General features: G+C 56.6%; 4 protein-coding genes and 2 long non-coding RNA genes across 22 annotated transcripts; 3 read left to right on the forward strand and 3 right to left on the reverse strand.

Moving 5' to 3' along the window:
* Positions 1 to 9227: 9227 nt before the first annotated feature.
* SUN1 (Sad1 and UNC84 domain containing 1) lies at positions 9228 to 57768 on the forward strand. 8 transcript variants are annotated; one of them, XM_077140386.1, is made up of 23 exons: positions 9228 to 9309; positions 21067 to 21163; positions 28288 to 28476; positions 29950 to 30134; positions 31033 to 31059; positions 31153 to 31338; positions 35045 to 35227; positions 35695 to 35766; positions 35886 to 35996; positions 37223 to 37321; positions 37816 to 37909; positions 38472 to 38530; positions 38639 to 38784; positions 39428 to 39676; positions 42636 to 42722; positions 44602 to 44645; positions 45599 to 45734; positions 46925 to 47182; positions 47683 to 47767; positions 50364 to 50479; positions 53653 to 53820; positions 55497 to 55589; positions 55951 to 57768. In XM_077140386.1, exons 2-23 carry the CDS (start codon positions 21087 to 21089, stop codon positions 56062 to 56064), a joined length of 2778 nt encoding a protein of 925 aa, XP_076996501.1. In that variant the 5' UTR covers positions 9228 to 9309; positions 21067 to 21086; the 3' UTR covers positions 56065 to 57768. The 8 variants fall into 8 exon arrangements, with proteins under 8 accessions (XP_076996501.1, XP_076996500.1, XP_076996503.1 ...); XM_077140385.1 differs by lacking the exon at positions 9228 to 9309 and adding an exon at positions 9774 to 9988; XM_077140387.1 differs by lacking the exon at positions 9228 to 9309 and adding an exon at positions 17412 to 17593.
* Positions 54223 to 60910, reverse strand: LOC143666859 (uncharacterized). Of its 3 annotated transcripts, none has more exons than XR_013167758.1 (3): positions 60774 to 60910; positions 59228 to 59460; positions 54223 to 58950 (listed from the first exon to the last, which is right to left on the reverse strand). It is a non-coding gene; the product is annotated as an uncharacterized LOC143666859 (long non-coding RNA). The 3 variants fall into 3 exon arrangements; XR_013167759.1 differs by lacking the exon at positions 60774 to 60910 and adding an exon at positions 59654 to 60049; XR_013167757.1 differs by lacking the exon at positions 60774 to 60910 and adding an exon at positions 59704 to 60049 and having other exon boundaries at positions 54224 to 58950.
* Positions 60178 to 75426, forward strand: GET4 (guided entry of tail-anchored proteins factor 4). Of its 6 annotated transcripts, none has more exons than XM_077140393.1 (9): positions 60178 to 60387; positions 67639 to 67717; positions 68053 to 68134; positions 69095 to 69244; positions 71506 to 71644; positions 72803 to 72943; positions 73027 to 73102; positions 73222 to 73294; positions 75073 to 75426. In XM_077140393.1, exons 1-9 carry the CDS (start codon positions 60230 to 60232, stop codon positions 75159 to 75161), a joined length of 987 nt encoding a protein of 328 aa, XP_076996508.1. In that variant the 5' UTR covers positions 60178 to 60229; the 3' UTR covers positions 75162 to 75426. The 6 variants fall into 6 exon arrangements, with proteins under 6 accessions (XP_076996508.1, XP_076996510.1, XP_076996512.1 ...); XM_077140395.1 differs by lacking the exon at positions 60178 to 60387 and adding an exon at positions 60857 to 60877; XM_077140397.1 differs by lacking the exon at positions 60178 to 60387 and adding an exon at positions 61006 to 61100.
* Positions 75427 to 78357: 2931 nt separating this feature from the next.
* Positions 78358 to 113224, reverse strand: ADAP1 (ArfGAP with dual PH domains 1). 2 transcript variants are annotated; one of them, XM_077140399.1, is made up of 11 exons: positions 113143 to 113224; positions 101615 to 101745; positions 98334 to 98425; positions 93566 to 93648; positions 85130 to 85242; positions 84335 to 84481; positions 80391 to 80474; positions 79981 to 80043; positions 79438 to 79509; positions 79096 to 79324; positions 78358 to 78637 (listed from the first exon to the last, which is right to left on the reverse strand). In XM_077140399.1, the coding sequence occupies exons 1-11, from the start codon at positions 113222 to 113224 to the stop codon at positions 78609 to 78611; spliced, it is 1125 nt and encodes a 374-aa protein (XP_076996514.1). In that variant the 3' UTR covers positions 78358 to 78608. The 2 variants fall into 2 exon arrangements, with proteins under 2 accessions (XP_076996514.1, XP_076996515.1); XM_077140400.1 differs by lacking the exon at positions 113143 to 113224 and adding an exon at positions 105808 to 106110.
* Positions 88869 to 92613, forward strand: LOC143666455 (uncharacterized). 2 transcript variants are annotated; one of them, XR_013167639.1, is made up of 4 exons: positions 88869 to 88994; positions 89235 to 89424; positions 89859 to 90059; positions 92340 to 92613. It is a non-coding gene; the product is annotated as an uncharacterized LOC143666455 (long non-coding RNA). The 2 variants fall into 2 exon arrangements; XR_013167638.1 differs by having other exon boundaries at positions 89235 to 90059.
* Positions 113225 to 128941: 15717 nt separating the features above from the next.
* Positions 128942 to 132723, reverse strand: COX19 (cytochrome c oxidase assembly factor COX19). The gene is made up of 3 exons (XM_077140430.1): positions 132590 to 132723; positions 132283 to 132398; positions 128942 to 129528 (listed from the first exon to the last, which is right to left on the reverse strand). Exons 1-3 carry the CDS (start codon positions 132669 to 132671, stop codon positions 129448 to 129450), a joined length of 279 nt encoding a protein of 92 aa, XP_076996545.1. The 5' UTR covers positions 132672 to 132723; the 3' UTR covers positions 128942 to 129447.
* Between the last annotated feature and the right edge of the window lie 3541 nt (positions 132724 to 136264).

Genomic DNA, 136264 nt, shown 5'->3' on the forward strand with positions numbered 1-136264 from the left:
GTGAAATGTCAAGTCTTTTCCCCAAATTTATGTTGTGTTGTTAATCTTCTTATGGTTGAGTTTTAAGTGTAGTTTATTTAATCTGGATTCATGTTCTTTGAGATACATGTATTGAGACTAGTTGTTGATTTGCCTGTTCTTTTTATTAATGGTGTCTTTTGAAGAAATTAATTTTTAAAAATTTTGATGAAACCCAACTTATCGATTTTTTCTTTTAAGGCCCATACCCATTAAACTTTTATCAAATGTTCTTGATATCTGCTTATTCCTTTTTCACAGCAGCCTGTTCCTGCTGTATGATACTGTATTTTCTCACCTCTCTCTGAGGACTCCAGTGGAGCATTTGTCCAGTTCTCCTTTACTCCCTGTTCTAGTTTGCTAGCTGCTGGAATGCAATATATCAGAAACAGAATGGCTTTTAAAAAACGGAATTTAATAAATTGCTAGTTTACAGTTCTAAGGCCGAGAAAATGTCCCAATTAGAAGTCTATAGAAATGTCCAATCAAAGGCATCCAGGGAAAGATACTGTGGTTCAAGAAGGACGATGAGGTTCAGGGTTTCTCTCTTAAGTGAGAAGGCACATGGTGAACACGGTCAGAGTTTCTTGCTCAGCTGGAAGGGCACGCACGGCATCATCTGCTAGCTTTCTCTCCTGGCTTCTGGTTTCATGAAGGTCCCCGGGAGGCACTTTCCTTCTTCAACTCCAAAGGTTGCTGGCTCGTGGACTCTGCATCGTGGTGCTGCAGCATTCTCTGCTCTCTCTGAGTCCCTCATTCTCCAAAATGTTTCTTTTTTTATAGGACTCTAGTAAACCAATCAAGCCCCACCCAAATGGGTGTAGACACGTCTCCTCCAATCCAGCTTCACAACCACTCTTGATTAAATCACACTTCCAAGGAGATGATCTGATTACAGTTTCAAACGTACAGTATTGAATAGGGATTATTCTGCCTTTACGAAATGGGATTTAGATTAAAACATGGCTTTTCTAGGGGACAAACATCCTTTCAAACCAGCACATTCCCTCAGCCCGTTGCGTTTGGGTGTGGCCGCTGCCGTGGCCCCTCTTCCCTTCTCCCGTGTGCTGCTGGCCTTGCTGGGTTCCCACAGTGGAGCCAAGGACCTGCTTTGATATCGCGGGTGACTCGGTTTCCTCCCTAGCTGCTGTCCTACTGGAGAGGCCTGGGGAGGGCTTGGCAGGAGCCTGGCTTTGTTCTATGGGGGCAGAGGGCACAGCTATGGAGACCCCAGCAGAGGCGGGGCCAAAGAGGGGTCCGCAGGGTGCCAGGCTCCTGCCAAGCAGGGCACGGGCAGTGCACTTGGGAGGTACAGGATCGGGCTTCATGGTGAGGGATGACAGGCCGGCTGCCCTGCGGCCTGGACATGGGTGGAACGTGTGCCCGCTGGAGCTTTACTTAACTCCCAGCTTGTCAGCTACACCCCTGGACCTGCCGGTCTGAGCTGGGGCCCCTGGAAGGCCCAGCTCAGCCCCTCCCCAGCTCCCAGCACCCAGTCCCCAGCCTTGGCCCACAGCCCTGGCTCCCAGCCCCATCTCCCAGCACCCAGCTCCCAGCACCCAGTTCCCAGCATCCGGCACCCAGTCCCCGGCGCCCAGCACCCAGCTCCCAGCACCCAGTCCCCAGCCTTGGCCCACAGCCCTGGCTCCCAGCCCCATCTCCCAGCACCCAGCTCCCAGCACCCAGTCCCCAGCCTTGGCCCACAGCTCTGGCTCCCAGCCCCATCTCCCAGCACCCAGCTCCCAGCACCCAGTTCCCAGCTCCCGGCACCCAGCATCCGGCACCCAGCACCCGGCACCCAGCACTCAGCTCCCAGCACCCAGGTCTGGCCCCCTGTCCCAGCCTCTTGCTGCACAGATGGGTGGAGAATTGGAAACCTGGCATTTGTGTGACAAGCGCCAATGTCACCTTTCTGTTCACCGTTTTGGTGTTTTTCGTGATGTCACCTTGGCTGAGGGTAGGCCTGCGTGGGCTCAGGGACCCAGGCCCCCTCTCCACAGCCTGCAGGGGCTCCAGGGCTGCAGTCCCCTGAAGGAAGTGTACAGACACAGGAGAGCCTGGTTGGGGTAAAATATCACATTTAACCCCATGTTCCAGAACGTACTTCCCTGTGTGTTCACCTTTAAAGCTTGACATTGTTTCTTCTTCCATCTGAGCCCTGGGACCCCCGGTGTCCTATATACGGACAGCGCCTCGGCCCCCCTGGTTTGTCAGTCGCCATCCTGCGTTGCAGGGACTCCTGGTCGCCAGGGGCAGGCGCAGGAGGCCTGGCAGCGGGCAGAGCCACTCCCGGCCCTGGAGGGGCCCAGCAGCTGCCGGGGGGGGGGGGGGTGGCGTGAGCCATCTGCTGCCTGGCCCAGGCTGGCCCTGCGGTCACCTCGTGGCTTGCCCGTCACCATCACCCATGCTGCCAGGCCCCGCATCAGGACGGGTCCAGCCTGTGGACACGGGGGACCCGGTGACTGCGACTTCTCTGCGTCCCAATGAGGAAAGTGGGAACGCGGCCCACTTGGCCCATACCGGGCAGGGGGGCAGGTGACAGTACCACCAGGCGGGGACTGGGCAGGGGCTACGCGGGTCAGGCCCCGCGTCTAGGGGATACCACGCAGCCTCCTCCATGGGTGCAGAGGTCGAGGCCACAGCCAGCCAGCGTGCAGGGGACGTCTCAGCCACGGACAAGACACGTTGCCTCCAACAGCATGCGGCCACTGCTGCCACCTGCGCCAGTGGTCACTCCACTGGACACGACACGTGCCCCTCCGTGTCCTGGGCGCTCTGAGTGGAAGGAGTCTCAGGTCCTGAGGCCTGCAAAGGCTTTGGTGAAACCGCAAAGAGCAAAACGAAGGCTGCTGATGTTGCTTCCAAGCCCTGGCCAGGCTGGCCTCAGCTGTGTGCCCGAGTGCGTCGGGGCTCAGCTCCGCGGGCCTGGGCGGTGCCGCAGAGTGACTTCAAACAGGCAGAAACCCTTGGGCTTTCAGCTTTAGGAACAGGAAGGGGGACACCGCCTAGACACTGTCTCCAGACACAGAAAAGATGCTAAATCATGTTTTTCAGAGTGCAGGACGAGAAGATCGTCCTTCTTGGATGTGGACGCCCTGAGGGTGAGCGCGAAGAGGCCGCGGCCTGTGCCACTCACAGTGGCCTCGTGCCCTCTGCAGGTGCCCATCCCCGGCGCGAGGAAGCGAGCTGTGCCATGGCAGAGGCCCCCTGCCTCGGCGCTTGGATTTGAAAACTGGATGAAATGAGCCCCCTGAACTTGTGTCGGCTGTGACAGTAGCTCACACGGGAAGAAAGGATTCGTTCTTTGGAATCAGAACGCGAAAGAATGCCACCAGAGAAGGGCAGCCAATTTTAATGTGACTTTCTCAAATCCTTCCCTAAAACTAACTTATTTGATGTCCAGCTCGATATCAAGTTTAAATGGCCTCTGTGTGTTGAAACCAGTTTGCCTGAGAAAAGGCGCAGTTCACATGTTGTGACTCCAGTGGGTTCTTGAGTGTCAGGACGTGGTGATGGCGGCCGTTGGCCTCACAGGGACATTCTGTGATGGACTGGCTGGCAGCCGGCCTATCTGCAGCTGTCGGTGCAGGTGGACGCACGGGCAGCTCTGGGTAGCTGGGACCTGAAGCCCTGGCGTTGGGCAGACAGACACAGTGTCTGTGGCCGCACAGCCAGGGATGGTCAGCGCAGACATGGCATTTGCTGCGTGGTTTTCCTGCTGGGTTGGAGAGAGGAAGGTGCCTGAAAGGCTGCGGCTGTGTTACTGGGAAAGAAAACAGACGGGGCAGAAACGTCCCACGGTGTTACGGGGCGGAGGGAGACGCATCGTTGCTGTTCCCGCCCGCGTGGCAGGGCTGGCTGCTGAGCCGGCGCGATTTGCTCCTTCAAAAGCCTCGCATTGGTCCTGAAAGTGAAAGTTCAAAGACGTAACTAACATCAGTTACTGCTACAGCAGAGTTGCTCTTTGTCATAACTTTCAACTTGATATTTCGAGAACATGCACAGTTGTAGCAGTTAATCAAATATATTTAAGAGAGTGTTTAATATTTAGAACCTGAGAACCTCTGATAGCTGTGTCTAGAGATTTTTTTCCTTCCTTGCTTTGATGTTATATTGGTTTATGAAACATATTGTGCAAATAGGCTTTACAGCAAGTATTTAGATATCTTATCTAAATATGCCTGTGGATAAACTAAGATATACATTTTAGGTGGTTAAGATTTTCATATTAATTGTAACAACATTTGTACCTTCAGATTTTCCTGAAACCAGGAAAATGTTTAGTAACATAGGTCATTACTTTAGCAGTGTAGATGTTTGTCATAACTTCCTACTTGATATTTTGAGAACATTCACAGTTTTGACAGCTGATCAAATGGTATTTAAGTTACTGTTTAATATTTAGAATTTAAGAACATGCTGTCTGTATTTTGTAGATTCTTTCCTTCTTGCCTTCATTTGAAGTTGGTTTATGAACTTACTATGCAAACACAGGTTTTACAATGATTATTTGGATAATTTATTTAAATATGCCACAGTTAAGCTAAGATATCCATTTTTGGTGGTTCTAAGTGTATAGTTTGTTTTCTTAAATAAAAACATAGTTTTTAAAAAAGGCTTACATTATTTAAAAAAATTTTTTTAAAAACATAACTAGAAAAAGCCTTAAAGGGGAGCAAAATCTCAATACACCCAACTTGTCGAGTCTCCAGGGAATTAGGCTGAGTGAAAAATGCCAGTGGTAGAGGGTCGTGTAGTGTAGGATTCATTAATGCAATGTCTTTGAAGTGACAGCGTTGTGGAAATAGCAGGCAGGTGAGGGGTCGCCAGGGGCGGTGACAGGCCTGCTCAGGCCAGCGGCTGTGGACAGCCAGCACGACGGGTGGGGGTATGAGCACAGCCGCGGGCCATAGCTGCCCCACGTCCTGTTGTGACGCTGCCCACAGCTCTGCGGTGCATCACCTGTCACCTGCAGCCGGGCACGGGGGCAGCTGTTCCACTTCTCAGAACTGCACGTGGGTCTGCCGCCACCCCCATGAGAAATGTCTTACATTTTTGTGTGTTTAGAATGTAGAGAGAGTCCACAAAACGCAGTCGCCCAATAAAAAGATTTTAGATGTTTAAAGTAAACGGCCGCACCAGGGACAGAGTGACGTACAGCACAGATTTCTTAACAGGCAGCAGTCCGTGCCGAAGGCCATCTCATCCCGAAGCTGCGCGCCTGCACTTGGACGCTGAAGATCAGCGGGCGGCCGGTGCCCCAGTGTGGCCACTCACTGCAACCTGGCCCTCTGGTCTCCCGTGCCTAACAGCCCCGTCGCAGCTATGAAATGAGCGTCACCGGGCAGGTGGTCCTAGCACCAGCGCGTCCTCCTCTGGGCCCCCGCTCGGCCACCATCTCTGTGGGCCGTTGCAGCAGAAACCGTCTCCCTGGGTGCTGGCCGCCGACGTGAGACCAAGCTCCGTAAACTCTACTCCGGGGCTTCACTACTCCTGCCCACCCCTGCCTGCCCCTGGCCCGTTCCCTGCCCGCCTACCCCTGCTGTCCCCAGAAGGCTGTTGAGCACACAGGCCGTCCCGCGCCAGGAGCCATGGTATTCCTTCCCTCTGACCCGGCGGCCCCTCCAGAGGTCACTTGAGGACATGAGAGGACCAGAGGGCATCTCCTGCCCAGACCTCTGCCAGGGGCCGAGCACCAGGAGGCAGAAGGGAGGCCCAGGGTGTCTGCAGAGTTCACAGGCCCCTCCCCATGGCCCCGGCATCCGGCCTGGCACAGCTCAGGATTGCCCTGCTCAGGTTCGGGCCAGGCTGGAGACTGGACGCGGCTCAGAAAGTTGCACAGGTGGCGTCAGGGACCCGCGTCCTCTCAGGCCCCTGGTCAGTGGCCGCAGGAGCGGACAGCGCGGCACCCAGCATGGGTAGCCCACGCCAGGTCTTGGAAACTGTGCATCGGCGCGCGGGTCGCCGACGAAACGGGCGTCGTGGCAGAAGCTGGAACCATGCGCAGCAGACACCACATTCGCTCCCCCCCCCAAACTATCGTCCGCATGGGGCCAAAGGATGGCCGTGCTTCCTTGAGAAGCGGCGCGACACTGCACTTTGGCCACTGGCAGGCTGCGCCGCGCTGCGCTCCGGTGTCCTCAGTGTTGCCCCCCTCCCCTCGGCTTCTGACGCGGCGCCAGCACTGACCACCCGCAGTCGCTTCAGAAGCTCCCAGAGGCAGGTGCCCCACAAGCCAACGCACATCCGCCTTTCGCTGAACCTGGTCAAGCTTGTAGGACGGGAGGTGCCTTTGCAGGGTGGACCAGTATTGGCCACCCAGCCCGGCAATGCGGACCCTGCCCCCGCCTGGCCCCCGAGCGCACGACCAGCGCCCCCCACCCCGAGGAGCTTCAGCCAGCTCGTGGGTGAGGGAACGGCCACAGCGATTCCAGGACGTGTAGGGGAGGACATACAAGGGAGGACATGTAGGGGAGGATCTGCAGGGGAGGACCTGCAGGGGAGGATCTGTGGGGGAGGACCTGTAGGGGAGGATCTGTGGGGGAGGACCTGTAGGGGGAGGATCTGCGGGGGAGGGCCTGCAGGGAGGACCTGCAGAGGAGGATCTGCAGGGGAGGACCTGTAGGGGGAGGATCTGTGGGGGAGGACCTGTAGGGGGAGGATCTGTGGGGGAGGGCCTGCAGGGAGGACCTATAGGGGAGGACCTGCAGAGGAGGATCTGCAGGGGAGGATCTGCAGAGGGCGGGCACGGCGGAAAGGCCACGCACAGTGGCCCAGCGGTGCCTGCGGCGTCCAGCATCAGCTCTGGGAGAACAGGAGTGGGTCCCGGCTCCTGTGACCTGGCCATTAGAGTGTGCTTCTACTCCTGCAGCGGCCACACGTGCACCTCCCCAGCCACACAAGCCCCAGCAGAGAGCCATGTCGCAGCACTTCCCGACTGCCCAGCGTGCATCGAGCATGTGGGCCTGTCCACGGCGAGCAGGTGGAGAGGGATGTGCAGTCACAACATTCCCGCATTGCTCATGCTCTGAGTGTTTCCAAGACACGTCTAACCAGTTAGTTTGGCTACAATTTTCACTAGTAACCGGTTACCTGCTAGAGGAGCTAAATTAAACTACAGCAAAGTCCCTAACAAAGGTGACGCTGAGAATCTACAAAGTGTCCCATTAATTAGCATCACAGAGCTGACAGAATCAAAGAGTTGAGCAGCACTTTGAAATTATCCAATTTTTCTTTCTATTTTTCTCCAAAACTGTTCACGTAAGTTTAAGATCCAGAATGCTTAATATGTGTCTACAAAGTCAGCTAATCACAAGAATGTTTTCATGAGAAGACGTCCTCGCTGCTGATATGTAACTCGATCCCCAAATCACAATCCTTGCTTTGAAAACATCAAATTCAAACTCAAAACAATTCATTGGCACAGCTATGCAAAAAATAAAACCGGGCTGCAGAGGTTCAAGGGCTCCTGGCTCTCAGCTGTAGTCCTGGGCCCCAGAGAACCTGGCTCACTGGCTGACTGGGCGGCGATGCAAGGACGCGTGGTTCGAGGGGGAGCTGAGGAATGGCAGCCTGGGGAAGGCCAGCTCAGGCCAGGAGCCTCCGCCCCAAGGCCGCCCGGGGGCCAGCTGTCCGCCTCCTGGCCTCCTCCAGGACCGAGGGAATAAATCCCCACTGCTTTCAGGCACCGGTAGTGTCCTTAGTCACAGGCGAGGAAGCCATGCGTGAGAACCCCCACTCCAGGCCCAGGAGGTGTCACAGACGCCCCGAACTCAAAAATGGGCGCATAGCCGCCCAGTCAGCTCTTCCCACCCTCTCACCACCACGCGCGCACATGCGTGCACACGCGTGCATGGTTACTCCCATCTCCTCCAGCTGCTGGTGCCCTGTGGGCAGAGGACAGGTGTGTCCGGGGGCCCCCACCGGGGAGAAGGCTGTGGAGGCAGCATCCGGGCGCCTGGACCTGGGGATGTGCAGCGGGTGGACGCTGGGGAGGCGGCTTGCAGGCCCAGAACCCGGAACCAGTTTCAACGGCCAGACCTGCCCAAGCAGTTCAGACCACCGGATTCGGGCCGGAGCCGGTGGAACCCACCGGCTAGGTGAATGCTGGGGCAGCTGACTTGCCCACAGTCCGGAAGCTTCCACCCGGGTCTGCTCAGAGGCTGTCCCGCCCCGGCCAGAAGGCCAGAGCTGAGGGTCTCCCGGGCCTCGGGGCGCTGGGTGGGCCGCCCTGAGGCTGGTTCTCCCGTGCCCTATCTCCTCCTTAGGACCCTCCTTCGCTCTCTTGGTTGCTGCCAGGGACACGGCGGCCCCCTGCCCAAGTGGGGGCCCTGCCCTGAGCGCCGCAGTCTCCAGGTCCCCAGCTGGGGAGCGCGGGCCCGAGTCATCTGGGATAGTGGGGGCCATGGGGGACCTGTGGAGAATGCGAGGGGCCATGGGGGCCGTAAGGAGCTGTGGGGGCTGCAGAGGACCGTGGGGGGCTGTGGAGGTCCGTGGGGAGCAGTGGGGGGCTGCGGGGCCCGTGGGAGACCGGGTGAGGCTGTGGGGGGCCGTGGGGAGCTGCGGGGGCCGCGGGGTCCGTCAGGGGGCGTGGGAGGCCGTGAGTGGCTGCGGGGCCCGTGGGGGGCCGTGAGTGGCTGTGAGGGGCTGCGCGGCCCATGGGGGGCCGTGGGCCCGTGGGACGCGGCTTCTGGGAGCGGCAGGTGGACGGGGCGGGGCGACCAGCCGAGGTCTGGCATGCGCAGAGCGGAGGCGCCCAAGGCGGGAACTGGGGCTCACCCCAGGGGCTGCGGGGTGCCCGGGAGGTCGCGAGGAGGCCGGAGCCCAGGAGGGGTCGGGGGTCCGGGAGGCTCGCGGACCCCACCTCCACCACACCCCCAGCAGGCCCGGCCGCCCCCTCCCCGCCGCGGCCCGGGTCCGCCCCACGCCCTCCGGCCTCACGGGCTCCGCGAGTGCGATTGGCTGAGCCCCACGCAGACTGCCTCACCATTGGTCAAGAGGCTGACTTTGTCCTTCTCCGGAATGGTCGGAATGCACGTTGGTTCCGCCTCTCGACCCGAGAGGGGTGTGCAATTGGCCGAGTGCCCCTCCCACAGGCCGCTTCGCCATTGGCCGGGGAGGCTTTGGGGGAGCGCTTGGGAGTGGTGGGAAGTCACGTTGGTCCCGCCCCCTGCCCCGGCTCTGGCGCGCGATTGGCTGGCGCGCGCACGGTCATCTCTGTGGGCCGTGCCTGTGGCACCGAGGAGGCCTCGGGCGGCGGCGGCGGCGGCGGCGGCGGCGGCGCGAGGGCAGGTGAGTTCTCGGGCTGGTCGGGCTCCTCTATCTGCAGGCTGCGGCCGGGGGCGGCGAGGAGACCCCGGGAACGGCGGGGGCGCGGGAGACAGGCCTCCCGGGCCTCCCGGGCTCCCAACGGTCGCCGCCCGGGCCCGCCGCGCGCTCCCGACCGGTCCGTTCTCCCGGCCCGTGGGCGCTTCAGGGCCTGCACCCTGGTGGCCTCTGCGCACTGCACGCAGCCTCCGCGCCCCTCCGGGAGAGGCCGGGCGGCCCTCCCGGGCCTGGGACCCGTGGCGACCCCGGCGACTCCTCCGGGCCCTGGACCCCTCCCCGGGTGCGGCGGGCCAGCGGTTGACCCCCAGCGGGGCCGCCCGAGGCTCCCCGCGGCTGTTGGGGCCGTAGCCGGCAGCGCGGCGCTTTCGGAATCCCGCCTCCTGCAGTCCCTGCCGTCGGAAACTTGGGTTTCTCTTTCGGAATTGCAGGAACCAGCAGCCCAGACGGGCGCGCAGTGACCTCGCCACTTGTTTGCGCTTCGCTCCCGGGCGCGCGGCTGGGCGGCCTGCCCGGAGGAGGCGGCGCGCACCTGCTCCTCCCGTACGCGGTGGGTGGCTCGCGCGGCGCAGGAGCTGGCAGGGAGGAGGCTGTGCACGGCGCGGTCTTTGGCGTGCAGCAAAGCGAGAGGAGTTCTGCTACTCTGGTGAGCATTTATCCGGAGGGGTACCCTGGCTTAGCGTTCGGGGCGCGCCCGCACCCCACCCGCGCTAGTCTCAGAGAGCCGAGGACGGCTCGCCCTGACGTGCCTTTGACACTGGAAGCCCTCCGGCTGGCCCTCCTGGTGTTGCCCGAGCGCGGCACCGTGAGGCCGCCCCTCCACGTCCGAGGTGGGGCCGGACACTGGCTCTGTGACCCTCAGACGAGCCGCCCGCCGCGGCGGGGCCCACCACGCACGGAGCTAAAACCGTGCCGGCTCTGCTCGCACCTTGGTAGTGCCCTGCTCCTCCGGGCGGGCGGGGCGTGAGGCGTGGGGGCTCTGCGTTTCCGACAGTGTCTTTAGTGTCCCCTCATCGGTCAGTGGTAAGCCTGGCCAGAGAGGTCGGGTGAGAAACTGCTAAATTTAGCAAGCATTGCTCTGTTTTCTGCTCAGCTCCCAGGGTTGCTCTGACTTCAGCTTCTGTAACATCTCTTGTCACCCCCTGAATCTTCTGTGTTCGGAAGTACCACTACTTTGGTCTGTTTTCACCCATTTTGATATTCAAAATCTTTAGTTCTGGTTTCCGCAAATTATTTATTTGATAATTCTTTTTTCTTAGTTTTTTTCTCTTCTCTGCATGTGGATGCTGAACCACTTGGACCACTTTTCTAATTTTCTTACTCTTCCTTGTCTTTTTGCTGCACTTTCCAGGAGATTTTCTCAGTCTTTCTTTCAGTTCATCCATTTAGTATTTTATTTTGGGTGTCATTTTAAATTTCTCAGAACTCTGTTTTTCTGTTCTCTAAAAGTTTAAAAGCAGCAGCATGGTCTTATTTCCTAAGCGCAGTGTCTTCTCATTCTGCTTTGCTTGGCCTCTGTCTGTCCCCAGATGTCAGGTGGCCACAGGACACTGCAGACCCGGCATTCTGTGCTCTCCTTGGTCCCATCACTGGAGGGTGGTAGGGCTGTTTGGGTTTCCTTGAGGAATCTCCAGTGTCATTATCTTTGGGGCCTTTTTCTTAGGCTTTTTAGATTTCCAGAGAAAGGCTTTCCGATCCTACCTCATTGTGGGAGTGAGTGAAAGAGTGGGCCCTGGGGAAGCAGTGGTGCAGCCTGCATCACTGTGCCTCCCTCCTGTCCTCTCTGTTGACCCTCCAGTCTTGTTTGGGGAAGGGCAAAAGGGGGTGGTACATGGTGGCTAACATTTTCCTCTTTATTTGAGGTGGTTTTGTGTGTGGGGGGGGTAAAGTACACATAACATTGAAGCGTACAATTCACTGATATTTAGTGCGCTCACACTGCTGTGCAGCCATCACCACCGTCTAGTTTCAGAACTTTATCGTCATCCCAAACAAGCCTCAACCCCATGGACACTCACTCCCCATCTGCCCAGTCCCCAGGCCCTGGTAACCACTAATCTGCTTTCTGTCTCTGAATTTGCCTGTTTGGGATATTTCATATAAATAGTCTTTGTGGCTGACGTCTTTCACTTAGCATGTTCTCAAGGGTGCCCCATGTTGTGGTGTGTATCAGAACTCCATTCTTTACAGCTGGGCACTCTTCCATTGCCCTGACAGGCCGCATTCTGTGTATCCATTGTCTGCCGATGGACATCTGGATCGGTTCTTTCTGGCTGTTGTGACCAGTGCTGCTATGACCACTGGTGTACAAGTTTTTGTTTGAACAACTGCTCTTTTGGGAATATACCTAGGAGTGGATTTGTGATCATATGGTAGTTCTGAATTTAACTTCTGGAGGCACCACCAAAGAGATTTGCATAGCAGCTGAACCGTTTTACTTTTCCGCCAGCAGTGCACACATGTTCCATTTCTCCACATCGTCTCTGAATTGTCTCCAACACTTGCTGTTTTCCACATTTTTGATCCTGGCCGTCCTACTGAATGTGAAGTGGTTTCTCCTTATAGATTTGCTTTGCTTTTCTGTGATGATACTGAGCATCTTCTCTTGTGCTTGTTGGCCATGTGTATCTCTTCTTGGGAGAAATGTCTACTCATGTCCTTTGCCAGTTTTTAAATTGGGTTGTTTGTCCTTTTTTTTCGTTGAGCTGTACGCGTTCTTTAGTATTCTGGATACTAGGCCCTTACCACATAGATGATTTGTTAATGTTTTCTCTCATTCTGTGGGTCACTTCACTCTTCTGATTGTCCTTTTCACAAATATTTTTAATTTTGATTAATCCAATTTATTTTTTCTTTTGTTGCATTTAGTCATATCTAAGAAACTATTGCCAAGTTCAAAGCCGTGAAGTGTTCTACCCCCCCCCAAGAGTTTTATAGCTTAGCTCTTGCAGCTCTTTGAGCCGTGTAAGTTAGTTTTTGTGTGTGGTATGAGGTAAGAGTACAACAACTTCGTTGTTTGACATGTGGCTGTCCAGTTGTCCCAGCACCGTCTCTTGAGAAAACTGTTTTTTCCCCATGGAATGGTCTGGACACCCTTGTTGACCATGAATATATGGGTGTATGTCTGGACCCCCATTTCTGTTCCAGGGTTCTCTACCTCCGTGTCCATCCTTATGCTAATGCCACGCCGTTTGGATTTTCCTGTCTTTATAAATTTTGAAATCAGGAAGTATAATCCTCAAATATTGTTGCTCTTTTTCAGGATTGTTTTGACTATTCAGGGTCCCTTGCAAGTGCGTATGAGTCTCAGGTTTGGCTTTTCCATGTCCGCCAAAAGATCATTGGGATTTTGGTAAGGAATGAGTTCAATCTGTAAATCTCTTTGGGTAGTGTTGACATCTTAACAGTGTAAGTCTTCCAGTGCACAGAGATGGGATGTCTTTCCATTTATTTAGGTCTTTCTTAACTTCTTTCAGTAACATTCTGTAGTCTTCATTGTGTGAGTCTTCCACCTCCTTGGTTAAATATGTTCCTAAGTATTTTATTCTTTTTGATGTTCTTGTAAATGGCATTATTTTCTTAATTCCATGTTTGAGTTAATCATTGCTAGTGTATAACAGCACAACGGGTTTCTGCAGGTTGATCTTGTACCCTGCAACTTTGCTGAATTTGTTTTTATTAGCTCTACTAGATTTTTTGTTGGTGGATTCTTTAGGATTGTCTCTATGTAAAATCATGTCATCTGCGAATAGAGATAATCTTACTTCTTCCTTTCACATTCGGATGCCTTTCTCTTGCCAGAACTTCAGTGCAGTGTTGTATAGCGGTGGCAAGAGTGAGCATCCTTGTCTCGTTCCCGGTCTTGGGGGAGTGCTTTCAGTCTTTTACCGCTGAAGTTGGTGTGAGCTGTGGGTTTTTCTTGCATGCCCTTTATCATGTTGAGGGGCTCCTCCTCCTCCTCCTAGTTCATGGAATGTTTTTATCATGAGAGGGTTTGGTTGGCTGCTTTTTCTGCCTCTCTTGAGATGATCTCGTGGTTTTGTTGAACTGCTTCTTAAACAGACTTTGAGCACGGGTTTCTTCTCTTCTGTATTTGGCTCCATCCTTCATGTTCATTTCCACAGGTAAACAAGAGCCACTAATTCTTGAGCCTTTTGGGGGTTCCATGAGGTTCTGTGATGAAAACTGGATTATTTTTCAGCATTCCCCATCGAAATGGTTCAACTTTTTTTGGTCTGCCAGTTCAGTTTTTCTTCATCCATTTGCTTTGTAGTGTCCAAGATTTTCTTACTGCTGTCTTTTCCTTTTTTTTTGTTCTTATGGATATATATGTCTTAAAATATATCCACCGTTTTAAGAGGAGTATCTGGAAGAGTGGAAGCTAACATCTGTGTCGAACACATGGCTTTTTAACTGGAAATTCATGGGTGACCTATTTTAAAAGAATAGTATTGAATGGTGTGTGTTTTCAGCTCATAAACAGTGTTTCCTGGTCCCAAATTTACCATGATCCAATGGTCTCCTGACTAGCCAGTTTTATAGCATTTCCAGAACTTGAAAATAAAGTCAGTTTGAATTTGCTTACAGTAAATGCCAAGCAGCAAATTTTGGTAATAGTAGAAATGGTGACACAGAGTGTCGCTGGCCTTCAGGGTGTAACTCCAGCGCTGACCTACTCGCTTCAAGGTGAGGCGAGTGACCAGAAAACTGCAGGACAGGACGGAAGACCCACCCACGATTCTGGTTGAGTATCCTGAGCTCTGGGTTCAGAGGGTAGACTGGGGGTGCCGCATGGCCCAGTGGTGGGCTTCTAGCCCCCACTGGACCCCAGAGGCTCCAGTCAGGGCATTCAGCTTTACCTGCCTGGCTGAGAGCAGGCGCTCCTTTCCTTCTCCCAGCTGTCCTTCACTGGCAGCTCATTACTGCTGGATTGCTCCCCCCCTTGACTTTCACATAGAGGAGACAAGACCTGTGTTTGCCATAGTTCACTTTCATGGGCCAGAGGAAACTAGCAGCGGGGAGGTGAAAAATACAGAACATGCTGCTGCTTATCATTATTGCTTAACCAGATATTATAATTGCTTATACTTCAGTTAGTTACTTGTTTGTCACTTGGTTCTGCAGTTCTTAATTGTATGTCTATAATTAAGCATGCTTGTCAGGTTGGGGCTTTGCACACAGCCAACAGTCGTAGATTGGGAATTTCAGTTTAGGAGATCAGCCAACAGTCGTAGATTGGGAATTTCAGTTTAGGAGATGCAATCTACATGACGTTTGTGCAGAATGAAACAGCAGTTAACCAACTTGAGTACTGGAAAGGCAATCACGATTCTCAGTGGGATGTGAGAGGGGCTCTCCCCTGGGGTATGTTTAGTTTGAAAACAAAGCAGGCTTTGTCTGGTTGCTTTGTTTTGATCTTAGTCATTCTGTTTATCTTTATTTTTAATTAATATTATTAGAAGGTGTGCGCTGTATCTAGAATATGAAAAACTGATCAATTTAATGATTTCTTTCCTTGCTCTTTATGGTACAAACCTTTAAACTTGTAAATAGTCACCCTTAGCCTGCTGCTTCATATTTAGAGGACGAAGCATTAAAAGGAAGATGTAGAAATTGTGTGGATTAACTGTTTATGTTTACATTACCAATAAAATCTTGTAATTGCTATTCCTAACTGTTCCCAATTGAGGACCGAAACAGAGCTGCCACAGTCCTCTGACAGATAAGGAAATGTAAGAAGTGTTTTAAATCCATGAAGAGAAAGAATAGAGAAAGACCAAGGGCACGTGACCTTACTCCCTCCCTAAATTCTTATTTCACTTGGGGCGTGATTTTCCTCCGGGTGCCTGGAGACAAGGAGCCGAGATTGGTGAGGAAGCTTCATGCCCAAGTGGAAGGGGTGCCAAGAAATGAGTTCTCCCGCTCTGGCAGGGCCGTGCAAAGTGCTCGTGGCCTCACGGGTGGGTTTAGATCCTGAGGAGAGTAAGCGCAGCCCCTACCTCACAGAGCTCAGGGTCTTGCTGTAGAGGACGCTCATTCGTCATTCGTCATTCCATCCCACTGTAGGTGATGAATTCAGGGAGCCCTAAAATCGGCAGCTGACTTCCCAGAATGCTACCTCAGAGTTTGGGGTGGAGTAGGCCGGGGGGTGGGGGTGGCAATGAACCAATTAGGAGGGCTGGGGGGTGGAAGTGGGGAAGGGGTGATCTGCAGCCCCATGTCCTTCAGGCTGGAAGCCCCTGTGCCCAGAAGCTTGCCTCCAGCCTCTCCGCGGGAGCCCGGGATGGCCTTAAAGGGAGTCAGTTTCGCCCAGGTTGGTCCTTCTGGTAGTTTTCTCCGGGAGGGGCCGGGGGTAGCTAAAGAAACTACTCAGGTGCCCTGCTGGATGCCAGGCAGGAGATGGAGGCCAAGGTAGAGGGAGGGTGGGTGGGTGCCACTGATGGAGTGGCAAAGGCTTTGGGGCCCTTACTGAGAAACGTGGGCGGAGGGGCAGGTTCCTGGGCTGAAAGGACAAGTTTGGTTTGCGCATGTTGAATTTAAGTTACTTGTGGGTGATCCAGGTGGAAATGCTCAAGGGACAAGAAAACCGATGCCTGTCTCAGTATAGACAAACTTAAATTACAGATGGATCAGGTAACTACAAATGGCTTGAAATGTAAAAACCAAACCAGGAAAGGGTAGCGCACACCACAGGCTATTGATGCCCTCCTGGAAGGCCTTTCTAAACAAGACCTGAAACTCGGGGAGGTTGGGCGGCGTGGCCTGACTCACCCCCAGCCACGCTCGATGACGGGCAGGGAACCACACATTGATACGTGTTTGTATAGACAGTATGTATGTGTTCAGGCCTGTCACACCGGGGTCACACCTGACTGTGTCGTGGTCCTCTCGAGCAGTAGTGAGAGAACACCTCCCTCAGTAGGATCAGAAATACAGACAACTTAGAGACGTGAAAGGATGTTTTAAGTCATTGGGAATTAAACACAGATGGTAGCAGTCAGCTCTCCTCCTCTCAGACTGGCAGAGCTGGACAGAAATTGCAGTGTGCTGCACCCAGCGTTAGGGAGGGGCGCCGTGAATGCCGTGGGGGCAACCCTGGGCGGGTAGTAAAAGCCCCTTCCCCAGCGTAGTGTGCTGTCCACCAGTCTTTCCGAAAGAGCTGGCCTTGTTGCGGGCACCCCTTCTAGCTTCTTTAGTTACCAGGATATTTAGTGCACTGGAGGTTTGAAGAAAATGCAGTGAGGTGATATACTCTGTTTCTTTTTCTAATAAGAAAGACCCTTTAGCCTAACACATGCAGAATAATTTGACCATGGGTTTTTGCTGAAACACCGTGATAAACATCACTGCAAGAGGAAGTGGGGTTTTGACGAGAAGGCTGTCGAGCACTCTCCTTATCCTTGGCTCGTGTGTCTTCATGTGGACGTCGGGATTTTCTTTGAAACTCCTGTTTTCCTGCTGTAAACAAATCCGTCCAGCGCACACCTCTTCCTCTTTGGTTGTTAGCAGAATGGCACTGTCTGGGCTGGAGGCTCTCTCAGCAGACTTGCTGCTGCTGCTGAGGCTGTTCTGGAGGTTTCCACAGGTGCCAGGCCACCAGCGGCAAATGTGCCAACCCCTGCCCTCCTTGCAGCTCGGACCGCCCAGGGACTGCCCAGGCCACTAGGCCCACCCTGGGGCTCACGCTGTGCTCCCGACTCATACAGCTCGGACGCTGCAGGGCCTGGGCTCAGTTTTGTCACGTGACGCTGCCTCACACATGAGGACTGCTTTTATTGGACTGATATAAATCATAAAGTGAAAACCTTTTATTTAAAAAAAAATGCAAACAGTACAGAATGGATTAAGTGAAAAGTAGAAGTCCCATTTCCACAATTTACCATTAAGTGTAGTGTGGTATTTTTCCAGAAGTTTTAGAAAATGTTTAGTTAAGTATATATGTGTGTATAAAATATATATGTACACATACATAATATGCAGCTTTCTATAAAGTTCTTTTCAAATCTTTTTTAGGTTATATCATTTATTTCTGATTCTTGTAAATAATTCATTTTTTTTGGTAAACTTTTATTTTGAAATAATTTCAAACTTAAAAGACAGTTGCGGGTGATGCAACAGTGGCTGAGTGCCAGAATTCTCACTTGCCATGCCAGAGACCTGGGTTCAATTCCTGGTGCCTACCCATACAGAAAAAAAAAAAGAAAAGACAGTAGCAAAAATAATGCGAAACTCATATAGAGAACTCCAGCAGGTATCTATCCCTCCAGATACACAGATCCACCAGTTTTAACACTTGCCACACTTGCTGTGTCACTCTCAGTCCATCAGTGTATCTATGTATCTGTTTATCAGTTTTCTCAGTATTTGAGAGGAGGCTGCAAACATGCTCTGTGCATGCATAATACTTTTCCTATGAACAGCGATGTTCACGTATGTATCCACTTGAAGTGTAGTGCTAAGTCCAAGACTCCTAATGCTGATAGAAACCCTGTAGCCTATAGTCAATTTTTTTCACAAGTCCCAGTAAGGTCCTTTGGGGCATTTTCTCTCCCATTGTCAGATCCAGTTCATCTTATGTTCCATTTGTCATTATCTTTTTAGTTATTTTTAAAATGTTGTTCATTTTAAGGATTCTTCAGTCTAAATCCTCAGTTGTTTGTAAACTAATGGTTTGCTTTATCAAAATGAAATTAGAGATGTAATGGCAATTCCTCTTTATTATTTGTAGAAGTAATTACTTTGGGCTGATCTTTGGAAAACATTTATTTCTGTCCCAGTTAATTAATGATTCTTTTTAAAAAGTCTTTAGGCAAAATAACTAATGTATTTGTCTCCATGTTATTTAGTCTTAATAGGATTAAGATCTAGTGAAAGTAACCATGTTAGGATTTAGGACTAATTTTTAAAGGGAACCTCGGCATTTGTTTTTAAAGAGGTAATTACTGTTTGCAATGGAAATGATAAATAAAGTGCTAGAGTGTAGTTGAGCTGCATTTGAAAATAGCCCCTCCTTCCTGGTTAAAGGACAGAGTTAAAGCACAGCACCAGCCATGGGGTGGGATAGGTTTGGGTGAGATAAGAGGCCTGCTGGGGGGGTGGGGGGGCGCAAAGGGCCTATGGGGACGGGGCTGGGGGCAAGAGGCCTGGGGAGGCAGGGCAGTCCTGATTTCTCAGAATCTGCAGTGTGGGGGCGTCCGGATACCCCTGCAGGACTGAGATCCCACAGGCCACCCTCCTCCTACATCAGAGGCCCCACATGGGGCACGCTGCCCTTCCGCTCAGTCTATGCCTGGGTCAGTTTGGTCAAGTGGCTGAGACCGTGATCCTCACCGGCTCGCCTTCTGGCGGCCCTTTGCAGCGGGTGGTGGGCCTAAGGGAAGGTGGACTAATTTTATTAAGAACCATGGGAGTTTTGTTGTGTTCCTTTGGTTTGTGCCAGTTGCTTGAAGTATAATTTTTTTGCTCTCTGTTTAACCCCATTTGACATGTAACTTTTGAGACTTAATGTTATGTTTTGTACATCATTGGTAGATTAGTACTGATGTTTTCAGTAGTAAAGATTGAAGTTATACTGGTAAGACTGAAATCTAGCTTTTGATTAAAGCATTCAAGAACAAAAACTGCATTTTATATTTTCCTCATTTCCATGTAATGTAAATATTAAAAAGAAAGCACTGCCTCGGAGGTGACACTCCTGGCTCACCACCACCCATGGCACATGCTCTACGTGGCTGCTGGTTCCTCCCGCATCCATCCGTGCTCTCTGTCGTGGTGCTGGGGACGGGGGCTGTCCCTCCCACAGCAGCCTGCCTTGGCTCCTTACCCAGGTCCATGGGTCAGCAGAGTGGACCAGCCTCGGAGGCGCAGCACCCTGTGGCCCGAGCTGGGACTTTGAGCTCCTGCCCGGCACGCCAGCTTAATCCTGAGCCGGGAGGGTCAAGAAAGGCGGGACATTTGTCTGTGAAGTAGCGAGCGATTGCTTTTCCATGCTGTTCTGATGTCTTTGAAAATGTTTCAGTCTGTTTTTCTGCTCGTTTGAATCCTCTTTGGATGATGGGTGCAGATCCCGTCTCCGTGAGTGTCTGAGACAGACTGGTTCTAGGATCCCTGGGGCGGGGCATGAGCAGGGAGGCGCCGCTGCGCCTGATCTGCCCTCAGGGGCCGCGGCGGCAGCGGAAGCCGTGTTTCGGAAGTGCTGTCCTTGTACCCCTTCCCCGCGTTCTGGCTGTGCTGGAGCCAGCCTCCTCTGGTTGTCCGTGTCAGCTTTCGTCGGTGGGCACCCTGAGCCACGTCAGTGGGGCCCAGGCAGTGCTTTGACCCCTGGCCCTGAGCCTGAGCAGAGACTTTATTTAGGGCAGGGGTAAGGAAATCTCCCACCGCAGGGATTGCCAGTGCAAAAGGAAAAATAAATTAACTTAAAGCATAGGCTGTGTAGCTTTATTCTGTCAGATACTTCTGTCTGGCATCTGAGCCTTCAACATCTGCCAGGCAGTGCTTTCCACGTACCATTTCATATTGTCTGCTTGAAACTTTATTTTCCTTTATCTCACCCTATAATTTTATTTACCATTCACCTCTTATAGAGGGAACTAAAGTCTTTAACTGCACACAAATTATATAATCAAAGTTAACTTTATTTGCAAGAAGTGTTTGTCTGTGTTAGCATAGAACGCACACAAGTATGAATTGTACCTGCTGGGTGTGAACTGAGGAGATAGGTGTTCTTGAAAAGAATGGAAGTGTTTTAAAATGTTTTTTAAAATGTAAGAAGTCTGTGTTTTTTGAAATCTGTAGGTGTGGTAAATTTTCAGATATAAACAATGGTCTCTGTTTCTCTAGGTAGTTAATTTTAAAAAGACTATTTGGACCATTTCTGTAAAAAATAGTGAATTGAAGTACTCTTGGTTTAGTTTATGCAATTCAGTCATTTATATATAAGTGTTTTGCCCCAGGCATCTTTTATTTTTAGTTTTATCTCCCTTGTATTTTTTAGCAACTGCTGATTCATGTCACTACTATGAGGAATGTTTTTTTTTAATTTGGATATGTGTATTGTGAATATATTTAGCCAGAGGATAGTTTGAGTCAGTGCGGAAGAAATCTAAATGTCAGCCTGAGAAACAGTATATACAGCAGGTTTGGTTAAAAAGAAAATCAGTGTTTTCTTTTGGGGAAAAGGCAAAGTGTCAACAAGGTCTCAGGCACCTGCCAGCGTCTCACTCGCCCCATAGTCTGCTTCCTGACTCTGAGCGGCTCCTTACCACTTGTGCATCCTGGAGAGCCTGAGGATCCCACTGACAGGGGTGAGGATTCCTACCGTTTTGGTTGACAACCACAGAAAACTAAAAATGAGAGCATTGTGACATCTAAATGAGTTTTAAAATTAATTTCAAATAGGCTGAGTAACTTTCAGTGTGTGTTTTTGGAAGTGGTCCGTTTTCACAATTCTGAGTCAGTCACACTAGGGCTTCCCCTGCTGCTTTTGTTAGAATGTGCTGTTTTAGAGGCTCAGGGCAGCAGCAGTGCCTGTGGAGTTGAGACCCTGAGATAACTCGCCTCCCTTTTTAAAAATGCATGGGCCTGGCCTTGTGGCCTCAGAGCTCCGAATCGCAGTGTCTGGGTCTGTCTCATGCCACGCGCGAGCTGGAGCTGGCAGAGGGGGCGTCTCAGTGTCCTCGCTAACCCTTGTCAACACCCTGCATTGCTTTTTCTCCACCTCTGCAGTATGATCTGAGATCGTCAACATGGACTTTTCTCGGCTCCACCTGTACACCCCTCCTCAGTGTGTGCCAGAGAACACTGGCTACACGTATGCACTCAGGTGAGTGGGCGCGGGCAGACAGTCCTCATGCTGCGGGGTGAAGGGAGCGCAGCGCTGGCGGGGAAGACGCTCTGGGCCTCTGCACTGCTGGTCGCCTCGGAGGTGTGCAGTGACTGTGAGTGTGCACTTCTGAGCCCTTGGTCCTCACGACGGTGGTGAGCCACCTCAAGGAATTGCTCCTTCGGACACCACCTGAGAGGAGTTTTGTGGTGACCGCTAGGATTTTGTGATTTCCATTAATGGGTTGGTGTTTTAAAGTTAACAGAAGTAACCTAGAAAATTTACCTTTTTAGAGGAGAAATTTTGAGGATGCCTATGATTTCCAGAGCTTGACTTTTGTCAGACACTAAGTTTTCTGTTTTTATTTATATTCTGATATACTGAAGCTTAAAGGTTGAGTTTGAAAAGTTGCTGATTGACAGTTTACATTTACGGTTTATCAGATAGACAGGATGGTTGAAATGAAACTGAAGTCTCCTAAAATTATGGGTTAATGCCAAAGGAAAATATGCTGTTAAATTGGCATTTCATTGCAACCAAGAAAAACGTTGAGCTCCCTGGCAAGTTGTTTAAGGCACACAAGGAAAACGCCCATGAATTTCTCCCTAATGGGTTATCCTCTGTAGGATAAAACTGTAAGAAAATTGGAAGTTGTCTTATGAAAAATGCTTTTTAACAGTATTCCTCTGATCTCGTGTTTAATAATTTCAGTTTTTATTGTTCCTCCTGATAATGGCACACTTTTAGAGTCCTGTAGTGTTGTGGGGTGAAGTGAGTGGACCCACTCCAGTTTAACTGTTCCTTCATCTGTACTGTGAGCATAAGAACAGTCATTCTTGGTAATTTATTTTTAGATTTTATAACCTTTTTTGAATATAATTTTAATAAAATGCATGTATCTGGATCTCTACAATGGGAAAGCAACTCTGCTAATTTCAGGAAAATCACCCCCTTCGGTTGGAGGTGTGAGCAGAAAACAATGACGGTGGGCATTCTGCAATAGGAGGGTGGGGCGGCGTGAGGGTGAGCCAAGCCTTGTTTCGGGGGCTGCTGAAGACGCAAAGACGACCAGGTCAGCGCCAAGGCAGGGTGTTGTGGGGAGAAGATGAACATAGTTTGAAAGAGATTCCGGAGGAAAATTGAAGGGCCTTGCTATTGAGGGAAGCACAGGAGGGAAGGAGGAGACCCTCATCTCTGCTTGGGCAATAGGGACCACGGGAGGCGCAGGTGGTTGGAAGAATATGCTCTAGTAGCAGGTGACATGAGTCTCTACCTTGCAGAAGAGAGCTGTGAGCTGGGCTTAGAGGTTTGTCCCCTGATTGTAGTGCCCGGGGCATGGTTGAAAAGGTCACACAGGCAGAGGGAGAAGACTGGAATCCCCATGAGGCGGGAGAACTGCAGCCGCGAGCGGCCTGGGTGGCGGGCGAGCAGGGGTCAGAGTGTGAGGCTCGGAGCTGCAGCCTCGGAACTCAGGTGGGAAAGCTGCAGAGCGGGGCGCTGAGGCCCGCGTTGCCCACACTCCTCCTGGTCACTCTGGGCTGGCGTGGGCAGGAACCCAGTTGGGTGTGTTTGGCCTGCAGATTATGGCCTGCTCCCTGCTGGTGATTATTTATTTAAAAGAAAAAAAGTTTTTTGTTTTTTGTTTAAGTGAAAAGAACACCCAAAAACTCCCCTCCCTCCATTACTTATTTATTTTTTGTCTTTTTTTTTTCTTATTCATCTGTCTATACATTGAACAAAGGGAAACTCAGTCACAAAGTTTTCACAATTACACAGACACACCTCAAAAGCTCCACAGTTATTCAGTCATCTTCAAGAACCCAGGCCACTGGATTACAGTTCGGCAGTTTCAGGAACTTCTCTCTGGAGTCTAGGAGAGAACAGGGGCAGTGTTTGGTTCCGTTTCAAGTGGTCAGGTTCCCTGGGCTCCTGTCTCTTTACACCAAAAACTGAGAAGGGCTACCCAAATAGTGCACAAGAGTGAGCTCCGGGGTAACCTCTCGGCTCCATCCGAAACCTCCCAGCCTGTGAAACTATCTTTTCTCATTTCTCTTCCCCCTTTTGATTGAGAAGGCCTTCTCCATCCCTCGATGCTTGAGCCAGTGGGGGAAGGGCAGTGGGCTCACCTGTGGGGCTGGCTTGGGGCACAGGCATCTTAGCATGAGCCTCCCAAAGAAGCTCCTGGCCTGTGAGCATTTGAATGCAGTCATCATTCAGGCTCTGCACCCACTGTTTTTTTTCTTTAAATATTTTTTATTGTGTAGTATAACATATATACAAAGCAAAGAAATTTAAAAAACAATAGTTTTCAAAGCACTCTTCAAAAAGTGGTTACAGGACAGATCCGAGTTTGCCATGGGCTACCATACCATTCTCTCAGATTTTTACTTCTATCTGCTCCAGAACATAGAAGGCTAGAGGGCTTAAATGTTTTTTTATCATCACAATCAACTTTTTTTTCTTCTTCATTTCGTGAACAATAACATATATACAAAAAAGCTATAAATTTCCAAGCCCAGCACCACAATTAGTTGTAGAGCATATTTCAGACTTTGATGTGGGTTACAGTTCCACAATTTTAGGTTTTTACTTCTAGTTGATCTAAAATACTGGAGACTAAAAGAGATATCAATTTAATGATTCAGCATTCATATTCATTTCTTAAATCCTATCTTCTATGTATAATTCCACCAACACCTTTGATCTTTCCATACCTCTCATTGGGGTTGTTTGGGCTATGGCAATTCTAAATTTTGGATATTGAAAGAGTCTATCACTAATATGGGGTAGGGAGATGGAACTTTCTGATGTTCTGGAGAGGCTGGGATAGGTTTCAGGGCTTATCTAGACCAGGGACCCATGTGGAGGTTGTAGGTTTCTGGAGAGTTCCTCCAGTGCCTGGAACCCTTGTGGAATCTTATATCTTGCCCTAGGTGTTCTTTAGGATTGGCTTGAGTGGTTCTGGTTGGGGGTTGGCAGGTTATGACAGGTAGCAACCTCCAGAGTAGCCTCTCGACTCTATTTGAACTCTGTCTGTCACTGATACTTTATTAATTACACTTCTTTTCCCCCTTTTGGTCAGGATGGAATTGTTGATCCCACGGTGCCAGGTCTAGATTCATCCCTGGGAGTCATTTCCCACATTTCCAGTTTCCCAGGAGACTTTCACCCCTGGATGTCATGTCCCACCTAGGGGGAAGGGCAGTGATTTCACTTGCAGAGTTGGGCTTAGAGAGACTGAGGCCACATCTGAGCAACCACAGAGGCCCTCCAGAAGTAACCCTTAGGCATGCCGATAGGTAATCTAACCTTCTCCGCTACCTACATGAGCTTCACAAGAGTGAGCCTCGTGATCAGGGCATGGCCTATTGATTTGGGTGTCCTTAAAGTTTGACACAGTATCAGGGGATTCCCTGATGGTAAGGTTTAATAATTCCATAGTCTTTCTCCCCATCCTCAGGGGACTTTGCCAATATTTTTTGATTGTCTGCTTAATATACTCTAGGATGTTTCCAGGCATTACAATAATCTATACAGGATTAAAGGACCTCTTTCTTATTCTGTGCTCCCTGTGTTTCAGTTGTTCAAATGAGCTGTACCGATGGGTTGAATTAGATTATTCTGCACCCACTCTTGAACTGTCACCCACAGATTTAAGCCTTCTTACTTGCTACTAAGTGAACATTTCAAAATCTATTAATTGCCTATACTGGGGCTTTGTCAGTATAATTGATTGTGCTTAATATTGATCATATTATTTTACTTCATTAGATTTTTACTGTTTTATTATATAAGTAAGTCAGGCTTTCCTGGTTCTGTGCCCTAATTACATCTCATTTTTAAATCTCCTCAGTCACCTATCTGATTGATCCTTAAGGGGCTCTCACCTCTCTGATATTGCAAGTGTTTATCGTAACTGTTGCTTATTTCTCTGCAGGCATTCTGCAATCATTCCATTGCAGAATGGAAAATCACTTAGTTCCAACATCAGAATACTACCCTTCTTTAACTTAATGACATTTTTACCAGAATATTTTATATATATGAATATACTTAAGAATATGTATATGTATTTATGTTTACGCTTTACACTTGTAGTGGTTTGGAGTTCTGTGAGTGTCATAGGACTTTTTTTTTTTTCAACTTTTTTTATTGTATAATATAACATATATGCAAAGCAAAGAAAGAAAAAAGCAATCGTTTTCGAAGCACTCTTCAGCAAGTAGTTACAGGACAGATTCCAGAGTTTGTTATGAGCTACCATACGATCCTCTCAGATTTTTCCTTCTAGCTGCTCCAGAGGCTAGAAGGGAGAAATATTTTTATCATCACTTTTTTTCTTTTTTGTGAAAAATAACATATATACAAATAAAGCAGTAAGTTTCAAAATAGCACCACAATTAGTTGTAGAACATATTTCAGAGTTTGGCATGGGTGACAATTCCGCAATTTTAGGTTTTAATTCTAGCTGCTCTAAGATACTGGAGAGTAAAAGAGATATCAATTTAATGATTCAGCATTCATATCCATTTGTTAAATCCTGTCTTCTCCGTATAACTCCACCATCACCTTTGATCTTTCCATTCCTCTCTTTAGGGGTGTTTAGGCCATGGCCATTCTAACTTTTTCATGTTGGAAGGGTCCTGCTAGTGATTTATTGCCACCTGATTTGGTATTGGTTCTTATTTTCAGTTGTGGACAATTTTTTTTCATTCTTTTCGTAAAAAGTGCACCTAAATAGTCATTTAAAAAAAGAACAATGAATAACAATAACAACGCATTACTAATAAGAAATAAAGTAAAACCTCACACTCTTAAGATTTAGATCTTACAGTTTGTCTTTAGGGTCTTTGTTTTACTATCTCGGTTAAGTCACTTAATTCTCTCTAATCCTGAATTGAGTGTAGCCCTCAGTTTAATTTTGTACCCCCCTCCCCAAACATTTTGTAGAAAAAGTGAGAGAGTGATTTAATGCTACCACCACCAAGGGCTGGCGGTCCCCTCCCCACTTAATGCCACCGCCGAGGGCTGGCGGTCCCCTCCCCACTTAATGCCACCGCCGAGGGCTGGCGGTCCCCTCCCCACTTAATGCCACCGCCGAGGGCTGGCGGTCCCCTCCCCACTTAATGCCACCGCCGAGGGCTGGCGGTCCCCTCCCCACTTAATGCCACCGCCGAGGGCTGGCGGTCGCCTCCCCACTTAATGCCACCGCCGAGGGCTGGCGGTCCCCTCCCCACTTAATGCCACAGCCGAGGGCTGGCGGTCCCCTCCCCACTTAATGCACCACTGAGGGCACCCACACCGTGTCACTGAGGAAGTCACACGGCGTCTGCATCGGCACAGGCCTTTGCAGTCAGCTCGTCGGTCAGGTGAGTGGCTCACACCAGATGGCGTGACTTGCCCATGTTGTCAGATGCTTCCTGGTGGAACTGGGACTGAACACTTAGGAGTTGGGGCCCAGCCCTGGAACTTAGCCTCTCACTCCTCATCCTCTGCCTCATGGCCAGTCCAGTCCAGCTGGAAGTACAAGTATCCTGGGCCCCACTTTCCAACCCCAGGGTGACCATCGTTGTTCGTTTAAAGAGAGCCTTCCAGATACTCTCTAAGCCTTCCTATATCTAGCTGTGTAGGGGAATACATGGCTTTATTTTGTGGTTTAACCTAAACAGGATGAGACTAATGTATTTTCCCATTTCGTAGTCCATCTTAGAGATTTTTCCGTGATAGCTTGCATAGATCTTTGTACTTTAAGTTACATGTGAGGCATCAAATGCATTTGATTTTTTTTTTCATGGGCAGGCACCGGGAATCGAATCCGGGTCTCCAGCATGGCAGGCGAGATCTCTGCCACTGAGTCACCATGGCCTGCCCAATGACTTGATTTTTAACTTAAGTAACTCATTGACCATATTTTCTAGTGTCTTAGATCTAATAAGTTTCTGGAGAATATGATTCTGAGAATATTCTTATAACATAAAGTGTAATGCAGAAGGAAGTGTGCTGAAGCCCATGCAGTTTTCTCGGTTACTGTGGGTTCTTACACCTTCGGCCCAGTCCTTTCTCCTGAGTGTGTGCTCCTCCCCTGCCTCGGGGGGTGCCTCCATCTCACGGGGATGGAGTGCCGGCATTCCCTGCACCCAGCTTCCTCAGTGTCCTGCCTGCCCCCCCCCCCCAAAAAAAGTGCCCCAGATGTGCCAGCCGCTTCGCTCCATGCCATGAGCACGCAGCTCTGCCTGCCTGTCTGCCTTGCGCTCTCCTCGCTGCCCAGGCCCATGCTCAGCTGGCTCCTCCCTCTAGCGCCCTTGACAGCTGCCTCCCCCCAAGGTAGACCCAGGAACTTCTCTTCTCCATTTTGCTTTGCGTTCATTTTTCCTGCCAGGTTATGAGTTCATTCTCTTCTACGTGTAGGCTCCTGTACGGTGAGGAGACCGTACAGCCAGGGCCCAGATGGGGGTCCTGTGTGGGCACCAGGGCGCCTGGACTGAGGCCCGGAGCTCCTGCTCAGAAAGGGTTGAGGTTTGAAAAATACTGCTGACAATACAAAAAAGGGTGTATCTTTTCGTTTAAGATAAATACAGGAAAAGGTAATGGAAATGACTTTTCTTTGCACAAGCTCACTGTGGCTTGTCTTGTAGGCAGAGCAGCCTGGGTTGCATAGTCACGTTGGTTTTTCCCTTTCATTCCGCTACTGGTTCATTTGCAGACATGCTGGTCTATCGGGTGGCACTTCATAGCGCAGTCACATCTTAACTGCCTTATCAAGGCTGGTGTCCACTAGTAAGTGAGTCCAGATTTGTCTGCAGTGTTGGTGCGGTTTCCCTGGAGGTGGTGACGCAGGAATTTAGCCTGTCCTAAAACAGTTGGGGGTAAATTCTAGATTTAAATACCGAGGCCTCTGGGAAATTCATTATTTTGCATATACACCTGAAAGGCAAATGGCTAGAGCAGACTTAGAGCACTTCCTCAAGTCTCGACTGCTTTATGCGCCCATTCGCTGTCACTCCTGGTGCGGATTGTCACCTGCCACCAGGAGTAAGGCGGCTGCACCTCTGTCCTCGGTTGTGCCGGGTGTTTGAGGAGTGGCGCTGTGAACGTTCTCTCTGACAAGCTCTTTTTCCTTCTAGTTCAAGCTATTCTTCAGATGCTCTGAATTTTGAGACTGAGCACAAATTGGATCCTGTGTTCGAATCTCCAAGAATGTCTCGCCGTAGTTTGCGCCTGGTCTCTACAACGTATACCACTGAGGGCAGCCAGGCTGTGGATGCGGACACCTGCACCCAAAGTGTGGCTGCCTCCAAGGACAAGATATCCAGGTGAGCACTGCTTTGCTTGTATTAACTACAGCTGCACACACACACCCTTCTGGTTGTAAATGGAGGGGTGTGTGTGTGTGTTAGGCGCAGACAGGCATGGCTTCAGACGGTGATGTAGGAGCACACAGGGGATCCAGCCTTGGTGTTCCACAGGTTAAGGGCTTTGTGTTCTCTTTGCTGTGCCCTAAAACATAGAGAGAGACAGCTGACAGCCCATAACACAGATACAGCTCGCCCTGGCGGGGCTGAACTTCAGCTGTCTGGCCAAATGTTGTTGAAGGGGGAAGGAGTCAGCAAAGCCGCCACCTGTCATTGCAGATAAGCTCCGCATTGTCAGCGATTGACATCTGTTTGTTGGAGTGTGCACTTCAGCAGTACATACACGCAGTCTAGGTGGTTCCCACATGTGTGTGAGTCTCATGTTTATTTAATCTCTGAGCCCTCCATGTTCACTTACCACTCTTCCCCAGAAAGGCACAGAAGCATGGCAGCGTCTTTATGCTGTTCGGATATGAAGAATAAAAGTAACAACTTTGCTTTGTGTTGCTCACTTAAGAATGAGTTTCTTGGGCGGGCCATGGTGGCTCAGCAGGCAAGAATGCTCGCCATGCCAGAGGACCGGGGCTCGATTCCCGGTGCCCGCCTGTGTAAAAAAATTTAAAAAAGAACGAGTTTCTTTATTTCCAAAGTGGGGTAGGCCACTAGGAAGAGGAATAGTGAAGTTGCTCCCATCAGAGCACTCGCGTTAGATGTCAGTGTGCCTTCCCACACACCACCGTTCCCAGGTTCCTGGCCTCCCCATCAGAGATTCTGACTCAGGCAGTTTATGGTGGCCCCTGAGGGCTTCCCATTGATTCAGACACACAGAACTTGAAGAACTGCCCGCTGTAATGAGGGAAGACTGAGGCCTTGGTTATCCGCCACCTGGTGATATCCTGACCAATGTAAGACGTGTCTGTGCACATGTGGTCACGTCCTTCCTGCTCAGTGCCATTCCTGCACAGCCAGTGCCCTTGGAGGGGCGAGCTTCCCGCAGCCCGACTCCACGTTGAGCATTCATGAGCCTTGATTTCAGGTTCCAGCCTGCCTGTGCTGTACTTCACACCATTCCACCTTTACTAATGATTGGAAGGTGGTGTGGGGGCCTGCGTACCCTTATTTGTAAAGAAACGGGGGGGGCTGAACTGATAAATCATATGCTGTTTAATCTTTAGGTCGATTCTGAACCACTTTTGGGTGATGGGGCCCAAAATATTCTGAAAACTCTTTTGTATATATAATTTTAGGGGGACTTCTTAGACTCCAGGCCTTTTTCTGGATTAATAGGTATTTCATTACAGCAGAGAAGATGTAAGAAAATGCTCTGCCTTACAAATGGTGTGTTTATTCTCAAAGATTTTATGTTAGTAAAAATCTAATTTTGTGTTTACTAGAAAAAGTTTATGAATTTATTTCTTACTCTTTTCTTTTTAGAACAGCAAGGCAGCGCAGAAGTATAAACAAACCAGCTTTTACTGTAAATCACGTGTCTGGAAAAGTCACATCCTCAGCTCTTGGCCAGAATAGCTGCCATAGCCTTCAGGGCAGCACATCTCTGCAACCTCCTGTGCTGGATGAGTCTTTGATACGTGAACAGACCAAAGTGGACCATTTCTGGGGTGAGTTCATGTGAGATGCGAGCAGTATCTTCAGAGCAAGCACCTTTATTGAAATTAAGAATCTCAGATTACTTCATCTCCAGTTTGGAAATTTCCCAGATTGTTCTAGGAAGTAGGTGGTTGTGACTGGGTGACCCCTTCTGCGCTCACTGGTCAAGCCTTTCTCTGAGCTCACACGTAGGGAAGATTGGAAGTGACTTCAATTGGTTAAGCTAGTGGGTATCACTCTCCAGGAGTTCTAGTGTGAAGGGTTAAGTAATCAGGTAGTAATTTGATAGTTCCTTTTCTAAATATATTACTTTGCAAGATGTATTGAAACTAAACTCAGAACAAACGCTTACTGGTACAATTTCAAGTTCTAGAAAGCTTTAAGCAACAGGCAGACACGGTATTTGAGTCATAAGAAGCATCACGGAGTGGACGGCTGTGCAGCTGCAGCGCTGCTGGCGTGGCTCATTTGTGCCTCACTGGCCTTTGGAGGAGCCTCGGACCTTCAGATGAGCTCCTCCAGGAGGCACTGGCTTCATGTTTGTTGTTTCTCTCAGGTGGTGAGAGTAGTTTCCAAACAGCAGAAGCAGCGTCTGCCTCGTCGTATGGGAGTACTGAGAAAATGGGCTTTTATCCATCGTTTCCCTATTTTCCTTCTTCCACCTGCCGCCCTAGGTCAGAGAATGGGGGGGGTGCTTTTTTCAGAGGCGCGCTTTCACCTGGAAACAGCGTGCTGGCGTATGCTGGAGAAGTTTCCATGACTTCTGGGCATTTTAGGAAGTAAATCCTGACCAGTGCCATAATGCTGATGGACTAGCTAGCAGTTGTAATCTGTATGTTTTTCTGAGGGTTTGTTTTGCTTTGGTATGTTGGACTCAACAACAAGCACATGTGTGTGTGTTTTTTTTAGGTCTCGATGATGACAGTGATCTTAAAGGTAATTACTTTAGTCCTGTTTGAAAGCGTGCGTCTTAGCTGGCTGTCTGCAGACCATGATAACCCAGCCCCGTCCGTCTTTTGGAAACGCTAGGTGGTGGCCCGGCTGCCATGCAGGGCAACGGTGCGCGCGTCCCCGGAGGAGCAGAGACAGCGGCTCTCAACGGCTACACCTGCGACGCCTGCAGCCTGCTCTCCGAGCGCAGGGCCGCCCTCACCGCGCGCTGCCCGCCCCACGGCCCGTCCGCAAGGGCTTATTCCAGCGACAGGGCTCAGAAACGTAAGTCGTGCTCTTCGGAAAGCTGGGAAAAGAGTCACCATCCAGATGTTTCCTTTTCCGTTTATAGATTTGATTTCACGGGCCCCAGTAACAACACATTTCTGTCATAGACGTGAACTCAAAACTATCCTTCACAAGTTTAAGGAGTACACCAAAAATTATCTCTGTTCCATTCAGCCTCAAACTTATGAGTTTTGTTTTAGAAGTATCTGAATTTCTATAAATTTGGACTTTGGGTGAGCAAAAAGAAACCTTCCACCTCAGTGGTGCTGTGTTAGGCATGCAGCATGGGTGCTCAGCTGTGCTTAGAAGGGCAGAGTCCTGCCAGGCTCTGCTGTGGAGGGCTGATTCCAGTGCCAGAGCCACAAGCATATCATCTGTGGGACTTCACGTTGGAGGGCACTCCGCAGGCGCGTGGGGCTGGAAGAGAGGAGGGGTCCCTGAGGGCAGGTCCTGCATAGGGGCACGAATAGTCCTGGCTTGCAATGGCCGCAGGTGGGGCCACCGCCTAGCTTAGAATGTGCGGTTCCATGGGGCCGGCTCCACTCAGCCTGGACATGGCTCTAAGGAGGCACATGGGTGTTAGAAGGGTAGGCCTGGGCCTTTCCAGCCAGGTTGGGGGCTTCCTTGCCAGCTTCCTCCCAGGCCATTGAGTGCCTGCTCTGAGGACCAGCAGGACCTTTGCCTGGACAGTGACGGGTTGAGCTCTGCAGACCCCTGGTTCCTCTCCAGTTGATTTCTTGGCTTAGTGCCACTGCTGGCTTGGGGTTACAGAGCCCCACCCCCACCTCCCCTTACCTGGCTGCTGGCAGCCGTCGGGGAAGGTCGGGTAACCAGCGAAGAGGGCTGTCTGCCAGGTCCAAGCCACAGTCTGCTCAGGGTGCTGGAGGGAAGTGCACGGTGAGGTGGGCGAGGCCAGGCCAGCGCCTCAGCTGCTCTTACCCGCGTGCCTGTACGCAGTGAGTGGTTTTCACATGGCTGCATTGGGTGAAGGACAGGGCAGGACTTCGTCTCATCCTCGGAGCTGAAGTTTCTGGCAGTGTCTTCTACACTGTTGTTGGGACTCTTGTTAAATAACCAGGTCGGAAAGCAGAAGGGGAGAGAGGTGGAGTCAGGCTGTAAGGTGGAGGCCCTTGGCTGCCCCCTGGTTTGCAGCCTGTTCCTAAGTGGGTGTCGATGCCCTGTCCCCATGTTTCTGCTCAGCTGCTACAGCCCTGCACAGCTCACGCCACCTTCTGGGAGGTGGGAGGCTCGGAGGGGGGCCTGGGCATGTAGCCCTGGGTCTTGCCGTGGTAGGCGGCCCTCACAGAGACACCATGTAGTCTTTCCCGGCTGTACTGGAAGCTCTTGCCGAGTTGAATGCTTTTTTCTGAGGGTAAAGAAATGGTAACCTGTGCAAAGAACGATGGTTACAAATAACGGAGCATCTGTAGACGTATCTGTGCCTCCTTCCTGGCCCAGAGAAGGGCCGTGTCTGTTCACTGTCTCAGCTTGTGATGTTGTCCACAGCTCACTGTGGGCTGCTGGGCCTTCGCTGTGTCTGCGGAGAAAACACTTAGGCCTTCATTTGCTCTGGGATTCGCGTCTCATCCCCTCCCTTACTCTTTAAGACTGTACGTGATTTGAAGGATCAATACTAATTTATTACTCAGAGCAAAGATAATCTTTTTTCTAATGACGGGAGAGTAAAACGTTTTTATCAAAGCATATTTGAAAGTGGCAGATGCACAAGGAGGAAAATTGAGGTCACCCATGAGTCCACACCCCTGGAAAGCCTTGCTGGCGCATGCATCCTGCCCAAGCTGTCTCCGTCCGTGGCAGACAGAAGTCACAGCGCACGATTGTTCTGGAACCAGATATGTGAAAGCGTGTGGCTGTTTTCACAAGCATGGGTTCAACTCCCCTCACCCTGACATTCTCTTTCCTTTTGTCTTTACTTACATAAATAATACCTGAGTCCACTCTCTTTAAACGGGTCAATGGACTAAGGCCTGCCTCCCGCTCCATTTCCCATCTAGAAGGGACCTCTGCTGACAGTAGTTCCATGTGAATTCTGGTTTACTTCTTTAATGGCGTAAGATTCACACAGCTCTTTTGCAGTGCATAGTCAGCACCTGCAGCCCAGCCGGTGTTGGGCGGCTCCTGCCAGAATCTTCTGCTTCCCTGCACGGCGGAAATACATAGTTTTGTTTTTGTCTTCACTTCAACGTTACCATTTTTAATTTATGTGGCTAATATCACACTTGCAGTTGTATCCATTTATGTAGTCAGTTTCTAGAGGAACATCCAGGTTTTTTGTGTCAGTACACTATTAAAAACAGTGTTTGAGAATCTTTCCGTGCACGTCTGTATGTGTCCTTGTGCAAGTCTTTCTCTAGGGTAGATAAACTAGAAGTAAAAGTAATGTGCTAAAAGTAATATGCAGTTTCAACTCCAGACAGTTTAGCTTCCCACGTGGCTGATGCAAATGGCTCTCCTGCCATAGCAGCACCAGTGTCCCATTTCCCTCTGCCCTTGACAGTTCTTCATATTATTCTTTTTCATTTTTGCCATCAATGGATGAAAAATGGAATTTTGGTGTTTTTTATTACCAGTGTGGCTGACTGTGTATGACCTCTTGACAAAATAGTTTGCTGTTTGTGCCAGCCTGTGTGTACTGCCTGCATGCGCCCTGCATATAATGTAGTTGAGCTCAGAGCACACTGAGGCTCTGGGGTGCATCACCCCTGTTTTAGGGTGGTGGTTTTGGTTTTGTAAAGAGTCCACACTCACAAATAGCTACTTCATTATTCAGGATATTCGGAAATAAAACGAACTTTATTTCTTTAAAAAAAGATCACTCTAACTCACACTTCTCTAATGCAGGCTGGCTCTGTCCCAAATGTTCTAAGTTTAATAAGGGTTTCCAGAGCTGGCAGAGTGAGTGGGAGAGCTGAATTTAAAGCACTTCCTGGGCACATGAAGGTAGTCTCATGTTTCTGTGTCTTCCAAAGTTCCTGTTGGAATTGACGGTGGACACACTGATTTACTTCTTCATTAAGAAAAAGTTTTTCAAGCATTAAAATTTGTAGAAACTGAGACTTGTAGTCTCTTCGCCCCACACGGAGTTTAACAGAAAAAAATGTCAGGACCATTTTAACGTTGTGAAGCTGTGGGTGCCATTTAAACATGGTCCAGGGCTACCTGTCCTGGGCGCCCACCGACAGGACATCTGGGTGGCCTCCCAGCTCCCCCGTCACATGCCAGCACGGGGGCTTCTCAGAGCTCTGCGGTGCGCTGAGCACTCCTCCAGCTGGGCACAGAGCGGAGCCCACGGGTCGAAGGTCACATGGAAGTGGCTCCTGGGTGGTATGGAGCTATTGTTTACTGTGTGCAAAAAACATACTGGGGTAAAATTACCTCTAATTGGGTGTTTTGTGGAAGATTGCTACTGAGGGATACTTTGTGTTGAAGACTTCCCTGGAAACTCATTTTCAGTCCGTCTCTGTCAGCCTTGACAAGGAAGTGCTTTCTCAGGCCTGGTGTGCGACGTGAGCAGAGTCTCGTCTGTGCTCCAGGCTTGTCTCCCGTTGCTCTCGCTGGTGCGCTCGTGGAGTGCTGCTTCTCCTCCGTGTGTGTCAGTATCTGGCTCGCTGAAGTTTCAGGGGAAATAAACGTTGGCTTTATGGGAAGAAGTAATGTGTGGTGTGTTGACGGTTTCCCGTAGGCAGTGCATCTTTCTACGCGACTAGGATTCTGTCGCTGGCCAGACACACGTCGTCATCCTTTTCATCATTCTTAGTTCAGCTTTTCCACGTGGTTTTCATGAAGCGCAATTATGAATCGGAAAATTACACATTGAAAAGTTACGAATCAAAGAGCTATAAGTCAAAAAGCTATGACTCAAAAGGTATTTAAATAATTTTTTCCCTCCTTTCTCCACCAAATAATGCTCTGAGGCAGAGCGAGCACTGCTGTTTCTTCTGGCACGGTTCACCCTCCTCGCTGTCTTCCTGTCGCCTCTGCCGGCTGGTGGCTTCTCTGGGTCTTTGCAGTAAGGGGCTTAAGGGATCCCTAATGTGTTCTAGGAGTTCAATTTTCTGAAGATTAGTCCATGTTTAAAAATTTTTAAAAATAAAATGTTAATATACTTGACTTTTGATACTTATTTTTAAAGCAAAAACAGAGTTTGGGTAGTATTTAGAATTATGTTTCAGAATGTTTGAGCAGGTCAATGTTTGATTGTCCAGCGGCGGGCCATGACTTAGCCGGGAGGGCCTCAGGGCCGCACAGCCTACGTCCTGCTGCCTGCATGCCCCGATGCTGACAGGGGAGCGCACGGTGCGTGGGGCTCAGCCCCTTTTGCGTGCATTACAGCTCATCCCGGCCTTGGCTGGAGAGAGGTCCGCGGAGAGGACGGCCGCCTCGGTGCGCATGGGGAGCCGCGGTGTAAGTACAGGCCTGGGGCTGGGGTGGCCGGCGGCATGTGCCCGCGTGCGCCGGAGTTCAGCTTCACAGCATCTGCATGTTACCTTGTCCAGCTGACTGCTTGTTGCCACATCCCACAGGTTATGACTGTGCAGGGAAGAGGCAGCGCGAGTCCCACACAGACGCCCACTTGTCGCTGTCCAGGTCAAAACGGGCTGCAAGGACCATTTGGCACTTCTTTTCTTACTCAGGTTGTCTGTTGTACCTTCTTCATCTGTTTTTATCCTGTCGTTTCACAAATGCCTCTTGATCCTTGCTTTAGCCTTTACTTGGAACCCAGGCGGCATTCTGAAGCCCTGCTGGTTAGAAAGTGATTAGGGACAACATTAATGCTCGTTTAAAGGACTCTTGAAAAGCACCTTGTCAGTGTATTTAGAACAAATTCAGTCAGTGCAGGAAAAGCCCCTTGTTGGAGGCCAGGTTACAGGTGTGGGAAGGACTAGGGGCTGCCCGCAGGTGCAGCCTGCAGCTGGGGCCACGCCCTCCCGCAGCTGGGGCCACGCCCTCCCTCAGTGCTCCCTCTGTGTCCTGACGTCTGGGGTAGGGACTTTAGGTAAGATATTAGGTGGCCTCCAGGGTATACCTGTAAAATATCTTGGTAAAGGGAAGGGGTGTTTTTTTAGACGTTTTCCTTGTTTAAGCTGAGCTTCAAAAATGACTGCCTCTTAACTATATAAATGAGGCAATTGATTTAAAAATCCTCTTAAACTCTGTTCCTCCATTAGCCATACTGGAGGTTTCGTTTTCATGGTTAGGGGGTCAACACACAAATGTTGAGTAGATAAGTATATAGACCTCTCAACAATTACTCTTTTAAAGGAAAACAAAACTGACCTCATAAGCCATTTTCTGCCTTATATAATATGTGACGTTTGATAGAAATTTTTATTGTGTCCCACTCTGCCATTTGGGTGGTGAACCATTTATCCTTTTGAAATACTTTTCCACTGGAAAATATTACCCTTTAAAATAATTTTCATTTTGGTCTTTCGGGAAGCATTACCTCAGAGTGTATTAACTGCCAGTGCCTGTGGAACTTTAATTTGCTCTCAGATAGTGGCTGTCTCTCCAGTATCAGTCTGCTAGCACCAACCGCCAGCCTTGGTAGGGCAGCTTCCAACCAGCCCATCCCCTGGGGTTCCTTAAGTGCTGTCTGCGTTTTCTGTTCTGAGTGCCACAGGCACATGGATAAAAACCAGACACAGCAGTTTTCCCACGTTAATATCAGTGCTTCTGTCGTGATGTAGTTTTTTTTCCTTCCTTGAGAAGAAGAAACTGACTTACTAATGTGGAGAATTTTGGTAAAATGTATGATAGTAGGAGTGTCTTGCTCTGTTGTGAATAGGAAGAACCATTTTGTTTTCCTGGTGTGTGTGAGTCAAGTGTGCCCCCCTTGTGCACGTCTCACCTTCTGCAGGCTGCTTCTTGGCGCACGTGCTGCGAAGGATCGGCGCCGCAGGGCGGTTTGTGTCAACGTCGGTGCTGGCCTGGGTCTGCTGGGCCGCTGCTGCCCCAGGTGTTGTTCGCGTTCCATGTTAGCCTTCTCTCCGGGGATAGATTATCCATCTAACCAAATAAACATTGCATTTTTAGGTTCACGTGCTTTGAGCCTTGCTATAACCCATCTCATTCATCACTGCCTAGAAATAAATGCTAACATCCTCTGCAGTCGGTTGCCTGGGTGTTTGTGGTTTCTCTGATGTACGGGGTTTTGTGTAAGCCTGGCTGCTTGATTGCAACGTAACTGAGGCTGCATGGATTCGGTGTTCCCTCTTTTATATCTCGCCTTGTGTTTTTACCGCATTCTCTCGTGTTCCGTGTGGAGAGTGAGGGTGTCTGGCCGTGCGGACTGACTGCATCTGTGGAGAGCCTCGCTGGCTCCGTCGGCACCGTCTAGGCAGCCGCCAGTGCATGTGCTGGTCCTTCCGGCTTGGCCTTCACAAGCAGTGCACACGCAGGTCCGGCTCTCCCCTGAGCTTTCCTCAGAGTGCTGGGTGTTTTCTCTCCTAGGGAAGGTGGCCTCTGCAGTGTTCTGGTGGCTGGGGACAGGCTGGTACCAGCTGGTCACTCTGATCTCTTGGCTGAATGTCTTCCTTCTTACCAGGTAAGAGGCCGGCGTACTGGTCGTCGTGTGCTGGAGACCAATGGGTGTCCCCCAGTGAGCTGTTTTCAGCGATCCAGGCCACAGTTACACAGGGCTTTGCAGTTTATATTAATCTTATATTTGTGTACCATTTTGTCTTACAAAGTGCTTTTACATGCTCATTTAATTTTCGTTCTTAAAGAAAATAGAGGCGTGCAGAGGTTAGGTAACTTGTTTAAGGTTACCGTGGGGAAGGGCCTGGCTGGGGCTGCAGTGGAGTCCCGCTCCAGTGAGGTTTCCAAGGCACTGCTGCCCCTGGGGCAGGTGTCCCGGAGTCTCGGGGGTACCTCGGGGCAGCTGGCGGGTTGGCAGGTCTGAGTGCCAGCTTGCCCCACGAGGACATCTGGTGTGGGGAGGCCCTCCAGCGAGCAGCGTGGACAGAGCTAACTGCATGTCTGTATTGTGGATTTCTGCTTGAAAATGGAAGGGCATGTTTCACAAAGAATTGTCCAAGGGGGGTATATAGAATGGGGAACTCTCCCTTTTCCTTTTCCAAGTTCATTGTTTTCATTTTTATTCCTAGGTGCCTTAGAAATATTTGCAAGTTTTTATTCTTGCTCATCCCACTGTTACTTTTACTAGGTGAGTACAGTGTTCCTGAGCTGCCTTCCCTGAAAGCATCAAGCCTGTGGGCACACGTTTTTGGGGAGATGTGTGTGCACGTCTGTAGTGCTGTCCTCTCTCCCCCAGGTGCAGGCCTCCCGTGGTGGGGCGAGGATGGCCTCCTCTCCCTCCTGCCAGTACTGCACTGGACAGATGTGCCTGGGACACAGAGGGTGCAGGATCCAGCGGGCACTGTCAGACCCGACTCGTCTCATCTGAGCCTGCCCCTAGAGGTACCCACAGGGTGCACCCGCAGAGGGCACCGGGCAGGGCACAGGGCACCACACAGGACACGGACTTCATACAGGACACAGGACGCAGGACAAAGGACTCTACACAGGACACAGGACTCCACACAGGACTCAGGACACCACACAGGACTCAGGACACCACACAGGACACAGGACTCCACACAGGACACAGGACACAGGCCACCACACAGGACACAGGACACAGGACTCCACACAGGACACAGGATACCATACAGGACACAGGACTCCACACAGGACACAGGACTCACTCAACTGGCCGCTAGGGCAGTTCTGGGTGGCCCTGTTCTAGAAACATATTTTTAAATGTCAAATCAGCAAGTCTTAGAGCTCCTTGAAGGTTCCAAAGTCGTTCAAATAATGCATGTTTAAAATAGTCTCATTCAGTTGATTTTAATTTTCAAAAAAGCTATGATTGCATTCATTACTTTGGAAAACATAGGAAGTGCCGAGAAGAAAAGGAGAAGCCCAGGCCTACGAGCTGGGTGGCTTGCCCCCATCAGGTCGGCAGCGCTGTTGCTGGCCTCTCTCTGCGCATGCGTACCCCGGCGTTTCTCACTCTGCTTTCACTCCTCCCGGCCTCGCCCGGGGCTGCTTCTTGTCCCAGGGTTGTGCAGAGGCTTCCCGCTGGCCTCGGGTGAGTGAGGTGGAGAGGCAGGTGGCCTCTTTGTCCGGAAGGTGCCACAGCCATGACGAACAGTTGAGAGCCCTGGCTACTTCGCTGCAGAGGCTGCAGGCCCGGGTGGACCGGGTGGGCCAGGTGGACAGCGGCAGCGAGCAGGCGCTGTCCCTGGTGAGAGCAGCCGTGGAGCAGCATTTCCAGGAGGCGAGTGCCGGCCGGCCGCTGTGCTCTCAGGTGGGCCACAGTTCTCGGGGTTTTGTTTTCCTTTGGGACCGTGGGAAAGGAGGGGTGCTGCCGCGAGCAAGATCTCCCTTGTGGGTGCAGCGTGGCTGCCTGTCCCTGACCGCTAGCGCGGGCTGGGGTGCATACTGGGTGCCGGGAGGTCAGTGGGGGCAGCTGAAAGTGGAGAGGGCTGTCCACAGCTCATGAGAGTCTCGGTGCCTCCTGGGCCCAGCCTCTGTTTAAATTTGTGTAAATGTGCTAGGCATGGGTCAGCCAGCGTGCGTCTGCCGTTTCATTGGCACTGTCACAGTGATCTGCTCTGCCTTTCCCTGTCGAGGTCAGCTCAACGAGTTGAAATCTGTGCTCTAAAACGATCTCAGGGTTGTGAACACATCAGCTCCCTGTGGAACCATGTGCCTGTACATAAACAGCTTATTTATTTGGCATTCTTAAGGAAAAAATTGTCAGGTATTTTCCTCCAAAGTCATATTTATTTCTTAAGTTCTAAAATGATTTAACTTAGATATTTTTGAATTGAAATCTTCAAGTATGCCACGCGCCCTTGTCTCCCAGCAAAGGTCTCCCTGGGAGTTTCTCACACCACACAGACCCCACTGCTGGCCACACCTCGGCCATGAGCCTTGACCCTTCTGCCCCCATCCCCAGCATCTCAGCAGCCTCCCTGGGGCGGGGGGTGGGGGGGCTCTTCCCCAGCCCCCTCCTCCTGGAGCCTGGCGCCCTCCAGAACCAGCCCCAGCTGTCCATGGTTCCTCCACCCTGCCCTCTGGTCTCAGTGGAATGTCACTTCCCCTGCGAGCACTCACTGACCCCGGTCCTATGTTCCTGCAGCATTTATCACTGTGTATGGTTGTTCTTTGTTAATTCACTAAAATAAGTATTTGTCAATGAGTGAATAGATGAGTATTTTCTTGATTTTCGCATTGATACCCACACCCGCTGCTGCCTCCTGTGTGCTGTGCGGGGGGCTGGCCTGCTCTCAGGGCACCTAAGGTCTGGTAGCTCCTGGCCTGCTGACCTGCACTTCCACTCCTGTGCAAGGTCCTGCTTCTTGGAGATGGAGAAATGGGGTCATTGAGCTTCTGGTGGGCTCTGAGGACACTTCTCCATGGGAGGGCAGAGCAGCCGGAGGGCTCCGCTGTGTCGCGGGAACAGTGGCATGGCCTTCGCTCCCTGGGCACACGTGGTAGTGGAAGGCAGCCCTCCTCCCCTCAGGCGATGCTTCCTTTCTCACCATGACGCTGACACAGTGTGAGTGAGGACCAGGCGGTGTCCTGGGTGGTGGCGGTTGTGTTCCTGTTGTCTTTGTGGATGGAAAGGGGCAAACAGAACGGTCCTGAGCTTCACTGTCTCTGCAAAGGAGGGCACGAGTCCATTTCAGACAGAGAGTAGTGAGCTCTAACTAGTTAAGGTTTTTGCCCTCTCTTGTAAAAAAAAATAGCTGTTTAAAAAATAGGAAGCAGTTTATCTTGTGTGCTATAAACTAAATTTTATGTGGCCTGGACACATTTAAAAATTAGATTCCAGGTAGATGGATTGCATGATTGATAGAACGATATAAGAAATGTGGCAAAACGTTAGAATTGGTGGATCTGGTTATCTGGGTCAAGGGTATGTTGGAGTTTTCTATATGGGTTTTGTATTATTTTCATAGCTGTCGTCTACATTTGAAATTATGTCTAAATAAGAAGTGTCAAAGAGCATGGATTCCAGTGCATAGCTAGCACATTCCCACACCATCCGACATTTACCTGTTCCAGGTGCAGGCTGGATGGTGGCCCTGAGCGGGGCAGAGCCCACATGCCCGTCCGAGGCAGCCTGTGCCCGTGCAAACATGCTGGGTGCCTGGCGAGCTCATCTTTTCCCCTGATCTGCGGTGTGTGTCCATCCCACCTCCGTTCTGACCCATAGAGTAGCCACTAGCACACAGCCATTCGCATGCAAGTTAATCACAATTAGATAAAATCAGGAGCTCCGTTCCTCCCCTGTGCCAGCTTCATTTCAGGTGCTCAGGCAGCCCCACGCAGGCTGCCCCGGGACAGCGGAGCGTAGAGCCACCGTGGCAGCGGCTCGTGGGGCTGCACCCGTGGGCGGGCCTCTGGCTTGGTTCATCCTCTCTTCATCTCGTTTTTCTACATGAATCTGTATAAACCATTTTGATTATACTCTGGAATGAGATGGAATAGAAGTTAATAAGCAGAACTCCCCCTGATCAGACCACTGTATTCCTCAGTATTTCTGTGTTCTGACCTGGCTTTCCACTGTGTATGCACAGCCGTCCGTTCCCCCACTCTGTTCTCTTCACGTCGCCCTTTGACGGAGTGATTGGCGCTGCTTTCCCTTTACCTTCCCAGGGAGGGGTCTGGTGACCTTTCTGTGTTTTTATCTTCTAGGAATTGCTGAGGACATTGGTTGAAATATGCTGAGCAGCTGTTATGCTTTTCAGCAGTCAGCTTATGTCACATGAAACAGCTCTGTTCTCCCCTAGTTGGGTGACTTCTCTCCTGCAGCCAGGACAGTGACTCAGCTAATCAGTTACATAAATCCTCCGTCATCCGAGGGGAGCTCTTTCCTGAGTATTATCAAGTTTCCATATTCCAGTCAACTTATTCTTAATAAATATTTCTGTGTCACATGAATGAAACGATTGAGGGGAAGTAAAGGTATAGTAAGTGTCCATGGGCGTGCCACATTAAATCATTCGATACAGTGAGTGCTTAATGAATGGTTGTTGAATAGGTAGCAGTTGACTGTTTTCTGGTAGTTCCTGGAAGAATAATAATCTTCTGTCACGGAAAAGCCATGTGTGAATTTCAGCTCAAGTTTGAAATGTCGAACGTTGAAGGCCGTGTCGAGCGCCTCCGGCGTCCCGGGGTTCTGTGTAGACGGACTAGTCCTGACTTGCTGAGCTTCGTTGTCTAATACCATCTGTTCACTCGTTTTTCTTTTTAAGGCTGACTTTATGACATTCCACCAAGAACATGAAACACGAATCGCAAACTTGGAAGATATTCTTGGAAAACTGACAGAAAAATCTGAGGTACTCTTGACCTTACAATTGGAGCTCTTCACAAAGTAATACTTTAAACGAAGGAAAAAACACCTGCACTAAGTTACAGTTTCTTAGCCATCTCCGTGGAGTTTTGTTTTGTTTTTTTTTAAGGGTATTTCCCATTGTCCATTTTGAAACAGTGCAGTTTTCTGGCAGTTTCCTTTTGTAACTAATAAGCTAGTTCAGTCTCGATTCCCGGGTGTCTTGTGACCCCGTTGGCCATGGCAATTAGTTGCAGCAGGCCAGTGCCACCTGTTTGCGCCCCCTGTGAGCAGGCACATACCGGTGCCCCCTGCCTGCGCCCCCTGTGAGCAGGCACAGTACCGGTGCCCCTGTTTGTGCCCCCTGTGAGCAGGCACAGTACCGGTGCCCCCCTGCCTGCGCCCCCTGTGAGCAGGCACAGTACCGGTGCCCCCCTGCCTGCGCCCCCTGTGAGCAGGCACAGTACCAGCGGTGCTGGTGCCCAGGCAGGTGGTCTTTGTGGAAGGGCAGGGCTTCCAGCCCCATCAGGGATTGCAGGGGGTCCCAGAGCAGGGGCTCCATGGGGCTGTGCCCACACACCCATGTGATGACCCATGTGCTCAGGTGGGCACAGGAGGAAGAAGCAGGGTCTTCCCCGCATTGGGTAGAGCTGGGGGCAGAGGGGCCTCTCTGGCCATCAGCTCTGGACCCTGGTGACTGGTGCAGGGTTAACCAGGAGTGGAGACAGGAGAGGAAGGGGCTGTTGTGGCTGCATAGCAGGCTGGTGCCAGCACTGTGCCAGGTGCTATGTGAACCCCAGGGAAATGGGGGCTTGGTGGAGTTCTCTGGTGGGTCAGGGGCTCACACCTCGCGGCTGGGGCCAGGCTGCAGGCCCTCAGGCTCCTCCGTCACACAGCCGGCTCCACAGCTAGCTGCTAGGACGGGGAGGCCCCAAGCCTTGCACTTCGTGGGGCAGCTCCTGCTTCCGTCCGCTGGGGCTCCTTGTGTTTCCAGGGCATCATGCAGGACCCAGCGTGCTAGGTGGGTGTTTCTCTGTTCAGTGACCCGCAAGACCTGATCCCAGGGCTAGCTGTGGGACAGCCTTGGGGGTCTCAGCACGCTCAGCTTTTCAGGGGAAGGTAGCTCCTCAGGAGGACTTAGTGGGACGCTCGGCCAAGTCCAGAAGGCGCTCGCCTCTGGGATGCTTCCGGACCTCATTCCCCCGTGGTGATGTCCTTCTGCTGCCCTCACAGTGCCCAGCCCCGGGAAGCCACACTGCGCGCAGGGCAGGCCAGCCTCCTGTGCCTCTTAACGGCCTTACGTGCACTTTTCTCATCTCCTCTCTTCTCCTTCCACACAAGAACAGCTCCCCAGAGTGGCGCCCTGTGGACCAGCCTCAAGAGATGTTCATTTTAAATTCATCAGGCTTTATCCTGGTGTTTTATGTACCCCTCTGAGTACATGTTTTGTCTTTGAAAAGTTTAATAGTATAAGTATAAAAGTGCTCTTAAAAAATGTACCACACTAGTGCACACAATAATAGGGGAAAAACACATTGGGGACTATAGTTAATGGTATAGTTTTAATATTCTTTCATCAAAGAACATGCAAAGGCACCACATTAAGGCGAAGTGTCCGCCGTGGGGTGGGGCGTGTGAGAATGTTGTATTTTTTACATGATATTTCTATAAACCTACAACTTCTCTAATAAAAAAAAAAAAAAGAACATATTGCCACCTGCCAGGCAACACGCAGCCTTGGTCTTTGAATTAAGAGTAAATTCAAAAGTATGAATTTACTCCCGGTAAATTTTTGGAGTTGAAAAAATTTAATCAAATGTGTGGTTTTTATGAAGTGTTAGTATGTTTCTTGTGTATTTAAGCAGATTATTTCTCATGCTTTTTAGGTTATCCTGAAGGAATTAGAGCAGACCAAGTTAACAACAATGAGGTAGGATAATTTCCAATATGCTTGGGGTTTTGTCTTCTCTGTCTCTCGTCTCGAGCCACAGTAGTAATCAGAGAGGGTTCTGCCCTCAGCCTCAGCCCGGGGTCCTCTGAGAGATGCCTGTGGAGCGCCCTGGGTGGGAGGGCGGCCTGCGGGGTGCGTTACCCACCCTCAACTGAGTGGGCCACCTGCAGGGCATGGACCCCACGTGGCAAGGGGGCCCGGCCACATCTGGCTGGCCATGCCAAAGCTCCCATGGAGCTGGGCCTTTCCTCGGCCCCCTGTTCTCACTTGCTGGGGTTGGGGCCCTTGTGGCTCCTTGTCAGTTTGTCCTGAGCAGACCACGCCAGCCCATGCAGTCCTGGCTGCTGCCCACACCTGCCGCTCCCAGGTGTGGCAGCTCAGCTCGGCTGGGGCCAGCGAGATGGGCCCTCCCTCCCTGGAGGAGCCTGCACTGTGTCCCATTCCTGGTGCTTGAGGCTCAGGGCAGTGTCGCTTTCCTTAAAAATAGGAAGATCCTAAAATATCTGTAATTGAGAAAACCCATATAAAGATAGAATCATGACAGCACACCCTAGGCCGAGCATTTCATTGCTGTTTGACTTTTGTTAGCAAGAGAAATTGAAATTCAGCTTTATAATGATTGCTGTTAAATATTGTCCGACTTGTGAAATCTTAATTGTGATTAAGGAGATAGATACAGTTTTTAAGCATTAAATAGTTTTCAGAGAGGTCTTTGACCTGCTATTAAGAGAGCGGCTCTTCACAACACTTTGGTAGATGTCCTGCTTGTGTGGCTGGGCGTGCTGTGTGTGCCTGTAGCACTTGACATGTGGTGGACAAAGGGGCACCCCCGATGCTGACCTATCCGAGTGCCATCCGTCTCTCCTGAGCGTCCCTGGGAGGGCGTCTGACTCCAGCCCAGCTCACTTGTCCACCCCCACCCTGTCTCCCAGGGGGTTGGAGGGAGACCAGGAGCTCCCGGCCATGGTGGAGCGACTACAGCAGGAGCTGGGCCGTCTGAGGTCAGAAATGTCAGGCTGGCAGAACCAGAAGACCAGTTGTGAGACGGTTGATAGAATACACGAAAAAGTAAGTTTCCTCGTTTTTACATTGCTCTTGTAATAGAAAGTAAAAGAAAACTTGAGCTGATGACCCTTTTTAAGTTAATTTTCATTTCCTTAATTTTTTATTATATTTGAATTTTTTATTGATTTATAACAAACGCAGCTCCCCTTGAATTCCCCTAGCCCGGTAACATAACATGTTATGCCTTAGCGGGAGGCTTTCTAGACTTCTTCATGCAAATACAAACGCATGCTGATGTGCATTTAGAGATGGGGAAGGTTGTTTGGGGGTGTTTTTCCCCAAGGTGGGGTTACATTGTCCTCAGCAGCTCTCCTTGTTTCATGTCATGATACACAGCGGATACAGCAGGCCTACAGAAGAGAGAAAATGCAGACCTTTGTCGCTGCATAAAAATTCTTTAAAAGGACATTTGAATGGCAAAAATTGCCATAAGTCAAAGTCAGACAGTAGACTGTGCAAAGAGCTTCTAAAACTGATATAGGAGAAGCAGGAGAGCCTCTGGCAGAGTGCGTGGGGCACCTCAGGCTCACACAAGGCTCTGTGCGGATCCGAGAGCCCACGGCAGCCGTCCTCACACCGGCAGGATGGCGCGCTCTGTGCTGACAGCGGTGTGGGGACCAGGCGTCCTGTGGCTGGTAAGGTAGGGATGGCTAGGATCCTTTTGGGAAAAAAAGTGTGGTCCTCTACTGCACTCGTTACGGAATGGCGCACCTTTTCTTGTGCGTCTCCCCCCATATCCATAGAGGAATGGATGTGGTCAGCTGTGTATGTGCCCGTGTGTGCAGACATGATGGCCATGAGCACAGGCAGTGTGTGTAAAGTGCATGTCAGGTCCATCAGTGCAGCTGTCCCCTTACCAGGCCGAGCTTGTTGAAGACCATGGGCCATTCTGTGTGTCTGCCTCACCCACGGGGCATGCTTAGGAGACGTGGCCAAGCAGGGTGGACGCATCCTCTCCCTCGCTCCCCTTCCCCAGGCACACCTGCCTCTGCGCCACGCTCTTTTCTATTCCTGTGGTCTTTAAAGCATTCTGGCATTTTTGGAGGAATTCTTAGATTTAATATGAAGGAAAAAATTGTACCACGTTGTATGACAGGTTTTGAGTCAGTGTGTGATGCTCCTGAGGCACCTGAGGGTCCAGGTGAGGTCATGGAATAGTAAATCCAGGCTGTGCTCACTGACGGTTTTACCAGGTTGACACCCGGGTCCGAGAAACTGTCAGACTCATGTTTTCTGACGATCGTCAGCAAGACGGTTCTCTTGAATGGCTGCTGCGAAAGTTTTCTTCTCAATTCGTGAGCAAGGAGGATCTGCACGTTTTGTTACGAGATTTAGAGCTGCAGATACTGAAGAACATCAGCCACCACATTTCCATGACAAAACAGATGCCAACTTCTGAGACAGTGGCATCTGCCATGAGCGAGGCAGGGGTTTCCGGAATAACGGAGGCGGTGAGTGGTGATGCAACTGCGCCAGGGACCTCAGAACGGGGCCCACGGGTTTGGATTTAGACAAGAAGAAATCCACCCCCACCTTTGGGGTTGTGCGTGGGCACAAGTGAAAAGATAAGGAAGTGCCCACACAGCCCCTGGCCCCTCGGCAGATCTTTGCGGGTGCTGCTATTGGATGACTTCTTGGGCAACTTTACACCGTATAGATCTGTCTGTCTGTCCCAAAGACCCCTTTTGAAATCAATTACCGTTTTCCCAGTGAGGCAGCGTCATATTGCAGGCCTTCCCTCCTTCACATTCTAAAGCTCAGAGGTTCACTGTGCATGAGCCCGAGTCCACCTGAGAGGCCCCAGCACCAGCCCAGGCCTGCCTGCCCCCCACCTGAAGACATGCTCTTTACGTAGATTTCTGGTTTTAACTCTTATGGCATTAAACCACAAATCTCTCCTCTCCTCCTGGTCTGGCTTTTGGTCTTGTGCTTTGACGCACACCCTGTCCAGCAAGCGCATGTTCTTGTGAACAACGCTCTGAAGCTGTACTCCCAGGACAAGACGGGGATGGTGGACTTTGCTCTGGAATCTGGTGGTGAGTAAACAGACACTTGAACTGCTAAAATAAGACGATCCTCTGTCCATGGGGTTGTAAACTCGAGATGCTGGTACCTACCCTGGCCCAACAGGAAGGAACTTTTTAAAAGCATTAACTCTTCTCGGGAAGGGCTAATGGGGTAAGCTTCAGACACACAAGCCAGGGTGGGGGGCTAAGCCCGTGCGACTGTGAACTGCTAAGAACCCTGGTATTGGGACTTCCAGTAGCTGTGTCAGGCTTTACCACCACAAATATTGATTGATTATTTATTTATGCTCTTGTGTGTTATAAAGTTTCTTGGTTTTGATACAGAAATCCAGTAGAAAAGTTGACACTAGCACAGCACTTCCCAAACTGTGTTCCACACAGCACTAGCCTTTGCCAGGAGCTTCGCTGTTCTCTGTTGGAGGGTTTGTTTTAATGCACATGCCTGCCATGTAAACTGTGTCGTGACATTTCAGTGAGCCAGACACATCCCTGCCTCCTAGGAGCTTACATTTCTTGGGAGAGACGGGTGAACAGAAAGCAGGTATGCCAACCTCAGGTAGTCATCAGCCCCAGAAGAGAGAGCAGCAGACCGAGGAAAGTGTGTTATGTTGGGGCAGCGGGAGAGGGCAGTTCTATTTAGGTCCTCAAAGAAAGAAGCAGGAAATGTGTGATGAGTTCTGCCGCGTTCCAGGGCACTCAGTGAGGTCCGTTTACACCGGGTGAGATAAGTCAATGACATAACCCATGGGGTCGGGGGATAAAAAGTGACACCGGCAAAGGCAGTGACAGCATAAGGGCCACAAATCTTTGGATCCCTTTGACCAGGGGCCACCTGTAATCAGGAGTATTCACTCTCCCTGTGTGCTTTGGTGGGGGAAATGTTCCCTAAACCCAGGGATGGAGTAATACCTCCGGCAAAGTTTGCCAGATACAGCTCAAACAGTATGATCAGTAGAGACGCCCATCTCGATACAGTGCCACCCTCAGGTTTCCAAGGGCTTTGGCAGCATGGACACCAGCAGGCCCAGGATTTCTTAACCTGCTGGGAGATCTAAGACACATAGACCTGGGATGGCCCCTCCTGTGTCTTAAGTTGACCTCTGTATTTTCACAGAACAGTAGCCATGTTCTGTCCATGACATGGGGTCATTTCTTGAGAGCAGGGAGGTTCCTGATGCCCGTTAATGTGTCGGCGGGTCCATGCAGGTCTGTCTGTCCGCCTGTCCTGGTGTGGAGGCACCTAGTGACGAGGTCTTCACTGGAGCCCCACAGAGCAGGACCCCGTGCCCGCTGGGACGGGGCAGCCGGATTTGAGTCTGTCTACTCACCCTTGGGGGGTCTTGGCCTGGAGTGTGAGAACTCTGCTTGCCTAGAAGCCACCGGGTCTTCTAATGTAAGAAGTCTCCAAGGTGTTGACTGTTCTCAGTGTGTGTTTGTTTAGAATTACTTTTTTAGACTTAAGTGATTTTAGTTACATGTTCTGAAATTGCGTGATTTATGGAAAAGTCACTTTCAATTCAGAGGCATCAAATGACATTTTAAAATGTATGATTTTTACAGGCCATTGTTCATTTGTTTCTTAGAGCCATGATAAATCGTTACAGATTTATATTTCATTGACTCATATAATCCTGATGAAGCTGAATTGAAGATTCTCTTAGTAAGCAAAGCATTTTTACCCGTTAGTTAAAAAACTGAGCCACCATATTTAAGGAGATCATCTATTTTCAGAACGTGAATAGGGTATTTGTGAAAGTTAGTTCACTAGTTGAGAAATTCAGGTGTTTTGTTCAGCGGCATCGAAATCACCTTGTTTTCTTATTTAAAATAGAAACATCCTCCCCATTCAGTCCCTTTATTCAGTGGCAAAGCCTGAAGATGGCGCTTAGGAATGTACATTTTCACAAGTATGCTGATTCGGACGTGAACCAGATTTAGGAACCATTGCTCTTAGAATACACGCTTTTCAGGAAGCAGTTTCATTTTCAGTATTATTTGTTGTTGCCGCTTCCTTTCTGTAGACTTGTGCTTTGACTGCTTTGGCACCAACATCCTGTCCTGTCTCCTAATAAGGAGCAAACTGGGCTTTAAAAGAAACTTTTTTAATTATTATTTTTGAGATGTAAAGTGTACATTTTGAGGGGTATTAGATTATGCATGTGCCATGCTGTGCCTATTTGCAGCAGCCTTCTATCCCCGTATTTTAACCATTGTCATGATATGTTATTTTGGCCTATTAAAAAGGCACTGTGAAGCCTCGGCTTGCCAGGCGATGCCGCTGCCTGGTGGAATTCTTTATTTAAAGCAGCAGTCATCCAGCGCAGCTCCTCCATCAGAGTAAAGGGTCTTTAATGTAGTTCTGGGCAGGGAGGGGGGCAGTATTTTAATATTTTTTCTGTTTCAGTTGGTACAGAACTGTGTATCATCCTAAAGTGATTGCAGATGCTGAATTTGAAAAAGCAAAACTAATTAAGAATAGGGCTGGTCTTAAAGAGGCTTTAAGTCAAAACTTGAGAGCTTCTGAAGCACTTCAAATAAATTCCTGAGAAAACTTTTGCCTTCAAAATAAAACAGATGCTGAAACAAATTTACACTTTGCTTTAAGGTGGAAGTATCTTGAGCACTCGCTGCTCTGAAACTTACGAAACCAGAACCGCACTGATCAGCCTGTTTGGGGTCCCGCTGTGGTACTTCTCGCAGTCGCCACGTGTCGCGATCCAGGTGCGTAGGCCGTCGGTCCTGAAGCCCGTGCCGTCCGCGTGGGCGTCCTGCCTCTGCCCCGTCATCACTTGGGCTCGGCACAGGCAGGGTCCCACATCAGGGCGCAGGCCAGAAGCACACCGGCCTGGAGCCTCTCGCGATCTCCCCACCCAGCAGCCCCCGGGGGCCCTCTCACACAGACCCCAGACAGAGGGAAAGAGCCCTGGCTTGTCTTATAAGGCCAGCGTCATCTTGACTCCAAACACAAAGAATCTTACAGGAAAGGAAGATTACAGAGCACACCCCCAGAGCGTGGGTACACAACGCTGAAGCAAGGCCCAGAGGCGCCCATTCAGGGCGGGCTGCACCCCGGGATTACAGCCTGTCACAGCAACAGTGCAAGGGAGAAAAGAGCCACCTGCCTCAGCGGGTTCAGTAAAAGCATTTTACAAACTGATTTGACAGCCCCTTTCAAGATAAAAACTCTCAGCAAACTAGAAATGGGGAGAACTTGGTGTGAAGAAGAGGTGCTATGAGCTTGTGCTTTCCAGTGGCCCTGCTCAGACAGTGCAAAGGCCTCGGGGTGGGAGAAGACCTCACAGTGAGTGTAGCCGGCAGGCCCTGGAACATGCAGAGAACCCCGACACATAGAGCAGAGAGTCCACCTGTGGGAGAAGGAGATGTGAATAAGCCACCCAAACAGCCAGTGAACCCAGATGCACAGAAAGGTGTGCAGCCCTTTAGCCGTCAGAGAAGCCCCATTCAGAGCCACAGCCTCCTGACCCTGGGTCCTGGCACAGGTGTGGGCCACCCAGGGGTCTCACACCAGCTGGGAGAGCAGCTGAGACTTTGCCATAGCCCCTCTGGGAGGGCCCAGATGTCTTCAGTGGTGGGCACGCGGTTGCCCACTGCTCTGCCCCAAAGAGGCCCAGATCGCAGTCCTTCAGCGCGGGCACTGCACGTTCCACAGCAGCTGCTCAGCTCCCTTCGCGGAGTGACCAGGGAGGTGTCTGCTCGCTCAGTCTTGGTGCTGTGAGCTCATGGCGTCTTCTCACACGTGGGCTCCGGCCACGCAGTCAGCACTGCCCTTGGCCAGGCTGCAGGGCCCTGGGTGGGAGCTGACGCTTCTCCAGGGAGCCCTGTTCGCTCATGGTGCTGGGTATGGTCTGAGAGACCAGGTCTTGTCCCAGCCTTCCAGTGGACAGACGCCCTGGGTGTGCAGTGTGGGTGGGTGTCTGAGGACAGCTTCTCCGGACACGTCCAGTCCGAGTCCAGGCTCTTGTGGCTTGATGCTCTGCCCGTCTCTCCTTTCCTGCTGAAAGTCTGGCTTGGAAGGTCATTATCATGTCCCTGATTTGCTCCGTGTGTATATAAAATATAGCTTAGACAAACAATACTAATATTAATTAATTAGTACTAATTAATCCTAATTAGAAAAGCTGCTGAATGAAGTTTAAGGTTTGTGTTTCTTTAGGATGGATCCTATTGGGAGCATGTACTCAGATCTCATGCTCACAGGGCTGCCTTTGAAGGCTCTTACTGGAATTCCTCTCTGTAGGACAGTTGTTTCTGTTTTCTGCTTTTACAGTTTACTCTTTTTCTTAAAAGTTTTGCTTTTAATTATATAAAAATACTTGCATGATTCTAAAATCCAAATAAAACATTCAGAGGTACATTCAGAGCGTCCCTGCCCTCCCACAGGTGTTTTTAGTTTATCCTTTGTGCGCATTGCTGATTTATTGCCTCTCAGCTCTCCACACCTTTGCACTGATGCTGAGCTTTGCCAGTGACAGGTGCTTCAGACACACACTGTAGGTAATGCCCACAGCTCCAGTGTGCTCACTGGGCAAGTTCCTGCAGGCCAGCGCCTGGTCCCCACAGCCTTCCGTGAACCCCACTTCAGCTCGCTGGCCCTTGGGGTGAGGGCTGTGTGGTAGGAAGGGCCAGGTGGACGCCCCTGGAACTTCCACTCCCTTCCGAGATGGTAAACTAGAGCAATCCCATCTCCTAGGGGAACTGCAGAGTTTAATGCCACATCATTCTTGAGGGAAACAGGCATGGTGCTGCCCAGCAACACCCCTCTGCCCCCCCCCGGCAGGAGCAGTGGGTTCTGAGAGCATGGCAGTGGTCTCCAGTAACTCTTCTGGGGCTGACCTCAGCTGTGGTGCCTGGCCAACAGCCAGTTGACCTGCCTCATGCCTTTTTCCTTTAAGGTTTTGCTTGTCTTAGCTTCTATAAAAACTTACTGCTATAATTTATTTTTATTAGAGCATTTGTAGATTTACAGAAGCATCACGCAGGAAGTACAGAGTTCCCATATACCTCCCTCTCACACAGTTTTCCCTACTATTAACTTTGTGTATTAGTGTGATAATTTGTAACCAAGTCAAGAAACAATATTACTATAATTATGCTATTAAATCAAGCCGCTTGTTTACATTGCTAAACAGTTCCTTGGATTTATGTGTGGTGATGTATATACAACCTAAAATTCTCTTTTTTTATCTTTCTGAATATACAATTCAGTGGTGTTAATTACAAACGCAAAGTTGTGCCTCCATTTCCATCATCTATTGCCTAATCTCTTCCATCACTTCACACAGAAGCCGTATACCAATTAAACAGTAACTCCCATTGCTGTCCCCACCTGGTCCCTGGTAAACTATATTCTAGTTCCTGGCTTTGTGACATTGCTTATTCTGCTTATTTCACATAAGTGAGGTCATAAAACAGTTGTCCTCTTGGGTCTGTCATATTTCAATCAGATGAGTTCTCTAAGGTTCTCTGTGTTGTAGCACCTTCTTTCACGACTAAGCACTATTCCTTCGTGTGGACAGACCACATTTTGCTTATCCGTTCTTCTCTTGATGGATGCCTGGGTTGCCTCCATCTTTGGGCAGTTGTGAACACTGGTGTGCAAATGTCAGCTCACGTCACACCTTTCAGTCCTCTCAGCTGTATCCCTAGGAGGGGGTGCTTGCTCGTGCGGTCATCCTTTGCTCGGCTTGCTGAGGAACCACTGAATATTTTCCTCAGTGGCCATTTCGCATTCCCCCAGCCACGTACAAGTGCTCCAGCGTCTCCTCTGCTCACCAGCACTTTGACTTCCCGTTCTCCAATACTGTCCGTCTGCATGGGTGTGAGGTGGTCTCCCTGTGCCCACCTCTTAGGTTATGCTGTGTCCTTTTCCCTAGCCTGACATATATCCAGGGAACTGCTGGGCGTTCAAAGGCTCCCAGGGGTACCTGGTGGTGCGGCTCTCGATGACCGTCCGCCCGACCATGTTCACCCTGGAGCACATCCCACGGACGCTGTCCCCCACTGGCAGCATCACCAGCGCCCCCAAGGACTTCGCCGTCTACGTGAGTATCGTCGCTGGGGCTGGCTAGTGGGACCCAGTTCTCTTTCTTCCTTTCCTTTCTGGGATGTCAGAGCAGAAGAATAGACGCTCATGATTCAAGTTTCTTTACCAGGTGCATTTTTCAGATTTATGGTTGTCCTCTGCCCTCCCATCTCCTTTAATAGTCTGCATGAAAAGGTGAGCTGTCTGGGAGGGGGTCTAATGCTTGACCCAGAGAAGGTGACCCAGCAGCCAGGTGCTGACCCTGCCCACGCAGATGGGGTGCAAGGCAGGGCACGAGACGCATGCTGTGAGCGTGCATCTCCATTCCTCTGAGCTTGCGGCCCTGAAGGATGACCTGGCAACTGTGCTGTTGAAGAAACTGCGTCAAAACAGAAAAAGTCAAGTTTCTTTACTCTTTTGTAGAATTGACAAAAAAAGAATAAAGATATTAGAAAAAGAACCCCATAATCCCACCACCCACAGAGAGCCTCAATGAATATTGTGTGGGGTTTTTTGGTCATTTGTTTTCCCCCTTAAAAATACAGTCATGACAGTTATGTTCCTATCATTTTCGCACTTTAAGAAACAAATTTTTACCATAACCATTTTTCCATGGCAATTAAACTCTTTATACACATCTTTAAATGACTGCACAAAATACCACTGTACAGCTGAGCCTTTGCCTTACCATTTCTCCTGTGGTTGGATATTTAAAGTCCCCGTTTTTCAATGTGAGTGTAACATCTTCCCATCTTCAGTTATTTCCTTAAGGCTAGATACTCAGAAGTGGCACAGTGGAGGTACTGCTTCGGGGCGGAGGGAGCATTTTTAAGGCCCACTCTGTACCATGTAGCATCACATCCCTGCCAGCAGCATGAGGACTGTGGTTTATTTCCTAGTTCCCTGTCCGAGGGTTGAGCCCTCGCTCTCAGTTCCTGCTGGTTCCATAGGTGAAAACTAGTGTCAGAATTTAATCTGCATTCTTATGCATTTCATTTCACACACATAGGTTTTTTTTTTTTATAGGTTCCATATAACTTTTGGGATCTTAGTTTCCTTATGCATGTTTGAGCTTTTTCTATCTAATATTGGTCATGTGTCCCTTTGTTACAGATCTGCCCCTCACTGTCACCTTCAGTTTGTGTTTAGTCTCACACACACACACACACACACCAATAACCTGGGGTGTCTTCCTAGCACCTTTCCTCACACCATGCAGCAGATATTCAGATACTTGCCTGTATTTCCTACCATATGTTTTGTTTTTCTAGTAATTTGATTTGCATGGGTATGTTTAGCTCTTCCACTGTGGGACCTGTGTAGGTGTGAAGTGGGATTCGGCTCTGCCGGCTCATTCACCTTGCACAGGTGTGAGTGTGAAGCCAGCCTCAGAGTGACGGGCGGTCCAGCATGGTGGCCCTGCTGCACACGTGGGGTGAATGCAACCTGCTCTCCTCGCCTGTTCCGCAGGAGCGGTAATGCCTCCTGCCCAGGGTAGCTGGGAGGAAAAGTGGCGCCGTCCTTAGTTGTAATCTGGAGAGCATTCCGAAACATGGCTGGCATGGAACAGCCACTCAGAGAAGAAATTGCTGCCCCGTTAGTGGCTAAGTAATTCCCCCAATGTTGAAGGGAAACGTTCCTATTTTGCATAGGTTACCTTCCCATTATTTCATGACTTTTTGGTCTTGGTTTCAGGGGTTAGAAAACGAGTATCAAGAAGAAGGGCTGCTTCTGGGACAATTTATGTACGACCAGGATGGGGAGTCCCTCCAGATGTTCCCTGTGCTGGTGAGCCCACACGGGGACCCCAGCTGCTGGCTCGCGGGCCCCCACCTCCCCTGTCGCAGGACCCAGCCTACACCAATGAACTGCTGTCTCTTGAAAATTAATCTGAGCTTTTAGCTCTTTTTGTCTTTAATGAGTCTTTTTAGTACACATTTTCACTGCACATAATGTGTATTGCAACAATAAGTCTATGACTGATAATGAGTCCTCGAATTCTACCTGAGCCTCGTGTCCTGTGACAGCTTAGCTCGGCTTGAAACTTCTCTAAGTCGGCTGCTAAAGCATAGTTAGGAAAGTGATTGGTTTGGGGTTATTAACAAGAAATAAGTGTGATTTTTCTCCCCCCCCCCCCCCTTGATTTCAGAAAAGACCTGAAAAAGCTTTCCAAATAGTGGAGCTTCGGATTTCTTCTAACTGGGGCCATCCTGAATACACATGTCTCTATCGGTTCCGCGTTCATGGAGAACCCGTCAAATAAAGACGCCGTCACTGCTGCTGTACATGTTTGTATATACCGGGACAGCCTGAAACACTGGACCCTTTGTGGAAGGGGGAATAACGACAGCAGGGGCAAGGTTAGGTCCCCTCTGCGTAACTGTTCTTGGGCTGCAGCAGGAGACGGGCGAGGCGCCTGGCACTCCTGCTTGCTCCTGCGGCGGCTTTACATTTGAATGTTTGCTGGGGAAGCATGGCTGCTGCTTTGGTTCCTCCCGTGGTGAGAGGTGATCTCTGCGGAATTTCGTTTGAATGTATGGTTATCAGAGATGCTCAGCTTTGTTTGGGGATTTGTTTTTGGACATAAAGCTGTTTATATTTGTATTTTTCTTAACCTCTTCCAGAACAAAGTAAATGAAGTTAAAAGGTTTGAAGTCTTTTTGAAGCTTTGATATTTAACCTTTTCACTGAACCTTTTAAAGGACTTGGCGGGGGCAGGTATATTTCATATGTTATATCCAACACACATTTCTTTCAGGGAAAAACAGTATCACCAGATTTCAGAGTTTTAAACTCCTTTCCTTCAGATTGGGATTTTTCCCTTTATTCAGCACCAGTAGTTATTTAAGTCATTAGGTAGAGAAATCATTAAAATTCCTTTTTGTGCTTAGTTTGTTCTTCTGAGAAAAATTTTCAGAGTAAGGACTCGGTGCACATATTCAGGAGTCGGGAGAGTTTCCTTTTCTCTAGGCTGGGGGCGTTGGACTCAGCAGGCAGTGGTCCAGCTCCGACACAACCAGACCCTGACCTGACCCTCGCTGCCTTCTCAGGTCTCCGCCATGCTTGTCCAGCGGGGGTGGCCGTGGCATTTTATTCAGAGTACAACAGAACTAAGGAACTCAATCTTCAGGACTTTTTCCAGGAGATCTGAATTTTACTACAAAGAGAACACTAATGTGCTCTGAATTTTCCAGAGGCTCTGTGTTTTTATTCCTCTGATAGTTATCAAAAAGTTTTGTCTAGTGTGGCAAACTCAAGGAACCCATCACATTTCACGATTATAGTTTTTCTCACAGCAGCATTTTTTTCAGGCTTCAGACTGCTGGCCATTCTCATGTGATTCTTTTGACTCGTTTTGGCTATGATTAATATTTAACATTTAGATTATTTTACAGAACAGATTTTATAAATGAGGTATCTGCAAGGCACTTAAAGTGCTACAGATGTTTTACCTTAAAATTATTTAAGTTTTGGGTTGAGACCATTTTTGGTGTACCATAAAGGTTGTATTTTCAGAAAAAGATAAAACGATGGTGCTGACAGGTTTTCTGAAGAGATTTATGTATATTGCACAACAGTCCTCAAATATATAAAAAACTACATCAACAAATAGCATTTCTTTTCATCTTCTCAGAGAGAACTGGAACTAAAGCCTGTGCAGCTCGGCTGCACACAGCATGTACAGGTGTTTCATGTGTTGCAGGTTAGGTGCATAAATCAAGTTTTCCTACACAAAGCTAAACTGGGGAGTTGGGGTGGAAATATTTTGAGTATTTATTTTTAAAGATGCCAGATAGGACTTTGTGCAATGTATTTTTGTAAATGCTTTTCAAAATATTTGTCTTTGGTAGTGTTTCTTTTGCTGCCACCAAATTGATAAGATGCTATTGAGATGTTTAAATAAAGAGTTTTAATTTTTAAAAGTGCATGTGATATTTCAAACGAATAATAAATTGTATTTCTTTTCTCAGTTTGTTTCATTTCTGCCCGCATGGGTGGGGGAAGAAGGACAAACAAATCTTCATTAACGACGTTTGTATAAATAAATTGCATATACATTGCCACATAGTAAATATTTTTGGTTTTGCAGGCCATATAAGGGCCATTGCAAATGTTTGACTGTGATGTAGCACAAAAGCAGCTGCCAGCAGTACCTCCATTGATGGGTGTAGCTGTGTTCCAGTAGGCTTTATTTACAGAAACAGGCAGCTGGGCAGATCTGCACTGAGGTTTGCCCATATGCTGTCATTCTACAATTTTCTGAGCATCTACCATGGGTCACACATCTTAGATCCTCAAAGAGTAACAGTCTGCATTCAGAGCCATATTCAGCAGGGGAGCTCTCCAGTTAAAGCACACCAAGTGTTGTTTTTGGGGGATACTAGCAATTTCCCATGGTTTGAATCTAATAAACACGAAATAACCATAATGCAAAAGGTTCTCACTTCCAGAAACCCCATGCATGGGAGATGCCATCCCTGCTCGGGATGTCAGGCAAAGCGGGGGTGAGATGAGCTCAGAATGGTACGGGGCGCCCCACTGACTCAGACTGACTGCTGGCTCGGCGGATTCCTGTTGGTAGGACAGCTACTCTGTCCCATTTTGTGGGACGGAAGTCTCTGTTAGAGCCACTCGGGCAAAAGGGTAAATGAACGGCAGGGAGTACCAGGAAAACTAGTTAGGAACCTGGAAATTGAAATTCATACAGTTTTCACATCACAAAATAATCTTTTGATCTACTTCCAACCATTTAATGATGTTAAAGCCAGTTTTTGCTCGTGGTCCATTCAAACCAGGAGGCCAGATGTGGCTCACAGGCCATGGTTAGCTGACCTTGGCACCGTGTCCCAGAAGTTCTATACCTGTAGTATATCATTTGAGGGAATCGAGGCTCAGAAAAGGGAAGTAACTTGTTCCAGGTCATGCAGCTTGTTCCAGGTCTGAGGGGCAAACCCATACTTAAAGTTCTGGAGACAGATCTGGGCTTAAAACCCAGCTCACTTACTCAGAGTGTGCTATTTGTTTGAGCCTCAATTTTCTCACCGGTCAACTGGGAAGAAGAAGGGACGCCTGACGTCTTGCATAATTAGTGTGTTCTCCCTGAGACTCGAGCAGGATGTGCAGGTGGGTGTGCCCAGGGGAGGCCCAGCTGTCAGGAAGCAGGACAAGAGAGCAGAGTGCACCAATACTTAAGGGACAGGCAGGTAACAGGAGACAGACAAGGATGGAGTGGGGAGGGAGCTGCGGGCGGAGGATGCAGGGTAAGCCAAGCGTCCTCCTGGAGACAGCAGGACTAGAGAAGCCAGAGGAGAGGGCCAGGCTGCAAGTCTGAGGCCTGGGTTTCCTCCAAGGTCCACCCTTCACTTGGTGTCAAAATCTTCCCCTGTGCCTCCATTTCCTCAGCTGGGAAGTGGAAAAACTAATACCTCCTCTCTAGAGTTGTCAAATAAGTCGATGTAAGCTCTTGGAATACTAGGTAGCACGTAGCTGGCACTCGGATGTCTGGCGTTTACTTGGCGAAAGTGTCTTGGGGTGACTCCGGCGGGCTCTGCGGGGCTGTGGTCGCAGCTCTCGGACTGAGTCTCGCGGCTGAGACCCGCACGGGAGGGGAGGCAATCGGTCCCCAATGAGGCCGCTTTGTCAGTAAGTCTGGCCAACCCTGAAAGAAGAGAGGTGGGGGGAAGAGGCACAGAGGAGAATCCGTTTTAGGGGAGAGGCGCAGGCCGGGGGTTCGGTGAGGGCAGAGAGGGGCTCCAGCGGGGGCTCGGCAGACAGGCAAGCGGCCCCTGCAAAGGGGAGCCCCGCACGCTGCTCTTCCCGGCTTCCTTTTTAAGCACGAAGCTGTGCCCTACTCTGAAGGGTGGCCGTGGGAGCAGGCGCCTTCAGGTCGCGGCGTGCTCGCCTTAGATGGGTCCCGCGGCGCGGCTGCGCCCGTCCGCGTCACTCTCCATGGAGCTGGCACACCCAAAGGCGCGCGGCCGCTCCGCAGGGCCCGGCCTGCTGCCCTCCAAGGGCGCCGGCAAGCCAGGCGCGGCCCCCGCTGAGGCTGAGCCCCACTTCTTTCCTAGTCCGGCCTGCGACCTCGTATTGATGACGCGGTTTCACTTGCAAAGTTCGGGTCTTCTCTTCTCAGCGCCCCAAACCCTGCACTGCCGTCCAGACGCGCGGGAGCCGGTCCGGGGTCGCGGGCGCGCGCCTGGAGGGCACGAGGGGCCTGGGATCCAGCCCAGCTCCCGCCGCCCGGTAGCCACGCGCGGCCGCGATTGTGACGTGAGCGCCCCGCCCGCTCAGCCCAGGCCGCGGGGGCCGCCGCCGCCCGCGGTCACGTGGGCCGCCTCGCGAGCCACCGTAGCGCCGGCCCCGCGGGACGGAAGCCGGGAGGCGCCGCCGAGCGCCCGCGACAGCTCCGCGCTTGCTCGAGCCGGGCCATGGCGGCGGCGGCGGCGGCGATGGCCGAGCAGGAGAACGCCCGGAACGGCGCCCGCAACCGCGGCGGGGTACAGCGGGTGGAGGGCAAGCTGCGCGCCAGCGTCGAGAAGGGCGACTACTACGAGGCCCACCAGATGTACCGGACCCTCTTCTTCAGGTAGCCGGGCCGCCGCCCGCCTTTCCGCCTCGTCGCCCGAGACTGCGGCCCGCCCCCGCGCGCCTCCCATTGGCCGCGCCCCGCTCGGCCCGCGCCCCCATTGGCCCGCGCCGCTGCCCGTCCCGGAGCCCAGGCGGAGTGAGTGGCCCGCGGGGTCCCGGCTGGGGGTCTCGCCGGGCCTCCAGCCGGCTCGAGGGGTTCCGAGCTGAGGAGCAGGGCTCGGGGTCGGGGTCGGCCGCCCGCCCTGGCCTCCTGACCCGGCCCCCCGCAGCCCCCGGACGCTGGCGCGGCAGCGGCGGGGTCCGCGATCGCAGCGCGCCGAGCCTCTCCCGCCCGCGCCTGCGGGTCTTCCGTGCTTTTCTCTCGGCCTTCCTGCCCCTGCGCACCTCGTGGTCACGGCGCCGAAATCAAACCGGCTCTTCTCTAAAGCCCATGCTTGTGAGACCTGAGCCGGCCGTCCCCGCGGCGCGGCCCGGCCCGGGTGGAAGATGTGCGTGCGGAGCCCGCGGAACGCGGAGACGGCACCGGGAGGAGCGCAGGGGCCGCGTTGGGGCGGCCGAGCGCGGGGCGGGGCGGTGACCGGTGGGCAGCGCGGCCTCGCGTGCGCGGTCACGGGGCTGCGGCGTGCAGCTGCCCCCCGAGCTCCAGGCGTGCAAGCGACCTTTTGTCCTCGAGGGTGCGGGCCGCGGAACCGTTCCTGGGAATGGTTTTAGGTATTTTTAGAAGATTTACTCTGCGCCGTGAAGTACCCTAGTTTTCCGGTGACCACGGAAGAGTAAGGGTTTGGTCGGTCCGGGTAAGGGCCGTGGGCCGCGGCTTTTACAGTTTCACCTGGGGTTGAACTTCCCTTTAGGCGGTAAGTTGAAGCAGGGTTCTGAGTACTTCGGATCTTCTTTCCGCTTGGGTCACGGGTCACTGGGCTGTGCCAAGTCCAGTCTGTCTGCCCCAGACGTTTCCCAGATTGTGGCGCTGGGCGGTCACTCGGCTCCCATGGTGGCGTGGGGGACTTGATCTCAGTGAAGGTTCTGGACTTACCAGTCCCCAGACCGGTCAGGTGACGGACATGATGCCCTTTCCACAGACACTCATCAGTGCTAGGAAAGAAGAATGGAGGGTGGGCACCAGCTCTTCTCCAGCCCGAGCTGGTTTAGCAGGTCTGCGGTCAGGCCCTGGTGACTTCACAGCCGAGGTTTTCCCGGTGACTTACAGATGCCCCTGCGCAGCGGGGCTGGGGACTGGGCTGCTCCGGGACATGGCCCTTGGATTCCTGGCTCTAGGTCCACAGCAGGCTGTTAGCCTCTGCCCTGGGACTCAGCCATCTGCGGGGAAACCTTGTTTCCAGAATTTTGTATTTATTAATCCTGACACTGAAAACACAAATCCGTCAAGCTACGTGTATTTCATCTTATTATTGTGTTGCCAAATGCCTTTCTAAAGTCTGGCTGTTGTGTTTGTAAAGAGATTTGTCTCTCCCTTCCATTGAAATCCACTTAGTTTAACCTCTGCAGGAGACAAGCCGTCGGCGCTTGATGTTCATAGTGACAGGCCTTTATAGGTCCCTCATGCCAGTTGAGCCTGTCACCGAACATGGACCACTTCCACCAGTGTCCGGGTCGGGGCAGCCCACAGACGGGGCTGTTCTCGGGAATCAGCCGCAGATGCAGGCAGGCATCCAGTACCCACCAGGAACTGCGCCTCTGCATGTCGTGGTTGTCTCGTAGGGCTCGAGGCTCGCCATTGCTATTCTCGGGATCTGTGCATAAATCCTGGCCCTAGCAAAAGTGGATCTTCAGAAAAACAAGCAGATTATTCCTTGCTTTGAATCATCCTCTAGTGATGGCTGTCTTCGGGATTTCACCATGGGTTGTATTTTTAAACGGCCAGTCCCTCCACCTGAGACCTGGATTTGAGGTTAGGAGGGTCCACCCGGAGTTCCCACGAACCCAGGGTGATGTGGCTTTATGCAGGAAACGGCCCTGGAGGTGGGCGAACCTGGGCGCAAACTCCGCTGCTTTTCTGTAGTCTGTTCTGTGGCCTGGGATGAGTTGTGTCGCATCCTGGGGCCCCCATTTCCTCACTGGTAATTTGGGATTACTCGGGCACCTCTTCCGAGAGGTGGGAAGCTAACAGCATCATGTGGCCTGGTTTGGTGACGCTGTCAACTGAGCTCGGGCAGTCACTGCCTCACTGGAGCCATCAGGAGACAACGGGAACCATGTGGAGTCATCCCTTTCCTCCAAGATGGAATTCCCTGTTCCCAGTTCCAAGATTCCCACCCCAAATTTAGAACACTGCTGGAAACCTCAAGTTTACCATATTATGTTACTTTTTGTCTTTTTATATATATTTACTTTCAAGTATTGACATAGATACACGGTTTAATGAGTTTTGACATTTATAGGCCCATGAAGCCCTCACCACGGTCCATAAACTGAGAATATCTGTTACCACCCCCCATCCAGGCAGCCAGACGGGCTTTCTGTCACGTGGTAAATTTGCGTTTTCTAGAACTTTATGTAAATGGAATCATACAATATGTATTCTTTTGTCTGACGTCTTACATTCAGTCAATGAAATTGTTCTGAGATTCATCCACATACGTAACCTTAGGTCATTTTTATCTGTAAACAGTTTTCACTTTATGGACACACCACAGTTTGTTCTTCTGTTTGCTCGCTGAATAAATTCAATAACTTCTGCTATTCCAGTTTACTTACACTGTATCCCCCAGCAGCTTATCATGGAAGAGAAAGAATTGGGCGGCCCAGCAGATTGCTTGTTGGGTGTGATTGTGCTGCGAGAGGTTGGGAGGGTCACAGTTCACCTGGTCAGGTTGGAGAGCTGAGAGTCTGTCTCAGAGACCGTGCTGCCGGCCGCAGGATGAAGGCGAGCCCCTGTTCCCGGCTGCTGGGCTGCCTCATGGGCCCGTGAGCCTCTGCGGCGTTGGTGACCACGTCAGCAATGGCCAGAGAGCTCCAGAGGCCCCAGCGTGCCACGTCTTCACCTCAGAGGGCCTGTGTTGGCTGGTTTGCAGATCGGCTTTTACTTTTTATGTGGCTGGGAACCCATGTCCAAGAGGCAGCCTTCTGTGCGTCGGTGTGCGCTTGCCCGCTGGAGCCCGCTGGGCCTGTCGGCACCTCCGCGGTAGCTCCCCGAGCTCCTGGGGCTTCCAGATCGATGGCATCTCTGGGCCCTTCCCCGCCGCGTGGAGCTTAAACTTTCCAAAATGGGGTCTTCCTGCCCATTTATTATTTCAGTAACTTACTTTAACTGTTGATTCTTCATTGTGGCTCACAACTTATTTTGCCTCTTAATAAATATAAGAAATTTTGCAAAAGAAAAACTTAAAATAATATGTGTTGTCTGCACACTGCAACCTAGGGCCTAAAAGACGTTTTCCTTAAAGGAGCTTTTGGAATTGAGGCACCTGTGCCGTGTCGGCTCAGGCCTTGCTGTCTGGAGAGGTCTTTCTGAAGCCAAGTGAGTCCTCTTCGGCCTTCAGGTTCAGAAGTGGACGCGGCAGGCCCGGGCTCCCTGGGCAGTCTTGTGCGTGCGCCTGCGCTCACCACCCATCCACTCACACTTCAGCATGCACTTTGATTTCCCTAGCCTTTCAGCACACTCCTCAATAGATCTTCAGTATTTCCCCTTCATGTCTGAGACTCCCACTGTTGGGCTCCCGCGGTGGGCGTCTCACGGGGTTCCCTCCGTTGACACCCACCCTGTTTTTCATCACTAGTATCAAAACTTCTGTTTTTGTGTTGTTGTTTTTTTCCTAAAGTCAAATAATAGAAAAATGAGCTAGAATAGTCGCACAGACACCTTGCTCTGTAGATGAAGCTGCTGCTGCCACTTCTAGCAGGTGGCCCCGGCACCCCCACACAGAATGCCCTTTGCCTGTGGACACACGAACCCTGGTTTCCTTGTATAAAGGGTGAGGGTGTCTGTGTGCAGTGTAGGAAAGTGTCAGTGTCGGGAACCCAGCGGGTCGGCGCTGTGGGGTGAGGGGCAGCACTCGGCCGGCTTTCTCCCCCCCCCCCCCCCCCCCCCCCGCCACCACCCGGGCTCAGGTAGTTCCCTCGGCCTTAGTGGGCTTCCGAGCCCTACTTAGTCACTCAAAAGGAAAATCCCCCCCAGCTCCCAAGATCTTTATTTGAAAAAGAAGTACATTCATTTTCCAGAGTTGCCTTTTGCTATTTTGTCACTTACCAAGTTCCTTGACCCGGCCATGGCAGTTCCCCACTAAACTGTAGAAGGCAAGGCTGGAGGTGTGCAGAGAGTGCAGTCGGGGTCTCCCCCCACCTCGTGGGGGCACGGGGGCTGCCTGAGCAGGGCTGAGGGGCATGGGGTGCCATGCTCTGCAAGTGTGCCGTTGGAGAGCAGGCTCCCCAAGCCAAGGAACTCAGGGCCCTGTCTCCCTTCTTTTGGTTTTCTAAGAGGCCATCTCTTGCTGTACCTCAAAATGGAAGATTCTAGATCTCTTTGTGGTGTTTCTCATAAGCAGAAACAAGTTGGTGTGGTTGCCATAGAGAAATACTGATGGTTCTTCATATGTCCATACAAACATGTGGCAGCATGAACTTTGAACACTTTTATCCAAACTCCCTGGTCACGCGAGGCCGGAAGCCCCTTGGCGTAAACATATGCCGACTTTTGGAATGACGAGACAGGTGGGGGACTGGCCACAGCGTAGATGCTCTGTCATGGTGTTAAATGGGCGTGGGGGCGGCCACAGCCAGAGGTGCAGGTATCACGCGTGTGTGTGTGCATGCGGATGTGAGTCTCTGCGCAGGTGTGAGCCTGCCACGAGTGTGGGTGTAAGAGTCCCTGCGGGGGTGTGAGTCTCCACGCGGGTGTGAGCGTGCCACGAGTGTGGATCTCCCAGTCTCTGGGTGTGAGCGTGCCATGAGTGTGGGTGTCTGATTCCCTGCGCGAGTATGCGCTGCCAGTCCCTGGCGGTGCTGATGGACCTGCGGGCTGACAGGTGCTCTTCTTGGCGTGTAGGTTTCACCTTGCCCCTTCCCCAGTGTGCAGCCCCACGGGGTCCCCTTGGGGACAAAGCTCTCGGGGTGCTGGCCAAGCGCGGGGGTTGGGGGGCTGGCAGAGTCAGACTCGGTGCCTTTGGGAGGAGGAGACCTTCACTGTGGCCCAGCACATTCCCAGACCCTAGCTGTTGCGGAGCCCCCACCCCAGCTTTCCTCTTTCCCTATCACTTCTACTGTCTCTTAATAGTTTTCATTAATTTGATTTGTTTTAAATGTGGCTTTATCCAAGGGAATTTTGGCTGGGAGGCACCGACTTGATTGGCTGGTTATGTGTTTTTCTCACAGTCACTGAGATAAATGTATGACATAAAGCTCTCTGGGCCCACCCAAGCCACAGAGCCCACCCTGGAACCTGTGGCCTCCCTTTCAGGTACCCTTGAGAGCTGCCCAGCCTGGGATGCCCCCGGATTTCCTTCTGCCTCCTTCTCTCCTTCCAGCAGGGTCCTTTGCTACCTGAGGTAGCTCAGTCCAGCCTCTGCTCCCCTAAGCATCTTGTTCATCACAGACAGACCCTTCCATCCTCATTCTTTACGTTCTGAGTTACCTATAGAGCTAGTCCTGTGCTGCTGAGTTACCAGTGAAGCTGGTCCTGTGCTGCTTACTTACCAGTGGAGCTGGTCCTGTGCTGCTTAGTTACCAGTGAACCTGGTCCTGTGCTGCTTAGTTACCAGTGAACCTGGTCCTGTGGTGCTTAGTTACCAGTGGAGCTGGTCCTGTGCTGCTGAGTTACCAGTGAAGCTGGTCCTGTGCTGCTTACTTACCAGTGGAGCTGGTCCTGTGCTGCTTAGTTACCAGTGAACCTGGTCCTGTGCTGCTTAGTTACCAGTGAACCTGGTCCTGTGGTGCTTAGTTACCAGTGGAGCTGGTCCTGTGCTGCTGAGTTACCAGTGGACCTGGTTCTGTGCTGCTGAGTTACCCATGGACCTGCTCCTGTGCTGCTGAGTTACCAGTGGACCTGGTCCTGTGCTGCTTAGTTACCAGTGGAGCTGGTCCTGAGCTACTTAGTTACCTGTGGAGCTGGTCCTGTGCTGCTGAGTTACCAGTGGACCTGGTCCTGTGCTGCTTAGTTACCAGTGGAGCTGGTCCTGTGCTACTTAGTTACCTGTGGACCGGTCCTGTGCTGCTTAGTTACCTGTGGACCGGTCCTGTGCTGCTTAGTTACCTGTGGAGCTGTTCCTGTGCTGCTTAGTTACCAGTGAACCTGGTCCTGTGCTGCTTAGTTACCAGTGGAGCTGGTCCTGAGCTACTTAGTTACCTGTGGAGCTGGTCCTGTGCTGCTGAGTTACCAGTGGAGCTGGTCCTGTGCTGCTTAGTTACCAGTGGAGCTGGTCCTGTGCTACTTAGTTACCTGTGGACCGGTCCTGTGCTGCTTAGTTACCTGTGGACCGGTCCTGTGCTGCTTAGTTACCTGTGGAGCTGTTCCTGTGCTGCTTAGTTACCTGTGAAGCTGCTCCTGTGCTGCTTGGTTTTGAAACCACCTTTCCTCTGGAGTTCAGGATGCAGAGGTGACACCAGCCGATGGGAACCACCCACTTCGCCCAGACAGTCTCCTCCATGCGCCATGGGAAGTGACAGTGGAACCTGACATCAAGGGGAGGACTTGAGGGCACAGGGTCCCGGGTGATCCCAGTTAAGGGGGGCTAGCAGGAGAGGAGGTGGGTGTGTTCAGACTTCTTGCGACCCCCACTAAGACCAAGACCCCCTCGCTTTGTGCACAGACACTGCAGGTCCCACCCCAGAGCAAGGCCACACTCGCAGCCTGGCCTTGGTCCCTCCTGCACACCAGCCTGTTAGGAGGCAGGAAAGCCGCTGCCGGGATCCTTACCTATCAGTGGGCCAGGTGCCCTCGTGCAGTGCAGGCCCTGCTCCACTGGGCATCAGACCGCGACAGGGGCACCAGCACTCTGGGGTCTGAGTGGGGCCCTGAGACAGCCCTGCCCGGAGCCTGGGGTATCGGGCGGGACGCTCCAGCTCGCCATGCCCTTGGGGCCGAGCCTGTTCCTTCTGTGGAACCCATGCCTCATGAGTGGCTTCGAGGTGTGGAGGAGTACCGGCTTCTGTGAAAGCGCTGGAAAACCTCAGCTTGTGTGGTGCCTCCAGATCCGCGCTTGCCTTGGTGGACATCAGGAGAGGTGCTTGCTCTGGGGTAGGTCTGCGAGGTGACCGCACACCTGCCCTCCACTCACCCGCTGCCTCTGACTTGCAGGTACATGTCACAAGGCAAGCCCACCGAAGCCCGTGAGCTCATGTACTCGGGAGCCCTGCTGTTCTTCAGTCACGGTCAGGTATGCAGTGCTGCCATCCCCTGTCCACACTCTGCACCCGGCTACGCGGGCCTGTGGGTGGACTGGCTTTGGGCACACTGGTCTGGGTTGCGCCTTCCTGGGAGGGAGAGCCCAGAGCCCGGATGCAGAGATGCTGCTCTCCAGGGGCCATGCCCAGGGCCCTCAGGGTGGTTCCTGCGCCACTGCGTGGGCCGGGGGTCCTCAGGCACGTGGGCTGCACAGCCGAGGGACATGGGGCTCAAGGTAGCCTTCCTGGCTCCAGTCTGTTTGCAGGCCTCCGCCCTGGGCCTAGAGCTGCTGCTAACTGTGGTGCTCCCCTTTGCCTGTGTTTGCAGCAGAACAGCGCCGCGGACTTGTCCATGCTGGTCTTGGAGTCTCTGGAGAAGGCCGAGGTCGACGTGGCCGACGAGCTTTTGGGTGAGGCTTCCTCCCGGGCCCTCCGCTCACCACGACTGCAGCTGCAGCTCTGGTGCCGCCCAGCACAGCCGGCGCTCCGAGCGCAGGGCAAACCGTGCCTTGATGGTGGGCATGGCTCTGGCCTCCCCCAGCAGAGGGCACCTGACCTGCTGGCACCCTGACTGGCCTGGGTGCCGCTTGGGTGGATGGGGCCCCGCCCGCCACAAGCTGAGCTGCCATTCTGTCCCAGAGACATAGCTGTCGGCCTGACGGTGCAGTCAGCATCAGCTGGGAGGCCTTTCCATGGGCTGCCCGGTGGGAACAACCGGGCAGGGCCGCTCCTGCTCCTGCACTCGCCTGGGCCATAGGGGAGGAGAAGAGGAGGAGGCTGTGGTCTTCTTGTCTTATCTGTAGCAGCTTTATTCATGATGGGTAAGGAACGGAAAAGACCCAAACACCCTTCAGTGGGTGAATGAGTAAACAAACCAGGAGACGCCCATGCCAGAGGATAGTACTCGGTAATCAGCAGAGAAATGAGCTGCTCATGCACACAGCGTAGAATGACTTTTCATTTCCAGTGACTGTCTTAGAGCACAGAGAAGAAACAGCACAAACGTTTTAGCAGCCAAGTACAGGATGTGCTTTTGAGGAAAGAAAAATCCGTGACAGTGGGGTGAGACTACGTTCTTGACCCCAGCCTATATGTGGCTTCCCAGTGCTTCCCGGGCTTTGCCCGCCAGGGAGCAGGCGAGCGCTGGCCGCCTCCTCGACTCCGGGGCCTGGGCCTGCACTGGACAAGTCGATGGGAGACAGCATTCCTGGCGCTCACACGTGGGGGCACACGGGGCATGCAGCCCACTTCCCAGCCACTCTTCAAAGTTAAATCTCTGCTTTCAGTTCTTTTGTTTCGGATGCACCTTTCAAAGAACTGGGCTGTTTGCGTGTTCCTTGGGTAAGAGTCTGTGTTTGTGTTGTTTTTAGAAAACCTGGCAAAACTCTTTAGTTTGATGGATCCCAATTCTCCCGAGCGCGTGGCTTTTGTGTCTCGAGCCCTGAAGTGGTCCAGCGGGGGGTCAGGGAAGCTGGGCCACCCCCGGCTGCACCAGCTCCTGGCCCTCACCCTGTGGAAAGGTGAGCTCTGGCCGTCAGGTGGGGCACGAGGCCGTCAGATGGGGCGCACGGGGCCATCAGGTGGGGGCACATGGGGCCATCAGATGGGGGCACACAGTGCCGTCCGGTGGGGGCACACAGGGCCGTCGGGTGGGTGCACACAGTGCCGTCCGGTGGGGGCACACAAGGCCGTCTGGTGGGGGCACAGGGCCGTCCGGTGGGGGCACACAAGGCCGTCGGGTGGGGGCACAGGGCCGTCAGGTGGGGGCACAGGGCCGTCCAGTGGGGGCACACAGGGCTGTCCGGTGGAGGCACACAAGGCCGTCTGGTGGGGGCACAGGGCCGTCCGGTGGGGGCACACAGGGCCGTCCGGTGGGGGCACACAGGGCCGTCCGGTGGGGGCACACAGGGCCGTCTGGTGGGGACACAGGGCTGTCTGCCCTTTCGTGTCTGCCGGGCCTGGGAGCTGGTGAGAGCAGGAGCGTTGAGTCCCCTTCTTTGCTCAAGGGCCTCGAGGCTGCACAGAGCCATGGGCCTGTGAGCGTGTAGAAGCAGGCAGCTTCTGGGGGTCTCGGGACTGCCTGGGGGGCCGGCGTCCCTCTGCACCTGGTTACCACATGTGCACCCTCCAGCTCCTCTGCCTCGACCCCTGGTCAGTTGGCATTGTTGACCGTGGTAACGTGAGGGGACTTTGCCCCCATCTGGCAGAATAAGAAGGTCTGTCCTGTGCTGGGAGGGCCATGGGGCTGAGTTGCTGGTGCACAGAGGACCTCCCGGCCATCTTCCAGGCCCCCTCATGTGCCTCCCCACGGCTCCCTTTCTGCCAAGCCCACAAGGGAGCAGCCTGCCCTGCCTACCCCAGGGCCTGCCTTTGGGCCCAGAACAGGACTGAGATGTGCCGGGCCCCCCTCGTCCCAGCACTGCCCCTTTCCCGACTGGACGTGGGTGGGGGATTCAGTCGGCACTGTGTGCTCACGGGTGCCGGTGTATGTGGCCCCAGGTCTGCTCGTGGTTCTGTCGTCAGGCTTTTGGAGCACTTCTTTCCCCAGGTAGTCGTGTGGCCTGTGTCACTATGAAGCAGCTCAGATAGGTGGTTATTTCAGAGCTTTTCGGGGCTCCCTTGGCCCCTGGGAGCCGGTCCGTTGCAGGGAGGTGCTAGGTGAAGGTCCCGAGGACAGGCAGTGTTCCATGGAGGTTTGTGGGCACCAGCATGAGGCGCTGGGGCCTGGAGGTCTGGGCTCAGGATGTTCTCAAGGCCGTGTGGCTCGCTCCTGGGCCCTCCTGGGAGCAGCTGTGTGGACCCCGTGGGTACACATCCTCAGCCCCAGGCACTGCCCTTCTGCCCCATCCACCCAGCAGACAAGCACTGCCCCCAGGAACCCCAGCCTCAGGAGGGCCAGTGCACCCCAGAGGGCTGAGCGGGGTCCCAGGTGGGGGGCAGGTTCCTTCCAGCCTGACCCCCAGGGGAGGTTGCCACCTAGTGCCGCTGCCCACCCCCCTGAGTGGCAGTGGCCTTGCGTGTGGCCATTGCTGGGGGAGACTCACGAATTGCCTCTGAAAGCTTGGCATTTTCCCTGTCACAGTCCCAGAGGGATATGGGGGCAACGATTGCTTAGGTCCAGGCAGGATGCGGAGGCTGGAGACAGGAAGGTGAGGGGAATTCCCCTCTGAGTGCTCTGGCTGAGGTCCCTTCACCTAGCTCCCCTCCCAGGAAAGAGTGGAACTTGCTGAGGCCAGCAGCCACCCTGCAGCCTCCTCCCTCGGAAGCTGATGCAGCCGCCCAGCCCTGCCCGCCTTCCAGCAGGGGCCCGGCCAGGCTCACTGGCCACTCCCTGTTTTTCTGAAAGGCCCTTGCACCACTGCCACTGTTGGATTGAGGGGCTTGTCAGTTGCTGTCCTGCCTCCAGATGCCCGCCGCCACCCTGTCCTTTCTCCTGAGAAGTGGGGTGCCACTGCAGACCCCCATGGCTCCAGGCCCGTGCCATGGCCCATGTGCCTGCCCCTTAGACACGTGGTGTGGCTACAGGTTCACATGGTGACCCTCTGTGGCCCGAGCAAGACCCTCGCTGCCGACTGCCTTTCCCCTCTTAGCTGTTAGGTGCCTGGCCTTGAGCACAAGAAGGTTGGCAGTTCCTGTGTTGGATGGAGAAGCGCTGTTGGCTAGGGGTCCGCAGTGGACTCTGGGGGGCCGGAAGCGCCTGTTGGGCCTGGCTGCAGGGCCGCGCCATGTGAGGCGTCGTTACGGCGCGTGCGCGTCTCTGAGTCTCTCCTCTCCCGTGTAGAGCAGAACTACTGTGAGTCCCGGTACCACTTCCTGCACTCCGCTGACGGAGAGGGCTGCGCCGACATGCTGGTGGAGTACTCCACGTCCAGGGGCTTCCGCGGCGAGGTCGACATGTTCGTGGCCCAGGCGGTCCTGCAGTAGGTATCCACACGGCCGCTCGGGCAGTCGGGGCCACAGGCACCGCCCACCTGCTCCCATCCGGGTCTCCAGCCCTTTAGACGGTCTCAGTTGAGCACTCAGAGGAGTACGCTGTCGGGTTTTATGTTTGAGATGGCTTGTTTTTATTTTGTCAGGGCAACTCATCTTCTGTAGGAAGCATGTCTCATAGACAGACGCTGTCTGGGTGTCTGTGTCTGCGGGTGTTGTCAGCACATGAGCGTTTCCTTTCCTAAATGGGTCGTCGCTTGCTCATTCATATGAATCCCGTTCCTCTGTCCCTCTGTCCCAGCTGTCCCTCATCCTATCTGTGTTCCAAGCCCCTGGTCATTGAATGAGTTGAGGCAGAAGCCCTCTCGCCCTGAGCCTCTTCCTCCCCAAGCCAGCCTGCCTCCACTCCTGTGCTCTCTGCTGGTCCACACTTGAGCCTTTTCTCTGTTATAATGGAAGAAGTTCACACATGATCAAGTTTATTTCTTCCTAACAAAAAAGCTTGGTTTGACAGTCTGGGTGTAAGAATAGCAGTTGTTCCGTGGAGCTTCAGGCAGGACTTGGTGGCAGAATGCAGTACTTTACCTCAGTTCTTTGCTGCTGAGTCTGTGACTTTGAAAATGAAAAGTTGTTTAAATCCCATAACTCACTAACTCTGACTTCATGGCACATGGTTCAGATGTCTTTTCTGGGCTCAACTTGGGCTGCTTCTGAATCACTGAATCTAAATCCCATTTTATTGACCCTCTCTGTCTTCGGGAGGGCTTATCTAGGGGACAGCTGCGGGGACATGTGCCACAGGGCAGCAAGCAGGGCCTGTCCCAGCACCTGGCACACGCTAGGGCTCACAAGCCCACCTGCCCACCTCGCCCTCTGCCTCTCGGCCCCCTGCTCCCTGCAGGCAGACAGGTGGAAGCAGGTGTCCAGGGGATGTGGAGATTCTAGTTTCCTAAATCCGGCAGGTGTGGGCTGTTGAACTCGGAGAGGCATGTGGCCAAGCCCGTGCCCTCTGTCTGCACATCATGGGTGCCCAGCGGGTCCCTGCGCAGTGAGTGGTGCTGTGAGCAGGGCTGGTGGCAGGGCCTGTGGCCGGGTCCTGGAGCAGCCACAGTGCTGTGCCTCTGCTCAGAGGGCCTCCTCCTTCCCAGGTTTCTCTGCTTGAAAAACAAAAGCAGCGCGTCGGTGGTGTTCACAACATACACGCAGAAGCACCCATCCATCGAGAACGGGCCTCCCTTCGTGCAGCCCCTGCTCAACTTCATCTGGTTTCTGCTGTTGGCTGTAGAGGGGTAAATTGTGTGTGTGTGTGTTATTTTTATTTCTTCCTGTGTTCGATTAGGAATGTTTCTTTCACCGCTTTCTGATGTTTCAGAGGCAAGCTGGCTGTGTTCACCGTGCTGTGTGAGCAATACCAGCCGTCCCTCAGGAGAGACCCGATGTACAACGAGGTGAGTGGGACACAGGCTTGGCTCGGCGCTCACTGGGGGAGCGGTCAGGCTGGAGCCGGGGGCGGTGGAGAGCCACGGACTGTCCTCACGTTCAGTGGCCCTGCCCTTGCCTCCTCCAGTACCTCGACAGGATAGGGCAGCTGTTCTTCGGGGTGCCGCCCAAGCAGACGTCTTCCTACGGAGGCTTGCTGGGTAAGTCCCAGGCAGGGTCCCCCGAGGGGAGGGCACAGCTCCACAGCCTGAAGGGGCCTCGTGCCCACACGCCTCCCTGCCTCCTGGCCTCTCTTGCCATCTCTTAGTGGCAGTCCCCAAGCTACCCCCTGCTTGGCCCCAGACCCCAGGGCGCCCTTGGTGGACACGGAATTAAGGACAGTCCTCTGTGGTCAAGCCCGACACCCAGGTGTCCCCCACACCCGCTAGAGGAGGGCTCTCAGCCTCTTCCCAGGAGCAGGCCCCGCCCGCCCCTGGGTGTTCTCCAGCCCCTTGGATTCACTCAGGTTCAGTTCTCTTGATCAGCTTTTCTTCTGCCAGGCCAGGGACCAGAAGAGTCCTTGATTTTTAACTTTTTTTTTTAATCTATATTTTTAGATGTGTTAAGTTTTATTTTCTGTATAGGTAAAACATTCAGAGTTCAAAGTTCAAAAAACGTGCCTGTGCCCTGCCCCAAGTTCTCCCCCCTGGGCAGGTCTCCTGGACGCTTCTGCTTCCTGTGCCAGTGTGCACACAGGCAGACAGACAGAGCTCCCGTGTTCTGCACAGTAGAGCCGTGCTGAGTGCATCCCTCTGCACTCCTTTGTAGTCTGGTAGATGTGGGGTGCCCCCAGGCAGGGGGCAGCCCCCCGTGGTCCCAGCCCCCCAGCCGGCCACCATGGGACCACCTGGCTTAGCCAGTGGCCTGGGTGGGTGTCGGCCACTCAGCCAGCACTGCCCCTCCCAGGGCTTTCAGCCACACCACAGGCCCTGTGCCCTCTGAGGGAGGGTCTGCCTCATGCCAAGACTATTTCAGACACTGTTTTCCCACGTTGTTTGTTACTTAGTCCCTTTAATTTGCCTGGGATTTATCTTTAGCGGAAGATGTGAGCAGGGCTCCCCGGGTGGGTGCCCCTGCCCGTTGCTGCACCAGCCGCCGTCCGCAGCTCCCCACCACCCCGCCTGGCTGCATCCCCACGGGCCTCAGGCCTCCCAAGGCTTGGGAACTGGGCTCGCCGTCGTCTGCGAAGACACGGCCATGTGTGGAGCACCGCTCTCTCACAGCGTCCTCTCGGTGCTCATTTATTTTTCCATCAGAGAGCTGAAGTTGGCTTTTCTGGTTCTCAGAAGTACCGGTAATGTGCGTTAGGGATGGAGTTTCTATCTGCCTAACTGCGTTGCACGGCCCGGAACAGTGGCCTGCTTCTTTCTGCGTGCCCTCGCTTCCCTCTGTGTTCACCCAGCAGATGGTCACTGGGTGAAAACTCGATAAATGAAGAGGAAAGTGTTAGTGGTGGCACCTGCATGTGCTGGTGATGGCAGGTAACTTGCCTTGGAAACAAAAGTATAATGTGCCCTTGATTTCTAGCTTTTCATTTGGTCAGAAAGGATCTTTTCACAACACTTTCAAAGGCCCTTTGGACGAGTTTCCTGTCTGCCCCGTGTCCCTGTTGGCTTTCCTTTGCAGGCCAGGCCCATTTCTTGGTGTGCGGGTGTGCAGGTGTGCGGGCGTGCATGCGTGTGCTGAATGGCAGGGTCACACTTCATTGTTGAGTACCCTGTTATTGCAGCACCGTTTGGTGAATTTGTTTTTTGGGAAGTGCGTGGACTGGGACTTCCCCGCGTGGCGGGCGAGATCCGCTTCTCTAAGCAGTTCTCAGCTGTGGGGCTCCTGGGCCTGGTCTGTGCGTGGAAAGGGCTTGGCCCCCCCAGAACCTCGGAAGCCAGCCCTTGCAGGCCGCTGGGGAAGGGCGTGACGGCCCGCCTGCCTTTCCTTCCAGGGAACCTTCTGAGCAGCCTCATGGGCTCGTCAGAGCAAGAGGAGGAAGAGGAGAGCCCGGGCGACAGCAGCCCCATCGAGCTCGACTGAGTCTGCATGCCCACGCGGGCACCGGGAGCTGCAGAGCAGTGTCAGGGCGCAGGGTCGCAGCACACCCGCCTGCGGGGCTCGGCACCGGCTGCGGGCGGCACCCCCGTGTCTGCTCTCCGTTATTTATGTGAAGGGCCGAGGGCCACCAGCCTGCCTGTCGCTGCGCTGACCTGGACTTCAGAGCGAGCGTGCCCTTGGCCTCCAGCGCCCTCGCCCGTGTCCCCTCACTAGATTGATGCCTAATAAAGCACAGGTCTTGCTGTGACAGCGCCCTTTCCCATCCTTGTTTCTGGTCTCCTTCGGGCAGGGGTGCAGGCGCCGCGGCCTGTGCCGTCAAGAGACTGAGGCTGTGCAGCCCTCCGCCGGCGCCCGGCCTCGGACCCACCCTCCGCCCTGCAAACGCCGGCGGCTCCGCCCGTCTCCCTTCCCTCTGGGACAGGCAGCGCACTGTGGCCTGGCGGAGCTTGTTCTGTCTTGATGGAGTGTCCAGGGAGTGAGGGCCAGCCCGCCCCGGGTGGGCAGGGGCACCCCTGGCTCATCCCATTAGCTCCTGCACGGCCACCGGCCGGGGACCTGGTCCTTGACCGTCGGGCGCCCACAGGAGCCCCGCGCGGAGCAGCTGCTGCTCGCAAGCACCACGTCGCCACTTTCGAAATGTCGTTTCTGAAAAAGGGATACTGTGGGACTTTACGTTTCTTTCATGATGCAATATTTATTCTTATTGGGTTATTGGTTCCATTGACCTAACGTTTTAGGTTTTAACCAAATGCCCAGTCCAGGAAGGAGCAGCCCATCCTGTCACGGACACCCAGCCAGATGTCACCGGTATAATTACAAAAGGGGAAACACTTTATTTTTTCACAGTTAAAATAAAAGTTGTAGATTAATACACAGCGATCATGCACGGGAAGAAGGAAATATACCATTTTATTTACTGTAAAAATGGAATTTAAAGGAAGGTTTTGTGTTAATTGTTGAGTTTAAATAAACACTTTATACTGGACTTTGTGGCGCTGGGCCTTTCTGAGTGGGCTCCTGGGCTGGGTCTCGAGTGTGGAACCACAGGCTGGTGGGGTGCAGGCTGGCCCTGGGTGGGTGGCAGAGCTGGGGGTGCAGTGCTGACGGGAGATACAGAGCTGGGGGTACACATGTGAGGGGCTGCAGAGCTGGGGGGGGTACAGTACCCGGGGAGGTGTAGAGCTGGGGACTCTAGAAGTAGGGGTATGGGAGGGGGTGCAGAGCTGGGGGGGTACAGTACCCGGGGAGGTGTAGAGCTGGGGACTCTAGAAGTAGGGGTATGGGAGGGGGTGCAGAGCTGGGGGGGGGTACAGTACCCGGGGAGGTGTAGAGCTGGGGACTCTAGAAGTAGGGGTATGGGAGGGGGGTGCAGAGCTGGGGAGGGTCTGTTGCTCTTGGCACCAAGCCTGGGGGTCCCGGGGTGTCTGGAGGCTGGCGAAGGAGCTCTGGGGGAAGCGTCAGCATTCGGCTACGACTTGAGGAGCAAACATCTCTGTGTCATTTGATGTAGATTTGGAAAATTTCCAGCGGGTCATGGACGTCCCGGCTTCCAAAAGTGGATCCGTGGGTGGAGTGGCAGGTCAGCAGGGAAGGGCCTGGGGGCACCGGTCCGTGGGTCTGTCCACCCACCCACAGCTCCCATGCGCCCCCTGGCGGCCTCGCAGCCCCTGAGCCACACCACTGGAGGTCCTGAGGTCTAGGGTTCCTGGAGCCACTGGAGCCCCCCGAACTGCTCGAGTTACTGAGAGAAGCCAGTGGTGCAGGGGGGTCAGAGACAGTGACCCCGAGGGCTTGGGGGGTTGCATTGGGCCGGGCCGGGGTCTCCTACAAGCTCGTCGGGAAAGATGAGGCCAGGGAGGGGCAGGAGGAGGCAGCACCACTGCCTACCTGAGGGACCAGCTTCTCTAACGGGTGGGCAGCCTCCCCCACCCCGCGCCCTGCTAAGCTCTCCCAGCCCCCTGAAGGGCCGGGCCTTGGGGTGGACTCGGGGGCACACCCCGCGGGTGCCAGGCCTCGGGCCGGGGCGGGTCGGGAACTGCGGCTCTTCCCTCGGGCCTCTGGCAGTGACCCCAGATGGACGCTGCTGGGGTTGAGGCAGTGGTCTGGGGGCAGCAGCCGCCCCTGGGAGGGTCCTGGCCCACTGGCCTACGTCAGCAGGGTCTTTGGGGGGGACCCCGGTGCTGCTGGGGGGGAGCCTGGGGCCTGGTGGCTCCAGGCTGTGGACAGCAGCACCGGCACCCCGTGCTGGTGTCAATGGTTTTGGGGTCCTCGGGGCTGAGGAGCATCTGACCCCACCCCTGGGGGGGGTCTCAGCATGGGTTTGCTGCCACCTGTGCCCAGGACCCCACTGAGAGGGCCCAGAGCTGCCCGCCAGGCAGAGGGTGGACGTGCTGGGAAGGGGGGGACACCCACGGACCCCTCCCCTGGTCTAAATCCCCTTTGAGGGCCTGGACTGCGTAGATGGGACCTTTGTGGGGTTAAGCTGCGGCCACCTGGGTCAGGATGGGCCTTGGTCCTATTATCAGACTCGGTAGAGGAGGCCACGGGGGTAGAGGGGGGCGAAGCCAGAGAAGAAAGGGAGGACGCGGCCACCAGCAGTGCCGCGAGATGGAAAAGCCCCGGGACCGGAGACCTGGCAGCCAGACCACCCGGGCCGCACGCAGCCTCCGGAGCCCCTGTGCGCGGGGACCAAGATGAGCAGAGACCAGGACACGCCAGAGCCACGCTTTATTCGAGGACATGACGCGGAGCCGGGGGTCGGGGACAGCCCAGGCCTGAACCCCCCCCCCCGCCACCGGCCCACCAGGCTTCCCAGGAGACCCCCGCCCGCCCGGAACACCTCAGGGAGGGAGGCTCTGGGTGAGAAATAAATAGGGCGTTGCCTGCGCTGCCAGCAGCACGGGGGAGGGGCGGGGGCCGGTCAGCAGGGGCGGGGCGGCCCTCCCTCCCCTGCCTGTCCCCCGTGGGCCCCCTGCTGGGGTCAGGGCCTGTGCTGCCCTACCCTCCCTCCTGACCCCTGACCCAACACAGTGGCCTGAGCTGGAGGGGGTGCATGGGAAGGAGGGGGATGGGAGGGAGGGTGTTGAAAGGGGGAAGGGCTCCCCCACCCCACCCCCACCCCCACCCCCACCACCCGGCCAGGGCTGCGGGCAGGGGCAGGGCAGAGGTGGGGCAGGCGTCGACCCCAGCAGCACAGGTGTCCTTGACAGCCTGGAAGCTCCGCTCCCCGCCCCGCGGGGGCCCTGGCAGGAGGGCTAGTGAGGGGCCGAGGGCAGCGGGTCACAGCGGGGAGGGGGGCGGCAGCAACAGGTCTGGGGCAGGGGTCCCGCCGGGTCTGCGGTGACTTCCGGACCAACGTCCTGGCGGCGAAGCTCAAGCCCAGGCAGGGAGCCCGGTGTGCACGTCCAGGTCCACTGTGGGGGCCGCTGGCTACGGCTTATGCTTGAAGTGGGCCTCAACTGCGGGGGGCGGGCATGAGCACCGGGCGGGGACCCCACCTGACCCCCGCCCCCTCACCCGACCCGTGCCCCTCACCTGCCCCCTCACATGACCCCTGCCCCTCACCTGACTCCCCCACATCTCACCTGACCCCCGCCCCTCACCCCTCACCTATCCCCTCACCTGACCTGTCCCCTCACCCAACCCCCGCCCCTCACCCGACCTCCGCCCCTCACCCGACCCCCACCCTTCACCTGAACTCCGCCCCTCACCTGAACCCCGCCCTTCGCCTGACCCCCCTGCCCCTCACCTGGCCCCTCACCTGTCTCTTCACTTGACCCCTGCCCTTCACCTGACCTCCGCCCCTCACCTGACCCCCCCACACCTCACCTGACCCCCACCCTTCACCTGACCTCCGCCCCTCACCTGACCCCCCCACACCTCACCTGACCCCCCTGCCCCTCACCTGGCCCCTCACCTGCGTACTCCTGCGGCAGCATGGGTCTGTCCATGACCTTCTGGAAGGCGGCCACCCACTCCCGCTGCTCAGCCTCCGTCTCGCAGGCGAACAGGAACTTGCGCTCAGGTGTGACGATGGTCAGGCCGTGTGCCCAGTGGTGGCCCTGCGTGCCCGGCGGGAGCCGCGCCAGCACCCGGTAGCCGCCCTCCGTGCTGCCGATAAAGACCTCCCCACGGGCGAAGGCGTCCTGGGGAGCACCAGGCTGGGGCGAGGCCGACCTGCACCCCTCGAGGCCAGCCCGGCCCGTGCCGCCCGTGCAGTGTGGGGACAGGAAGACGCCCCTCCCGGGGCCCCACTCACCAGGGGGTCTTTGAAGTACATGAGCCTCCGGTCGTCCATGGTGAACCAGCGCCGCCGGAAGCCCTCTGTTTGCTGCGGGCACAGCGCATGAGCGGCTGCCAGCCCGGAAGGGCCCGAGCCCCAAGGTCCCAGAGTGCCCCAGAGCCCCCCACAGCCCCCCACAGCTGCCCAGAGCCCCCCACAGCTACCCAGAGCCCCCCCAGCACAGAGAGTCCCCCACAGCTGCCCAGAGCCCCCCACAGCTGCCCAGAGCCTCCCACAGCACCCTGCCCCTCACTGCCTCCAGGCTCTGCTCACAACCAGTTCCATAAAGCCCGCCAGCCCCCCGCTTCCATAACAGTCCCCTGGGTGCCCCGCCCTTCCCCTTGGGGTGTCCCCATCCACCCACCCCCAACCCCCTCCGCCAGGCAGACCCATGCTAGGGACCAGGAGCCACGGCCTGGAGCTGCTCGGACCACACTGCAGGAGGGAGCTGAGCCCACCCAGCCTGGGGGCCCCACCCCAACCCAGGGCTCTCGGGGAGGCTTCCGCCTGCAGACCCACCTTAGGCCCCGTCTTCTCCATGTACCCCTCCTTCACATAGTTCCTGGACAGCTTGGGCACCAGCTGGGGGGCAGGGGGCAGGGCCAGGAGGGTGGGGGTGCAGCCCGTCCAGGCCACTCACCCTCCACGCGCCCCTCCGCAGCTCAGCTGGCCGGGCCACCCCTTCCTCCATCCCACCCTCCAGCTCCCAAGGCCTGCCCTCCCTCCTCCTCCCCTACCCTCCCCCTCCCCTCCCCCTCCCTCCCCTCCCCTCCCCCTCCCCCCCACACCCCACGCCCCCTCTCTCTCTCCATGCACTGCAGCTAACCAAACCTTTGCCAGGATGAAGTAGGGGTGCTGGGGTCCCTGAGGGGCCCACCTCCCCAAGGACTCGCAGCCCCCCGTGCCCCCCCACAGCTGCAGCCACTCACATCGGCATCGCCTGCCCCCGGGAAGGCCACCTGCAGGTAGTGAAAGCGAGCCGCCCGCAGCGCGTTGAACCAGTCGGCCATCTCCTGTGGACAGAGCTGCGCGTGGGCTGGGGGCTCCCCAGGGCAGGGGTCCCCGTGGGCTCCTCCCCGTGGGACAGTGCTTGAGCCACCCCCACCCCCAGGGCTGAGGCCTGACTATGGGAAGGGTTAGGGCCTGACCGGACGGGCGGACGCGGCAGGGCGGGTGGTGGCAGCATTGGTCCCAGGCCCCTCCGCCCCAGCCCTGCTGGGGGTCCCGGTTGGCCCCTTCCCCGGAGCCTCCTTCGTAGCAGGAGGCCGGCCTTGGCCACCCGGGGGCAGAGCGGGGTTCCCCCACTGATAGAGCCCCTCACAGCAGCACCCTGCCCGCAGCGGAGTGGGTGAGGGGCACGGGGCACCCCGTTCCAGCCCCCTCCTCTCAGCCCACCAGCCTCTGGCAAAGCCCCTGGCCCGAGGTGGCCCCCGCTGGGGGGCTGGCCTCTCCCCTACCTGCTCCCGCCTGGCCTTGCCTCTCCCCGCACAGGGGCAGCAAGTGGCCACCCCCAAGCGCCTGCACCAGGCCCTGGCTGCTCCCAGGACCGGTGCCCGCTGTCTTCTTTGGCTGGACTGGCCCTGCCCCGTCTACAGAGACCTCAGTGCCAGCGAGCCCCTCCCTCCGGCCCAGCAGCGGCTGCCCCGCGTCTCCTCGGCCACCGTGCCCCCACGGGATGCTGTCCGCCAGCTCCCCGGGCCCGCCATCTGCAGCCACTCCCACGCATCCCGGCACTCACCCCAGCGGTGCCCCGGCCCTCCAGCCCCCCTCCCAGGAGCTCCCAGGCCTTTCCACATCCTGCCCCCACCGCCTGGGCAGCTGCCTTGGGCCCCACTGCTCCCCATGCGCCCAGGCCCCTCTGGGAACCGCTGGACCCGGGACTGGCGGAGGAACCTTTCCGAAGTCCACACTGGGCCAGGACGCCCTCCCTCGGCTTCCCACTGCCCCCAGGACAAGGACGAAGCTCCTCAGAGGGCTGCCAGGACGTGCTGGACAAGCTGCAAGAGAGACTGCGCTTTCCCACTTGGGGCGCTTATTTCAGTCCACACCTGAAACTTAACTAGCAGCTCAACCGCTAACGGCCTCAGGCCTGGTTGTTTATAGGAGAAACAGGAATGTGTGACGGCGCAAGTCTTTGAAACCAGCTTTGAGGGACACTAGCAGCCAGCAGGACCTTTCCTATATGCGAACCCCACAGGTAGAGGGATTCTTTCTATTTTTCACTTTCAGTGTAAACAAGTCCCAGCAGTGTCTAAACAGATGTTAACCCTGGGAACTGGGCAGTACGACACCCCTAAGCGGTCAAGGGCTGTTCCCAAGCCCTGCCCCCTTCAAGTGTTTCTCTGTGAGGCAAGATATGTCATGGGAAAAGAGAAGTGTCTCCACTTCCCGCACATGGCACAGGTGCAATTTTACTTATTCCTGAAACTCTGGTTAATGTCTATCTCTCTTGCTAGACTGAACTGCATGAGGACAGAGTCACGTCAAATAAGCTCACCTGTGTGCTCACCTGCATGCTCACCTGTGCACTCACCTGAACACTCACCTGTGCACTCACCTGCGTGCTTACCCCAGACCCCCACATAAGGCTGGGCATGGACCTGGCGCACGATTCCCTCCCTCTGGAAGGACAGAGGGACACAGCCAGCAAGAGCGCCTGCCCCTCACTTACAGAAAGTCCCCAAGCTCCCAACAGCGCCCTTGAGTTCCTGGCCTCAGTGTCCCCCCAGGGAAACAAGGGGCTCTGGGTACAGCTATGTTCCCTCCTGAAATCAGTTAATGGCTCAGTATGGGATTTCTGTAAGCAGGTCTAAAACCATGAGACTTAGGGAGAACAGGTACAAAGTGTAAGAAGCTGAAAAACATGATAAGTGGTCACTGATTTGGGAGAGCTGACAGGTGAACCTTCAGCCAACAGAGAGGAAACTGAGAGCCGACATGACTAGCATCGAACCACTGGGCTTGGGAGTGAACAGCTCTAGGCCCCTGGATGGGGGAGGGGGTTCCCCCACAGGTAATCTGCTTGAAATGCTGCCCCTCCTGTCCCTGACAAAAGAGGTTTATTCTCTGGGGAGGGTGAAAAGGAAGGTTTTGGACCGGGCAGGGTGGGGTGGGGGAACCAGACACAGTGTGTATGTATGGGGCGGGGGGCATTCCAGAAACAGGGAAGTTACATGAATGCATACACACTGGATGCCGGGCCCCACTTCTCTGTTCTCAGCAACCCTACTGCTAGGGAGTTTTCTCTGAAAACCTGACAGGCCCAAGATCCCAGAATATCTGAAAGAAATTTCTTACTTGGAAGACAGGGACAAACAAGAAACAGAAAACCAGAAGAAATAAAAGTTTAGGGAAAAGAAAGTTTTGACAGTTGTCATTAATAATTAGAGCTAATATAATGTAATCATGAAACAAGAACAGGATGCTTTGAAAAAGGAACATTCCAAGAACAAAAAGGAGCTCTGCGAAATAAAAAACCTGATATCAGAAATGAAATCCTCAACAGAGGAGCTGGAAGAAAGCATTGGAGAAATTTCCCAGAAAGTAGGGAAAAAGAAAAGACTGGAAATAGAAGAGAAGTAAATGAGAGAACCAGTCTAGAAGTGCCAACACCTGACTGTTCCACAAAGAGAGAACAGAGGAAGTGAAGGGAGGAAACCAATGGAGAAAAAAACTCAAGAAAGAATGTCCTGCCCCCCTGAAGGATATGCCTGCCTAGTGCCCCACACCAAGCACCAGACACAACATCAGAACACTTTAAAACCCCAGGGATATATGTTACCACAATAAAAAACTAATAATTTAACTGAAAACAAAACAAGCAAAAACCCAGGGCTGAGCTTCCAGGGGGAGAAACCAACAAAGGGTCACAGGCAAAGGCTCAGGTGTGAGAGCAGCTCTGGGCTTCTCGACGGCTGTATCCAAAGCAGGGACTGTGAACTCCAAGCGCCCTATGTCCAACCAAGCTCAGCATCTACTCAAGGGGGGTCGGGTTTTCAGATACGCAACGTCTCAGGCGCTCTTCCTCAGGAAGCTACCAAAGGGTACGCTCCAACAAAAGGAGGGCGTAAACCAAGAAAGACTTGAGATCCATGAACCTGGAAATCAACACAGAAGTGAGAGGAGGCTGCAGGAGAGAGGGCTCTAAGAGGCAGGAATTAATTGACTAGCTGAAGTGCCTGGCTGTATCCAGAGGAGATTTACAGGATCCGTGGAGAGTTGGGGGCAATAAGTGCCAGCTGGAGGGAAAATACAACCATGTGCAGGAAAGGAAAAGTAATTATAGTCTGCTCCAGGGCTGAAGTCTGGTTACATTTCCATACTCACACAACGTAATGCAGGATGCAAAATGAGCAAAATGACAACACGAGGATGATGGGCCCCTGGGACTGGACAGGTACATGTGGGGGTGGGGTGCAGAAAAGTCCATAGTGGGAAGTCATCGGATAATGCCTTAAAATGGACAAATCTATCGGCAACACAAACACGGTATTTATGGGTATGGAGCCAAATTCCCGAAGGGCCTGTTAAACGGGGTGGAAGCGGCTGCCTTGGAAGGAGGTGAGGGGGTGAGAAACCATTTCTGTTTCTCATCAGAAGCTTCCAGAACTGTCATGGGACTGGAAACCAAAGCAGCCCCCACTGCTGGTGGCCCATCACCGCACTCTTCAATCTCACGCAAGAACACAAGGGCAGACATTGGGGGGCTCTCCGGGGTTCCCTCCCACTCCCTGCCCTCGAGATGTGGGGGTGAGGTCTGGTGGACAGACGCGGGCAACACCAGTGGGCGCTGAGAGCTGTGCGGCCCCTGCCCACCCACACCGAGGCCCCCAGGCGCCCCCCAGCCCCCGCCGGCCCAGCCGTGCGCCCCCACCTTCCCGTCCTCGTGGTAGACGAAGATGTTGCGGGTGCTGTTGTCCTTCAGGTAGGTGATCTGCAGGCCGTGCGGGTGCCCAACCTTGGCCGGCTGGAAGGTGGCGTTGAGATGCTCGATCTTCAGGATGGCCTTGGGCTCCTTGGCCTGAGGAGAAGGCGGCATCGGCCCAGGCCGCTCTCCAGGCCCGAGGGAAGGGGAGGGCGCCACCCTCCGCAGGTGCAGAGGGGGCTGAGCGTGCACCTGCGGGGCTGTGTGACTTCGGCCAAGCTACTCAACCTCTCTGAGCCTCAGAGCCCCGGGCGGCAAAGCTAAGTACCAAGATCTGCCACCGGGGAGATGAGGTGGTCCCCGCCTGTGAACAGCTCCTGGGGTTCATGCCACCAGCTGCCCCTGCACCAGGCAGGCCTCCCGGGGCCCTCAGAGGGAGTGTATCCCTATCGCTGTCACCCCACCTATGGGGGACTGTGTGGGGCCTCAGGGACCCCATGCCCACCCCATGGCCTCAGACCCAGCTGCCAGGGGGCCCAGAGAGTGAAGGCAGCCAAAGGGGTAGACAGCTAGTGTCCAATCCCATGGGGACACCCCAACTCTCCCATGGGCCCCCCCAACCCCATAGGACCCCCAACCCCACAGGGACACCCCAATCCCTAAAAAGCCACGTCACATCCCCATGGGGGTGGAGGGGTCCCTGTGGGGCTGGCAGATTTCTCCAGGATCCCGAGGGAAGCTGAGAACACACGCCCCTGTCCATGCGCTGACCCAGGAGCAGCCCCGCCCGCCCCGCCGGCTCACGTCGTTCTTGTTGAAATACTTGAGGGCCCCCTCTCGCTCCGTCAGCACGAACTTGCGGCTCAGAAACTGCCCGTTGTCCCGGCCCCGCTTCCAGAGGAGTCCCTCTCGGTACCCTGGGGGGGGGCAGGGCCGCCAGTCAGGCTGGGGTGGGGGGCCTGCGGGCACAGCAGCCACAGGAACACAGCGCGTCCACGGCTCTGGACAGTTCCAGGGTCCTTCCCGCCGCCCTGGGGCTCTGCCTCCCGCGCTCCAGCTCCCCCGACGTGCCTGGGCTCTGCCGCGTGGGGCCGCTGGGAGCCCCTGCGGGGCCGCTCTGGCCACCTTTGGGGGACCTGGTCCGCGCCCCTCTCCTGGGACTGTCCTCTCCGCCACGGGGACCGTCTGCCCCCCACGCCACCCCAGCTGCCCGCCGATGAGAGCGCCTCCCTCCACGCTCCGGGCCCCACTCCCGCCCAGAACCGCCCTGCCCAGGGCCTCGGGCCCACCACGCCACGGGCGGGCGCGCCCCGAGCTGGCTGCACCCAGCCCACCCGCCTTCCCGCCCCGCTGAGCCGGGACCAGACCCTCCTGCCACCAGCACCGGAACCACCACTTTGAGTGCAAGGGTCCTGGGGTTGCAGGAACGCCACGGAAAAGCCCCGTCCCCACGAAGCCCCGCGGGTGGGACTTAGCAGCGCGCAGAGTATGGCAAGGACACCACAGGCTGCGGGTGCTCACTCACGCCAGGTGGGAACTCCCCACACACCGCCCGGCTGCTGCCTCGTCCCAGCACCAAGCACGAGCCCCGCCCGCGGGAGAACATTCTGCACTATTAGCCTGCGGGGCAGGCTCACGCGATGGTCCCCCGTCCCTCCCATCCCCCCACCTGGTCCTCCACCTATTCTCTCCCCCAGTGCCCCCCGGTCCGCCCTGTTCCCTCTCTGTCCCCTGTTCCCCACCGCTGGACCCCCGTCCCTCCCCCGCCGCCTCAGCTCCGACCCGACGGCTCCTGCCATGCCCGCGGTGCCCAGCAGAGGGCAGCAGCGCCGCAGGTGCAGGCGGCCCGGGCAGAGGAAGGGGATGCTCCGGCCTGGGTGGGGTTCGCACTGGGAACTCACGCGCTGATCTCGGCCACATGCTCGTCTTCCCCCGACGGCACCAGAGCGCGGAGGGGAAAGGTCTGCCCAATGTGTCCGGCCCACGGCCTGGGCCCCTTCCTGACAGGCGCACAGGCAGGCTGCCAGGGCGCGGTTTCCCAAGGGGCCTGGACAGGCCCCCGTGCCCGCCAGCCCCTAACCCTAACCCCCTGGTCCCCTGCAGGCCCACAGCACACCTGTCTGTGCTGCCTGCACCTCCCCCTGCAGCCCCTGCCTGCCTCTTGGGGGAGGCTGGCACCCCCTGTGCCTCCCAGGCCCCCCCCCACAGTGCTGGGCACCCAGGGCAACCTGGCAGCAGCCACGGCCAGCTCACACCAGAGGCACCACTCTCTTCAGATGTAAAGGCCAGGCGTTTCACTCAGCACTTCTTGAACACCTGCCATGCGCCAGGCCCTTTTGTGCACCTGCACCTGCTGTGCGCCAGGTCCTGTGCACCTGTGCCTACTGTGCGCCAGGCCCTTATGTGTGTGCCTGCACCTACTGTGCGCCAGGTCCTGTGCACCTGCACCTACTGTGCACCAGGTCCTGTGCACTGGCACCTACTGTGCATCAGGTCCTTATATGTGTGCCTAAACCTACTGTGTACCAGGCCCTGCTATGTACCTGCACCTACTGTGCGCCAGGTCCTGTGCACTGGCACCTACTGTGCGCCAGGTCCTTATGTGTGTGCCTGCACCTACTGTGTACCAGGCCCTTCTGTGCACCTGCACCTACTGCGTGCCAGGTCCTGTGCACCTGCACCTACTGTGCGCCAGGTCCTGTGCACCTGTGCCTACTGTGCGCCAGGCCCTTATGTGTGTGCCTGCACCTACTATGCACCAGGTCCTCCTATGCACTGGCACCTACTGTGCGCCAGGTCCCCAAGTGTGCCTGCACCTACTGCATGCCAGGCCCTGTCCCACATGCTAGGTCCTGAGGAGCCGCGCCCTGCTCTGCTGCCCCCCCAGAAGCCCCCCCAGAAACGCCAGCCTCAAGCAGGTGCATGAGAACACGGTCAACGTCATTGTCACCGTAAGCTCTGCCCCCACCCACAGAACAGCAAAGATGACACAGCACAGAAACACAGAAAGTGACCTTCCCAAGGGTGGCCAAGCCACTGGAGGCTGCTCCCGCTGGAGGGGGCGCAGAGCAGAGACGCCGAACGGGGTGGCTTCTTGGGGCCTCACCACTCACCCCCCTGCTCGCTGCTCACCCACAAGACTCCCAGACCTTACATGAAAGTGTGCAGCAGTTTCATCCGTCGTCACCACAAATCAGGACAATCCAAATGTCCCTCAGCTGGGATAAGCAAGCTGATGCACCCACAGCAGCTCTGAAGCAGGGAACCGGGGCTACCCTGAGGCTTCTGCTGCTCAGTGGGGTCCCTATGACCCCCCCCCCCAAACAGCTAAGCCCCAGGGACACAGGCTGGGCCAAGCTGCCAGGCCAGGGCGCTGGGGAGGGGCTGCTGCCTGCCTGGCGCCTGCCACAGTGTAGAACCAAACTCTAAACAGGGCATGTAAGCGCCAGGTGACGCCACCACCTGTGCACGCTCCACCTGCATCTGAGCACGGGGAAGGGGGGCCAGCAGCCCTGCTCAAGGGGGCTGGGAGGCAGCCCTCATCTGCGTCCTCACCTGTATTCAGGTGGAGGCATAAAGCCAGGGCCAGGAGGCCCTAGGGAAGCTGAGGCCCCGGTTTCAGGTTCTAGTTGCCCCTGCTCTTTCCCAAGAGATTCACACTGCTGTTTTCCCTGGGGCCCCCCACACCCCTGGCCCCCACATCTCCTGAGAAGCCCCAGAGATGACAGCTCAGACACCTGGGGATGCTCACCCCAACCCTGTGCCTCACCACCCACCGATCCCCCCCACAACGTGTGTAGCACATGGATGGGGAAACTGAGGCACAGGGACTCCACTGCCCCTTGAGGCCCAGTGCTCAGCAAAGCTCCTGCCCACCCACCTGCTGTCCAGGGCTCGGCCCAACAGGCGTCATTTGGAGCAAAGTGGGGTGGGCGGGGGCAGCTCGGGACAGAGCCTGCCTTACCCGCGCAGGGTCCGAGGGCACGGAGGTGGGGACAGGACACGGGTCAGCTCTGCAAGGGAGAGGGGCCAGGCCTCAAGAAGAAGGCACTGTGCACACTGATGCTGGGAGCCTGGGGGCTGAGGGGCCATGGGGCTCATCGGGGGCTCGTGGGGCCTGCTCCCCCGGACAACAGGACCCATTGTCCAGCCTGTGAAAGGCGTCCATTGAGGCTTGACTGAGGGTGAGGGTGGCTTAGGGTGGGGGCAGGAACAGCTGTCACCAGGGCGGGCAGGGGCCTCAGGGCCAGTGGGGCAGGGGCTGGCCACGCCGGGGTGCATGTGGGCACCCCCTCACATGCCAGCCACCCCACGGAGCGCACAGGCACCCCCTCGTAGGCCGGCCACCAGCCCCCAGGACACGGGCGCTACTGGCTCAGGCCAGCCCAGACCCTTGGTCCTTCTCAACTCAGCTGCCTAGGGTGACCAGTCCCACCTCCCTACCTCCTGCCCGGCACCAGCACTGCCCACTTGGCTCATTAGCCACACGGAGGCAGCCGGGAGGTCAGGGGTGTGCGTCCCAGGATCATGTGCTCGCCCTGGGCCTACACCAGGGTTCAGCCAGTGCCCTGGGGACTCTGCTCCCGGCCGAGTCAGTAACACCGTCCACCCTCAGCCAAGGGTGGGCCTCGTCCCAGTGGCAGATTCGGGGCTCCAACTCCAGGCAAAGGTGGGGAGCTGAGCGTGGGCCCCAAGCCCCTTCCCTGACCCCCAGGCACTGGGTGGGCAATACCCCAGGCCTGCCCCGAGGGCGGCCAGCCCTGCACAGGACGGACTCAGGGTCAGTAGGGATCATGGGGCTGCAAGGCGCCCCGGTCCCAGGCCCGAGCCCACCAGAGGCCCCGCCCCCGCCCCCACTAAGCAGCTAGTCTGCGTGTTTCCCTAACTTTGTATTTTGAACAAATTTTAGACTTAAAGAAAAGTTGTAAAAGTAGCACCAAGAATTCTTCAGCAGTAAAAAGAAAGAAGTGCTGCCCACCCGAGAGCCGCGGCGCCCACGCGTGCAGCGCCCAGACGAGGCTGCAGCCTGGCGCCCTCTGCCCTCCCAGCTGGGGACCTGGCCCACGCGGCGAGCGCCGCAGCTCCCCCACCCCAGGCAGGTAGGCAGGCGGGTGCGGGTGGGGCAAAACCTCATGGGCAGGTGACCCCCTGAAACTCCTGCCCATGTCCCTGCCCCCAGGAGCCCTGCAGCCCTCTGGGTGTCGGCTCACCCCGGTGCCAGAGCCACTGCCCTGACCTCACTTCCAATTCGGGGGGGCGGGGGCCTTTCCCAGGCCGGCGTTTCCCCTTTCTCCGGGGCCTCCCCGAGGGACTTCTGCATTTTGCAACGGCGGGAGGGGGTGGGGGGCTCGCGGGCACTGTGGGAACCACTCTGTGGGGAGCCAGGGGGCAGGCCAGGAAGTGGGACCCAAAACCCTGGAGGACCCACGGGAAAGGGGGTCCCAGCCAAGCGAGGAAGAGGTGTGCGGCCTGGGGAGGGCCAGCCCAGGCAGGCGGGGACAGTGCCCTTTGACCTCTGGGACTCTGCCCTCAGGCCAGAGAGGGTCCAGTGGCCTCTGTGTCCCCTGAGCCACCACGTGTCTGGCCTCCCGGTCAGAACACCAGGGCCCCTCCTGCCCATCGCTCCCGCGCTGTCACGAGGGGTACGGCGGTCAGGGCCTGCTGCTGTGGGAAGGGGGTCTGGACCGGCCGCAGGCGCTCTGAGCAGCCCCCCTTCCCGTGTGCTGTGACGCAGGTGAGCAGAGGCGGCGGGCAGGGTGGGGGGCTGCACGTCACCCCCCCCGGGTGAGGAGCGGCAGGAACAGGGCACAGCAGCAGGGCTGCAGGGGGGCCCTGTGAGGGCAGCGGTCACCCCCACCGCAGCCCCTTGAGTTCAGTATGGGGGGCATTGGGAGGGGGGTGTGTGTGCTGCAGGCCGGGAGTCTCCCCGAGGGCCCCTCCTGTGTCGGCTCAGACAGGTGGCGGCCGACGAGGACACATGGCCGAGGCCTCGCCCAGAGCCCACACGCCCCCCGCCCCCAGCTTCCTGCCCTCTGCCCCCAGAACGGGTACCCGTGCCCCCCACCACCACCGCTGTCCTCCCACCTCGCCAACACCCCTGGAACCCTTGCCACGAGCCTGAGCAGCTGGCCAAGGCCACTAGCAACATGGGTGCCGCACAGTGCCGCAGGCGAAGGAGAAGGCGCAGGCACCTGGGCGAAGCCCCCCGCCCTGCCCGGGCAGACCCGGATCCCTGCCCCTGCCCCTGCCCCGGGCCTGGCACCGCAGGGTCTGGTCCAAGGAACCGCTGCCCACTCAGCCACAAGGCCCAGGTGCCCGCTGGACGCCGAGCAGGGGCACAGTGCCCAGGGACAGCAGGAGCTTTCGGTTCTCCCAAACCTCTCGCGGGTCCTCCTGAGGAACTGCCCAGGGCTCCGTGCGCCAGGCTGGAACTCGCCGGGGGACACGGGCGTAGGGCCTCCCGGCCTCCCACGGTACCCTGCTGGCTTGGCCAGACCCCGCTGCCCCCAGGCCAAGGAAGTGACCCCAACACACCAGAAACCACTCACTCACTCACCCTCCTAACACCCATTAGGCACACAATCCCCTGGTTCTGCCCCCGCCCCATTTCTGGACCCCAGACCCCAATTTCCCAGGAGGACGAAGCCCGGCTCCAAGGCAGGTGGGCAGCCCAGGGCCCCACAGCTTCCAGGTCCTAGGATCGGGCACTCACCCCTGACCCACTGGTCATGACCCAGGAGACTTCCAGACACTGTGTGGGACCCTCAACCTTTGCAGCGTCCCTGGAGGAGGGGGGGGGGGTGTGTGAAACAGGGCCTGCAGCAGGCGGGCGGCAGCTAGAACTGAAGGCAGAGCCGCGGAGACCAAGTCCCAGCAGCACCTATGCAACCCCTGGATCAAGCTGTGCCTGAAGCTACCCAATCACATGAGCCAGTCTGTGTCCGTCTGTGCTTATGCCCACCCAGCAGCCTTCCTGCTGCTGTCAGGCAAAGGGCCTGACCTCCCCGCAGCCCCCTCCCCGCATGCATCTGGACGAGGGCAGGAGGGAGCTGCTGTCTGCCTGGGCAATATCTGAATCAAAGGGGCGTAGGGAACGCAGCATCCCCAGGGCAAAGGCTCGGCCTGAGAGAACACCCACAGCTGCCCCCCGAAGCCCCTGCCCAGCCTAACTGTGGGGGTAAGGGGGGGCTGCTCTAGGCCAAGCACAGCTGGATGTGGCACGGAGGGGTGAGGGGCACCTGATGGCAGGGCTGCTCCCCTGCTGAAGGCTCCCTAGCCCTCCCTCCATGTCCTGAGGGGCCCCCCAGGAACACACGTAAAGCGGGTGTCACCGTCTCCATATTTCCTTCTTTGCAAATTGAGACAAAAAATCATGTAACTAGAACACAAGATTGTCCCCCTTAGCGGGGAATTCAGGGTATTCAGTGCGCTCAATGTGCTGCGCGGCCCCCCAGCTCCGAGAACATTTTTACTGACCAAGAGGGGCCAGGCGGTGGGCCCTGCCCCACGATCCCCAGCCCTCGGGCCCTGCCCCCCCCTGCCTTGCCCCCACCCTGTGCCCCCCAGCCCTCGGGCCCTGCTCTGCCCCCTCCCCCCCTCGCTCCCGCCCCGCGGGCTCCCGCCCCAAAGCCCCGGCTGCTGTCCCACCTGGCACACCTGCGCGCCCCCAGCCCGCCCCCACCCCGGCCTCACTCTGACCCTGGATCTGCCCACGCGGTCCTGCTGGCTCCTCCCCGCACTGGGCAGCGTCCTGTGTGGACAGACCCGCACCCACCCGGCAGCTGCGGGCGCCATGGCCCCCCTGTCAGGGTCCTGCTCCAGATTCTCTCATCTGTGCTAGGAGTGGACCCGGGCCTGGGGTCACCCTGGGTTTAACTCTTCGAGGGTCGCCCTCCTTCTACTGAGATGCACAAAGGGCTTGGGGTCAAGAGTCCACCTGAGGCTCAGCTCTGGGCCCCCGGGGGGGCTGCCCTTTCGCCCCACGCAGGCACTCGCGAGCTCACCCCCCCCCCAGACGCAGCCGCTCTGAGCGCAGGAGAGCCGCCCTGCCCGGGCCCCTGGCAGGCTCCCCTCGTCCAAGGACAACGAGGAGGAGGACAGGAGACGGGCGGCCTGGCGATGGCCGCACAGCGAAGGCGGGTCAGGCCGCGGGCTGCCCTCCGCAGTGTCACTGCACCGGCCCTAGGCGGAGAGGCGCTCCCGGCTGCTCAGGCCCCAGCACCCACCAAAGGGCGCCCCGAGGGAGGAGCAGAAAGTCCAGCCCGCAGGACCAAGGCTGAGCGCCCCCCCACCACCACGAGGTGAGGGGGCGGGGCCGAGCGGGGCGGGGCGGGGCCGAGCAGGGCGGGGCGGGGCCGAGCGGGGCGGGGCGGGGCCGAGCGGGGCGGGGCGGGGCCGAGCGGGGCGGGGCGTCTCTTCCAATGGGCCGCCCAGGGCCGCAGGCGCTGGCTGGGGCTGGGGCCAAAGGGCGTCCCCCAAAAGGGCATGTTCCGGTCCCTACGTGGCCGTGGGGCGCCTGCAGAAGGGGCCCGAGTCCCGCAGCGGGGCGCTCCAGGTGCCAATACCCGGTGGTGCGAGAGCGACAGTCCGGCACAGTCCCCATAGCCCCCCGTGAGCCCTAACCCCAGGGGCTCCTGCCCCAACCAGACAGGCCCAGGGCAAGGCAGGTCCCCTGCTCCAGACCGGGGCTCCCTCAGCCCCCCACTCTACCCACACCACCCCAGAGCCAACGGGGCCCCCCAAGGCACACAGCCGGCTCGCCCGGCCCAGGACCAAGGGTGGTGGGCAGGGGACACAGGTCAAGGTGGCCACCCCTGTGGTCATGGGGGTTGGGGTGCAGAGGGGTGGAGGAGAGGTGGGGGGCGCAGGTGAGAGGAGCAGAGGGGGGCATGGGGTGGAGCAGAGGAGGGTGTGGTGGGGAGAGGGGGGCGTGGTGGGAGAGGGGGCCGTGGTGGGGAGAGGCGGGCGTGGTGGGGAGAGGGGCGTGGTGGGGAGAGGGGGGCCGTGGTGGGGAGAGGGGGGCCGTGGTGGGAGAGGGGGCCGTGGTGGGGAGAGGCGGGCGTGGTGGGGAGAGGGGCGTGGTGGGGAGAAGGGGACCATGGTGGGGAGAGGGGGGCATGGTGGGAGAGGGGGCCGTGGTGGGGAGAGGGGCGTGGTGGGGAGAGGGGGGCGTGGTGGGAGAGGGTGGCGTGGTGGGAGAGGGGGGTGTGGGGGGGAGAGGAGGTCCCGTCCCGGCCTCACCTGCGGAGTAGGGCTCCTGCTTCTCGGGGTGCATGAACTCCTTCCTCTCGTACTTGGCGCGGATCCACTGCTCCCGGAGGAGCCTGTGGGAGGGGAGGACACTCAGCGCCCACCGCGGCCAGGATGAGGACCCGCGGGGCTCCTGGCGCCGCACGAAGCTGGCGAGAGCCCGGCCCCTCCGTCGTCCGGCTCCGCTGCAGAGCAGGCGCCAACCCGCACGCGTCCTGCAAAATGGGAACTCGCAGCCCTTTAAAGGGCTCTTAGTCTGTTCACGGGGTGGTGTAACCTCCACCGTGTCTGGTTCCAGAACATTCTCTTTACCCTGAGCTCCCTCTCCCCGTCCCCTCTGCCCTCCAGCCCAGCCAAGGGCACCACACTCTGCCCACAGCTGTCCACCCCTCGGAACCCCCCGGCTCTTGCCTCCAGGGTGCCCCTCCTGCCTGCTCGGCCAGGCCACCAGCTGTGCCCCTTCCGGGTGGTCTCCCCACACACCCCCCCCCCCAGCCATTCTGAATCCAGTGGCCAGAGGGGACCAAGTGCCCACGCACCCACCAGAGAAGCACAGCGCCCTCCAGGGGCAAGACCCCTGTGACGGGCCCTCCACCCCCACCCCCCCCAGGCCACGACCCATCTCTCCCCTCCATCCCCCCAGCTCAGCAGTGCTGACCCCTTCTTACCCCAGCTCTAACCTGGGCCCCCCAGCTCATGGCTCAGGACTCCCCCTCCTGTCTGACATCCAACTCTGTCCCACTTCAGGCTCCCAACATGCATTGCTGGGGGCAGCTGATTCAGTTTCCCTTCCACCCAGCTCTATCTGAGACTCCACCTCGCCTCAACTACACCTGGACGTGGGCTCCTGTCCTGGGGGACCTGACTGTGGGCAGCCACTCTCCAGCGGGCACTGTCCGCTCACAACGGCAGGGCGGGCAGCCCGCAGGCCTCGGGCCAGGTGCAGGGCACCCCAGGTGAGCCGGCCCCGGGGCGCCAGTCCGTCCTGCACGTGCCCTCAGGGACTGGCTGCTCCAGCTCAGCGGACAGACACACGGACCAGGCCTGGGCCGCCCCTGATGGTGTCACAGGGTGGGGGTTGGCGGGGGGACGCCTCAGCACAGTCCCCAGGCTTCGGGGTCTTCCCGCTCTGTGGGGTGCATCGGCTTCCTGGGCTGCACGGAGAGGGGCCCAGCCGGGGGCTGCAGACACCGGGGTTTCTTCCGCTCAGAGCCCAGGGGCACAGGGCCCGAAGCTCTGGGGTCCCTTCTGCCCCCCTGCCCGGCCTCGCTTCCCTGCCCCTGCCCCGTCCCGCCCCTCGGTGGCTGTCTCGAAGTCCTGTAGCCCCCCGTCCTTTCTCTCACCAGGACGCCAAGGCTGAGGCCCCAACTCCAGGACGACCTCGTGGACCCCACTTTCCCCTAAGGTCACAGGGCCGGGGTCCAGTTGGACCAGGCCAGGCGCCCGCTGTGGGTGGGGGGCAATGCCCTCACTCGGCCCCCATGTGCGGGGTGGGCAGCCCGCTTCCCAGAGGCCACGGCGGGGGCTGTGCCGGGCGCTGTCCCCAGCCCCCCCTCGGGACAGGGCGCACCCACACCCCCAGGAGGTATGAGTAGAGGGGCTGGGCATCCCGGCCAGGTGCAGGCCCAGGCCTCAGGGCTGGGGGACAGCTGGGCAGCAGGGACAGCCTTGCAGACAGGAGTGGGGCTGCGTGTCCGGGGCTGGAAGCCATGTCGGCCGTGGAGGTGGGACAAGGTGCTGCCCGAAGACCACCCCGCTGCACGGACACCCAGCTCAGCCCCACAGGCCTGCGGGCCCAGGTGTCCGTCCTGCCCTGTCACTGAAGGCCCTGGGCACTGCCAGGCCTCCCCGGAACACACTGAGCACAGACCACCACAGCGGGGGACTGTCTTCACTGAGGTCAGAGACCCCAAGTGGCCAGGCCACCAGCATCCTCGGGGGTCAGGGGCCTTTATCCACCATGGGCAGCCTTGGCCCCTCCCATTTCACAGCACACTACAGTTTACATGGGGATCCCTGTCTCATCCCGTGTTCACTGCACTCCACAGTTTGCATGGGGATCCCATCCCACCCCGTGTTCACAGGACCTGCAGTGGACACAGGCACTCCCTGCCCCCTCACAGCTCACACCTCACACGGGGGCTCCCACCTCCTCCAGGTCCACGGCTCTCCACAGTGAGCCCAGTAGGTTCAGATGCGCAGACGCATGCACACATGCATGCACACACATGCACACATGCACGCACACACATGCATACACACGCATGCATGCACACACACACAGGCACACATGCACACGCACGCACACACAGGCATGCACACACAGGCACACACATGCACACACGCACGCACACACATGCATACACACGCATGCATGCACACACACAGGCACACATGCACACGCACGCACACACAGGCATGCACACACAGGCACACACGCACGCACACACGCACACACTCCCCGTGGCTGCCCAGCAAGGAGCCCACAGGGAAGGGTGAGGGGCCCCTCCCGGGCCTCCCCACTCCTGGGTGCCTGGTGGGGGGTTGGGGGGGCGCGGGCTCAGCGGGGTCAGGAGGGCTCAGGGGGGCAAGGGCTGCCTGGGTCGGAAGATGCCCTGCCCGCACCCGGGGTGCCAGGGGCCCCCAGGAAGGCACGGGTGCAGCGATGCACCAGGATGGGGCAAAGCCCACCTGGGGTGCCGACTTTGCCGGGGGTTGGGCGCGGTGTGCCATTCCCAGAGGGGCATGCGGGGTTGGCCAAGGTGGCCCTGCAGCCCTGGGCCGAGCCCTGTCCCACCCATCAGCAGGGAGCGCAGGCAGTGCCATGCCAAGGAGCCAGACCCCAGGTGGCCCCTGCGCTCTCCAGGGCCCCCCACCCAGCCCTGCGTGGCCGGCAACAAGGCTGGGGGCAGTGACCCCAGCAGGCCCTCCCCACGGAGAGAGGGGGTCAAACCCAGTGCCACAGGTGAGCGGTGGGAAGGCTAGAGGGCACAGCCATCTGACCGTCCATCCTTCCATCCACCCATCTACCCATCCGTCCGTCCATCCACCCACCCACCCGTCTATCCATCCTTCCATCCACCTACCCACCCGTCTATCCATCCATCCACCCAGCCACCAGTCCGTACGTCCTTCCATCCACCCAGCCATCCTCCGTCCGTACTTCCATCCACCCAGCCACCAGTCCGTACGTCCTTCCATCCACCCAGCCACCAGTCCGTCCATCCTTCCATCCACCCATCTACCCATCCGTCCGTCCATCCACCCACCCACCCGTCTATCCATCCTTCCATCCACCTACCCACCCGTCCATCCATCCATCCACCCAGCCACCAGTCCGTACGTCCTTCCATCCACCCAGCCATCCTCCGTCCGTACTTCCATCCACCCAGCCACCAGTCCGTACGTCCTTCCATCCACCCAGCCACCAGTCCGTCCATCCTTCCATCCACCCATCTACCCATCCGTCCGTCCATCCACCCACCCACCCGTCTATCCATCCTTCCATCCACCTACCCACCCGTCCATCCATCCATCCACCCAGCCATCCTCCGTCCGTCCTTCCATCCACCCATCCATCCATCCATCCATCCATCTACCCACCCGTCCATCCATCCATCCACCCATCTACCCATCCGTCCGTCCTTCCATCCACCCAGCCATCCTCCGTCCGTCCTTCCATCCACCCATCTACCCATCCGTCCGTCCACCCACCCAGCCACCCTAAACCCCACCTCCCGCACCCCCTACTCTTCTCTCGGAGCCAGATCCTGGGGACCCAGCAAGAGCACAGACCCTGCTCCCCTTCTGTGGCGCTCACAGTCCGGGAGGGACCCCAGGGCGCAGAAGCCCGGGGCAACCTGATCCCGGGCAAGGCCCTACGCTGGGGCAGCCCCCAGCCGGAGACCCCCCAACACGGCCCTGGGAGAAGCAGAGCTGTCTCACCCGCCCCAGGGGGCCCTGGGAGGCGGCCAGGACCCACGTTTTAATGGGGCCCCCAGGTACTGGTGCTGAAAGCCTAAGAAGTGAGAGAACAGAAGGAAAACGCCGAGACAGGTGGTGCCCGGTTGAGGCAGCGTTGAGCCGAGCGGGAATGCGGCCCATTGGGAGGGGCCTGGGGAGTGGCTCGACCCCCGAGGGCCAGCACCCCAAAGTACCCCAGCAAAGCACTCCCATGTGCATCTGCTCGTGCATGGCTTAGGGGGGCCAGGCCCAGCCACATGTCTACAAAGAGAGAAGTCCAGGGCAGGGGGGCAGTGCCCAGCTGCTGGTCCCCAGGGGGACCCTTTCCCAAGAGAGGGTCCAGCTGAGTGAGTTTCAGACCCTGTGTCTCTGAGCCCAGGGTGAACTGCAGTGGGGGCCGAGAGGAGGGGGCTCTGGTGGGAGAAATACCCCTGGGATGGGCAGGGGCTTCCAATGGGAAGGGGCAAGAAAGGTATTCTTCGTGTGGCCCAGGAAAGAGCGCCAGGAAGGCGGGGGCTGGGGGCCCCAGGAAGAGAGGTAGCCTGAAGAAGAGACAGACAGCCCAAGGGAACCCCTGAAGCCCGTGGCCATGGAGGTGGGCACGTCCCCTTTGATGCTGAGCCCGATGCAGCCAGCCCCTCCCGGGCACCAGGACCCCAGCCTCGGAGATCATGACCCACTGACCTAGCTTCCTGAGTGCCCGCCTTGCCCTGGGGGCGCCCCTGGCAGGAAGGGACTGGCTCTCGGGTTGGGGAGTAGGTGGCGGGAGGAGAATCCTGGAAGGTTGGGGACTTACTGGCAGTCTGAGGAGGAGGGCCGGTAGTAGAAGGGGGGCACTTTGGACTCGTAGGTGGCTCTCGCGGCGTCGTTCCCGTGGGAGGCCATGAACTGCGAGAAGGAGAGGGCCGTGCGGTCAGAACGGCGCTGCCCCTGCCCTTTGCTCCCCCGCCCCACCCTGGGCAGCCGAGGGCTTCACCACCACAGGGACGGGAAACCTGGCAGCCTCCTGTCCCCGTGAAGCCGTGGCAGAGGAGCCAGGGGGCTCCCGGGGTGTCCTGGGCCCAGCAAGGCACCCCCCTCGTCCCTTCGCTCGGCAAAACCCCAGCAGACGGCGGGTGCAGGGTCCTGGGCAGGCCGGGCGTGGATTCCTGGAAGGTTCACAGGCCCCAGGGACACTGGGTGGCAGGCAGCAGGCGGGGCAGTGGCGCCGAGGGAGAGAGGCCAGAGCCAGCCGGGCAGGGGTGCTGGGCCCGGGACGCAGCACGTGCAAAGGCCCCAAGGCCTCCACGCGGGAGGGCAGGGCCTGGCACTCCAAGTCCACAGGCCGGCACGAGGCTGACCAAGGCCACTCCTGGGGTGCCCCTTCCAGCACCCTCCCCAGGAGACCCCGTCTGAGGCCGCTGGGCTGAGGGTCCACGGGGCAGCGACCAGCCACAGCTGACTCTGCAGGAGGCAGGTGGGCAACATGGAAATTCTAGAAGCAACGGCCTTCCCGTCTGAAACAGCGGTCAGCGAGAGGGGAAGGCCCCCCCATGGCAGGAGCTGTGAGGCTAAAGTGCCTGTAGACAAGCTGAGTTAGAGGCATTCAAAATCTCTGTGAAGAACAGGCGCATCTGCCCCGAGGGACACAACGGAAATGTGAAGAAAGTGCCGCGCTCTCGCTGAGAGACGCCAAGCCCGCCGGCCCCCTGTGCTGGCCTACAGATTCAGCGCTGTGCCCCAAATAACACTGGGATGTCGTGGAACTGGCGATGGTTCATTTGAAAAATTAACAAACTGTCCTAGACAATTCTGAAAAGGAGGGAAAAAGCCCTGTCCCGTCAGTATTAGAGCAGTGGTGCTACCACAAAGAAAACCCAGGACCGACCAGCAAGCAACGCGACGAGCTAGAAACGTTCAGAAACAGTCCCAGATGCAAGAGGAATTTAATCCACAGCAACCGTCACCTCTCAAATCAACGGAGGAAAACAGCGATTATTCAAAAAAACAGTCTTAGGACAACAGGGAAACCTGAAGAAAAACGAAGCTACAGTCACCCTTCATTAAAATAAATTCCAATTGAAATGAAGATTAAATTTTAGAATTAAACAATAAAAGCAGATAAAATCCTGGACTGATTTATTAAAACAGTTTTAGGAAAATGCACAAGGAAATGTTCATGAACTTGGATCAGGAGATGGTTTCTTAGATGCATTAAAAGCACAAGTGAGGAAACAAATAAATAAAGGACACTTCATCGAAACTAAATCTTTGTGTTGGAAAGGGGGCGTCAAAGTAAGGAGACGCGTTGTCCAGGGGGAGAAGCAAAAGGCGCCTGAAACGCCGACGCCACGGACAGGGCCGCCGTCCTGGGGAGGGGCGGCCGACGCGAATGGGGGCCGGTGGCTTTTTGGGGGGATGAGAATGTTCCGGAATTAGATGGCGGTGATGTGAACAGTAAACCACTCAGCTGCCCTTGAGAAGGGAGACTCGTGCGGATGGGATCACGTTTCGATGCTGCCTTCGGTAAACATGAAAACTTCCGGGTCGAGGGGCCTGTCTAAGCGCGCCCTAAAGCCCACGACTGCACGAGAGGAGGGACAAATCTTTAACAGTGGACTCTCTTCCGCCACGAAAACCACGATGTACAGAGTAAAAAGACCAATAATCGACAAAAAATGTTTTCAACTAATATCTCAAAGGGTTAATTTCTCCAATGTATAAAGAATTTTCTCGACTTCATTCAAGAAAACTCCAAGCGGCGCCTCAACTGGGCGGCCGTTCACCTCAGCTCAGCAGGCGGATGCCGGACCACACATCCCTGGGGAGCATTAAGTCATCAAGGCAGCAATGGGGCAAAACCTCTCAAAAATCGAAGTTGCCCCGCCTTCAGCCTGGTCTTTCCACTTGCAGGGACCCGGCGGCAGCAGGGCAGCCCGACGCTGCAGCCAGCTTGTCAAGCAGTGCAGATGTCTGCCCAGGTGGTCAGAGGTTCGCCACACGGGGAATCCGTGTGCGCCCATGGGGAGGGGGCATGCATCTGCGTACGCGTGTGTGCACGTGCATGTGTCAGGAAGCACCCCAGGTACACCCCTCCACGGCACCTCCCGCTCAAGCCGCCACCGACTCTCACCGGGGTGGCAGCTGCGGCCCCTGCCAGGGGCTCGTGGGAGGTGAATCACAGTGTGCCCCTCCACCCGCCAAGCCCTTCTTCCCCAGCCCCCTCTCAGAGGGTGGGACCCAGCTCCTCTCCAGGGCTGCCGTGCTCAGTGCCTCTCCATGGCCTTGGGGTCTGCCCCGTTGGGATTCCCTCCAGGCTGCCCTGCCTGTGCCCCCAGCCTGAGCCGCCGCCCGTCAATGGCACTGAGCGAGCTGCTGGCACCCCCTGTGCATCTGTGCATCGCCTCTCCTGGGAGGCCAGTTCCAGAGACTGACCGCATCTGCCCATCTCAGCACTTCACGCCTGGTGCACAGGAAGTACCAGTAAACCTTCCTCAGATGGGCACATAAACCGGCAAATGGATGAATGGAAAGTAGGTGGATGGGTGGGTGGCTGGGGGTGGGTGGATGGATGGACCGGTGAGTGGGTGGGCGGATTAGGACGGATGAAGGCATAACTGTTCCCTCCTCGTGGCTTTAACTGGTTACCCTCTGTGGTCCCTTCAGCACATGGGGCCTTTCCCTCTGGCCAGCCAGCTCTGCTCGCCATTCCCTGAGTGTCCGCTTTGTTCTGTGGGACGCAAGGGCCAAGGCCTCTGAGCCTCCAGCGGAAGGGACATCGGGAGCCGTCGGGCACTCGTTCACCAGCCATTCCCGGCAAACACCGCTCGAGCAGGGCTCACAGGCCGAGTGGCTGCTCTGGGGGGGTTTCTGCACCCCACCTGGGGTAGGGTGAGGTCAGACCACTGGGGACAGAGAGGCCGAGGTCCATGCAAGAGGTCACTGAAACCCCAACAGCCCCGGCCCCTCCTGCAGCCTCGAGGGTGTCTGTCCAGCCCCTTGAGCCCCCCTGAGGTTGCCCCTGCAGCACCCGGCCTAGAGGGCAGAGATGGGGCGGCCTGCTTTGCTCGGACCCTGCAGGCCCCCGCGCCGGCCTACCTCCACTTGGGCCTCATCCCAGCTGTCCAGGCGGACGGACTTCACCCTGCTGACCTGGGGGATGTTCCGGTGGATCCCGGAGCAGCTCAGGCAGATGAACACGCCCAGGGTGTGGGAGGCCCAGTCGGGCTCTGCAACGGAAAGGCCAGAGGTCAGGGAGGGCGTGAGCCCGGGGACCGAGCGGCCAGCAGGGTGCAGAGCCCAGCCTCAGTCTCCCCGTCCGTGCCACGAGAGGCTGGGCGAGGGGGCCCCGAGGCCCACAGGCTCCCTGCCCGCCCCCACCCCGCAAACGCCCACCTCCCTCCAGTCGCCCTTGGACGTGCACGAGCACCCCTCGCGCCCCCACAGCCCACCTGGGGAGGGACCCCGCGAGCCCCGCCCTCCAGGAGTCCCCAGGCATCCCCCACCCCACAGGGCTGGGCCCCCACCGCCCGCCGCGGGCCGCCCAGGGATGCCGGAGCTGGGGCGAAGCACAGCGTGGAGGAGGCCGAGCTGCGGGAGCGCCCATGCGCCCTGTCTGCATCGTTCGGCGACACGGGCAGAGGGGCGAGGCCTGGCGCTGGGGCAGGGCAGCTGGGACATCTAGAGGGCATGCTCCTTTTTCTTTCAACTCAAACGTGAGCAAAGTACTGGAAAGGACATCTTTCCAGAGAGGCCCTACACATGGCCAATGCGTACACGAAGACGCCCAGCGCCACGGGCCTCCGAGGAAGAGGAAGCCACAAGCAGCGGCGTCACCACTGCACCCCGCGAGGGTGGCTGGTGCCAAAGGAAAGGGATGGCGAGTCACAAGAGTTTGCGAAGATGCGGAGACACAGGCCCCTCGGGCAGCACAGGCGGGAAGGGGAGATGGGCAGCCCGGGCAGGCGTCTGGGCTAGAGTCACCCCACGACCCGGCACACGGACCCCCATGGGCAGGGGTGGCCGAGCAGCACGTCGGGCCGGGCCGGGCACCGGTCACAGGGCTGAGGCGCAGGTGCTCCCCGCGGAGGCTGCCGGGGCTGCAGGGGTGGGCGTGGGGCTCGTCGCGGGAGGCTGGGCGGGCGGTGGCCCCACAGGCCTAGGGAGAGGCTCCACCCGGCCAGTTCCCAGGCCCGTCCTTAGCGGGTCCCTCTGTCCGTCCCCTCACCAGGCCCGGGGCCCACGCCTCAGGTGGGTGGCGTCACGCATGTCCAGGCTGGGGTGGGCATACACGGTCCCCCCGGGAGCGGGGCCCGCCCTACCCTCGGCAGACGGCCTGTGCCCCAACCCGGAGGCCCGGGGAGGTGGGACCCGGAGCCCAGGTGAGCCAAGCCCCTGCCCTCGAGGGGCCCGCCCGGCAGGCCCTGTGACCCCGCTTTGCAGAGGGGCAGTGGTGGCCAGGGGGAGGCCGATTGCCCTGGACGCAGCTCCCGGGGGCCTCCCCCCACCCAGGCCTGCCCAGCGCCGCCCCGCCTGGGCCCACCGTCCAGCGTGTGGCCTCCCTGTGAGGAGGGGGGAGGGCGCCCGGCCCCGCAGAGGCCTGGTGGGTGTGGGTGGCACGGGGGAGGAGAAGGGCAGCCAGCGCCCCCTCCCCATGGGGCCCCACCAGGCTCCCCCCACAGACCAAAGGAGCTGCGTCCGGCACTCAGCCGCGGTCTGCACGGTAGGGGCAGCCCAAAGACCCTGGGGCCTCGGAGCCTCGGCTCAGGCAGGGGGCTGGGAAGGCCAGCGGCCCCCATTGCAGCCAGCCATCCTGCTGGCCGCTGCCCACTTCTCTCTGCACTGGGTCCAGGCTGCCTGCCTCGCCCCGGGCCAGCCCCATGAGCCACTCACCACCAGAACCCAAGCAGGATCTTTCTTTCTTTTAACAGGTATATAACCTAAAATTTGCCATTTTAACCACTTTTAAGTGTACAATTCATTGGCATTAATTACAGTCACAACGCTGTGCCACCATCACCGCTACTTTCAAAACATTTCCATTGCCCCAAACGGAAACTCTGTCCCCGTTAAGCAGTAGCCCCCAATCCCCCTCCGAGGCACTGGTCACCCCTTATCTCTCTGTCTCTGTGGATTTGTGTTTCCTGGAAGTTTCTTATAAGTGGAATCATGAGACGTGTCCTTTTGTGTCTGGCCCTTTCACTCACAAAGACGTCCTCAGGGCAGAGCTGCGTTGCAGCTGCACCAGCCCTTCCCTCCTCGTCCCTCCTCGTCGCACTGAGACAACCCCATAGCAGGGCCTGGCCACACCCTGTTGACCCATGGTCAGCTGTGGACCCTTGGGCTGCCTCCACCTTTCGGCTGTGGTGGAGGGGGCCGCTGCACACACGAGCCTGCAGGTGTCCGCTTATGTCTCTGCTTTCAGTTCTCTCAGGATCTAGGATGGGTGCCAGGTCCCTCTAGGTTTTTGAGGAACCCAGAGCAGAAAATGGAGAGAGACACCATTTTCAAGGGTTGGAAGATTTAATGTGTTTACGACGTCAATTCTCTCCGAGTTAACGGACAGATGCAATGCATTCCCCATCAGAATTCCAGCAGAACAATTTGCAGACGTGGACAAACTGATTCCAAACTTCACATGGAGATCAAAGGGTGTAAAGCAGGCAAAATATCTCTGAAAAAGAACTAAGAGGGAGGACTAACATTGCCTGTTCTCAGAATTTATTATAAAGTGACAATTATCAAAACAGTGTGGCCAGTAGTTGGGAGATAAGGGAAATGCAATGTTTGGGGCTATATTTCTATTTTTTAGTTTTGGAGTAACAAAAATGTTCTAAAATTGACTGTGTTGATGAATGCACCACTACAAGGTGACACAGTGAGCCTGTGACTACATACTTCACAGGGATTGTGTGATAAGTAAATATATCTCAGTAAAATTGCAAAACAAACAAACAAAAGTAATGTGGTGTTGGCAAAATAACAGACAAACAGCTCAATGGGACAGCATAAAGAGCTCAGAAATACAGCCACACCTTGGAAGACACCCGATTACTCAGCAAGGTGATTCGGTGGAAAAACCAGCAACGTCCACAAACAGCCCTCTGCAAAATAGCAAACTCAATCCAGTGGCAAAAATACTCAGGACACATCCTAGTCCTAAAGGTGAAACCAAACCCACCAACTGCTTGTGCTGGTTTGAAAGTAGTGTGTACCCCAGAAAAACCAGTCCTTTAATCCTGACTCAGCATTGTAGGATGGAAACCCTTCTGATTAGATTATCCCCCATTGTGGGTGTGACCTTTTGATTAGATGGAGATGTGACCCCGCCTATTCAAGGTGGGTCTTGAGTAGTTTACTGGAGTCCTTTAAAGCAGGAAACATTTTAGAGAAGCCTCAGGTACAGAAGCTCAGAGAACAGTTGCTTCAGAGAGGACAGAGACACCTGGCGATGCCTGTAGTGCCGACAGAGAGAGCAGATGCCCAGACACAAGCAGAGCCCAGCAGACGTCACCATGTGTCTTCCCGTGAGATGCTGACAAGCCAGAACTGAGAGTTGGATCCTGGAGGAGCTAAGCGAAGGCCCATGGTCACTGAGAGAAGAAACCACTGGCATCAGAAGCTGGAAGCAAAGGAAGTGGCAACAAGGACCAGTAGAGGCCAGGATATGCCTTCCCAGCTGACAGAGGTGCTCCAGACAGCATCAGCCTTTTTTGAGTGAAGGTAGCATCTTGTTGGTGCCTTAATTTGGACATTTTCACAGCCTTAGAATTGTGAACTCGCAACTTAATAAATTCCCTTTTTAAAAACTGTTTCATTTCTGGAATATGGCATTCTGGCAGCATTAGCAAACAAATACATTGCTAAAAGAAAACTGAGGAGAGGAATCTTCCCCTTGGGCTTGCGTTAGGCAAAGATGTTTTAGATGAAATACCAAAAGCAAAATCCATTATAAGAATTGATAAATTTTTAAATCAACTGACACACGTTTTAAAATATGTTCCCCCTCCTCAAATTTTATTTTTTAAATGATGTCCTTCAAAAGATACTGGGAAGGGAATGAAAAGGCAGGCCACAGACCCAGAGAAAATATCTGCAAACCATGTATCTAATCAGGGACTTGCATCCAGTATATAAAGAACTCTCAAAACTCAGAAACAGGAAAGCAGAGAGCCCAAGAAAATGGACAAAAGATTTATGGCAGCAAAGAAGACACAAGGATGACAAAGGCAGAGAGGCTCAGGCACCAGGGAAGGGTAGGGTGGGGCTGACCGGACAGATGAGGCACTCACCTGGGCGTGGGCGTGCTTGCCTCTTTCCATGGACCCCGTGCAACGGTGCCTGTCACGGTGCACGTGTCACACCTCGAGAAAGGTGAGTTAGGAAAAGACGCCTGTGCGTCTAGGCCCCAGCCGAGCCCCCTGCTCTGGGAGGTGGTAGGGGCCCTGTCCTCGCAGGGGAGCCCCTCCTCTCCCTGGGGGCTGCAGCCCACCTGGCTCACTGAGCCCACAGTCCCGCCCACCAGACTGCCACCCGGCTGTGTGAGCTCAGGCCCCCCAGCCCGGGGAGGAGGTGCAGCCACCTGCCTGAGGTCGCACAGCAGCAGGGCTGGAGCAGAGCATGGGCAGGCTGTCTCCACAGACCCCCAACCACTGTGCTGCCCCGTCTTCACCCTTCCTTCCTCGTTCAACACCAGCAGGAGCTGGGGACGCCCAGAGCTGTGCAGGAGGTAGAGGAAGGGGACGGGGAGGGGGGGCAGTCTGGGCAGCTCCCTGCCAGCGGTGGCGCTCCCGCTGGGACACTGGCCAGGTCAGCAAGTAAGGCCTCCCACCTGCAGCCACCCGAAGCCCACCCCTCGCGGCAACGGCACCTGGGACGGCCTGTTAGGAGGCAGAAGTCACGCTTCAGCTCTGGAACTTACTCAAGCCTCCTGGGGCGCCCACCTCAGATGGGTTTGGGGTGTCCAGTGTGCCCGAGGCAGGGGTGCAGGGACCATGCCCCCAACAGGATGAGCAGCACAGGCATCCCGGCCATGGAGGTCCAGGCCTGCACCCAGTGCCTTCCCTTCCCCCGGCCCAAAGCCCCAGAGGTCACAGGGCACCCGCCGCACCGGCCACATGGAAAGAGGCAGAGTACATTTTGAAAGAGATGCTTTTTGGCCCCAAGCCCGTGCTCCGGGTGGGGAGAAGCCAGGAGGCCTTCCTGGAGGAAGCCCGGAGCCCTGAAGGAGGTGAGGGAGGGAGGTCTGGGGAGGGTTGCTTCGGCCTGAGGGGGAAGTGGAGGGGTGTCCCTTCTGCTTCACCCACCCCTCGGGCCAAGGCTCCCAAGAAGGTGCTGGCTCCTGCTCCCTCCTCTGAGAAAGGCCCAGCTCAAATGTCCCATCTTCACGGTCCACCAGAATGGCCGCAGCCGAGGAGAGGGCCAGTCCCCTGCCCACACTGTGTCCTGCGGACACAAGATGGCCACGCCCGCAGGTGGCTTGCAGGCTCAGCAAAAGCCCCTACTTTATGACAACGTTGTGTTATCTACATTACCACAATAAAACTAAAACCTAGGAATTCGTAGGGTGTACAGGTTACAGGGTGAGGCAGCCCCAGCCGCCCCCCACCCCCACCAACCGGCCATTGCCTGTTTCCTTCCAAAGAATGTGGCTGTGGGGAGAGCCGCGTCCCTTCTCAGGTGTGGAAGCAACTCGCGTGCTGCCCCCTCAGCCTCAGCGAGCCGAGCCAGGGGCAGGAGGAGCTGGGGGGGCTGCACCCCTCCCCGAGGGCTGAGGCTGCTGCGGATCCACTCAGCCTCCCGGTTCTCGCGGTCGCAGGTGGGGGGGCACCCGCCCGTGGGGCTTGGGCCCAATTGACTGCTCCTGATTTAGGCAGAGAGCTGGGTCTTGGCTCCGTAGTAAATAATTCCCAGCCAGAAGGTAAAGTACGAGTCCCTGTTAAAAGGATCTGGGCCCTGGAAGCAGAGAGAGAGCTGCGCGGTGCGACTCTGGGCAGCAGTTTAAGGCCTGGGGCTCCCCACCCACCTGCCCAAGCCCCCCAGCAGCAGGGAGCGCACAGGGGGCTGGGGGTGGGTCTTTGGTGGGCGTGGCTGATGGTGGGGCTGGGCGGGGCTTGGCAGGCAGGCGGGGCTTGGCGGGCGGGCCGGATCCCACCCAGGATGTGCGTCTCCAGAGCGCAGCAAGTGGGGGGCCTGGCTGCACCTGCCCTTGCCGCCTTCCTCCCCTAGGCCTGGGCGAGGGGTCAAAGGTCAGGTCCGCATCTGGCTGCAGCCCCTGCCACGGGGCAAGGAGCCATGGAGGCATCCCCTGCTCCTGTGCCCTGGCCCCTGGGACTCCCCATGTCCCGCCCCAATGGCCTGGAGTCCACTCCCAGTGACCCCGGGGTGCAAGGCCGGTGTTGGGGAGGGGCGCCTCACCCCTGCCCTGGGGGGGCGAAGAGGTGGGGGGAGCCAGCTCCCACCGGCCCCAGATGCCTGGCGCCCCTGAGGCAGGGCAGCAGCCGCCACCCAGCTCCCTGCTTGTCACCGCCCTGCACCGGCCCCCGCCGCTGTTTCCGGAGGCCCGCGGGCACTTGGCCCAGTGAGCCCCACCCTGGGGCTGAGCCGGAAGAGCCGGTGACCCCCACGCCGAGGCCCTGGGGGGACCCGTCCACCCTCTCTGTGGCTGGCGGGACCTTTGCCCTTGCGAGGCGGACGTGGCGGAGGCCGAAGGGGACAGTCTGGGGCCGAGAGCGGCCTGGGCGGCTCCGGCTAAAGGGCAGGCCCAGCTCCCTGGGAAGAGGACCGGCCGTGCCCACAGCGCCCGGCGGGCAGCCTCACCCCCGCCCGGCCCGGCCCCCACTACCCGCGGCTGCTCCGCAGGGTCTGTCCATCTCGAGCCTCGATATTTGCAGGTTCCGCCCCGGCGCACCCACCTCCTACTGAAGGGCACGTGTGACCCCACCAGCCCCACGCAGGAAACCTCGAAGCCCAGCCGCGGCTCGGGCCCCCTGCGGCCTGGCGGTGCTGCGTCCCGGGTGGGCCGAGGGGCCGTCCCGTCCGTCAGCACAGGAGGCCGGCCTGCGCAGAGGACACGCGGCCACGTGCGCAACGAGGCGTCCCCGCAGGAGCCGGGAGCCAGGCCCGGGCCCCAGCTCTGCCCACCCGCGGCGCCTGAGGCCCCTGCACGGCCGCGCGGGCCCTTCCAGCACGTTCCTCACACCCCGGCGGTGGGCTGCCCCGCCCCGACGCGGAACCCAGCCGCGTGGGCTCCCTGGCCGGCTCCTCCCTCCTCCTCTTCTCTCCTCCTCCTCTCGGGTGGACTTGCTGAGACTTGTCCCCAACGGCCTCCTGGCCTTCCCGCGGGCTCGGGCACACACCTGCACCTGCCGCTGACCCGGTTCAGGCGCACAGCTGGGGTCAGCTCCTTTTCCGTCCTCCCCGGCCACTGCCCAGGGAGACCCTGCCCCCCCCCACCCCACCCCCCAGGCCCTAGGAACTGCTCATCTCCTTTGGCCACGGATGTCGGCTCATTCTAGAGCTTTCCTGTAAATGCAGCACGCAGGGCGGCCCTTCCCTCAGCCTCCACCAGGCACTGACCCCACCGGGTCTGACCTGGGGGGTCCCTCCGGCCATCTGTGCCCTCTCCAGGCTCTCGGCCTGCGGCCTCCACATTCCCCATGCCCACCGTGCCCGCCGTCCACTGCAGCCCAGAGCTTGTCCCCGGGCGGCCACGGGTCAGCAGAGGCAAGGTGGACGGGGCCCACGGGGTCCATTCCGAGCGACTGCTTTGTGCAGGGCCTGAGCGGGAGAAGGGGTCGCGTGTCACCAACACGGAGAGGACAGTCCAGGCCTCGGAGCCGCAAATCCAAAGGCCTGGGTCCAAGTCGGCGGGCCTGGGGACAGGGGGAGACGCAAGGTCTCCGGAGCTAACGCATGGCGCCTCTCACGGGTCTTGGGGGTGTAAGGATGTGTCTTTGGACGACTGGGGATGGCCTGGCAACCTGGCAACGTGCCCGGAGCGGGGGACAGGGCTGGGGGAACTCTCGGGTGGGGGGTGAAAGGAGGTGGGGTGTGGGACCCCAGCCCCTCCCAACCATTAGAAACGGGACTGCAAAGAAGGGGCTATGGCCAGAGACGTGGAGGGGACCCAAGAGGGGAGCGTCTCAGAAGCCATGTGGAGAAAGCTGGGCTTGGGGGCGTGTCTCTGTTTGTCCTTAACGTTACTATACATACGTGTGCCCCCACCACATCCATACCACACACTCACCGCGCGCTGCCACGCCCGGGCCTCACCAAACCCCCACCCCAAAGGAGACGGCACCGCCCCAGCCGCCCCGTTCCACTTCCGTACCCAGGAATTTGCCTGCTCTGGGAACTTCGTATAGGGGGACCCTCTCGTGGCAGCAGCATCTCGGGGCCCCCCAGAGGGCGCAGTGCACCCGCCTTCCAGCGAGCATGGACAGGCCGCCAGGCGCAGGGAGCCTGGCCCCGTGCGAGCCCCGCTCTCAGCTCTTTGGAGTGTCAACCTGCAAGGAGGGGAAAGTGGGAAGGAGGGTGGGCGCAGTCTGCCTTCGTCCCCGCGGGCCCCGGAGCCCGTGCGAGGCGCTCAGAGCCCCACGCGAGCCCCCAGGACACATCGGCACGCATGCCGCTGCAGGGTGGGACAGCGGCAGGTCGCGGCGGGAGGCCAGACTGCCCCCAGCCGCAGGGCCCACCTTCCAGCCCGGATGTCCACAGGGGACAAGGAGAAGGCAGGGGGCAGATCAGAGAGCCCTAGGGCCCAGAATGGGGACCACGCGGCTGCCTCCCAGGCCGGTGGAGGGCAAGGGCCTCGCAAACGCCCTGGGCCCAACCCGGGGAGACACCGGCCTCACCCAGAGGTCCACGGCCTCAGAGGTCTACCCAGCCACCCCAGTACTGTGGAGGGGGGTGACTGTGCCTCCTGTGCAGCCTCCTCCAAAATGGGGGGGGGGGGGCTGCAATCAAAGAGGGAATCTGGGTAGGGCGGAAGGCTCCTCCTCAGTCCTGGTCCACAATGGGCAGGCATAGAGGGACCTGTGGGCTGAGACCCAAGCATGAAACTAGGTGCGCCACTGTCCGGGGAGGGGGTGCCTGCCCAGCCCCTCCCACCAGAGCCACATCCCCACACAGGGACCCCTCCCCAAACCAGGCCAAATTCTTCAAACACCTGTCCTCCAAGGTGCCCCTTGCCAGCTTTCTGCAATTTCTGAAATGTCACCTCTGCCCAGAAGCCTTCCAGGGTTGCACTCAAGTTCCTCCCACAGCCCCTGTGGGCAGGGCGCACTCACACCATCACCTCTGGGTCCCAGAGCCCAGCCCAGATGTGGGGGTGGGAGGCAGTGAGGGGGACCTCAGGTCCTGCTGTGGCATGAACAGGCAGTGCCCAGAACACCAGGTCCCCAGGTGTGTCCTTGCCTAGACCTCCGCATGGACAGCCCAAGTGGTCCTGGAGTGGTGGTTTGACCTGTGCCCCAGGTGACCTGCAGCCTGGTCCCACACCACCACGCCCTGTCAAACCAGCTGGGGGCCTGGGGCACACAGTCCTCCCCACACGAGACCAAAGCCCACAGCCCAAACACAGGGTATCCTGGAGGGAGCCCAGGTGCACCCCCGACCCCCAGCCCCAGGCGGCTTCTAGATGAGCCCACGGACAAGGGCAGGGAGGGGCCTGGAGGACAGCCCCCCATGCGTGGATGGGCATGGGGAGGGGCCAGAAGCCGGGCCCCCACTGCCTTCCCCCCAGGAGCCACCATGGCCTGCTGGCAAGGAGACATCAAGGCCACTTGAGAAGCCCCCAGGCTGGTCCCACACTGCCAAGGTCCTGCTGGCTATGGGTGGGGGGAGCGGCCAAGGACCCGTCCACACCCTGCGTCAGGCGCTTTCCCTTCTGCCGACAAGTGGCCCCCGGCCGCCCACCCTGACCACAGCAAGAAGAGGGGACTCCAGCTGGCTCTGCGCCAGAGAGGGTCTCGGACCCTCAGACAGACCCGGCCGGCTCAGCAGAGAAGCAGGGACCTGCCACGGCCTGGCACAGGGGGCCCCGCTGCCCCTGACAGCGCCTGCCCCACCAGGGCCCCGGCGCCCACCCCCCCGAGAAGACACAGCAGTCCAGTCTGTTCCATCAACAAGGGGCAGCCCACGGCCCCAGCGCTGGGGGCAGATGGCATGGGTGGGGGTGGTGGTGTCCACCTGGAGTCCCCAGGGCTGTCGGCCCCTCCCTCTTTGAAGCCTGCGTCCCGGCTGTAAAAGGGAGCAGCCCCCATGTCCTATCAGCTCCGCTGGACTCCCGGGCAGGCCAGGCAAGGTGCCGAAGTCATGGCCAATTTAGGAAATCTCAGACTTGGCCCGATGGGTCCCAGGCAAGGAGGGAACCAAGCCCCAGCTCGTAACCCCTGGACTAAAAAGAGGGGATGTGGATGGCACAGCAGCCCCGAAGCCCTGTCTCCATCTGGAGGGCAGGAGCCATGGAGGGGCCTGGGCAGTGGGTAGAGAGGGGAGGCCAGTACCAGGAGGCCAGGCTCTCCTGGGCACAGCCAGCATCCTGGACAGGGGAAATACAAGTCTGGGAGCAAGGGGGATCGGAGGGTGACATCCCCGCACACTGCCCATTTGGAGGGCCCCTCTGAGGCCCTGCCCCAGAGGCCAGGGAACAGGCTAGCCATTGCCATCAGCTCCCAGGAGCACGGGCTGTCAGAGACCCCTCCTCTCAGATGCTGGAGAGGGGAGAGCCGGAACCTGTCCTGGTTTCAGGGCCTCAAATGGGCATCTCAGGGGGCAAATATGGGGCTCCCTGCCCTCCCCCCCAGGGGCATGGTAGGCTTGTTCTGGGTGCCTCAGACCAGGAACCCCTATACAGACGTGGGGGGCCACAGCCCACCCTGGGTGGCATGAGCAGGTGAGCCATGGGGTGTCCTGCCCTCCCCACCCCTACCCCCACAGCAAGGGTGCCGTTCAGAGGCAGCCATGTGCTGGCCTGAGAACCCAGCCTTCCAGGACAGGTAGCCTGGGGCGGCGGAGGTGGCGGAGGGGGAGGTGGGTCTGGACTCTGGGCTTTGGAAATCACCGCTGGCTGGGAGCAAAGTCCAGGAGTTGCCGCCCGCGTGGTGCACCCCTCGCCCACTACCCGGGCCACCTGCCCCGAGCCACCCAGGTTTCCTCCCTCGGCTCCCGGCCCGGGCACGAGGGTGGCACCTGGCGGGACCCCTGATGTCACCTGCAGGTGGCCGCGAAGCAGGTGGGCCCCCACCCCCACTTGCAAAGCCCTGGGGCCGGCGGCGTGTCCCCTCCCTGCAGCCGGCGCGCGGCATTTCCTCTTTCTTTGCGGACCGAGGCTTTCGCAACGCCGCCGGGCCGGAGCGGGACCCGCAGCCGGCGGGGGAGGGGCCCGGGGAGGCGCCCTGCAGTCCGCCCGCGGCCGGGGCCACCCAGCCGCCGCCCAGGGCCCGCCGGCCGCAGGTGCAGGTCGGGGCCCGGCGCCACCGAGCGGGCCGGCGCGAGCGGCCTCTCCCCTCGCCCCGGGCCCCGCGCCGCCCCGGCCCCGCTCCCGCCCCGGCGCCCTCCCGGCCCCGTGCCGCCCCGCGCCCTGCGCCCCCGGCCCGCGCCGCCATCCCCCGGCCCGCACCTACCCGGGACGCCGCAGTCGGCGCAGCGCGCGTTCCCGGGCCGCTGCAGCAGCTCCAGCAGGGCGTCGCGCCGCTCCTTGGCCATGGCCGCGCCCGCGAGCCCGCCGCCGGCGCCGGGAGGGACCGCGAGGGGCCGGGCCGCCGGGGAGGGAGGGTCCGCCCGGCCACGCTAGGGCCCCGCGCAGGCCGCCCGCCGCCGCCCCTGCGCCATCCCCGCCTCGGCCCCGCGCCGGTTCCGCATTCCAGGCGCGCCGGGCACCGGCCCCGCCGCTCGTGTCGCCGCCCGCCGAGCGTGTGTGGCGCGGGGCCGGGGCGCGCGGCGGCGATGCCCGGGCGCACGGCGCGGCCCGCGGGCGGCCCCCAGCGGCCAGGGCGGGCGGGCGGCGGCCTCCTCCCCGCGCCCATCCCGGGTGGCGCCAGGCCCGTGGCCCAGGCAGTGGTGGGTCTGGCGGCGCGCCGGGAGCACCCACCCCGGGGAAAGCCGCCTGCAGCCCACCCCAGGCGAGCACAGCATCCCCCCTGCCCTGGTCAAATGCTTGAGCTCCCCAAGTCAGCGGCCAGCCTAGGCGTGGTCACCCCGAGGGAACCCTGCCAGCACCCTGACTGTGCGCCTGGCAGGAGCTGGGACCCTGCTGCCCAGCCCAGGGGTCTCGACCCTGCCCACATACCCATCCCAGGGGACGCAGCCAGTGGGGCAGCCCTGCCCCTCGGGCTCAGACCCTCTGCCCTCTCCGCCCACCCCCACAGTGCACTGTGGCCCGATGCCCCCCTCTGGGTGCTGCTGACGGTCCTGCAGGCCGAGGGACGCCGCAGGAAGGTGACGGGGGGTGGGGGGGGTGTGGACAGGTGGAAGGCGGCTTTAAGGCTCCTTCCTCCAGAACTGGACATTCTCTCTGCCGCACACCCCATCAGCCTTTTGTTTTTTCTCAAGTTATTTTAATTTTCTTCTTAAAATGAACGTACTACATCCTGCTTTTAAGCTTAATAATAAAACAGTACAAGACTGAGAAGTCAAACCTCTCTCTGCCCACCGCCGCCAGCTCCGAGGCAGGGGCTGTTCTCAATTCCTTATCATCCTTCCAGAACTATCTGGGCTCCACAGTGGTGAAAACACCACCAGGACCCCGTCCACTCGCCGGCCCCTGGGCTCCGCCATCGGCTTCCACCTCGTAAGCCCTAAACGCCTTCCACGCCCTCCCTGCCACCCGGAGGCTCAGCTGTGCCCGGCCTGGCTCACCATCCGTGGCCGGGAGGGGTGAGACGCTGCACGGCGCATCCTCGCCCACGGCGCACCGGAGTCTCAGGTGGATTCACATCTCAGGGCGGGGCTGGGACGAGGGGTGTGGGCATTTGAAATGCCAAAAATGCCAACAGACTCAGCCGTATGGCCACCCACTGAGGCTGTGCCACCGCGCCTACCCCAGGGTCGGGTCCTCCCAGAACGCGGTTCTCGGGGTGCATTTGGGTTCCTGCAGCCGCCCCCCAGGAGCACCCTTCTCCTCTGGCGAAGACGGGCAGACGCTGAGGGTGAGAACCGCCCTGCGCCCTGAGGGTGCACGTGCCTGCGCGTTTTCTTACTTAATTCCCATCCTACCAGAGGGGAAACTGAGTTATGGAGAAATTCCAACACTTGCCCAGGCCACCAGCAGCTTATGCCGAGCCAAACTGGGACAAACATGTGACTCTAAAGCAGAGCCCAGGTGAGGCGGCCAGCCTGGGCAGGGGCACAGGACAACCCCCCCACAGTGCCCCGGCCTTGGGGCCTGGCAGGAGGGGCGATGCAGAAAGTGCCCTTTCTGTGTCCCTCTTTCCATCTGCCAAAGTGGCGATGGTTTCTTCCTGGGGTGCACCAGACATTGGTTGAGGGGGCAGCTCAAAGCCAAGATTCGGCAAAAGAGGGGTTCTGCTGAGACCAAGACCTGCAGCCCCCTCTCCCTTCCCTCCAGACCCCCACCCAGGGCCTCCAGGATGAGGCCGGCTAGTAGGCAGCTATCTTGGGGTCCCTCCAGTCCGCACTGGCCGTGGTGACAGCCGAGCCTAGGGTAGGCCAAGGGCAGCTCAGGGTCAGCAGGGGCGGGCGAGGGGGCCGGAGGGGGCCTGCATGCGGTGAGGCATGCCCGCTCAGGCCCCAGCCCACCCTGCCAGGGAGCCCCCTGCCTCTGAGCTCCCTGCTCCCTCCTGCGCTCTGAGGTCTTTCTTGCCAGCTGGACCCCGGCCAGCAAGGCTGCACCCAGAGCCCCCCAATCCCGATTACTCCAGCACCTGCCGAGCCTGGGCAGGGGCCTTGGCCCACCCTCCTGGGCCCACCTGCCCACCCAGCAGACCTCGCCCGTGTGCCTCCTTTCTGCAGGCACCGTGGCGTCTGCCCAGGCAGGCAGCAGGGAACTGTGGCCAGGTAACAGGTCACACCCCAACTGCCTGGGGCACCCCCCAGGGGAGGGTGGGTAAACCAGAGGGAGGCTTTGCAGGGCGGGCACGAGGGGAACCCTGCCTCAGCCTGGCTCACAGCCTCTTGCAGGGTGGCCAGTGACAAGCACGCTGCCAGGCTCCCTTCCCTGCATGGCACACCCAGCGCAATGCCATCTCCTCCTTGAAGCCCTCCCTGATTGCCCCGGCAGGTTCTCCCAGATTCGAGAATATAGAACCGCCCCACACCCATCACAACACAAAGGCAAGGATTTTGCCCAACGAGCCCCTGGTCAGGCGAGCAGGTGCTGGATCCCAGAGCCCCCAGCCTCTCAGGGCCCCCAGCCCCCCAGGGCCCTGCCATGGCCAGGCCCACCATGCTCCATGGCCCAACGTGTTCTCGGGCGGAGCACCATGGAAACCGCTCAGCACTTCCTTTTTATTGGCAAGTTGACATTTCACTCAGTAGATTTCTGAGACTGCAAAGCAAGAATGGACATGGCCACTGGGAGCCATTTCCGGTCCACAGAACATCTCCTCCAAGGCCACGTGGGAGGTGATGGCGACACCCGATCTCTCTTCAAAGGGCCCAGGCCCACGCTGGTGCAGAAAGGTGGCAGACCCTCTCAGGCCACTTGGCCAGGATCCCAGCCTTGCCATCGGCCCCCTTGGAGAGCAGCTCGGGACTTCTGGGGTCCCAGGACACACGGTGCTGGCGGGGCCTGGACAGGGACCCCGGCTGGGGCCAGGCAACGGGGCCCTCCACAGTGAAGCGGCACAGCTTAGCTGGCCCTGCGGGGAAACCGAGGCTGCAGGCAGTGGGAAACCGGGAGGGGCTTTGCTCTGGGGTCAGGGTGATGGGCAGGTGCCCACGTCCCCGCAGGGGCCAGTGGCTTCCCCACCGCAGCTCTACTCTTGTTGAAGACATGTGGGCTGCCAGCACAGTCTCGTTTTCTGGATTTCTGCCCCATCAGGATGGGACTGGGGTGTCTGCAACAAGCTAATTTGGGGAGAGGTCCAGAACTACCCCCAGGGCTTCTGCTGCGTAGGCAGTGGGCCACCGAGCCCCCTAGGCCGCGGGGAGGGGCCTGGAAGCAGCGGGGGTCCACAGCCAGCCAGCAGCGAGGACTGGGGGGAGCCCCGGGACAGGGAGGGGGCGGGAGAGTATCTGTGAACTAGGGACAGAGCTCTGCAAGGAGGGGGCGAGCGACCCCCACTTCCAAATGCCCCAGAAAGCCCCAGAAGGTAAGGACTGGGTCCTTTGGGCCCCGTGACCACTGAGCATAGGTTCTGGAGGCCGGAGAGCGAGGTAGGGGGAGTACAGCCCAGCAGGGGCGCAGCTGGGGGCAAGGGAGACACCCAGGGGGAGCGGGGGGCAATTGAGCATCCGCGCGGCTGCCCCCGTCAGGCCCGCCCTGGGAGGTCAGTTCTCCTCCCACCCCTGTGTCTGGAGGCAGCCCCTGGGGTTGGGAGCCCCTCCATGCTGTGGCACCTCGGGCAACATGAGCATACAGTGGGTGCTCAATGGATGCTTGCCTGTGGATGGGAACTGGTCTATCTGGGTGGAGGGTGCAGGGGACCCTTCCTGCCCCAGGACTGAGCAGCCACAGGCCCCCCCACTGCCGCCGACAGCGTCACCGGACACCTGCCCTCAGCCCTCAGGGGCCCCTGGGTGCCAGCGCCGACCTGGGGCCTGTGAGCCAGGAGGGTAGGCATGGCAGGGCGGCCGCTCAGGGGCTGGGGGGAGTGCCAGGGGCAGGACTGTGCATGGCGGCTCCAGGGGCTGGGGGGGGCGGCTCCCGGGGCGCAGGTGTCCGGCTGCTCCTGCCCGGGGGCTCGAACCGTGGGCAAGAGGGGTGCAGGCAGGGGCGGGATGGGGAGGATGGGGGCTCCCCCCAGGGAGCTGGGCTTCGGGGCCCTGGGCACTGGTGGGAAAGCCAGGCACCCCCCCGGGGCAAGAGTGGGTGAATTCCAGAGGGCTGTGCCTGGCACCCCCACCTGAACCTAGCTGGAAGCAAAACTCATCGGGTATTTCCACCACGAGGGAGGGCGAGGGTCCCGGGGTCTCCCCAGCAGGGTCTGTCCATTGCAGGGCGGGCAGGGGCAGGTTACTAAGCTGTGCTGACGGGGTTTTGGAACATCTCAGGATTTGTGGCTTATTTTCTAAAGAGAACGTGCTGTCCGCTGGCGGGGGGGGGGGTGGTGGTCCGGGGGCCGACCCTCTCTCCCACCTAGAGAACTACCTGCCGGAACTGCAGAGGACCCCAGCTGGCACCCAGGCAGGAGCTCCCTGCCCACCCGCCACTTCCCCGCCCCAGCCCTGGGCGGCCGACGCTGACCTACCCACGCCGTCCCGTCGGCTCACCAGCAGCCCCGGTCTTGGCACCGTGACATTTCCTGGCTGCGTGGGGAAGGGTGGGGGGACAACAGGGAGAAGCCAGGGCTTGGGGGCCTTGGAAATGGGACTTGGATGGGTCCCCTTCCCCAGGCAGGGACCACTGAGCAGTGGATTTTGGTTCACGCACAAAACTCGACATATATACTTATAAAGAACTATTGCAACTCAGGATAAAAAGACAAATAACCTAATTTAAGGATGGACAAAAGAGCCAAATAAATGGCTCTGCAAAGAAGATACAAAGTGGCCAAAAATCACAGAGGTGCTTGGTGGGGCATGGGGGAAGTTCCCGCAACTCCTCCCACTCCCTAGGACAGCTGGAATGCAACAGCCGCGGGGTGCCAACCCGGACCCCAGCTGGGGAAGAGGGCCTGGCAGTTCCTCACCTGGCTAAAAAGAGTCCCCACAGGACCCAGAATTCCACTCCCAGGCACACACCCAGGAGAAACGAGCACAAATGTCACCAGCTAAACGTGCCCACAGCGTCCCCAGCAGCTCCTCAGCACGGTGGAAGGGCGTACCCAGGGGTCCATCCACTGAGCGCAGGTGGGGACAGGTGGCCTGTCCAGCAGCGAAGCAGGTGTCAGCCACCAAAGGAGGGGTTCTGGGACAGCCCCCGGGGAGAGCCTTGGGAAGGAGGCAGGCTCAGAAAGGTCCAGAACAGGCAAATCCCCCGAGGCAGACGAGGTGGTGGCCAGCGGTCGCCCCACTGGGGAGCCCTAAGCTTCCTCGCTCTGGGCCGGCTCTGCACAGCCTTGCCCTCCCCACCCCCCCAGCCCCTGCCAGCCTTGGAGGCGGCACAGCCGGGCCTGCGCGCAGCTCTGGGCAGCTCACAACGGGCCTTTGGCTCGCGGGAGTCTCTGCACCAATGCATCCGGGGGTCGAGCCTGAGAAGCAACGGGGAGTCACCAGCCTTGGCTCCAAGTGGGCCTTCCAGGAAGAGAAGTGGACGGCCCAGGGCCGGGCGCCAGGACCCACTGTGCTGCTCTCCAGCACTGGTGTTGGATGGGTGAGGGTGACGGAAACAGCCGGGGGTTCCCGCACTGCTCAGGAAAGTGAAAAGGGATCAAGTGACAACCTTGTTCCTGGAGCATAAGTCTCGGGGCCTTCGCTGTAGACCAAGCTGGATTACCTGGTAACGTCCACCACGGAGCTCCTGTGGCGCTGCCGGGGACACAGCCTGGGTTCCAGGTCCCGCCCCTCCCCACCCTGAGACTGCCCTGGCGGCCTCCCGCGGCTGGGGTTCGCTGGCTCCCTGCACACTCCAGGCTGTCCTTGCACGGATTCGGTCCCAGCACTCACTTGAAACTGAGGAGCAGCTGAGGCTCTGTCCTTCCAGAACCGACTTCCTGCCCTTGGGATTCTGGGGCACACTGGCCCGAGGAAGCTAAGAGGTCCCCCCACCCTCACCCCGCAAAGTGGCTTCTTGGAGGAGTAAGTTTGGGAAACCGTGGACGGTTAGGAAGCTCAATTCCTTTATTACAGGACTTGTCAGTGCCTTTGCTATGCTGATGAGCTTCCCTGGGGCTTCCCTGGGGCACTTCACATCTCCATCTCCTAGCGAGCTGAGCTGTGTGGGCAGGCCCTGGGGACAGCCGTGTGAAGGCGGAGAAGGGACCCCACGGGATGAGGACAGGAAATGCCGACTCCACCTGTGGGCAGAGCTCCGGGAGCAAGGCATCCCCTGGCCTCGGGGGCGCCTGGGGGTCTGCCAGGAACGACCCCTCTCCACTGCCCCTCACAGCCCCCCACCTGTCCTGGCAGCCACAGGGATGGGGGGTGCCCCTAGCACGGACTCCCTGCTCCATCCAGGCCCCTGAGACCCCCCAGAGGGCTGAGTCCTCATCTCTGCTCCTCCCCATAGGCCAGGCCCACAGCAGGCCCCACTGCCCTTCGCCCCGGCCATCCCGGGGGGCCCCCAGCTGACCCTCCCCAGGGCACACTTTCTGCCCTGCCCAACAGGGAGAACCCCCACAACCTTTCGGGCCTGCAGGTGAGGCTGGACTTGCAGGACAGAAGAAGGAAGAGGGAAGCTCGGGAGTCCTCAGAGCTGCACTCCCCAAGTGACCAGGCTTTGGTCACACAGAGGCTCCATCTGCCCGCCGGGCAGCAGCGTTGACGTCCCCGGGTCCCGGCAGTGCTGAGCGGTGGACAGGGCCCCTGCCCGGGCTCCAGCCCTGTCTTTTTGTCGCGTGGTCACAGCTAGAGATGCCGGAAAACTGCCACTTAGCAGCATTAAGCCACGCTTTGGTGGCATTTCAGTACAGCCGTCCTGCTGTGCCCTGTCACCACTCCTCCCCCCAAAGGGACAGGCCGGACCCTTAGGCAGCACCCTCTGTGCCCCCTGCCCCCCTGGCCTCCTGCCGCGCCAGTCCTTCCTTCCCCAGCCCCTTTCCCCCCGCCCGGCTCCTCCAGCCCCCACGGGGCCCGCGGTCAGGACATCACCTGCTCTGGCTGGACGCCCCCCACATGTCAGGACCACGATTTCCATTCATTCCCTTGACGGACACTCAGCTGCTCTCAGCTTCTGGCGATTGTGAAAAACGCTGTGAAGAGCTGTGGGGTCAGTGCCCGCTCTTGCCCCCGCCCCTCCATTCAGCCCCGCTGCCCCTCACCTCCCGCCTGCGCCCCGGTCCTGCCCCTCCAGTCTGAAGCTTCCATTTCTCCTTTTCCTTGGTGCCTGGGGACCCCCCTTTCCCAGGACATGGGGTCAGTGTCGGGACCGTGAAGGCCCCCCAAGAAGTGCAGGCGGCTCTCAGAGCATCTGGAAGCATCCCCCTACCTTCCACTTCTCCCGTCTCTTAGAATCACCTTCACCGCGTCCTTTCCGCCCCGCTCACCCACTCCCTGACCCCCACCCACCTAAAATGGACCACGGGTTGGGGGTGGCTGTGGCTCGGTGACAAACCACGGCTCGGCAAGGTGGCCAGGCCTGGGGAGGGGCTGGCAGACCTGGGACCTGGGGGCCGTGTCAGGGGCAGCTGGCACGAATGGGGGCCTCTCCCCTCGGACCTCCCCGTGGCCCTCCAGGATCCGCCTCTCGGGGCCTGGTGGTCTCGGGCAGTGGGGCCTCTCATGGAGCTGCCACCCCCTCGGCCGAGCAGCCGCGGCCCCAGGAGCACGGGAGAAGCAAGGCCCCCCACTCCCCCCAGGGCTCCCCACTCCCCCAGGGCCCCGCTGGGTGTCTGGGCCCCAGACGCACCTCTGTGCTGGGGCCCACGGTGGGTTTGGGGAGCAGCCGCTTATTCATTCCCGGTTCTGCAAGTCAGACCAGACGCCCCTGTCCCAGCCCCGTGACGCTTCCGCGGTCACCTCCCCCGGCCGGCCTGGGGGCGACCTCCTCCCCGCAGGCGGGCGTCTGGGCCCCCCCCCCCGGCCCCTTGTGGCTGTGGAGACGTGGGGAGCGCGGGGCAGCAGCCTCGGGGGCGCCCTGCAGGAGAGCCGGCCACTCCACGCTCAGGCTCGGGAGCTGACGCGTCAGCCTGCCGTTTATTATGATTTCTTTAATATCTCCGGCTACAAGAAAAATCTCTGCTTTCTCGGCCATAAAAGTGCTAATCTCACTAACAGAATTAGTTTAAGCACAAAGTGGGTGCGATGATAGATGGCAAAGGCACCCCCTTTCCTGCTCTGGCAGAGCCCTGGCCAGAGGTCCCGGGTGGCCGAGGTAGGTGTCGCCGTGGCCTCGAAGGCCCTGCATTCCCGGGGTCCCTGTGATGGGGCCCACAAGCCGGGGCCGGGGACAGCAGCGCTGCTTCTCCTAGATTCGGCGCGGCCCTCCCGGGGGCTCGGGGACTCCCTCCTGCCTCCCCTGCCCTTGGCTGGTGTTTGCACCGCACCCGCCCCTGCCTCCACGTCTGTCCCTCCTCTACTCAGAGGGACACCACTGACCACAGGACCCCTGCCCACTCCATCGGCATCACCTCCTTTCCAAGCGAGCTCCCGCCCCGAGGCACTGGCGGATGGGAATTGAGCACATCTTCTGGGGGCTCTGCTCAGCCCACAGGAGGTGCGACCCCCCACTGGCACTAGCCTTGTGCCTCCAGCTCCAGGATTCCTGCAGAACTCGGCAGGTGCAGACACTGCACCCAACACGGCCAGCACCGTGTCCCCTGGTAAAGGAGCCGCCTCTGCCAGGTTTACAGACCTTATAAAATTACAGCCACAGCATGTAACTTACAGAGGATACAAAGTTACCACTAAACGCAGCCAGCTTTTCTTAAGCTAACAATTTTGTTTCTATAAAAATGATAGATGCTTCTTATAAAATATGATTATGAAGAAAATACAAAGAAAGTCACATCTCATCAAGCATCCCACCCAGAAACTGTCCCACTGGGTGCACAGAATTCCAAACTCCCCCCGTCTAAGGGAAGTAGGACATGTCTAGAGAAACCGCTAAGGATGGGGCGCACAGCCCAGGTTGGTTGCTTTAAAGGTTCCTCTTCCTACTTATTAAATGCATGGCCCGTCTTTTCCCATTCGTCAGTGAGAAGCAGCAGTAAGGCAGGGCCAGAGATTTGGGGGGATACGGGAACTGAAAGCTGGCATGGAGAGCACCTTGGCCGCCGCACCCCATCGCTGGCTGCCCCCATGTGGGGCATGAGACGTGCCGAGGGACCCCACTAAGCCCCAACCGGGTAGCTGCTGCCGCCCGACGTGCCCGAGGCCCTGAGCACATCCTCGGTTCCCTGGGTGGGCCTGGCGTGACCACTGCATCCCACAGCGGCCCAGGACAGCGGGGCAAGGAGACGAGTCTCAGAACGACAAGATCAGCTTGAGTTGTTTGAAGCCCCTGACCTTGTGGGACTCGGACACCACGCAGGGTCAGGGGTGGTCTGTGGGGGCAAAGGGCAGCTGGCCCCGGGCCTGGCCCAGCCCCGCGGTGACCCAGTGCGTCTTGCTGCCTGTGGTGTGCCTAGGCCACAAGGGACCTGCCCACCTTCGGGATCGCCGTGGCCATTGTTGATAACATTACTGGCCCGTCATGGCAGGAGCCCCGAGAAGGAAAAGGCATCTTCATGCGACGAGCGGATGAAGCCGCCCAGATGCCACCCACGGGGCCCCACAGCAGGTCCCAGTTCTGGATTCTCCACACTAGAATTCATTGAATTTATTTCAAAATGAAAAATCAATCAAGTGTATAAAAGTTTGACCACAGAGAGTTTAGTACAAAATATTTTGAGCTTTTAAATGTTCCACTTTGAGATGATTTTTCAGATGACCAAAACGTTGCCGCGAGTAGCAGCACACGCCGCCTTACAGGCCCAGTGCCACGTCGCCGGCCGGGGCTGAAGAAACCCAGGAGGGACCGCTGCGTGAGCAGGCATGCCGCGCTCGCCTGGTGGGGGCTGAGCTTCTCCCCCGCGGCGCACTCATCTCGCCTCTGCCACGAGCCACGGGGAGACCCTCCTGGCAACGCCAGGCCTGCCCTCTACACTTGGCCCGCTGGCTTAGGGTCGGCTGCCGAGGCTCGTCTGCACCCTTGTCACCGTGGGACACAACGGCTCTCCTCCCGCCACTCCGTCCACATTCATTAATCGGAATGAGAAGGAGGGCCGTGCCGTCTCCCTGCTGACACATTTACACAGTTGCTCATTTCTATGTGTGTGCGCTCGTGGCTATTTTATCCCATGGGCTATAACCCAGTATGATCGCCACTCCCTCTGCTGTAGCTCAAATTGCCCCAGATTTGGTCCTGGGGGCTCCTTTGGGTCAGCCCATAGGTCCTTTCGACAAGCCCCCATTTTTCCAGCTCGCCCGACGAGAGGCTGCAGGCTCATCCTGCACCTGCCAGTCGGCTGGAGCCCTGGACCAACTTCCAGGCTGAGGGTCCTAGAAACCAGGATCCGGCTGCTGGGGTGCTTGTTGCTTGTGGGCGTCGCTGCCACCAGGCCCCAGGCAGGAACCGGGAGACACAGGTGCTCACCCGCCTTTCGGCCGTCCTGCGGAGGCTGCCTTTGGACAGGTGGAGAACCGTGAGCCCATCGCCACTGGCTCCTGCCCTCTGCAGCCTTGCTTCCCTTTCTCTCTCCCACATGGGGAGGGCAGGCCGTCCTCACCACAGTATAGGCCCGGTTTTCTCGACTCTATTGTTTCGAGATTGTGAAAAACAAATGTACAACTAGAGCATAAGATGCATTTCTTTTTTCCTTAGCTTAAGTCAAAATACTGTTCCTAAGTTATAAGTGGTTCTTATATTCCATGCCCCCCGCCCTGACTTTAGCTTGCATTTAATGCCCTGAGAACAGTCAACACTGTTTCTGTTCCATCTCGACACCCCCATGCCAAAACCTTAACCTGGCTCAGAGCCAGACCACAGGCCGCACCCCAACTCCAGGTAACCATGCTCCCCGGTTGCTGGTTTACCCCCAGACTAGGCAGCCGTCTGTACAGTTTTTTAGATTCTTTTCTTGTTAATATGCTATAGGTGCCCTTTTGTACTTTGCTTTTTGCACCTAAGAGTATGTTCAGGAAATCACTTCTTATCAGTTGAGATTTTCTTTCTTTTTTTTTTTTTAAATTTTTAAAATTGTGGTGAGATATGTTGGTTTGGGCACTGGGTACCCAAGAAAAACATGCTCTTAAACTTAATCCATTACTGTAGGGGGACTTTTTGTAAACAGAACTTTTGATGATGTTGTTCAGTTTTGTGGTCCCCAAAATCAGCCTGGGATTTAATCTGGTTACTGGGGGCCTTTATACAAGCAGAGTGAGAGTCGGACAGAAAAACCCAGCGGGCTTTCTGTCCTTGGCCGGCATTCCAGATGCAAGAGTCATGGTCGGTGTGCTGACCACAAAGAAGCCCGAAGTCTGCAAACAGCCTCTGGAAAGGGGGTGGACGACACTGGACAGACTTCCTGCTGCTGACATGGGTGACACAGGGACAGCCAATCAAGAAGGGCCGGCTGGGGCCCGCGATCTTGGGGCTCGTCCCTATGGAGCTTATTCCTGCAAAGGAGAAGCTAAGCCTTCTTATAATTATGCCTAAGAGTCACCCCCAGAGAACCTCTTTTGTTGCTCAGATGTGGCCTCTCTCTCTAAGCCAACTTGGCAGATGAACGTCGGACATGCCCTCCAAGGGTCTAAGTCTCCCTGGCAACATGGACAGAAACTCCGGGATGAGCCAGGACCTGGTATCATGGGACTGAGAAAGCCTTCTTGACCAAAAGGGGAAGAGAGAAATGAGACAAAGTTTTAGTGGCTGAGAGATTTCAGTCAAGAGGTTATCCTGGAGGTTGTTCTTTTATGCATTATGCAGATATCCCTTTTGAGTTTGTGGTGTACTGAAGAGGCTGGAGGAAGTACCTGAAATTGTTGAGCTGTGTTCCAGTAGCCCTTATTCTTGAAGATGCCTGTGTAACTAGAAAGTGTGTACAATGTGACCGTGTGACTGTGAAAACCTCGTGGCTGACACTCCTTTTATCCAGTGTGTAGACAGATGCGTAAAAAAAATTAAGGACAAAAAATAAACAGGGAGTAAAGGGTAAAAACAAGTGAGGTAGATTGCAATACTAGTGGTCAATGAGAGGGAAGGGTATGGGAGGTATGAATTTTTTCTTTTTATTTCTGTTTCTGGAGTGATACAAATTTTCTGAAAATGATCATGGTGATGCATACACAGCTATGTGACGATATTGTGAGCCACTGATTGCACACTTTGGATGAACTGTTTGTGCGTGAAGATATCTCAATAAAAAACAAAAAAAAATAATAATAAAAAGGACCAGTCAGAGCTCAGAAAGAAGGTACATCCCACAGAGGTAAGCCAACAACGAAAGTCACGTGGGAGAAGATGGGTGCCCCTTTATCGAGACGATAATGCAGGAGAGGTGTGAGGTGCTGCCCTCAGCACTGGCTACAAAGGTGAGTGCAGATGGGTGGCCCAGGGTTGCACCCCAAGCTGGTCCACTGCATGACTCTCTAGTGTATTTGCAAAAAAACAAAATTAAAAATTATTTGCTTCCCTCCACCATACCCCCCGTGCAGGTTTGAAATGGTTGTGCATCCCCAGAAAAGCCATGTTCTTTAATCCTGAATCAATATTGCTGGGTGGGGCCTTTTCTATTGTTTCCATGGAGATGTGACCCACCCAACTGTGGGTGGGAACTTTTAATTAGTTAGTAAGCTGCTGGAATGCAATGTACCAGAAATGGAATGGTTTTTAAAAACGGAATTTATTAAGTTGCAAGTTTACAGTTCTAAAGCTGTGAAAATGTCCGAATTAAGGCATCCAGAGAAAGATACTTTAACTCCAAAAAAGGGGCAAATTAAGTTCAGGGTTTCTCTTTCTCTGCTGGAGGGCACATGGTGATACCTGCTAGCTTTCTCTCCTCATTTCATAAGACTCTCCCAGAGGCTTTTTCCTTTGCCTCTCCAAAGGTCTCTAGCTGTGTGGGCTGTCTGCACTAAAGCCTTTTCTAAAATGATTAACTCTTAAAGGACTGTACTGAGCAACCCCACCTTGCATGGGTGGAGACACATCTCCATGGAAACCAGCTAATCAAAAGTTACCACCCACCACTGGGTGGGCCACATCTCTATAGAAACAGCAAAAGATCCCACCCAGCAATACTGAATGAGGATTAAAGGACGGGGCCTTTCTCGGGTGTATAATAGCTTCAAATCAGCACAGGTGGTTTCCATGGAGATGTGTTGCCACCCATTCAATTGCGGCTGCTTACTGGAGCCCTTTAAGATGGAACCATTTTGGAAAAAGCTTCAGAGCCAACAGGAGACCCAGATGTTTGGAGATCACGAAAGAAAATGTTCCCAGAAAGCCATTTGAAGAAGTCGGGAGAGAAAGCCAGCAGACATCAGCATGTCTTCCCAGCTGACAGAGAAACCCTGAGCCCCATCGGTCCTTTCCTGAGTCAAGGTTATCTGTATCTGGATGCCTTAGTTTGGACATTTTTATGGCTTTAGAACTGTAATCTTGTAACTTAATAAATGCCCTTCATAAAAGCCAACACATTTCTGGTGTATTGCGTTCTGGCAGCTTTAGCAAACCCCTCCCTCATCCCCCGCCCCACCCCCCACCCCCGAGGCACAGGGAGCCGCCAGGAGCTGGAAGTCAGTGGAACCAAGAGGACAGAAGCTGCCACATGCACCTCCACGTGGCAGAGAAGACAAGGACCAGCGGTGGTCGGCAGCTGGCCCCAGGACACCACAGCGTTCCAGGAGACAGCAGTGCCTCGACACCAGAATTTTGTACTTCTAGCCTCAAAATTGTGCACCCCTCAATTCCCGTTGTTTAAGCCAGCCATTGTATTGTATTTACTTTGGCTGCTAGGAAACTAAAACACATGTTGTAAAATCTGCCATTTTAACCAATTTTAAGTATCCAATTCAGTGGCATTAATTACCGTCACAATCTTGTGCTATCTTCACCACTGTCCATGACCGAAACTTTTCCGTCTCCCAAACAGAAACCCTGTCCCCATTAAGCAACCCCCCATTTCCCCTCCCTCAGCCCCTGGTAACCTCTAATCTACTGTGAATTTTCCTCTTCTACAGATTTCATATAAGTGGAAGCACACAATCCTTCTGTGTCTGGCTTATTTCTCTCAGCATGATTTGAGGTTTCCTTCATGTTGTAGAGTGACCAGAACTTCACTCCTTTTTAGGGTTGAAGCCCATACAAGGATAGAGCAGATTCTGTTTATCCATCTGTTGACTAGACACTTGGGCTGCTCCCACTTTTTGGCTCCTGTGAATAATGCAGCTATGGACGTTGGTATTCAAGTGTCTGAATCCCTGCTTTCAATGATTTGGGGCCCTCATTCTTTTCAAAGTCCACTGTGTAGAGGCACCAAGTTCAAGCACTCATGTACAGGCAGTAGGGTTACTTTAAATATTTTGCAGTTACAAACAGTGATGCAATGAATAACTTCTGTACATGTAATTCTGCACTGTTGGAAAACACAAAATGTTGTGATGGCTCTGTTTGTTTTGGTGATAAAAACCAAGACTTCTTATAAACTAGGCAATTATATGCTAAAAAAAAAAAAACAACACTAGTGCATTACGAATGTAAGACAGACCAGATATTAAACAATGACAAACTGCAGATGGCAGCAGGTGATAACTGTCCAAGGGGGAAGCAGCAAGGACCTGCACCACCGAGCACAAGAACACAGCTGACTCAGAGAGGGTCTCGGCCCTCCCAGGTACCATGAAAAGGAACTACAATGCAGGGAGCTGGGCACAGAGAGGGGCACAGCTAGAGAAGCCCCTACCTCCGGAGGCTGTCAGACCAGGAGGCACATGTATCAGAGCCCAGGCCTGGGCTCCCCCGCAGGACAGGACCCGGGAAGGGGCTGACCCCACCCAAGAGAGCCTAGAGAAGGCACAGGTGCTGTCATGACCACTGCCTGAGCAGGCTTGCCCAGGACCCCCCACCTCCTGAGCGAGCTTGCCTGGAGAGCCAGGGGACCGAGTGCAGGGCCAGCCCCTGCCCATCAGGGCCCCACGGAGGGCAAAGGCCACACCTGAGGGCCACCAGCCCAGGACTGCTTAGCATCAGGGAAGCTGGCCGCACACCCAATCACCCTGCAGCCCTGGCCCAGAGCTTGGTTCACCCGCAATCCTGACAGGGCTGAATATGATCACTCTGGTGCTTCTTCATGAGAACCTGACGGTACAGAACCGTCACGGGGACACATTCTTGGGGGATCAGAAAGCAAGCACTGGGTGACATGGACAGTGTGGGTGTTCTTATAAACTGAAAAAACTAGGAGACAACGTGTGGAGGTCAATCACCAATATACTGGCATTCTATTTTCCAAAGCTACAATACATTAGTTAGAACTTAAACATCTAGTTTTATAAATACAGTCTGATACAAACCAGAAAATGATTCTTTTAGCAGAAAGATACTAGGTGTTCACACATAACCAGAAAATTTCCAGAAGTCACGTTCATGTAAAGTCAAAATATGTTTCACTTCCTATTTTGTGCTCTTTTTTTGTAACAGAAGGAAATAAGCTGGCATGTATATTTACGAGTACAAAAAGGAAAACATTTTACTAGGGAATGGTTATTTTCTAACAATATATATATAGCAGACTGAAATTAGTTAAATTTGAAATTTAACACATTAGTTTATGGATATTCAGAGTATTAGAATACAAAATCATCATTTTACAGTGATCAAAAGTATTCACTTACGAATAGTTACTGGGACGTTCTTACCTCCAGTCAATCCCCCTGTGAACTTTGTCACCCTCTTAGGGAAAAGGAGAATCAAAAAGGAATAACTTCAGGAAGTAATTCTGGGAGTGGGAGTGTGCAGAGAGCAGCCACGCCCCTCATCTGCGAGCTCTCCGTGCGGGAGGGGGACTGCTGCCAAGCCCCCCCCCCCCCCAGCTCCACCCGCCCAGGCCACCGCCAGCTGCTGGCCCTCAGGGACGCTGCGCAGGCCCACAGCAGACCCCGGGGCTGGGGTGCAGCAATGTCCCACTGCACACAGCCCCCCTAACCCAGTCCCATATGTCTTCTTTCCATTAAGATTTATTTTTGGCTTCTGATTTTCCATCTTTCAAATCTCCAAATCCCAGCTTTTCCAGTGGTTCTTGTGCCATTAGCTGCCTACAAGAAAAACGGAAGCTCTTGTTAAGGTGGGAAGAAAACGAATTGAAAATGAACAACTGTCAGGACGAGACTGCCCAGCTCATCCTGCTGGCCCAGGATAACCACAGGACCCTTTCTCTCCCGGCCTGGTCAGAGCCAATGCTGTGGAGAGGCACTGGATCTGAGAGGTGACAGTGGCGGCTGGGGAGAGGGAGGAGGGGGCGTGACCTAAGAAGAGTGGGCAGCCTCCAGGAGCTAGGGCAGGCGGGGAACAGAGCCCCCCCGCGGCCTCCATGGCATCCACCCAGAGACCCAGCCTCCAGGACTCCCAGAGTATAATGCCGTGCTGTCCGTCAGGGCCGCTCTCCCCTCAAGCTGCCTCTGAGGCGGGACATGCTGCGGGTTTTGAGGCAGGAAGGAGGAGCAACAGGCACAAGAAGAAGCCAATTGAGTCCTGGTTCAAGACGATGCCCTGGTACAAACCTTTAGGTTGTTGAAACCCCACTCCTGATCAGATCACCAGAGACAGTGGCTACAACTTTAGCCCCTTCTAAAGCGAAAAGAATGATTTTAATGTCTCCTTTTGACATAAGGAACTGACTTGAGAAAAAAGCCTCATTTCCTGGTCAGCTTTATTTAGAGGAATGAACCATTCAATCATCCCGAGAGAAACACTCTCAAATCTGCATGGAAGGCATAGTAATTCTCACCTGTTGACTTCAGCGGCATTAACCTCACGACTCAGTGCGACCGCATGCTTAGCTTACGTGCCCCACAATCTTTACAACACTGACAGCAAGCCATCCTCACAGGCTGCCCTCGCAGACTGCATCCTACACCGACAGGCTCTCCCACCCTCCTCCCATCCCCCCCCAACCCCCGGGTGGAGACAGCGCCGACGGGCCTGGCGCTCACAACCAGGGGCACACGGCCGAGGGCTGGAGCCACCAGCCAGGCTCTGTGTGGCTAACACGCTGACCGCCTGCCAGGAGAGCAGCGCAACTTCTCAAGGATCACATGGGGTGCACACCCAGGGCCGTGTATGACCTGCTGGCGTTCCAACTTGAACAATGTGTAGCCCACACCTACGAAAGCACACACTTTTACATCAGGCTAATAGAGCTTCCGACCTTCCTGAGGAAACTTTAAATCTCTATTGTTGTTAGGTAAGAAAATGTCCATTTTTTAAAAAGATGCATATTGAGTTAAGTAGGGGTAAAATAATGTCTGGGATTCACGACAAAGGAAAAAAAGAAGGTAGAAAAAAAATGGTTAAAAACAAAAACAAAAAAAACCTGGGGAAGGGGGTAGGATTAAAAAGAGGCAAAATCTCCATAATCACTGAATCTACGGGACCGTTACATGGAGGGCCACACCATCTCCTACTTTCATGTGTTTGAAAATTTTTATTATAAACCAAAATACTATGGCCAAAATAGCTGACACACACACTATACACACAGCTACAAGCCGCACTGCCGCTCAGTGAACCACCTGAAACGGTGGAGGCCCACCAAGTGGGCAGCTGCTCCCCTGCCCATCCTCAGCTGGCCTCGGACCATCCACAGCAGCAGGGCTGAGCGAAGCTGGGCTGGGCACTCCCGGGGCCCAGGGCTGCACCTGCCTAGCTGCCTTCATCGGGCAAGCCTGGGACCCTGCCTGGGGCCCCAAACAGCTGGTCTTCTAAGGCGGTCACAAGCAGGAGCAGCGGCTGGCCTGCGCTGGGCGCCCTGGTCAGCACCAGGCCTGACTGATGGGACTTCACTCTCACCAACAAAATGTGGAGGGGGTCACCACTCAGAGCTCCAAGGCCAGGAGCTGAGCTTCAGAGTGGGAGGCGGCCAGCTCGGAGGGCACTGGCAGAGTCTACCTTCAAACCACCTCCACGGCACGGTGGCACGAAGAAGAAATTCATGAGTCCCAGTTTCTAAGACACATCCATTTAAAAACCAGTAACTTAAACACACGGTTTCAGCCCACGGGTTACGCAACCATGGGAAGAGCTGGGTCAGCATGGCCCCTTGTCAAACCGAAGCCCCGGGAAGTAACCTTGAACCACGCAGGAGGCCGGCCAGGCCTTCACACTGCGCCCATCACCTCCAACCCCAAACGTCCACGTGACGACTCTCACACACCTGTGTGCCCAAAGGCAAGATTTTGCTTTGAGGGAAACGTCTGGGTTTGTTATGGGAAAACGAAAAGGGGGCTTGAAACGGATTGGTTTAGGTCAGCCTGTCTTCAGCAGACCAGGCTGTCTGAAGGCTGAATTCCTTAGTGAGCTAATGATGGGCTCAAAAGGCAGAAATACAAGCCCCCACCCACCAAAGAGATCTAGCCATATAACTACGCGACACGCTGTTCTACGCTAAGGATTAGCATAGCTCTCATTTTAAGTCCATTTCCTACGGATCACAGGGAACGTTTGTGCTGTTTAAAAGTGAACTGTTGCGAGTTCTGGTGAAAATGGGAAGAATCGCTCATCTCTCTTCCCTGTCACATTCCAAACAACTCTGGGTCTAAGTGGAAGGAAGCAGAGAGCCTGTGGCACGGCCTGGCAGCCTGGACCGTCGGGCTCGGCCAGCTCTCGGACGACGCCCTGCTCCGAACCAGCGACAGGTCGGGAGCGCCCCAACTCGGGGGGAAAGTAAAACCGACCGAAAGCCGCACCCAGGTGGAGCGCGACCCCTCAGGAATCGGCCACGCCTCCCCTTCCCGGCAAGCAGCAACCTCCGCGGAGCGCTCGCGGGGGCCCGGCGGCGGCCCGGCACTTGCCTCTCCATCCGGCACTGCAAATACTCCTTCGACTCCTTTCTGCACAGCGCGTTTTCGAAACTATTGTCACGGAGACATCTCATGAATCTCTCCTTAAAGCCTTTACATTCGCCTAGAACGAGAAGGGAAACCGCGTTCTTTTCATCCGGGAGCGGGCGGAGGCGTTCAGGGCACGGCGCCTTCAGCTCGGCTCCCGTCGGGGAGCTCCCGCCGTAATCTGGCGGGAAGGAGCCTGCGCGCCCGCCTTCCCGGCGCCCGACCTCGCCCCTCCCCGAGGCCCGCCCGCGCGGCGCCGCCGCTCACCGAGGTGATCCAGCGGGAAGCTGCCCTTATCCGGCGGCCGCGGCTGGAAGCTCTTCGTCCCGAAGTTCATGGCCGTCGACATAGCTGCGGCCGCGGAGACGACGCTGCCGGGAGCGTCCGCGCGCCACGCACGCCGCACGCAGGGCGACCTGCCGAGCGCCGAGCAGGAGCCCCGCTCGCCGGGAGCACCGAGAACGTCGAGCGGCCGCCCCGCCCTCCCCGCGCCAGGCCCCGCCCCTCACCTCACCACGCCCCGCCGCGTCACCCCTCCATTCCGCCCCCACGGCCCCAGGTCCCGCCCCCTCCACCCCCAGGAGGTCGCAGTACAACCTCCCCTGCCCTGCTCCGGCCCAGCTTCTTTCCCACACAAGAACAGACACAAGCGGCCCTCCAAGGTAAAGCGCGCTCCATGGGGACGAAAGGGTCACACACACACCTGGACAGGCCAGCAGGCAGGGGCGAGGACGCGTGTGCCCGCTCCCGGCCGCCCAGGAGCACCCCTGCCTGACGCGCAGAGGCACAGAGTGCAGGAGAGGGCCGGGAGCTCTGGTTCTAACCGAAACACCCGTCGTGACTGAATTGTGTCCCCAAAAGATGTTTCCCAGTCCCCTGGTCCCCTGAGTGGGCCCTTATTTGGAGGGAGGGTCTTTGCAGGGGATTAGTTAATTGGGGTCACACTGGAATTGGGTGGCTCTGACCCAGTGAGTGTTGTTCTTATAAGATGAGGAGAGACAGACACTGCAGAGAGGGCCATGCAGCAGGTGGAGGTCAAGATGCAGCCCTGTGGCCACAAGTAAGTGTGGCCCGCAGCCCTGAGCACAGCCAGGAGCACTGAGCCTGGCTGGAGCACCGAGCAAGGCCAGGAGCATCGAGGACAGCCAGGAGCATTGAGCGCAGCCAGGAGCACTGAGCACAGCCAGGAGCATTGAGTGCAGCCAGGAGCGCTGAGCCTGGCTGGAGCACCGGGCATGGCCAGGAGCACCGAGGACAGCCAGGAGCACCAAGGACAGCCAGGAGCACTAAGCGCAGGCAGGAGCACTGAGCGCAGCCAGGAGCACTGAGCCTGGCTGGAGCACCGGGCATGGCCAGGAGCACCGAGGACAGCCAGGAGCACCGAGGACAGCCAGGAGCACCGAGGACAGCCAGGAGCACTGAGCGCAGGCAGGAGCACTGAGCGCAGCCAGGAGCACTGAGCCTGGCTGGAGCACCGGGCATGGCCAGGAGCACCGAGGACAGCCAGGAGCACTGAGCGCAGCCAGGAGCACTGCGTACAGCCAGGAGCACTGAGCGCAGCCAGGAGCACTGAGCGCAGCCAGGAGCACTGAGCATAACCAGGAGCACTGAGTGCAGCCAGGAGCACTGAGCCTGGCTGGAGCACCGAGGACAGCCAGGAGCACTGAGCACAGCCAGGAGCACTGAGTGCAGCCAGGAGCACTGAGCGCAACCAGGAGCACTGAGCGCAACCAGGAGCACCAAGGACAGCCAGGAGCACTGAGCGCAGCCAGGAGCACCGAGGACAGCCAGGAGCACTGAGCGCAGCCAGGAGCACTGAGCGCAGCCAGGAGCACTGAGCATAACCAGGAGCACTGAGTGCAGCCAGGAGCACTGAGCCTGGCTGGAGCACCGAGGACAGCCAGGAGCACTGAGCACAGCCAGGAGCACTGAGTGCAGCCAGGAGCACTGAGCGCAACCAGGAGCACTGAGCGCAACCAGGAGCACCAAGGACAGCCAGGAGCACTGAGCGCAGCCAGGAGCACTCAGCACAGCCAGGAGCACTGGGCATGGCCAGGAGCACCGAGGACAGCCAGGAGCACTGGGCATGGCTGGGAGCCCTGAGCCTGCCCCAGAGCACTCAACACAGCTGGGAGCATCGAATGCAGCTGGAGCATTGCACACGGCCGGGAGCAGCAGGTGCTGGAGAGCCAGCAGGGAGCCTCCCCGGAACTCCATGGGGTCTGGCCAGCCTGCACCTGTTGGAAGCTGTTGTCTAAGCCCTCTGTTGTGGTGGTTATGGCGGCCCCAGAAAGGGGTACAGTGAGAACTGGGAAACCAACATGACCCAAGAGGGTGGGCAGCAGGTGAGGGGGAAAGGGCTGAGGCGAGCCACCCAGCTTCCCTGCCCCAGGTCCCTACCTGGCCGTAGGAGCCTCTGGGTGAGAAGCTCATCTGCCCAGGAAAACCCTGGAGAGGCTCAGAGAGGCACCAGGGCCCATGCAGCAGGTGCCCTGGCCTGACCCAGGTCAGCCTGTGAGGCTGCAGTTGTGGCCACAGGGGCCCAGGTCCCGTGGGTTCCAGTCAGCTGGGCCGGGGGCTGCCAGGAGACTTGCTCTCCACTGAGGGCTGGGACTGGGGGCACAGCACATGGGCAGGGGTCGCCCCACTGCATCCCTGGCACGCCTGCCCCCCAGCAGCACACAGCAGGGAACCCCGTGCCCCAAGGAACCCCGTCCCTGTGTGGCCAGGACCTGTGTCTGGCCGGCAAGGGGTGTCACCGCCAAGGCCTGCATGGCGGGCCTGGGGCTGCAAGAGAGCCCCTTCCCCTGTCAGCCTGGCCCTGGCCACATGCCACCCCAAAGGGCACGTGGCCCCTGGTGCTTGTCCTATAAACCAGCCAGTGCCCTGGGCTGGGTGATTCACTGGCATTTCCAGAGCCGTGGACAACAGAAGCTTTTATTGTCCAGCAAATTGCACTTTCCCACATGACCAAGTCACACCACAGAGCAGGGAAAGGGACAAGGCATCTCAGAGGCCGGACGGCCTATAGGGCACAGAGAGCTTTCAGCCAACACCCCTGTGCCCGGCAGAGGGCACCTGCTCCCCACAAGCTCTTTAGCCAGAGATAAGGAGAAGGAGTTTTAATCTGTGCTTTGCAGGGATGGGTGGCGGGCGAACTCGGCCTCAGCTCACCCACCTGGGCAGCGGCAGTGGCGTGCAGCCTTACCTGGTGGCTGGGCCAGGTGTGGATGGCTCAAGCAGGGTGCCCGCCTCAGCTGCCCTGGCTACACCTGGGCCCTTGGTCCCAGGAGGGCGGGGTGCAGGGCAAGGGCACAGATGCTGCGTGGACAGCGCCCCCGACAGTGCCTCTGCTCACCCTTGGTGACCCTGCAACGCAAGACACAGGAAGGAGATATTAGACCCACCGTTTATTGGTATTCTCCATCCCCTTTCAAAGTCTCTTTTCTAGGATGCTCACCTGGCTGCCACTTTCTCAAGAGCAGAGCCCACCTCTGCGCCCAGCCAGGCCCCTAGAGCCTCATCCCACTTGGCAGCCAGGGGGGAGGGGCGTCCCACGGAGTGGGTGGCAGAGTTGGGGGTCCCTGCACCCCAGGCCTGAGCTTCTCCCGCACCACCATTTCCCACTGGGGTCCGCACGCCAGCTGGCACACACCACGCGGGAATGCTCAGAGCCGCCCCTGAGGCTGGTGGCGGGGGCCCCTCGCCTGGCTGAGCCTCTGCTCCCTCCTCCGAGATGGGGGTCCTGCAGGTTCCCCTCCGGCAGGGCACTGACCACCGTCCTCCCCGCCACTGCTCTGCCCACCCCTGGCCTGAGCTGCCCTGTGGGACCTGCCAGTTCGAGGAAGGAGGCCATGGAGGGGGGGCTCCACCACTAGGGACCCGAGTGGCCCCCGCCAGCTGGGCCCGGCTGCAGCCCCTAGTGCGGCTGCCAGGCCCAGC

Source organism: Tamandua tetradactyla, chromosome 23 (genome assembly GCF_023851605.1).
Source record: "Tamandua tetradactyla isolate mTamTet1 chromosome 23, mTamTet1.pri, whole genome shotgun sequence".
In the NCBI taxonomy this organism is placed as follows: domain Eukaryota; kingdom Metazoa; phylum Chordata; class Mammalia; order Pilosa; family Myrmecophagidae; genus Tamandua; species Tamandua tetradactyla.

What these genes read in the sequence shown, in the direction of transcription:
- SUN1 (XM_077140386.1), top strand. Translation starts at nt 21,087, where the DNA reads ATGGACTTTTCTCGGCTCCACCTGTACACCCCTCCTCAGTGTGTGCCA. An exon ending in GGCTACACGTATGCACTCAG is followed by an intron (nt 21,164 to 28,287) that starts GTGAGTGGGCGC and finishes TTTTCCTTCTAG; the next exon opens with TTCAAGCTATTCTTCAGATG. An exon ending in CTGGGCCGCTGCTGCCCCAG is followed by an intron (nt 37,322 to 37,815) that starts GTGTTGTTCGCG and finishes TTTCTCTCCTAG; the next exon opens with GGAAGGTGGCCTCTGCAGTG.
- GET4 (XM_077140393.1), top strand. Translation starts at nt 60,230, where the DNA reads ATGGCGGCGGCGGCGGCGGCGATGGCCGAGCAGGAGAACGCCCGGAAC. An exon ending in TACCGGACCCTCTTCTTCAG is followed by an intron (nt 60,388 to 67,638) that starts GTAGCCGGGCCG and finishes TCTGACTTGCAG; the next exon opens with GTACATGTCACAAGGCAAGC. An exon ending in GGCCCTCACCCTGTGGAAAG is followed by an intron (nt 69,245 to 71,505) that starts GTGAGCTCTGGC and finishes TCTCCCGTGTAG; the next exon opens with AGCAGAACTACTGTGAGTCC.
- ADAP1 (XM_077140399.1), bottom strand. Translation starts at nt 113,224, where the DNA reads ATGGCCAAGGAGCGGCGCGACGCCCTGCTGGAGCTGCTGCAGCGGCCC. An exon ending in GGGATGAGGCCCAAGTGGAG is followed by an intron (nt 98,426 to 101,614) that starts GTAGGCCGGCGC and finishes TCCTTCTCGCAG; the next exon opens with TTCATGGCCTCCCACGGGAA. An exon ending in CCCTCCTCCTCAGACTGCCA is followed by an intron (nt 93,649 to 98,333) that starts GTAAGTCCCCAA and finishes CCCCTCCCACAG; the next exon opens with GCTCCTCCGGGAGCAGTGGA.
- COX19 (XM_077140430.1), bottom strand. Translation starts at nt 132,671, where the DNA reads ATGTCGACGGCCATGAACTTCGGGACGAAGAGCTTCCAGCCGCGGCCG. An exon ending in CTTCCCGCTGGATCACCTCG is followed by an intron (nt 132,399 to 132,589) that starts GTGAGCGGCGGC and finishes TTCTCGTTCTAG; the next exon opens with GCGAATGTAAAGGCTTTAAG. An exon ending in AGTGCCGGATGGAGAGGCAA is followed by an intron (nt 129,529 to 132,282) that starts GTGCCGGGCCGC and finishes TCTTGTAGGCAG; the next exon opens with CTAATGGCACAAGAACCACT.